Raw genomic sequence first — 141,190 nt, 5'->3', positions numbered from 1 at the left:
TCAGTGACAATAAAAAGATCACTAGATATCCTACCTCGGTTAAGTAACAAAATGGAAGTTGCAATATGTTCATTCCACTGGCAGCACGTAACAACTGACAACCTAAAGTGAAAGTATTAAGTAGTGTTCAGACCAGTCCAGAAGCATTCTCAGGAGTCCTTAGGTTTTCATAGTTGAGAAATATTGCTCTTAACTTTTGTAAGTAGGCTTTTAGCTAGAAATGAAACTCAAAACCCTGTGAAAAGTCTAACTTCTATAACATATCTAACTTTAATTACTTTATTATTAACCCCCTTTAAAAAAAAAACCCCAGGACCTCTTTATAAAAAAGTATCAAATTTATTTCAGTATCTAGTTTCATTTTTAAATTAAAGCTGGTGGACAATTTTTTATAATTTAAAATTCATTATCAGAGGTGAGGAAAATATTAATAAGCCATTATATACTGACAGCGAATAAAATTATTAGACACGCATTTATAAAAACCATGTTTAATAGTAAAAAGTTCCAGTTATACTACTTAGCTGAAGGAAATATCCTTTAGCTCTTTATTTCTAATTTTAACACATTCTCATTTTGACACAATTTGCCTTTTTCACCCAATTACTAGTATGATGAACGAAATTTTTCCAAATGTTAAACATTTACCACTTATGCAATAAGACTTAACTATTACTTTTTAAGAATTCCTTATGAGAAGTCTGAAATTTTAATTGTCACCATGAACGTGCTTGATCATAGAATATCATTATTAGATAAATTAAAATGAAGACTGGAATAAAAACACAAAAGTGGCATCTATATAATGAACAAATTATGTGGTAAGACATTTTAACTACTTTACATTTCTACATAGCACAATAAAGAATAAACTTGTTCCAAGGAAACACAAAGTTTGGCATTTTTACTGCAAGCTTTAAATCATAGTGTTATTCTACTCAATAAGTAGAAAATGGCAGGTTTACAAATACAAAAACTGTTCTATCTGGTAGGTGGTATTCTACATAGCCAACAGGAGAATTCTTTATAAAATGAGATTTTAAAAAAGGCAGAATGTCTAATAATTATCTCAAAGGCTAATGAGAAAAATGCAAAACATGGTCATTGGTTAGTATGTGGCTTTGAGAAAGCCAGAAATTATTCTATTCCAAGAAAGAAGCAATAATAATAAAAGATGTAAATAATATATTATATGCCTTTTTAAGCCAAAGCACACTTTCACCTGAGGACAGTTTTGATTTTTACATTCTCAATTTCCCTTTGTCCTGAACAGGACCCCATTCTAAGCCATTATTTGAATAGAGTTCATAATGTATAGTCATTTTTCTCCACAGGCTGTTTTCATTTCAGAACATAAGCTGCAAAGTGGCAAATGACTAAGTCAATTATAAAGAATTTATAGCATAATAAATGCCAGTTTACAGTAACTGTCAACAGACTTCTACACCAAAATCTAAAAGTTGCTGCAGTAGAGGTCACAACTAACATGATTCTTACAGGTGCTCCAACTTTGTTTACAACAAATTACTGCCATAAAAACCAGAAAAGAAACCTTAGTGGGTCCTTTCAACACTGCATTAATTTTCCAAAATTATGTTCTTCTGGTTCTATAGCCTGTTTGTTCATTCCTTCAATCCTTTTTTAGTCGTTTAGCTTTTGCAATATTTTCTTGACGTTTTTGTTTCTTCTTTTGCTCCTTTTCCCTGGCCTCAATCATCTTGGCCAATTTCCAGGACAGTACTGCACTTGCTAGAAACAATGGAGTAAGGGCCAGGATAACTGTTGTAAGGAAGCCATATGGGTCCTTTGCAGCCCATTCCACAACATACTCAGCCCAAGCCTTTATATCAAACATCTCTGTAGCCGTCTTTGGAAAAGAGAAGAGAGGGGCAACAAGAGAAAAGACTTCGTGATTAATCAAATTTTGAAAGAGTTACATCATACAATTAGTTAACTCAGAATTCTGTTATCATTGATTAGCTATTAGTACTATTTTAATATGGACTGTTACCTCCAGTTAAGAATAAACAAACTAGGGTAACACTTAAAAGATTTAAGGTATAGAAGATAAAAGTAAAAACCATCTGGAATCTGTCATAGGAACTATGCACTCTTTGTAGTCAAGACAAATTTTATTTAGCACAGACTTTTGAAAGAATCTTGTCTTAAGCACTCATTCCAAGAAACAGCAGAATCCTGTTATTTTTTTGACACAGCCTGAGTGTTAAGTACTAATTAACAAAAGTATGATTCATCAAATTTGGTGTTTGAAAAGGACAAGGCACAGAGTACGTGAAATGCTTGGGGAAAGGAAGGTAATGGAGGGCTGTTTCCAAGAATGAAAAGGACAGGGTATGGAAAGCGTGGAAATATCCACATTCATATACAGAGATACAAGCAAAAAATGACATGCTATTTTATGCCCTCTTTCGGCTCTGGAGACTCCTCCTTGAGGACACAATTTAATAAATGACAAAATTACCCATAACAGGTGCCATGCATTTTGTTCCACTGGGTTGGTATGGGAGGGTAATCTGGTAAATAAGGACGGTATGGATCTGAGTGACATATTCTATTTTACCTCAGAGGCTTTTCAACCTTCCGTTTTGTGTCGACCTCTATTCAAAGGTGAAAATTAAGAATACTTGGGTAGGAATGGGTGTATATACAACAACAATTTCAGCTGGGATTTAAAGTCATCTACCTTATGCTTGAGTACTTCTTTCCAACTTTGTCCTGGGATTATTAATGGGCCAATTACAATTTCAGATGACCCTTGCTTGTTTGTCTTCTTCTTTATTAGCTCTACCATACACTCGTGAGAGGTTTAAATTTTACATACTGGGTGGGTTGAAAAGAACAGATAAAAGAAAAAAAGTTTAAGTCACAATTTTCAGGATAACTTTAAAACACTTTCAAATGGACAATTTCAAAATTGTCTACTTGCAACCTATAAATGATGTGTAAAAATGCCTGGCACATTACGGACATTTAATACCTATTTCTTCCTAATTTGAAGAAAATCATTACTACAATTGCAAAGACCCTCTAAGAAAATCCTATGGAGTAATCACAAATATTTTACTAAGTTACTTCAAAAATAAAATTATGAAGCTCACGGACATATAAAAAGACAAATTAATTCACTGATAAGTTACAGCACATCCATTCCTAGGTTTTGAAATTTTTATACTAAAAAAGTCGTAAACTTGTAAGGTTAGGTACATAATTAAAAATTCTACATCTCACTTTATTCTTTAAAGGTTTTTTTGGTCTCCCTATTATACAATTCGTGTTCTTTACAGAAAAACGAAACAAAATATAGATCAGCCACAATCCCATTACCTCAATTAAACTACCACTGGCTTTAATATCCTTCCACCGGTCTCTTCCTATTTTCAACAGAAAACACTAAAGTGCTGCTAGTATATTGTTAAACAGTCCAGCCTCCGCCCCCTGCCCTTGAATTCTTAGGCCCACACAGAGATCCCATCTGTTCCTTCAAGCTTCTCCAGCACGGTAATGAATTAACTAAGGCAATATGCAAAAAAGACTAACGCGGAAGTGAAGGACCTGGTTTGTGGCTAAGTTTTAGCCGTTAACACAAAAAAGTTATCGTCCAAAGGCCACAAAGCTCCCGTGCACTTCAATTTCGGACCCAAACGCACGTGTCTCCACACTTGGAGGAATCAGTATCACTCTTCTCTCCGTAAAGGGTCGACCGGGCTTGATCTCCAAACCAGACCTGCCCGGCGCCTGAAGCTGCAGCGGATGGTACTTCACTGTGATCCGCACGTCCCGGCCATCCCTGCTTCGCCCTTGCTCATGCCTGCTTTACTATCCCATCTGACCGCCCGCCCAGGGGCCACATTGAAGAACCCCTCGGCCTCAGCCGGCAAGAGCCCGACGTGGGGGGCTCGGAAAGCGGGTGGTTTCCCGGAATCCGGACTTGGTCCCGCCACAGCCCAGTCCGCCGGCGCCGTGGCCACCTCCTCCGGGAACGCGGGCAAAAGGGTCACCAGCAGCCCACCACGGCCGGGCCCCGGAGTTCAGACCCCTACCCTCAACTCACCTCCAGGCCGGAAGCAGGAAGGCGGAAGCCGCGGCTTTCCCGTCCCGCCCACAGGCCGGCCTCAGCCCCGAGTGGGCCTGAGGAAGTCGAGGGGCCAGTTTCCGGCTGCGCCATTGCTGTGTGGGTCCTAAGACCTGAGCTTCGAGGACTCGCGGGGGCGGGGAGGACGGGGGAGGGGGGCGGGGAGGACGGGGGAGGGGGGCGGGGAGGAGGGGGGAGGGCGGCGCCCGGGTACCCGGGGAGCTGCAGGTAAGGACGCGCCGGGCGTGTGGCGGCGCCCCGGCTGGCCTCTGGCCGGGAGCCCGAGACCGTCGCCTGCTGCCGGGACGAAGGGGCCAGCGAAGGAGGCGTGGGTGGACTCAGTCTCCAGGAGGCGGTCCGGAACCCTGCCGGCCCTCTGCCCCAGATGTCAGCCAGGAGACAGCTCCCTGCCCTGCTGGAACCAGACCGTTGATGGCGGGCGGTGATGTATGTAGCCCCTGGAAACAGACTAAAGAGCGGCGGCAAGAAAGGATTTGGTCTCCGCAAACCGCCAGAAGTCAAGGTGAGGGTCCCACAGAGACTGTTGAAGGATTCTGGCGAGTTCCTCCTCCCGGTTCACACTCCACCCCTTGCCCCTCTCATCTTCTGGTTGGACAATAGTTAAAGCCTCACGTACTGCCGACAATGAAGCAGCTGGACCATGGTGGCTCCACCGAACCTTATTACTAAGGAAAAATGCAACCGTTCTGTGTGAAGAGGGGAACCTAACTCATTTTATACACACACACACACACACACACACTCATTTTATACACACACACACACACACACACACACACACACGAAATGAACCGTACTTGCCTAAAGTAAACTCGGTAAATAAACGGCATAGAATTCCCACAGAGCTACTTGTTCTTTCAATACACAAAGGGATGTAAAAGTCAACAAGCAGAAAGAGTGAGCTTAATATTGTCTTCTAATCTACAGGAACTGAGAGATTAACTCTGGTTTGGTTGGTGACCAAATTTTATGATTGCTTGCACAGAACTGCTCTGTTTGACTACCGCTGAGAATGTTGCAAGACCTCTTCACTTTGTGTGCCAAATACGGCAGGTTTTTATTCTTGAGAGACTATAGAATGTTCTCTTTGAGGAGCAAGCTGTGACATGCATAAGTAGTTTAGATATAACAACAGTAACTATTATTTACCGGAACAGGCTTTTGGCAAATAATCTAGTGATCTAAAATACTGTTCGTTGGGTATATATTAATGTTTGTATGTTGTATTAGCAGCAGTTGTTTTCTTACTCATTCTTGTTTGAAAACTTGGGTGATGGTTTCAAAGCTTGTGCTCCTTGGACCTAACTTGTAGTAGCCAGAAAAAGCAGACTCGGTTACTGGATTGTGTATACCGAAAACTTCACTTGCTCTTAGAGGGAACTATGTGAGCTCTAAAAAACTGGTTCAAATAGTAACTGCAGGAGGGGGTCAGGATGTATTTTAACATCCTTCACTCCAGAGGCCAAGGTGTGTGTGTTTTGATTTAATTATGGATACACAATATACCCAATTACTGCCTTCCCAGTAGTTCGCTCTGCTGCTTCCCTTGTTAAATGCACTGGAGACTTGAACTGCAAGAAAGGGTGCATAAGAAAGAAGCCTCTGTAGCTCTTTCGCTGTAGTCTCAACCTTGCCTTCACAGCCTAATACTACTGACCTAGTTTTCAGTTCCAGGACGGAATGCAAGCCCAGGAATAATAGGGGTTGCCACAGCTGAGCCCCTTAATGCAAACTGCGTTGTCTTCATGAAAGATGGTATCAAAATTGGTTCAGATACTGTGCACTATTTTCTGTAGTGAGAAGTCTTAGCTTGTGAGTTGTGAAACTGCTGATCTGTATACACCGTAAGTCACTCTGAGCCTGTTTCCTCTTCTTTATGTGGAACATAAACTAGGTCATCTCTGGTGTTCTTTCAGCTTTAAAGTTATGTCAATTGGACTGGGCTTGGCCATTTTTCTAACTTATGCTTGGTAAGTGGCAGTGGAACAAGTAATTTAGTGGAAACATAGCCAGTTTTCTTAAGGTCTTATTCTTTATTTGAAAGATCCTTAATTGGATTTTATTCTTTCACAAATGCCTTTAAGAATGCCAATTTAGAATAACAAGAAAATAAGCTCTGCTTGTATTTATTTTTAAGAAATCTTACTCATGTAACTTTAGCCAAATTAACAAAGCTTTACACTATTAAGGATTTGTCTTTGCATAATTCCTGTGTTAGTGTATCGTGCCTCCCACCCCATTCACACTAGTTATCTTGAAAAAAAGAACATTACCAAAAAAGAACATTACAAAATTTTGACCTTTTTTTTTTTCCTCTTGAGAAGGTAAGCACTACTCTGTCATTTGTTTAAAAAGGATTTTTTTGGGTTTTTCTTTTTTTCTTTTTTTTTTTTTGGTGGCGATGCTGGGGACCGAATAAAAAGTCTTTTTCTGTTGGTGTACAAAATTGCATTTCCCCTTGACTTATGTCAAAATTGTGAGTGAAAAAAAAATCATGAATGAGTAAAACCTGAATAAGATTCTATTATAAAAACCTAAACTTGACTAAAGATCTTGAGAACTTTCCTACCTGCTCAACATTTTGTGCTTATTTCTCTGCAGTAACAGTTCACATATTTGACTTAATTTGATGAAATTGGTTTCTTCCCTAAATTTTATTGTTAGTTTCTTCCTTTCATTGAAACATAATGAAAATACATTTCTTTTTTTTAAGAGTTTATTTATTTGAAAGAGTGTGCACGCGGGTGCAGGCCAAGTGGGGGGAGGGGCAGAAGGAGAGGAATAAGCATCCTCCCTGCTGAGCAAGGAGCCAGATGTGAAGCTCTATCCCAGGACCTCAAGATCACAACCTGAGCCAAAACCAGACAGTTAACTGAATTAGCCATCCAAGCGCCCTGAAAATACATTTCTTAAAGGGCACAGTTATTGATTTAAAAAGTAATAATCAGGTCTTAGCGGTATTTGCAAGATCATATTGAAGAATAATAATTTCTTAAAAGCTCTTTATTGAGTATTCACTATATACCAGGTACTGGGCTAGATGCTTCAGATCTGTTATTACTAATTCTGGGACTAAACAACCCCAAATGATAATGTTCTCATACCCATTTTACAGATAAGGAATCAGAGACTTGAAAAGGAGTAGAGCAGGATTTTAAACCCATCTGGCCAAAATCCCTGCTCTTCCTTAATATCCAAAGACTTATCAAAAAATGTTGATTTCATAAAATGAAAGTATATTTTTAAATTTTATTTTGTTAATTAACTGATTATCACAATCAAAAATTTTTCATACTTTAGAATTTCTTATTGCCCAGGTGGTGGCAGCACGTCTCAAAGAGCTAGTGTGGTGCAAAAGGTTCTCTCCAACTTTGCCAGTTAATTTGCTTCTTCATCACACATACGTGATCTCTGTCAACTAACTTCCCTGTTTACGCTTTCACTGCTATCAGACCAAGCCATCATTAACTGTGTTTCCCATCCTCCCATCTGCCTCAGCTTCTGAATGGGTCCTGCTCTGCCAGTTTGCTTTCAGTCTGTTTTACTTAAAGAACCACAAAACTACTGTTTTTTTAGAATATTCATGTAGACCTATCCAGTAACACAAAGACTTTTTTTCAAATATTGTTATTTTTCACAGATTGTTAAATGTTATTTGGAAGAAACATATACTAAAACAATGACCTAGTGTTATAGAATACTTATTTAAATTAGAAGGCACACTTCTTAAACTTACGGAATATACCAATTAAGGAGGTAATGAAAAGCTTTTAAAAAGAATTAGTCTTCAGATTAAGAACAAGAACATTCAAGAGGGAGCAGTGCAAGATTAAACAATTCAGAAGGAATGCATATATAGCAGAATAACTAGTTAAACCTACTTCAGCCAAAAATTGCTTGGAACATTATTCTCATCTTTACAGGGCAGATGTTACCTCCTCACAAAAACCCCTCTCTATCCCTTATCACTTAAATTTTTTTTCATAGCACTCCAATCTGACAACTTGTTTACCATTTTGTCTGTTTTTCCTGCTAGAAGGTAAGCAGTATACGATCAGTTACCTCAGTATCTAAGAATATTGTTTTGAATAAATGATTCCAAAATACAGCATTGCTCCCACAAATAAAACTGTTAGTTTTACTTTAATTTGTAGTTTGAACAAATCATGAAATAACCTAAATCTTGAGAAGCTGTGAAGTTTGTATTAAAGTACTAAACAGTTGTAGTATGTTTTCAGGGTAATAGTGGATGCCCCAGTCTAAAGATGAGCAGGTAAGTTGTTTGGAGAAAGGTTAAGTAATTGTGATTATCTTGTTAATGAAAGAATACTAGTTGCCTAATAATTTCCAAGTGTATAACAAGGAAAATAAGACTATTAGTGCTAAGATTTACTATAAGAACAAACTGGAGTAGGTATCTATATATAGGGATCTTTGAAAATAGGGCAAAAGTGTATATACAGACTAGATGCTCTCTCTAGATATTTTCCGCTTCATTATTCCCAACGCAGATTGCAGGAGAAATACTTAGATTGAACAGCAGATACAACTCTTGTTGATTTTTCCTTGCTGCCCAGGGCTTATTGTATACATTTAGAAACATTCAGTGTGTTTGGATATATATTGTTGCTTTGGGTAATTTACAGAATTTTTTCACAAAGTGCTGAAAATTAGGTATTTCTGTTTTTGAAACACTGTTTACAGTTCTTTATCTTCAGAATGTACTGTCTATGAACATGCAGCTAAGTAATTCCCTGTGGATAGAGGACATCATTTCAGAAAGGTAGAATTTCTGGTAAATCCTGTGAAACCTTAGGTTGCAGTCAGTGCTGTTGTTGTGAGGTACTAAACTTCCCTGCTGAATCTGGAGATTCAAATTTTAGGTCTGCCCCTAAAAGATGAAATTGTATTAATCATGTCAAGTTACTTCTGTTGTCTGTCCCAGAGTCTCCTAGCCATTAAATAAGAATTGTTATCCCAATTGGGAAAACTAATCCATGTCTAAGAATCCTTCAGTGTAAAAATCTTGTGTATTACAAAAGCACCCCCTAGCAATATTACTTTCACTGGGTAGAATTTGAATTTGATACCTTCACCTAAACAAGGTGAGTTACTTTGAGTAGTTACTTTGAGTAGGTGAGTTACTTTAAGTAGTAACCATATAAAATATTTTAACCCTATTTGTTCAATGATATTGTCAGGGACATTGTTCTCCATGTCATAGAGTACCCTTTATATAAAGTCCCATATATGATACATTAGAATGTGATTCAAAAAAACTTTTGGAAACCACTTTTTTTTTTTTTTTAACATTTATTTGCCAGAGATCACAAGTAGATAGAGAGGCAGGCAGAGAGAGAGAGAGAGGGAAACAGGCTCCCTGCTGAGCAGAGAGCCCTATGCGGGACTCGATCCCAGGACCCCGAGATCATGACCTGAGCCAAAGGCAGCGGCTTAACCCACTGAGCCACCCAGGCACCCTGGAAACCACTTTTTGATAATGAGAGTTTTGCCTCTTTGATTTGACTGTCAGGATGCTCAAGAACCAAATTTGAAGTTCGTATTTAACATCTTTCCTGACCTGCATACTTGCATTTCTTTTTAAACACATTTGTCCTAGGACAGGTATTGTCTATCTGTAATTATTATATATGTTTATTTAGTAAGATAAATCCTTGGTCAAATAAGGGACAGTTTGGTTGCCTGTTTATCAAGTGTTTGAAACTCAGACTTAACAGAGACTTTTGGTATATAACAAGTAGTTTTTTACTAGTAAAATTCTTTCACTGATTATAATTTTTATGTCTACTTTAAAATCTTGTATTATAACTGTATCATTTAAAACTAGGGAACATAGGAAATCATTGTATGGAATTGCATCCCAAAGTCTAATGCTAAAAGCTAGTTTGTGCCTTTAATAGCCCATGGAGTTTAATGTGTATACTTGGAACCTAGTTTGAAAAATAAACAAAATTTACTTGTGCCAGACTATAAATATATATGGTTTATGTTCCCTAAACCATCACTTAGAGATATATCCTACTCCCAAATTCATAAATTGCTCTTGCTGAGTTTACAGTTTATGTTTTTAGGCTTTAAGTCAGGAAGTGAAACAGTCTGAAATCTAAAAACTCCATTCAGATTCACATATGTAGTCTTGAAGTAATAAATAGTAGTGATGTGTATGTTGAGTTTCTAGAGGCTTTGAATTTGGAGTTTTACTTAATTTTTAGATTTGACCTAGATCAACTAATTTTTCATTTTTTATAATAAGCAGATAATAGTAATATCTGCTGTTACACAGAAAGTTTAAACCAATGTTCTCTTGAGATTCTTTTCTTCTCTAGGTTTTAATATTCTATTGCAGGGCTATACTGTACACTTGTATTAGTAGTGAATATAGGTGTGTAAGAATCTGATTTCATCTCTAGTTCTAGGTTCATATTTGATTTCGTGATGTGGAGTAAAAGAATCATCTATTTCTGTGCTGGGTTCCCATGTCCATAAAATAGATTAAGACTACCTGCTTTTTTGCAATACTAACTAGTTAATGAATAATTGTGTGGTCTTCTTTTTAATAAAAGGTTTTATTTTATAGAATTCATCTGTAAATTGATTTTTGGGAGCTTACACAGATTTCCAGGGAATTATGTTAATAATAAATAGTGGTTATGTTCTTCATTTAGCCTGTAAATGCCTATTTGATACACAGTGTAAGTGGAAAGAGTGCTTTTGCATAAAAAATCATGGAGTATAATTTTCAAAACTCTTAATAAAGTAGTAAAAATCAGATGAATTTTTTTTTTCATTCATATGTGGAATTTAATAAAAGAGATGAACACAGGAGAAGGTAAGGAAAAATAAAATAAGATGAAAATTGACAGGAAGGCAAACTGTAAGAGACACTGAACTCTAGGAAACAAACTGAGGGTTGCTGAAGGGGAGGTGGATGGGGTGATGAGGTAACTGGGGGATGGGCATTAGGGAGGGAAACTGATGGAATAAGCACTAGGTATGTTATATGCAACTGATGAATCACTAAACTCTACCTCTGAAACTAATAAAACAAATCTGAAATGTGTAACAATGGGTTTTGTTTTTAGCATTTTAAAATTTATATAAAGTGAGATAATGATTACAGATCTATCATAAAATTAAATCAAGGAGATTTTTCTAAATAAATCACATTAAATTTAATAGTTTCTTCACTGATTCTTTGTACTGAGAAAGGGTATTTTCATTGTCCCCTTCATTCTTAAGACTAACAACAGACTTTTTGTACTCTTCAACTTCTTTTGTAGCAAGGAGCTCTTCTTTATTTACTTCCAGATTGTTCTCAGCAGCTTTCATTTGAAGAAGTGTTTCCAGAATATTTTTTTCAGAGGAGCTATTGTTCCATACATACTCTTCCATGTCTGCTTCAGTCTTACCTTTCTCCCATTCTTCAGTTTTCCAAGACTCATGGTATAAAACTGTTAGCAGATATAGTGCATAATCATAATTCTGTCTCTTTAAAGGGCACCTGTCTGTTTTGATGGTAAGTACATCTGTAGTCTTGCAGTATCGCTCTCCCACAAGTTTAATGAGTTTCTTCTTTGCATGATCATCTAAATTCAAACTGGAAAGTTTAACCCTTAAGGTTACTACTCGTGCTTTGGGGTTTCGGATAGATGGTCCTGCTGAAGCATAATCAGTTGTGTCCACTTCAATGGGAAAATGCTTCTCACATTTTTCATCACTGTCCAGAGTAGCTGGCCACTCAGTGCAGAAATCTTTAAGAGCTTCACAGTGCTTTTTAATTGCTACAGGAGTTAAATGCAGAAAATTGGGGATCTTTAATAGTTCTAGATTTCCCTCCTTTGCCATAGGCACCCCCCTTTTTACTGGATAGCCCATTTGAATGGGAAGAGGTACAGCAGAGGGTTTAAATGGTGCTGCAACAGGATAAACACTAGGCCAATCTTGGTCAACAGTCATTTTCTCTGTCCTAGGAGGTAGTGCCTTTCTTCTCAGTGGTCTTTCATATCTGGGTGTTCTGTCTGCTGTACCAGCTTCCCCTAGGACTTGCGGACTCCGCCACCGCGGCGGCTAGCATGGATTCGGTGTTCCGCCCTTTCACCTCCCCCAAAGCCCGAATGGGATGCGACAGACACTCACGCGGGCTTGGTATCGCGGAGCGAGTGGCCGGAGACACGGAGGTACAGAAAGCACGCAGGGTCCTGGTCCCCGGCTGTAGGGCCAGCCACGCGGCGGCAGCCGCCATAGTCGCGAGGCAAATCAGATGAATTTTTGATAGCTTTGTGCCACAGTAAGATCTTACACCGAGTGATGGAAAATGAATTTATCTGAATCCATTTCCCCCCAGATCTTTACATCTAGATGACACGAGTGATTTGTCAATGCTTTCTGACCATCTTACTATATATGCAGGGTAATATATCTTACCGCATATGCAGTGCAGGAATCAGTGTTTGTTGCAACTATTTCCAAGTCTGCTAACCATTTTATATCATAGAAAATGAAAGCTACATATGGGTCTGTAAATTATTCATATGTGTATGCAATGCATATGGAATATATTCATGTACATTAATCTGTAATATGCCCCCTCTCCCCCACTTTATTGTCCATAGAATGAAGTACAGACTCTTTAGAGGAGCCTAATGATTCTTACCAATCTAGTCCGGCCTGACATATAAACCTTCCAACATGATAGAGAACTATTTATTTCAGTCCTCTGCAGCTCTAAGAGATGCCATCTTAGTGTAGTGTTTGTAGCATACACTCTGGAACTAAACTTCCTAATTTGAATTCCAGCTCTCCCTCTTGTTAGGATGATGAGACTACTGTGAGAATGTGCCTCACAGATCCCCACTACAAGAAGCTTAATTAATTGACCAAGGACACCAACTGCTGTGCTCTGAAATCCATCACTATGTTTGTGCCAAGACTTTGTTTCTTTTGCAGCTCACTAAGCATGGCAGAGACTAGGGCCTGTTTTTGGCAGACACAAGACTTCCCTGATGGCCTTCAGGGGTTCAAGGACTCCTCCATTGCCTTGCCAAGCCTTCCTTAGGCTACATGGCCATCTAGAACACTTCCACCCAACCTACCCTTCCCTCTCTTTCACTTAGGGTCAGACTTGCATCATTGTATGACAGTTCACCCAGTCTCTCTGGCTCCCTCCCTATTTCCTCTCACAGATGTTTCCCCTAATTAAAAAAAAAAAAAAAAAAAATCTTATACATTTAATTCCATCTTGGCTCTGGGATGGTAAAATTGAGATTTAGAAATGGTTCATCCATTTCTTGCTCAAAGAGGCCACTGTGATTGGTAGGTGGGGCACTCATTGCCCCTGGTATAAGCCTGCAGATTAATTACTAAAGATTTCACCAATGTTGGCCTGGGACAATGTCCCAGTGAAGGGGAACTATGGTAGATATACAGGCATTGAAAAATATGGGAGGAATAACATCTACAAAGAGAATAGAGTTGGCTGATTACTGTTAAGTTGTATTGAAGTACTGTAGAAGGAAAACAGAAATAGCTGTTAACAACTGTTAAATAGCTATTAATAGCTGGAGATCTCCTGTGGTAGCCTTTATCACCTAAAAGGTCAGAGTCAGTTGAAGTACATGCTGAAGAGCTAGCCAATGTTGATGTCACAGAACTCCAGAGACTTCTGAGCTTTGAATGTTTAGCTAATGTGGCTCTGTTAATGTGAAGGTGGGGAAATCTAGGGTCCTAAATATGGGATGGACTCTTTTTTTTTAAGATTTGTTTCGTTACTTGAGAGAGAGAGAGATGGAGCATAGCAGGGAGAGGGACAGAAGGAGAGGAAGAGGGAGAGAAGCAGGCATTCCCATGGAGCCCAACACCAGGGCTCCATCCTACAACCCTGAGATCATGAACTGAGCTGAAATCAAGAGTCAGACACTCAACTGATGAGCCACCCAGGCACATCAAGGGATAGGGTCATCTTGTTGGACTCTCCTGCTCCTCCCTCTGGGCTTGCAAAGGTAGCTCTTCTTTAGTAAAAACTAGCAATTTTATTCTCCTGGAGATACCGCAGATGCCTCTTGCCCACAAGGCAGTAGGCCCTCCTTCTCTACCCCGTTTCTCTTTTACTAGTTGCCAAGCGAATAACAACCAATAACCAAGACAATAACTGGGTTAAATCTCAGCAAAGTGAAAAATGAGTTGCACTGGCAGACTGGAGGAAGGAATAAGGAAGCCGAGCAAATGGGCATGCTGGAATGGATAACTTGCATAAGGCCAGATGATCCATTGGAGGATTGTATTCCATGAGATGGACTAGAATCTCACCATTCACCCGAGTCCATCAGAGAGCACTGGTAAGAGTGACTTAAGCATCACTTAGAAGTTTGGTGGTAGCTGTCCTCAGTCCTCTGCAAGCCTGCAAACCTGGGAGGTAAGAGAAGCAGCCACAGAGTTGGCTCATTAACATCCAAGGCAATAATATAGCCCTGAAGTAAGGGAAGCCAGGTGGTGTTGCTTAACAGCCAGAAGTTAGAAGGCCACAATTACAACTGGCAGGGTCATTCTTGCATCCAAAAGAGCTTGACCCACAAGGAGTTCTAGAGTCCAGTAATAGTGCATAGTCTCCCTGTGGGCAAAATAGATGGGCAGTCCATGAGGGTGCTGATTAACATCTATGACCCTGAAAAAGCAAAGCACAGTTTCCAGGTCTGGAACTGAGTATGTGGATGAGTCCCAAGGAAGAAGAACCCTACTACAACACAGAAAGTACATAAATACATGACATTTCTTCATAAAGGGTTTGTGACCATCTCTCTAATTGACTACACTAGGGAAAGGGTAATAATATTTTGAGGACTATCAGTCATAGGATTTGAATTAATTTTGGTATCTGGAAATTTTAAGCAACATTACAGCCTACCTGTTAAAATGAGCATCTACCAGACCAGGTGTTCTGGCTCAAGTTAGTCTCACAGTGGTCCCAAGTGCATAATTAGAATTTATTTATGTGGCAGTTGGAGTAACTGCCACATTGGGTCCCTGGTCTGTGGAGTAGGGGTTATATTGGGGATTGCCAAATGGAACCCTTTGAAACTGCTCACCCCAAGACAGTAAATCAGGCATAATATTGTATTTTAGGGGAGTAATGAAGATTAGTGCCACCATTAAAGACATAAAAGATACAGGAGTGCTGGTCCCAGTTCTCTTTCTTTAATATACCAGTCCAGCTCCTAAATAAACTGTGTAAGTCCTGTAGAGTTACTATGGACTACTGCTGACTAATATTTTAACAATTATTTTTAGGAAATGATTGAAGGAAAAAGGTGTTATTAAATGCAGCACTCTTATACTGAGGCTAGCACTTTCTACATAAAAAACTAATTGATTTGGGGGAGGTGATATTTTGTAGTTGAAATATAAACTAAGAGGTTATGATTTGGGATAAATGTGCTGTTAACATCAGACTTCAAGTATGCCAGCCATTTGTGCTTTAACTTCAGTTTCTTTTTGCTTTTACTATTTTGTGTAGTTTTGGTAAATATCATTAAGCAACTTCAACTTTCCACCTTAGCATTGAATAATAAGTAGTCCAAAGATGAATAGATCCTTTTGTATTGATAGAATCTTTGAGGAAGGCTTAAATTTTGGTTATTAAGATCAGTGTTTAATGTAACGCAGTACACTGGCTTTTTCCTCTAAAATGGCAGGTTAAGTTGATTAGTCTCTTCAGCTTAACATAGTCTGTACATTAATTTGCCTGTTTTGTACATTAATTTGCCTGTTTTGTTTGGTATTTTGCCTTTAGATTTACTGTTAACTGCCCTTCACTAAAAAGAAATTATATGTTAAATCCTTAAAGTGGCCTGTTTTTTGTGAACTGGGGAAATGTTTGGAAAAAGAAAGGGGCACTTTTAATCTTTGGAAAGCACATTGACCTAATTCATAAGGCCATGTGAAAGGTGGAGTTATGCAAGCTGACTTGCTTTAACATTATTTTGTTTAAATGGCCTTATATTGATGCATCCTTAGATAATGAAAGAAAAAAATATAAATTTATTAAAAAGTACACCTATCAGCTTACTTTTGGCTTACTTTTGGTTCATCTCTCTCAAAGCAAGTTCAGTTGGTTTTAAAAAGAAATCAGTGATATGTATACCCCTAATGTTAAGACACTCTGGTTGAGATTCCTTTAAAGTAGATTAATTTTTAAGTCAAGTATCATTAAACATCTGCAGTAGGCAGCTTTTAAGATGGCTCCCCATGATACCCACTTGCTGGTATCTATACCCTTGTTGTATTCCCTCTCATTTAGTTTAGCGAGATCTAATAACATACTTCTGATTAATAGAACCTGGTAAAAGTGATAGGATGTCACTTCCAAGGTTAGATTACAGAAAGATTCTGGCTTCCATCTGGCTCACCCTATCTTGCCCTCTCACGCGCTCACTTTAATGGAAGCCAGTCTGTCGTGTTGTGAGCTACCCTCCAGAGAGGCAGGGGAATGGGAGAGGGCTTCTAACCTACAGTCAGTGAAGATCCGAATCCTACCATAACTGTGTGCATGAGCTTGGCTGCAAGCTCTTCCTCTCTCTGTCAAGCCTTGATGACGACCATCCAGCTGACACCATGAAGGCAGCCTTGTGAGAACCCCTGAACCCCACTGTGCCAGATTCCTGACCACAAGAAGCTGTGCAATAGTGTTGGTTGTTTCAGTTGCTAAATGTTGGGGTCATTTGTTACTCAGCCAGAGGTAACTAATACAGTGTCCTTGAAAAAATAAATCACAAAAGACCCTCAAGCTTTGTGTTTTCTTGGTATAGCGTTAACTAGCATTTCCAGATAAATGATACAGCATAGTGGTTTTCAACCACTAACATTAAAATCACCTAGGAAGATTTTTAAAACTATAAGTGCGTGGGCTTCACCCCCCAAAATTCAATTTGATTGGTCTAGGATGGACCCAGGCCTCAGTATTTTTAAAAGTACCCTAGGTAATTCCAGGGCATAGATGAAGAATCACTGATTCAGCATAAATCAATTTAGTAAGCCCCCTCTGGGTTCCAGGTATAGGAGCAACAATAATGAATGGGAAGTAGAGCTTGCTTTTCATTCATAGGTCAGAAGAGAAGATAAACACATAAACAATAACAACAATGTGGCAGATGCTCCAATAAAGTTATTTATAAGGTGATATAAACACAAAAGAGGAATCACCTAACACAGCCTAATAGAAAAGGTTTGATGGAGAAAATGTTATTCTGAAGCTAAATGTAAAAGCTCGTCAGCTAGAGTAAGAACATGGAGGGATAAACATTGCAGGCAAAGGAGTACAAGAGTAAAGGGACAAAGTTTTTCAAGAATAAGCAGGGTGGTGGTATGTTCATATTTGAGTAATAGGGCCAGAAACATCCAGAAGGGTAGTGGGAGTGTTGATAGAACACAAAATTAGGGTTATGGAAACCAGTTAGGATGATGACATGACCTGTAGTGGTGGTGGAAGGGATGAAGAGGAGAGGGGAGGATTAATTTGCTAACTAGGATACATAATGTGTAAGACTGGGAAGCATGCACTGAAATGCAAAGGGAGGAGCCCGTAATGACTCCTGGGTTCTGGGTTGGCAATTGTGTGGGTGTTAGCCTAACTTTGGCAACAGATATGGGGGAAGCAAAAGCAGAAGACAGAAGGAAATGAACAGTTCGGTGTTGGACCTAAGTTTAAAGTTTCAAAAGAAACAACTGGTTGCAGTTGGCACTAGAAATGAAAACCAAATTGCCAACACTGAGAAGAAATAGAAATTTAAAAAAAGAAAAAAAAGAAAGAAAAACGAATTGCCATGTCACTTGCCAAAAGAGCACATCTTGGGGATTTTGCATGTTTGGAAATAATCAGGATCATAGGTTCTGTCCTATCTCCATGTGTTTTGGTACAATCAGCCCTCACTAAGACAGGAATGATCTTGAGAATAGCTATATGGACTTACAGAAAGTTTTCTATTTCACTAAACCAAAGAAATCTTTAAAATTGTTGTGTATAAGCTACTTTTCACCATTTGTGTCCACGACCTACAGTTCACTCGCAGCCCACTCCTCTCCTTAGGTTCTTTTGCCCCTCTTCCCGCTGAGGTTAGGAATTTCTTGGTTTGTCCAATTACAGTTTTGAACTGACAACAGATTGTATTATGTCCTGAAGTGGAAAGGGTTTGGAGGTGACATCCCCATATCCTTATAATGATCTGATCATTTTTTCCAGTTTATTGAGTAATGATTGACATATATCATGGTGTAAGTTCAAGGCTTAGAGCAGGATGGCTTGATTTACATATTTTGTGAAATGATTACCACAATAGGTTCAGGTAATATCCATCTTCTATAGATATAATAAAAAGAAAAGAAAGAAAGAAGTTAAAAATTCTCTCCTGAGGAGAACTCACAGGATTTGCTCTCAACAACTTTTTTATTTTTCATACTGCAGTATTAGCTACAGTCATCATGTTGTACATTATATCCCAAGTACTCACTTATAACTGGAAGTTTGTACCTTTTGACCTCCTCCCTCCACTTACCCTCCCCCACTCACTGCATCTAGTAAACACAAGTCTGATCTCTTTTTCCATTTTTTTTCTTTTTAGATTGCACCTACAAATTAAGATCATACAGTATTTGTCTTTCTCTGACTGACTTATTCCACTTAGTGTAATGCATTCAAGGTCCATTGGCGTCGCAAAAATGATAGAATTTCCTCATTATGGCTTAATATTCCATTGTATGTATATACCACAACGTCTCTGTCCGTCTCTCCATTGATGGACATTTAGGTTGTTTCCATGTTTTGGCTATTGTAAATAACATGGCTATGAACATCTTTTTGAGCTAGTGTTCTCATTTCTTTTGGATATATTCTCAGAAGTGAAACTGATGGATATTGTAGTTCTATTTTTTTTAATATTTTATTTATTTATTTGACAGACAGAGATCTCAAGTAGGCAGAGAGGCAGGTGAGGAGGGGAGTGGAGGAGAAGCAGGCTCCCTGCTGAGCAGAGAGCCCAATGCAGGGCCCAATCACAGGAACCTGAGATCACGACCTGAGCCCAAGGCAGAGGCCCTAACCCACTGAGCCACTCAGGTGTCCCTGTAGTTCTATTTTTAATTTTTTGAGGATCCTCCGTATTTTCCATAGTAGCTCCATTAACTAACAGTCCACCAGCAGTGCACACAGGTTCCCTTTTTTTCACAACACCAGCTCTTGTTATCTCTTTATTTTCTGATGATGGCTTTTCTTACAGGTTGGTATCTCATTGTGGTTTTAATTTGCATTTCCTGGATGGCTAGTGATGTTGAGCATCTTTTCATGTGCCTGTTGGCCTTTTGTTTATCTTCTCAGTGAACTGTCTATTAAGGGAATGCCTGCATCGCTCAGATGGTTAAACATCTGCCTTCAGTTCAGGTCGTGATCTCTGGGTCCTAGGATCAAGTCCCATGTTGGACTCCCAGCTCATTGGGAAGTCTGCTTCTCCCTTTCCCTCTGTCTCACCCCCCTGCTTATCTCTTTCTCTCTGTCTCAAATGAATAAATAAAATCATTTAAAAGGAAAAAAATGCCTGTTCAGGTCCTTTGCCCTTGTTTTAATTAGGTTATTGGATTTTTTTTTGCTATTGAGTTGTTTGAGTTTTTTTTATATTTTGGGTATTAAGCCATCATCAAATAGATGGTTTGCAAATATTTTTTCCAATTCCATAGGTTACTCTTCACTTTATTAATAGTTTCTTTGCCCTTTTAGAAGCTTTTTGATTTGAGATAGTCCCACTTGTTTATTTTTTATTTTGTTGCTTGTGCTTTAGGTGTCATATTCAAAAATTAATTACCAAAACCAACGTCAAGATGCTTTACTCCTGTGTTTACTTCTAGGAGTTTCAAATAGTTCCTAGCCACCCCTGCTCCAGGTCTCACATATGTCTTTGATTCATTTTAAGTTAATTTTTGTGAGTGGTATATGATAGTGATACAGTTTCATTCTTTTACATATGAACATCCAATTTTCCCAGCACCATTTCTTGAAAAGACTGTCTTTTTCTCTATTGAGTATTCTTGGCTCCTTGTCAAATATTAGTTGACCGTATTGGTCATTTATTTTAATTGCCACGGAGTAGTGCCTCAATCTCCCTAAAGCATGCTAACCCCTGTATCAGAATGAAGTTACATGCTGTTATTTTGAATCCCTGACATTGTGATATGTGCTTTCCTGTTTCAGTCTACTCATGTGTTTCATGTGTTGTGGGCAATTTTTTTTTTTTTTTTTTTTTTTGAGGAGTAAAGATACCTAGTTGTGCCCATTATTTGCTAGTGATAAACTGACACTTTTGAACTTTTAAAACTGTTTTCTTTCTTCTCTCATCTAGACAGCTCAAATACCCCCACAGGAAGCAGAGAAACCACAGGGAAATACAACTGAATCTTACTGTGAAAGGAAGGGCTACACTTTGTTTCACCTCAAGCCTGCCTTGAGGCTGGTACCAAAAAAAAAAAAAAAAAAAAAAAAAAAAAAAAAAAAAAAAAGTGCTGATGTCCGCAGAACATGTATCTCTTAGGTAAATCAAACCTGTAATTCAACTTGGCTGCCTCTAAGCCATTCTGATTCCTGCCAACAAGAACATTAATGAACTTAGTATCTCCACAGGTTTATTCATGTGTAAGACCCAATTCCTTATTCCTCTTCCTTGTTCCAGCAGCTGCCTGTGCCCCATCTGATAAAGTGGAAAGCTAGACTAGATCATACAAATCCAGATGAATTTAAACCCCAGATTATTGTAGACAGTGTTCTCTAATTCTTCTGTCTGGCTTTAGGATAGTGAACAAAGTTCCTAGGCCTCGGATTTAAAAAAAAAAAAAAAAAGCCATACCCTAGTAATTATTGTTATGAAGAAACATTTTATGAAATTTAGCTTATTCATCCTCTTATTCTTCCTTTTATTCTCCTTTTGACAGTATTCCAGAACAAGCTGTGCTTTGGTCATTCTCCCCAAATGGCATGAGACTGATAAAGGAAGGGTGCTAAAAAAGACATGAACCTAATTCATCAAAAAATTTTAAGATAGGAATATGAAAGAACATAGGCCATTTTATCTTTCCAAGTTTGTCTACATGTTAGAATCATCTAGAGATCTTTTAAATTTCCAAAGATCATCCCACACCTAGATCAATTAAATCATACTTTTTAGCGATGGAATACAGGCATCAATAGTGTTATGACTGCCCAGGTGACTCCAGTGTGCAGACAAGCTTGGAAATCACTGATCTAGACAAGTCTATTACTTCATAATTGCAAGAAAAAAACCACTGTGGCTTCTTCTCCCTAGACTCCTCTCCTAGCTGTTGGTGGGAGATTCTATGCTGTCCAACCAAGTTCTCTGTCAGTTTTGACAACTTTGAACCTAAGCAAAGATGTTGAATGAGAGGAAGGTCAATCACTGAAAAGCAACATTCAACTAATTAGAAACCACAGATAGGAAATGGTTGATTGCAACTTTTTATTTTTGATATGTTTTAATTTTTTCCTGATAACATGAGTATTGTGTGTCAGATTTCTCTATTCCATTTTCAGACACAGAGCTTCTTATGCAGTTAGTTTAATGAAACTAGTCTACGTGGGTGACATTTTTGCATGCTTTGGGTGATTGTTTTAGAATTCCTTCTCTGAGTTAGTCAACTTTAAAAATGTCTAATGCAGAGTTGGTATGTGTTGATTGAGAATTGTCTATTTAAAAAAAAAAAAGAGAATTGTCTATTTTTGCTTTAAGAGACACAGTTTGGCCCAAAGATAACCATTTAAAATTTTATTTTCGGTGTATACACAGCACATTACTTATTTATATAAGCAATCACTGGCTGTCCAAAAACTGAGGAAAGCTTAATTTAAATACAGCAACAACTGTTTATTCATCAGTGGTGAACTGACATCCTTTATCAAAACTCAGAATCTCGCAATTGTACAAAACTCACCACACTGCCCTATAAAATTTTAAAGTAATATTATAACCCCATAAAATAATGATTGTGCTATATGCCTATATGTATCTGGAGAGAGATTAATTAAAGAAAATAAAATTGCAGTTGAAGCTGCTGGACGGTTGAAATTATCTGAATAAGTGTGATCTTGACTTTAATGAATTAACAAGTAAGCTTCTTGCCTTAAGTATTTAATTAATTTTAAACCATATTTGATTTAGAAAGCATTTATACTTAATTTCTGATCTGGTGCTCAATTAAAATTGTAATATTATTTGGAGTCTCTAAATCCTATTCTTGCTTTGGTTATCTTTCTGCTTGGTCACTGACTGCTGCTGAGCAGTGGGAAGAGAAGGCATATGGCTATGATCTTCTAATTCCTCATATGCTAGGGAGGAATCTTCAGAGAAAAAGTTTGCTTTGAAATGCATGGTTTTTCCCCTCTGCTTTTACTTTTATTTTTTTAGACAGCAGGAAAGAGAGAGAGAGAGAGAGAAGTGGGGAAGGGACAGAGGGACCCAGTACGGAGCCCAATTCAGAGCTCAATCTCACAAGCCCCAATCTCACATGATCTCACATCCTTATATCATGACCTGAGCAGAAATCAGGAATCGGATACTTAACTGACTGAGCCACTCAGGCACCCTCTCAGATTTTATTCTATAAGGAATTGTTTGGGAGAGGCGGTAAAAATAAATGAGAACACATTTGTCATTAAAAGCAAAAGACTGAACTGTTGCAGCTACTTTCTAAAATCACTTTTTTTCCATAGGAAGATTTTGGACAAATCATTATCAAGGAAGCTAACGACACCTGAGTTGTATTGAAAGCACACCTGCCATGAAATCAGAAGGCCAGAATTTGAATTCCAGTTTCTCACAAATGTAAGGTTATATTTTTATCCCTCCTCTGTTAAGATGCTTTCTTGATGTGTGATGTTTACATTTTGTCCCAGAGCATATTTTCTTCAGCTCCATAGGAAGAGGTGTATTCTGTACTGTCAGTTTTTATATCATTTTAAGTGAGGACAACCGTGGTATTATATAAGCCAAGGGGTAATTAATCCCAACATAATGAGATTTGGTTTTGAAATAAATCTTAGAATTTATATTTGAAAGTGAGTGATGTTTTGGGGAACTGATTCTAATTCGGTGTCACTCCAAATAGAACAGTGATGTTGGGGAACAGGAGTTATGGGTTATAACTCTGTTGTATCATGGTCTTATAGTATTTAGTTATATTTGGGAACTACCCTTTGACCCATACTATTTTTGAGGCATATAATGGACTATAATGTAGATACTACTTAGGTAGAATAATGCAACTTCATTGTAAGATTGCTTTATAGCTCTTTTTCCTTTCTTCCTTGTAGGATTTATTCCTCATATGAGAGGAAGTATTAACTCAGGAGGAAGTAATGCACCAGCCTAAAAAGAGTTTCCCACTTTCCTTCAGTGTTTGTCTTTGCCAGGAGATACACAAATAATTCTTTTGCCTTTAAGGCATTGATTCTGAGTGTTATGTTAGATTAAATAGACAGACTGTTGGCCACATGTGACTTAAGCAGTGTTGTTGGTTATTTTACCAAGCTTTGGATCACAATTTACTTGAAGATAAACCTTTGGTAGAGATCAAGAGTGACCCATATAGCCCTCAACATTGTTTATACCACAACATTACTTGGTGGGATTGACTTGGAAAAAATGACATTTAACTTCTAAGAGCCCAGATCAGATTCAGGTAAATGTAAAACTGATTTTGACCTACCCAAGAGCTATAGAATGTATCCTGATCACAGGCAGGAGAATAAAGTTGTCCTACCGATTTTTCAGTGTGCCCTTTAGGAAGTCCGTTCTGGAGCATAGAGGTGGGCAGTTGGTCAACCATTTTCTTTCTTGTGTGACATATCAGAGTTTGAAAATGTCAGTCTGTTAACCGTCCATTCTGGAGCATAGAGGTGGGCAGTTGGTCAACCATTTTCTTTCTTGTGTGACATATCAGAGTTTGAAAATGTCAGTCTGTTAACCAAGACTTGTATTGCAATCATTGCTGAAGGAAACTTTGGGGATATCATTGTATCACCAGTATTTAGATTCACATTTTTTTTTCCAGGCTAGATGAATAGGTAACATAATAATCTATTACCCAACTAATTTAGCAGAATGGAGGAAAAAATGTTTGATTTGGGCCAAACACAGGTCAAATAACTTACAGGCAGACATGGCTGAATTAGTTCCGTGCAGGTTTTTTGTTGTTGTTTGTCAAAGAAGCAGACTTTCTTTTTTTTGTTTGTTTGTTTTTATTTGTTTATTTACAGCATAACAGTGTTCATTGTTTTGGCATCACACCCAGTGCTCCATGCAGTACGTGCCCTCCTTATTACCCACCACCTGGTTCCTCACCCTCCCCCCCCCCCCAGCCCCTTCAAAACCCTCTGGTTGTTTTTCAGAGTCCATAGTCTCTCATGGTTCATCTCCCCTTCCAGTTTCCCTCAACTCCCTCTCCTCTCCATCTCCCCATGTCCTCCATGTTATTTGTTATGCTCCACAAATAAGTGAGGCCATATGATACTTGACTCTCTTTGCTTGACTTATTTCGCTCAGCATAATCTCTTCCAGTCCCGTCCATGTTGCTACAAAAGTTGGGTATTCATCCTTTCTGATGGAGGCATAATACTCCATTGTGTATATGGACCACATCTTCCTTATCCATTCATCCGTTGAAGGGCATCTTGGTTCTTTCCACAGTTTGGTGACCGTGGCCATTGCTGCAATAAACATTGGGGTACAGATGGCCCTTCTTTTCACTACATCTGTATCTTTGGGGTAAATACCCAGCAGTGCAATTGCAGGGTCCTAGGGAAGCTCTATTCTTAATTTCTTCAGGAATCTCCACACTGTTCTCCAAAGTGGCTGCACTAACTTGCATTCCCACCAACAGTGTAAGAGGGTTCCCCTTTCTCCACATCCTCTCCAACACACGTTGTTTCCTGTCTTGCTAATTTTGGCCATTCTAACTGGTGTCAGGTGGTATCTCAATGTGGTTTTAATTTGAATCTCCCTGATGGCTAGTGATGATGAACATTTTTTCATGTGTCTGATAGCCATTTGTATGTCTTCGTTGGAGAAGTGTCTGTTCATATCTTCTGCCCATTTTTTGATATGATTATCTGTTTTATGTGTGTTGAGTTTGAGAAGTTCTTTATAGATCCTGGATATCAACCTTTTGTCTGTACTGTCATTTGCAAATAACTTCTCCCATTCCGTGGGTTGCCTTTTTGTTTTGTTGACTGTTTCCTTTGCTGTGCAGAAGCTTTTGATCTTGATGAAGTCCCAAAAGTTCATTTTTGCTTTTGTTTCCTTGGCCTTTGGAGACATATCTTGAAAGAAGTTGCTGTGGCTGATATCAAAGAGGTTACTGCCTATGTTCTCCTCTAGGATTCTGATAGATTCCTGTCTCACGTTGAGGTCTTTTATCCATTTTGAGTTTATCTTTGTGTACGGTGTAAGAGAATGGTCGAGTTTCATTCTTCTACATATCGCTGTCCAGTTTTCCCAGCACCATTTATTGAAGAGACTGTCTTTTTTCCATTGAATATTTTTTCCTATTTTGTCGAAGATTATTTCACCATAGAGTTGAGGGTCCATATCTGGGCTCTCCACTCTGTTCCACTGGTCTATGTGTCTGCTTTTATGCCAGTACCACGCTGTCTTGGTGATCACAGCTTTGTAGTAAAGCTTGAAATCGGGTAACGTGATGCGCCAGTTTTGTTTTTGTTTTTCAACATTTCCTTAGCAATTCGGGGTCTCTTCTGATTCCATACAAATTTTAGGATTATTTGCTCCAGCTCTTTGAAAAATATCGGTGGAATTTTGATCGGAATGGCATTAAAAGTATAGATTGCTCTAGGCAGTATAGACATTTTAACAATGTTTATTCTTCCAATCCAAGAGCATGGAACAGTCTTCCATCTTTTTGTGTCTTCTTCAATTTCTTTCATGAGTGTTCTGTAGTTCCTCGAGTACAGGTCCTTTACCTCTTTGGTTAGGTTTATTCCCAGGTATCTTATGGTTCTTGGTGCTATAGTAAATGGAATCGATTCTCTAATTTCCCTTTCTGTATTTTCATTGTTAGTGTATAAGAAAGCCACTGATTTCTGTACATTGACTTTGTATCCTGCCACGTTACTGAATTGCTGTATGAGTTCTAGTAGTTTGGGGGTGGAGTCTTTGGGGTTTTCCATATAAAGAATCATGTCATCTGCGAAGAGAGAGAGTTTGACTTCTTCCTTGCCAATTTGGATACCTTTTATTCCTCTTTGTTGTCTGATTGCCGTTGCTAGAACTTCTAATACTATGTTGAACAAGAGTGGTGAGAGTGGGCATCCTTGTCGTGTTCCTGATCTCAACGGGAAGGCTGCAAGCTTTTTCCCATTGAGGATGATATTTGCTGTGGGTCTTTCATAGATAGATTTTATGAAGTTCAGGAATGTTCCCTCTATCCCTATACTTTGAAGCGTTTTCATCAGGAACGGATGCTGGATTTTGTCAAATGCTTTTTCTGCATCAATTGAGAGGACCATGTGGTTCTTCTCTCTTCAAAGAAGCAGACTTTCTAAAGATTAGAATCAACATTACTGGTGGAAGCAAGAAACTTAGGAGCAGGCCATTAGGTGTGAATCAAAGAACAGCTGCTTCTGTGTCACAACTATAAGGACAGAATGATGCTCATTTTTCCTCAGGTGCTACTTTTGCATAGTTGCATCAGCAGGTTATATCAATAGACAAAGGAGAGACTAAGAATATACATGCAATTCCACCATCAGCCAAAAGGCACATAAATCTTTTACATTCTCAAATAACATTAATGAAAAGGCATAGTATTTGTTAGTGTACTTCTAAACCCTATCTCTTTCATTTTCTGAGTTCCTTCGCTCTTTTGTTATTTGCTCAGCAGAAGAGGACAGGAACAAGAGAAGTCTAGGATAGAATTACTGTGCTTTTTTCCCCCCTTGAAACCAGTAGGTTTTAGTGTGTATATTATACACCCATACATGTGTAATTAATATTTAACGTGGTAACCCCTGGGTTTTTAGAACTATTTTACTGTGATGCATAATACTCTTATTTTAAGAAGTTGTAACATGACATCTACAGTTTGCAAAGGGTTGTGAGAATAAGCGTCCCTTGTAACTGCCAAAAAAACTGCAGTGTGGAAGAATTTTACCAACATGACAAAAGCCTTGTGGATCCCTTGGCAGTCACAACCTGCTCCCCACACTTGTCCTCTCTTCTCTGAGGAAGCTTTAGCTTTCCTTTTTTTGGTAATCATTTCCTGTATAGTTTTACCACTTGAGTGTGCAGCTATATGCACCAGATACATCTAAATAGTTCAGTGTTGTATGTTTAGCAACTTTTTATAAAAACAGTCATACTTGATATATTTTTTAGTCTTGCTTCTTCTGTTTGTTATTCCTGTGGTTGAATGTAGCTGCAATGTGGTCATTTTCATTGGTTTGAGGTATTGTGTTGTGTTGGCTGTCTGGGTTGTCTGCACTTTGGACCTTCTGCAGATAATGCTGCTAGGACTGTTCTTAGGCTCTCTCTTGGTACACATAGGACATGTATTTCTGTCAGATGTAGTCCTAGTTAATAAATATTAGTGATGTGACTGTGGACAATTAAACTGTCCTTTTCTAGATGCAAATTTAATGAGCCAGTAATTTAATGAAGGGGAAAAAAATTCGGCTATTTTAGGGTGGTAGGTGCTATCTAGAAACAGAGATGGCCACTTCCATCCAGGTCAATAAAAAATAGAGTATCCAGGATTTTACCTTTGTTTAAGATTCATGTCTGTAAGTATGTTTCATCGAGGAAAGAAAACATCTTCCTTTTTAAACAACCTCTAGTATTATTTCTAGAATTCTAAGACTAACAGGGTGAAGCAGAGCAGAGAATGTATCTTAAATTTCTTCTGTGTTCTTCTCGGAGACCATGGCACTGCTAAAAAGATGTTAAGTCCCCGCAAAATATATATTTCCTCATTAAGTATTTTTTGGAGTAAAATTATTTGTATAAATAGGTATAATTTACAAGGGACAGTCTCCTAAAAAGGAGGCAGGAGTAGATTGGTTTAACTTAAAACTCTTTCTGTTTTAAAAGCCTCTTTCCTGAAACAGAACATAATAGTTTGGTTGAGTCAGTGCAAGAATCTGCTTTTGCCATAGTTTTTCCTACTACATTCACACTAGCCCTAAGTACAACTAATATTAGTGTATTTCTGAGAATTTTTTTTTTAAATATGGGTCCTTTGCCTTTTGAAATGGAAGGCAAAATACACAATACAGTACGATGCAAGTGTGTCACTTGTGATTTTCCTGTCTTCAGAGCATGTCTTTTAGGGCTTGTCGTGATTTCACAAGTAAGGTCAGATCATGGTAAATTGATTTCAGTATCTTCCTGTTTTTATGGGTTTCATACTACAGCCTCAGCGGAAGAGTCAAAATAATGCTTGTCACACTATTCTTGGTTAGCTGAAATTTTGTTTCTGTTTATAGGAAATGACCATTGGTCTAATGCAGTTAGCACAAACACCTTATAACTTATCCAAGAACTATTCCAAGTGGTAAGAAAAAGGCATTCTACTTTAAAAATTACTTACCCAGCTCAGGTCATGATCTGAGGGTCCTTGGATCGATCCCCGCATCAGGCTCTCTGCTCAGCGGGGAGCCTTCTTCCCCCTCTCTCTGCCTGCCTCTCTGCCTGTGATCTCTGTCTGTCAAAAATAAATAAATAAATAAAAATAAAATAAAAAATTACTTATCCAGGATCAGGCTTGAAGAAAATGCTGCTTCTTGTGAATTCAGCATCCTACGCACACCACGATTCATTTTGCTCCTTTGCTACAACAGATGTGTTTGAATTCTTTTTTTCAATGAAAAGATTCTTTTGTCTTCCTTAGGGATTGTAACTTTCAAAAGGTGCTCTTAAATATATTACTACCTTATTTAAACTATTTGCTTCTAAGATGTGCAGTACTTTGCACAAAGAATAAGTCACCAATCCCCTGGGCATACAAAAGGAAAGTGCTCCGCTGGGTTTCCCGTTTTATTTTGTTTTTCTGTGGTAGGTTTATGACTTGATGCCCAGCTTTTTTATAGATTCACCTCTCATAGGACACAATTCCCTTTAATGTGTTTTCCATGCTTATGGAATGAAACAGTGTGTTAGCATTTTAGTCTGTTCAGGTTACTATAACAAAATATCATAAACAGGATAACTTACAAACAACAGAGATTTATTCCTCACAGTTTCAGAGGCTGGGAAGTCCAAGATCAAGGTTCTGGCAGATTCACTGTCTGGTGAGGGCTGCTTCCTAGTTCATAAACAATTTTCTTTTTGCTGTCACCTCACATGGCAGAAAGGTGGGTCTCACATCAGGGCCCTAATCCCATTCATACAGTTCTGCTCTCATGACCTATTCATCTCCCAAAGGCCTCACTTCCCAATACTGTCTTCTTACGGGTTAAGATTTCAAAACATGAAATGTGGGGGAACACAGCCATTCAGACTGTAGCACCTAGAAATACCAGTAGAAATTTCACTTTTACCACTTGGCTTTCTCCTGGTATACGGAGACAAGCTTCCTTAAAGTTCTCCTATGAGGGGCACCTGGGTGGCTCAGTGGGTTAAGCCTCTGCCTTCGGATCAGTTCATGATCTCAGGGTCCTGGGATCGAGCCCTGCGTCCTCAGGCTCTCTGCTCACCAGGAGAGCCTGCTTCCCACCAACACCCCCCCCCACCTGCCTCTTTGCCTACTTGTGCTCTCTCCGTGTCAAATAAATAAATAAAATCTTTAAAAAAAAAAAAAAAGGTGCTCCTATAAGTCACGTGAAAGTGACTTTAGTTGATATCTTTGTGATTTCTAAATTTTTCGGACAATTTATTGTTCTAATTCATCTGGGATAAACATTTTAGATTCTTTTATGAAATTGAAAGATATAAGGGCACCTGGGTGGCTTAGTTGGTTAAGCATCTGTCTTCAACTCTAGCCGTGATCCCAGGGGCCTGGGATCAAGTCCTGTATCAGGCTCCTTGCTTGGTGGGGGAGTCTGCTTCTCCCTCTGTCCCTCCCTCTGCTCATACTTTCTGTCATGCTCTCTCTTGCTCAAATAAATAAGATCTTTTTAAAAATGAAATTAAAAGATTAAAATTACAGAATTAGGAAAGTTGTTAAGAAAAGTTGCCAGTTTCTGTGTTGGTGGTATAGTGTATCTAGGGAGGTCTGTGAGTAGAGGACTGCCATAATGAAAGTGGTATTTAAAGGAGACTGTTCAGCCACAAGGCCAAAGTCAGGAACATTTGCCCTTCCGTGACGTTGTTCCACACTGCTGTAACCTTGCTGATTTTTCAGTCTCTGTGAATAATTATACAGTATATAAGCAAGAACAGATGGGTGGGTCAAAATAAAATCCTTTTAGCAGCAAATATAGAATAATTTACCCTGATAGGAAAGCAATGAGCAAAATTCACATAAAAAAATATTGGATATGGTTTCTTCGTTGGAGTTAGAACTTTTAATGTGTTAATTACATTTTTAAGGTACAGGAAGAGCTTTATATTTCAAAGGATGCTAATGTTTTATGCAACAGAGTGGGAAACACTGAGTTAAGCTATAGCATAATGTATTTCGTTTAGACATAATATATAGAAAGTTAGAGCGTAACACTAGCAGTGTGTAACAAGAATGGCTATGAGTCCATTTTTGTATATCCTCAAAAACAGAACACAGTTGTCTGCTGTTTTACTCCCTGTAAAACTGTGATTTTCAATGGAGGCTTTCCTTGACAAGGTGGTAGCAGAATCTCAGTTGGATTTTGTCAAATGTTTTTTCTGTATCTGTTGAGATGACCATGTTTTTCTTTTTTGAGTTTGTTAACATGATGAATTCCAGTGATTGGTTTTATAGTGTTAAGCCAACCCTACATTTTTGGGATAAATCCCACTTGGTTATGATGCACTATCCTTTTAATATTTTGTTAAACTTGATTTGCTAAAATTTTGTTTAGAATTTTTGTATCTATGTTCATGAGGGTTATCAGCTTTTAAGTTTCTCTCTCTTTTTTTTTTTTTTTTTTTGCACGAGTGGGAGGGGCAAGTGGGAGAGAGACTCTGAAGCAGACTCCTGGCTGAGCACACAGCCCAACCTAGGGCCTGATCTCAGACGACTCTGAGATCACAACCTGAGCTGAAACCAAGAGCTGGACATGTGACTGCGCCACGGTTTCTAACTTCCCCTACTGGAATATCTTTGATTATTGGTGTCATTGTAATGCTGGCCTAACAGAAGGAGTTTGGAAGTATTTCCTCCTCTACTTTTTAGACTAGTTTGAGTAGAATTATTATTATTTCTTCATAAAGTGTTTATGAGAATTTACCCTGAAGCCTTCTGGGCTTGGGATTGTCTTTGTTGGAAGGTTGTAAACTACTATTTCCTGAACAGATTACAACTTACATCATTATCCTCAATTCCAGTAATTGATTATTGTAATTCCAATACCACAAAGTCAATTTTAGTTTTCATCTTTTCCATATTTTGTAACCCTCTTCTCTGAGAATGAACAGTCTGTCTCCTATTATCTTTAATGTATTTATTTATTTTATTAACTCCCCTCCATGTAGTAGCCCATCTCCTTTGCCAGTGTTGCCGACTTTCCCATGCAAATCCCTGCTTCATCCCACTTAGTTTCTGTCACCCTACCCAGGGTCGCAGCTGCTACCTCCTCCCCTAGGTCCCACCCCCTGTGGATGCCCTCCTCAGCCCACCTAGGCTTTGATGGCTGTGCCAGACTACCCCGTTGCGTGGACATTTCCTACTTTCTCTTCTCATTCCCTTGTGAAATTGTTCCTGCCAACTGAGTCAGTTTTATTCCATTTAAACTCCGTGTTGTCTGGTACATAATTGGCAATTAATAAACACTTCAGTCTAAAAAGAACTACATTTTTTAAGATTTTTTTTTTTATTTATTTGACAGAGATCACAAGTAGATAGAGAGGCAGGCAGAGAGAGAGAGAGAGAGAGAGGGAAGCAGGCTCCCCGCTGAGCAGAGAGCCCGATGCAGGTCTCGATCCCAGGACCCTGGGATCATGACCTGAGCCGAAGGCAGCGGCTTAACCCACTGAGCCACCCAGGCGCCCTGGACACATGGTATATCAAACTCTCAAAAACGTGTTATATTAACAGGATTGCCATAGTTTGCATTCCAGCACTGCTGTTGACTAAACTATGCAGCCGCAGACAAATTAAGTAAACTTTTCTGAACTTCTGTTTCCTGATTTGTTAGATGAGGACAGAAATAATTACAGTGCTGTTGTTACTAACACATGAAGCCTACCATGCACCAGGTGCTATGCTCAGGGCTTCACAACTAACCTTCAAAATGATTTTTTGGAGGAAGTACTATTATTGTATTCATTTTACCAAAGAAAAAGCTGTCATTTAAGGGAGGTGCCATTATTATCATCTTCATTTTACGCATGAGGGAATGAAGCACACACACTAAAAATTCACACAAAGTCATGTAGCTAATAACTGGTAGAGTTGGAATTTAGCTGCTATGCCTCCAGAAAGCAGTAGAGCCAACATATATGAAAATTCCTAGTACACAGTGAGCCACAGTAAATAATAATCCATTTTAACATGAAAATGATTAACTATAGTAGTCTGAATCACTACTGCCAGGTCTGTGGCATAGAAAGAGTCATGATACTGCCCATAAGAGTGAGGAGGATGATGTGTTTTTAGCTTGAATACAAATTAGAAGTAATTTTTCTTACTAGACAGAGTTTTAAATCCTCTCTATTTATTCTAGATTGGTAAAAGAGACATTTTTATGTAGAAAGAAGACACAGACTCAGAAATAGTTTATGTGCTTAAATCTAAAAGGAAATTTCAGATGAGAAAAGATGTTTCCAGTCAATAGAAAATGAGAAAAAGAATTAATGGTACCCTAGAGATAAAAGACCAAACAAAGGACATCAGAGCTGGAGAAAGTAGCCCAGTGGTTGCAAGGAGAACAATAAAGACGTGACAAGCATCTATCATTCTAGTTCAGCATTTAATAACAGTCCTAAACCCACAGATCCATTAATGTTGTGATGAACTGTGAACTTGGCACATGATAGGTGCTCACAATATGTTTGTTGAATTGATCTGACACTCCTTTATTTATTTTTTTTTAAAGATTTTTTATTTATTTATTTGACAGAGAGAGAGATCACAATTAGGCAGAGAGGCAGGCAGAGAGAGAGGAGGAAGCAGGCTCCCCGCGGAGCAGAGAGCCCGATGCGGGGCTCGATCCCAGGACCCTGAGATCATGACCTGAGCTGAAGGCAGCGGCTTAATCCACTGAGCCACCCAGGCGCCCCCTGACAGTCCTTTAAAAAGCTTAAGTTAAATTTCAGTTAAAGTCACAAACCTAAAATAAAGGAGAGAACAGGAAGGAAGACAACAGTGTCAAAATTTTGAAGGCTAGAAGGCATATAGTTATTGACTTAGGGGACTAGAGAAAGCAATCCTAAACTAGCAATAAGGAAAGCTGAACAGAAACCTAATTTACATTGCAGAATCCCCCAAGACACAGGTATCTCTGGAAGGCAAGGGTGAATATGGGGCTAAGACTTCTCTGTCAGTGTGTTAATGAAGCAATTATTATTTTATTCCTTCTCCACTTTGCACAGCAACTTCCCCTGACCTTCTCAGCTCCCAGACTGCCAATAGGCAGCTGGCAGAAAAATAGAAATCTTCTCTGGGGGGAGAGAAAAGAACTAAGATCTTGACATTGATAATCTCCCAAGGAATAGGCCCAGCTAGATTGCTTCATTATGAAGACTAAACAAGCTACACATACATGCACAGAGTTAATAATCTGCTTTCTGGTGGACAGCTTTTGGTTTGAACAAACAGCCAAGGAATACCCAAAGAACAAGGAAAACCTCTGTGAGTGAGTGGAATGTTGAAAAAGTAAGAGAAGTCGTTACATTCATAAAAGAAGAACAAGGTGTTATGTTTAAAAAAAAAATTCAGAGAACAAACAAGCATTTGGAAATGAAGATAGCAGATATGAAGGAAGATTAGATGAACTAGAAGATTAACACGGAAGGTAGAATTTGGGATTTATGTCAGAAAGTACATGGGGCTCCCTACTTCTCCCTCTCTCACTCCCCCTGCTTCTGTTCCATCTCTCTCTGTATCTCTTTCAAAGAAATAAATAAACAATCTTTTAAAAAGACAAAGATACAGAAAGTAGGAGAGAAAAAATAAGAAAATAAGACTACCAATCCAGAAGATTCAATACCTGAAAAATAGGGTTTCCAGAAAGAGGACACAGAGAAAATGGACTGCAAGAAATTATAGAAGGTAACTCAAGAAAATTTTTTAGCATTGGGCATGGTTGCCCAGCACAGTGGTCTAAAATAGACCCACATTGTATCCTATTGTGACATTCAAAGCACTGGGAAAAGAGAAAATCCTACAATCTGAGAGGGTTGGGGAAGAGAGATTTCATACCAGAATCAAGAATTAGAATGGCACCAAACTCCTCCAAATATAACAGTAGAAGCAGTAAGACAATGAAACAGTGTCTTCAGACTTCTGAAGGAAAATTATTTCCAATTTCATTTCCATTCCCATCCAAAAGTATGAGGGCAGAATGAAGATCTCTAAAAATCTATCTCCCTTGCACCTCTTGTCAGGAAGCTACAGGGGGATATGTCCCACAAAAACAAGGAAGTGAAGTAAAAAAGAGTAAGACCTAGGATCCAAGAAACATAAAGAAAAGGAGAGTCTGTAGGATGGATTGATTGGAGACCTCAAAGTGACAGCGAAGCCTAGAAAGCAACATGTCCAGGATGTAACAGGTCAAATGTTCCCAGGAAAGAATTCTTCAGGAAGTTGAAATTGTTGGATTACCTAATTTGAATATCTCAAGAGAAAACTTGGACACTTTGGGAGCGATTTGGATTAAATTAGGAACAAGCCCAACAAGAAGTAAAGCAAATCTATAAAAAGACCATTGTTAAATTAAGAGAAAACTAAAAAGTTTTTCAGGGCTTATTAAAATTAAGAATTTATACTCATCAAAAGCAAGTGAAAAGATGGAATCTTAAGGAGATATTCATAATATACATAAATGACAAATAATACCAAGAATATATAATGAACTCCTAAAAATCAATAAGAAGACCACAAACAACCCAATAAAAAGTAGCCAGGAAAACTAAAGTATTTCACAGAAGAGGAAATTACATAGTCAGAATTATTGGTGAGCAGGAAAATGCAAATCAAGACCACAGTGATGTAGCCATTTCACTGGCAAAAATTCAAAAGACTGATAATACCAAATGGTGGAGAAGATGTAGATTCAAAATCTTATTTGTGTTGCTCATGAGATTAAAAAAATTTTAAATGGAGTTGATTGATTATCCATCGACCGGTCCTCCCTCTCCCACCTGCTTCCCAAGGGAAACCCTCTGTCTCATTTCCACATAGCCACTGGCTGTTTCACACGCCACTTTCTGTCCACTAAGAGAAGAAAGAAAGATGGAGAACCATAAACCAGCTCCACAGATAGCACCTCTGCACAGAGGGGTGCCTCCTTTAAACTCAGTTATGAAGCAAGGCGTTCCTTTACAAATGGATGTTAGCAAGAGCGTCCAGAGGGAGAGAAAACATCTCAGATGGGTAACGCACAGGGACACATCGATACAAACAAGATGCAAACAACTCGTAGCCTTTGTGTCAGTCTTCTTTGTGGAGAGGTTATGAAAGACCAGAGGCTCAAAATCTCCCCCTTGGCTGAAAACAAATCCAAGTGCAACATAGCATGACCACCTATGGGTCCCCTCCATCCGTTGTTTTCCGTTTCCAATCAAAACACGGCAGGTTTCGTGCAAAGATACCAACAGCCGCAGCAAGAAACAAACCAAATGAAGACCAGAGCATCTCCCTGAGCGTTGGTTCCTCCCCAGAAGCTGGGCATTCACTGATGGAACTAAACAGGCTTCCGGGTTTCTGATGACTTAGTCTCCTAGCAGCCTTCCTCGACTTGTGCACACAATTCAGACATGTCGAAAGAAGCCCCCTTGGGCCATCAGCGACTCATGGTATCCTGAAATGTCTTCCATGGAAGTAAGCAACTGCAAGTATAGGCTCCCCATGAATTATTGTACACTGAAAAAAAAAAAATTAAAAATGCATTGGGATTACCTTCCAAAGTTGGACGACAAAGAAAAAAACAAAAACAAACAAACAAAAAAAACTTTTGACCCAGCAATCTTCTTTCAGGTGGAAAAAAAAGTTAAAATATATAAAGTAAGAGAAATACACAAGAAGTTTCATCACAGCACTGTTCAACAAAAACCTGGAAACAACTCAGAAGCTGTCTATCAGTGAGAGAGTGGATAACAGTTTATAGCAATCAAAACAAATAAATGTATGAATGACACTTTATCCTAAGATTTCATCATAAATGAAAAAAGTAATAGGGCACCTGTCTGGCTCAGTGGGTAAAGTGTGTGACTCTTGATCTCAGTGTTGTGAATTTGAGCCCCATCTTGAGTGTTGAGATTACTTAAAAATAAAAATAAAAAATATTATAGGGGCATCTGGGTGGCTCAGTGTGTTAAAGCCTCTGCCTTCAGCTCAGGTCATGATCCCAGGGTCCTGAGATCGAGCCCCACATTGGACTTTCTGCTCAGCAGGGAGCCTGCTTCTTCCTCTCTCTCTGCCTACCTCTTTGCCTACTTGTGATCTTTGTCTGTCAAATAAATATATAAAATCTTTTTTTAATATTTTTAAAATTTTATATTAAAAAAGATTTCATCACAAGTAAAAAGCAATTTTCAAATATATATCACAATGTACTTTATATAAAATTTTAATTTTTTAAAAGATTTTATTTATTTATTTGACAGATCACAAGTAGGCAGAGAGAGAGGAAGTGAGGCAGGCTCCCTGCTGAGCAGAGAGCCTGATGCGGGGTTCGATCCCAGGACCCTGGGATCATGACCTGAGCTGAAGGCAGAGGCTTTAACCCACTGAGCCACCCAGATGTCCCATAGTTTGGGATTTATTTTCTTTTTGCATCTTAAAAGTATTGTTTTGTTGTCTTCTATCTTCCATTGCGCCTATTTTATTGGATATTCCTTTAAAGTCATTTTTTCATTTTTCTCTTTCTCTTTGTTCTTGGTGTTTAGTATTTATACTCTGATGTGTCTGGGTGTATGTATGGGAGGGGAGTTGAGATTTGGTATACTTCATTTTTAGAAAAATGTAAATAATTATCTATTCATATATTATTGCTGTCCAATTTTCCTTCTCCCCTTTTCTGTCCTCTATATTTCTTACAGAAAGAAATCAACAAGAAAGAGCAGAACAAAGTATTCATTTTTTGCCCTTATTTCATTTAGGATGTTATTATTTGCATTTTCTTCCAATTCACTAATTCCCTTTTCAGCTTTGTTTAATCTATTTTTAGATCTGTTCACTTGCATCTTAATATTATTGTTTTTAAGTTTAAAAGAATATTAAGTTTAAGAATATTTTTTATTCTTTCTGATAGCTTCATTTGTTTACCAGAGTTCTCCATCTTCCTTTATTTCTTTGAACATACTAAGCATAATTATTTTTAAGTTATGTATGGTAACTACCTTATCTTGATCCTCTCTGTTGTTTTTTTTGGGTTTTCATCATGTTGTCAAATACTTGGTTATCTTTGAATGCCCGCCATTTTAAATGAAAACTTGTACAGATACTTTGAGGTCTGAGATGATGTCATCTTACTCCAGTGAAGATGTGAGTTTGTTTCTAGAAAACTTTTAAGGGCATCGGCAATATTAGATCACCTTAATCCCTTACAGGATTGAGAAAATTTCAACTGAGCTTCCATCTCTGTAAGGGCTAATCTATTTCTAGTCCACTCTTTACCCCTTGGGTTTAGGTTTTAATGTTCTCAGTCTAAAACCTGGGAGTTACATCCTCCTCCTTGGTTAACACTGAATTCCAATTTTGTCCTGTTGGCCTTAGTTGTTTACCAGCACCTTTGTCATCCTCTTCCAAAATCAGCAGATGACTAAGGGGAAGACAGCCTCAGATTGCTGCCTCACCTCTAAGGGTTTCTTCTCCCCGAATGTGAACTCACAATTTCTTACTGTATTGTCATCTCTGATAAGTTCAAGCAGGTTAAATAAATAAATATATATATATATTTATATATATGTGTGTATATATATATATTTATATATGTGTGTATATATATATTTATATATGTGTATATATATATATTTATATATATATATATACATATATTCTTTCTCTAGCATTTCAACTTGTTTAGTGAAAGAATTGGTCCAAATTGCAGAGTTGACCTCTAAAGTGAACTCCCAAAAGATGCTTTTATCTATTATCTCTGTGTATTCCTATATGTAGAAATATATGTAGATGCAACAAAGTTATATAAAAATGAAAATAAGGAAATACCAACACAAAATTCAGGACTATGGTTCATTCATATAAGGGGATACTGAAAGATGGATTGGTTGTAGATAAGGAGAACATTGTGAGATACAGGTTCTTCTCATGACTCTAGCTTTTGTTTCAGGTGTCAGTTCAAGGGAGCTAATCCCATTATTAAAAAGAGCTAATTGAATAAATTAAAAAGGGCCATGCATAGCCCAGTGAAGCATATGTCATGAATTACAATTAATCCTATTCTGTGTACCTTAGGTTTAATAAAAACAAAGAAAATTATGTACAAAAGGAAATACAATCATAGTATATTAGTGTGGCACAGATGAGGATAATTTAAGCACTGAATAGTGATCTAACTGAAATTATAATGGGCTAAACTTGGGGATTAAAAGTGTGTATTTGAGGGGTGCTTCTGTATTTGAGTTAACCTGGGTGGCTCAGTTGGTTGAGTGTCTGACTCTTGATTTCGGCTCAGGTCATGATCTCAAGGTTGTGGGATGGAGCCCTGCATCAGGCTCTGCACCCAGGGAGGTGTCTGCTTGGGATTTTTCTCTCTCCCTCTGCACCCCCCCCTTTGCTTGTGCTCTCCCTCTCTCTCTAAAATAAATAAATAAAATCTTTTTTTTTTTTTTTTTAGGAGTGTATTTGTGTGGAGGAGAGGGAAATAAAAGATAACTAAGTCTTCATCTTCTATGTTGAGAAATAAATAATGACTAAAATGAAAAAGTCACAAAATGATCATATTATTTGGAACGGAGAGAGTAAATAACAGTCTGCTGCAGGAGTTGAAAATGGTTGACTGGAGGTGTGGTGGTGGATTGGGAGTCAGAAATCAAGTTGATACTTATAACAAGGTTTTTAGAGCTGTTTGACTCTTTAAACTGTTAATAAAATCTATAACTTTAGTAAAATTAAAATTTAAGAAAGTTATCAGAGCTAACTAAAAGTAGAAGAAACATATATTAGAATGTAATATATGTATGTATTAGAATATGTATGTATTAGAATGTAATGGAAGGGCGCCTGGGTGGCTCAGTGGGTTAAGCCTCTGCCTTCAGCTCAGGTCATGATCTCAGGGTCCTGGGATGGAGCCCCACATCAGGCTCTCTGCTCAGTGGGGGGCCTGCTTCCCCTTCTCTCTCTGCCTGCCTCTCCGCCTACTTGTGATCTCTGTCTGTCAAATAAATAAATAAAATCTTAAAAAAAAAAAAAAGAAAGTAATGGAATACCTGAAGATATTTTGCCTAAAACTTACCATATCAGTTGATTTATTATTTCAGCTAGTTGGCTTTCATCCGGTTCCTTTGCCCTTTTCCACATGGTAAAGGCATACTGTGCCTGCTTTTAATTTTGAAAGGAAAAAAATAAGGAAAGAAAGAGAAAAGAAGAGGAGAGAGAGAAAAAAAAAACAAAAACCTCTAAAGTGTGTGCTGTTCTTCTGTAAGGATTTTTTTATTGGGTTGATGGCTATATTTGCATAGCCCTAAAATTCTGAAAAGAGGTTAAACTTTTATTTGGAAATTGGGAGTTAAAAAGACAGTCTACTTATTGTTTTGATTAAATGATAAAGCTCCAAAATATATATATATGTATATATACATATATATGTATATATGTATACATATATATCGAGATGTTTCATATCGAGTTTCATATCGAGATGTTAAGGGGATTGTTTCTGCTTTTCAGTGTCTCTGTGAGTAGATATCATTTAAGGAAAAGGAATGAATCATGCGTATTATATAAATAAGCACATACTTATATGGAAAGCTCCATAAAAATAAGTAAAAAGATATTATTTGATAAACCAAAAACTAGAAAAATTATTGTCCAAATGATGTGACATTATTAAACACTGTGAAAAATGAGGATTTCTACAAAACTGCAAAAAAAAAAAAAATTAAAAGTCCTGTTCTATGCTTCTGATGGAAATGTACTTTTGTTCAGGCATGTTTATTAGTTGCCTAGGCTGAATTCTTGGTTCTGTGTCTGTTAGTCATAGTCAGTGTGTTTTGTCTTCTAGTTACTAATGTATCAATCTTGGCACTGAAACACAGCTTTCCAGATCCTAGAGGTGAGGAGAAGGCACAGCACAATTCAGAAGCCTTCTTGGGCCACTGATCATACATGCAATCTAAAACAAAAGTAATTATAACAAGCAGTACAAATTGAGTTTGTAACAAAACTTCAACCTTTCTAAACTTTAGTTTTGCCGCTCTAAAACAGGAATAATCATTCTAGCTTACCTGTTAGGGTTGCTCCAAAAAAGAATTAAGGCACTTGATTGTCAAAGACATCACCTTAAAAAAAAAAAAAAAAAAAAAAACTTTGATTTTTAGATAGTATGATAAGCACAAAAGTGATATTGAGTTTCATATCGAGATGTTAAGGGGATTGTTTCTGCTTTTCAGTGTCTCTGTGAGTAGATATCATTTAAGGAAAAGGAATGAATCATGCGTATTATATAAATAAGCACATACTTTTTGTTGTTGTTAGAAAGAGAGAGCATGAGCAGGGGGAGAGGTAGAGGGAGAGAGAGAAGCAGGCTCCACACTGAGCAAGGAGCCTGATGCAGGACTGGATCCCATGAGTCTGGGAACCTGACCTGAGCCAAAGGCAGATAGATGCTTAACCAACTGAGCTACCCAGACATCCTAAGCACATACATATTTTTTTTTTAAAGATTTTATTTATTCATTTGACAGACAGAGATCACAAGTAGGCAGAGAAGCAGGCAGAGAAAGAGGAGGAAGCAGACTCCCTGCTGAGCCGAGAGCCCGATGCGGGGCTCGATCCCAGGACTCTGGGATCATGACCTGAGCTGAAGGCAGAGGCTTTAACCCACTGAGCCACCCAGGCGCCCCACACATACATATTTTTAAATCTTGTGATATGTACTAGATATTTGTTATCTACTAGCTCTGTGTAAAATACAAAGTATCTGTTTTTGTGTTGACATATCTGTAAAACCCGAAGTCTGGATTTTAGGTATGACCAAAGAACCAGCTACATTTAGCTTCCCCCAGAGTAAATGAATATAGAACATATTTTGCCAGTGCCATAAGCAATGAGTTGACAAGCCCCATGACATCTTTTGGTTACATGTTTTGAATGACCACATTTTGAGTTACAAGGCTAACCAACCTCATGGCCATAAAAAGTTCTAACACTCCCACCCTATTAGATATTGCATTTATATCTAGCTTATTCATTTCTGCCTCCACATTGGGTAACTAGGGAAACAATGATGTCACTGCTCAGCGTGGTACTTAGTAACTTCCCTATTTGGGCTCATGGTTTGGGAAGCCAGCAGTTATTTAATGAATCTCACCTCTAACTCTGTAATAAATTCATGCAACTTTTATTTTTCTAAGGGGAAAATAGGGGAAGCAGGATCATTCTGAATAATGTATTGTTTGGAAGAAAATATTCTGAAGTGTACTGTTTGTGTGACCCAAATTAATGTTCTCCCTGGACCATCCTTCCACTGGCCTTTACTTCCATTGGCCACCACCCTTTACCCTCCACCTTACTTTTGTTTTGAGAAGCTGGATCTCTATCTTGGTCTTCTTCCTTGTAATCTTCTTTCCAACTCCATCACATTGGTTTAAAAAAAAAAAAAAAAGTTTTTAGAAATAAACAGTATCCAGGTGTAGCCCTGGTCCCACTACCCTCAAAATGGAATAGAAATGAGCTGGCAGTCTTCCAGTGAAATAAATAAACGGGCACTCAGTACAGCTCAGCTATCACTTGCCTAATATGTCTGTGTTTTTAGTTGCCAAAATCATTTCACTCCTCTTTTTTCCTCAAAGTTGCTGCACCCTCTTGATGTTCTCCTTTAACGTCTGACCTGACAGTATAATTCATTGAGGAACTTAGAGCAACCAGACATGAATTCCATTATTTCCTCACTATCTAACAAACTTCTCTGCCTCCAAATCTGTCTTTGCTTTTACTTCCCTGATTGAAATGTACCAAAGGCCAACCTGACACTTGGGCTTAAGATCCTCCTTCCTGTCATTTGCAGTTTTCCCCCCTCTTTCCCTTTCTGCTGGACATTCTCATCATCCCCATGGTCTACTGTTTTCAAAAGCCTTTCCCTGACCCTACATATCACTCTAGCTACCGGCCCATTTCTCTTCTCTCCAGTCACTGGCAGCTGGTATGTATTTCAAATAGAGAGTTGTCAGTTGTGTTGAATGCTGCTGAGGAGTCCGGAGTCCACAGTTTAGGACCCTCGAGGAAGCATCTATATAATTTACTGTCTCCATTTCCACATCTTCTGTTGTCTTCAGCCTCCCCTCACCAAGCTTCTGCTCCATCACTCCCCCGAAACTGCTCTTGTAAGGGTTCCCAGGAATCCCATCTGTCACATGCTGTGTACCCTTAACTTCAGTACAACTGAATCTTGACTTTAAAAAACTAGTTCTCCAGGGCGCTGGGTGACTCAGTGGGTTAAGCCTCTCTCTGCCTTCGGCTCAGGTCATGGTCCCAGGGTCCTGGGATCGAGCCCCACATAGGGCTCTCTGCTCACCAGGGAGCCTGCTTCCCTTCCTCTCTCTGCCTGCTTGTGATCTGTCTGTCAAATAAATAAATCAAATCTTTAAAAAAAATTTTTTTAAAAACTAGTTCTCCCAAAAGCAGAGCCTGAGACAAAGACTTTTATGCAGACTTGTCTATTTGGGGGAAAGATTCCAGGGACCTCTGATGATAGATCCCAAACAAGGAGAAAAAGCCAGCAAGGTTATATTCTGCTGTTGGCCATGGTTATGGGTGACCAATGCAGCCAGTGCTTGATTCAGAAGACCCTTATTTATAAGACCTTGAAGAGTCATATAAAATATGCCTTGGAACTGTCTGTTGGGGGGTTAAGAGAGGAAACATGTATCTGTCAGATCTCAACCCCTCCAGCTCAGGGGTGGGCCCCCACATGTGTTATCTTTCTAGTCCTCACTAAGTGCCAAATGGGTTCCGACTTCATGGGCCAGAGACGCTCCAAGGCAGAAAGAGGGAGGTATCTGGTTTCTACCTGATCTATGCCTCTGGTTACACCTGTGTGAAGCCTTTAGTTTTGTTGGGGCAGCCTTTGTAGTGCAGTTGGTTAAGCATCCGATTCTTGGTTTTGACTCAGGTCATGATCTCAGGGTTGTGAGATCTAGCTACACATTGGCTCCTTGTTCAACAGGAAGTCTGCTTAAGATTTTCTCTCTCTCTGTCCCTTCCCCCCTGACCCCACCTCTGCCCCGTGCTCTTTCTCTCTCTCCCTCTCCCTGAAAAAACAAATAAATCTTAAAAAAAAAAAAAAAATCTTTCATGGGGCTTGTCATTGCAGCAGTGACTGGAGTAAACATTGGTGCTGAGAGGATGTAAAGGAGTTGCAAACTTGGGGCGCCTGGGTGGCTCAGTGGGTTAAAGCCTCTGCCTTCAGCTCAGGTCATGATCCCAGAGTCCTGAGATCGAGCCCCACATCGGGCTCTCTGCTCAGCAGAGAGCCTGCTTCCTCCTCTCTCTCTCTCTCTGCCTGCCTCTATGCCTACTTGTGATCTCTGTCATATAAATAAATAAAATCTTAAAAAAAAAAAAAAAAAAAAAAGGAGTTGCAAACTTCCTGACACAACACTTCTGATGTACCATCTTTCTGATGTACTTTCTGAAGGACTCTCTGCTTCACATCCTAATGTTGACATTCCCCATGGCTCTGTACTAAAGTTGCTGGTCTTTTAAAAAATCCAACTACTTCCTTGGTGACCTTATTCATCCCCATAAATGTAAATATCTATTTGACTTCCAAATGTAACCCTAGAATTCCAGACTGGTATATTTATTTGCTTGTCTCATTCCATCTCATCATTTAGGGAATTATTTTTAACATTAAAACCCTTGTAATCATTATCCATATCAATATCAATAGACCCAGAAGCCTCACTGTGTGTTTCTCTAACCCTATCATGTCCCCATGCTTCCCTCTAAAAGTAACCATTCTCCTGACTTTGTAGTAACCTCCTGTGTTCATGATGTTATCAGCCAAGTGTGCATTTTTAGACTCTGTTGTTTACACTTGCCTGAATTTTTTAATATATTTTTGTACTTCCTCATAATTTGAAGGACCTGGGTAATTTTGACCTGTAGTGTTTTCAGCAGTCTAGATTTTTTTCATGGTGCCATTTATCATGTTCTTTTTCGGGTCCAAACACTTGATCAAATTAATGTTAGATCCCTTTAGGAAGATTGCAGCTGGTTTTCTTGTCTCTCTTTTATAATGACATCGTCGTCTAGATATGTTAGTTCATGGGGTTACAAATTGGTGATATCCTACTTTAGCCATTTTCATTTTATTCTCTGGAATTTTTTTAAAGAGATGCTTCTTTTTATCTACTATTTGGTAGTTCAGTAGTGCAGTTTATATAGGAAAAGCAAGGTAAATGATTTTCATTAATTTATCAGTTTTCAAGATAACGAATTGGTTCTATCATCCCCTGGAGATAATTATATTAGTATAAGCATATGGGTTTATATACACTTGATAGATTTTGAACCACTGCAATTCTTATATTTATTGAAGCTCAGAGTGTCCCATTTGGGGCAGTAGAAGCCCCTTTAAATTGCCTCCTGAGTCCTTTAGACATGACCCCAGTGATTTGTTAGCTTTCTTACTTGGGTATGATAAGATGTACCAGGTTCATCTTTTTTTTTTTTTTTTTTAAGATTGTATTTATTTATTTGACAGACAGAGATCACAAGTAGGCAGAAAGGCAGGCAGAGAGAGAGGAAGGGAAGCAGGCTCCCTGCTGAGCAGAGAACAGGATGTGGGCTCATCCCAGGACCCTGAGACCATGACCTGAGCCAAAGGCAGAGGCTTAACCCACTGAGCCACCCAGGTGCCCCTACCAGGTTCATCTTAAACATTTCTTGCCCCATACTTGGTAGAGTGTTCTGATCACCCCTTTGCAAAGTGAGTGGGGCGTGGGTTTCCCCACACCAACAAGCAAGTCTCTGGACACTAGGAAGGTGTCCTACGGTTCAACTCAGTTCTGACACTGTCTGCCCAGAGATAGCAGCAGATCCCACAAGACTGCCCCTCTCACCTTCGGATGCCAATTGCAAGCCCAGGTTGTTACCTGGGACTCTGATCCAAATGGCTGTAAATCAAAGGTTCCTATGACCATTTTTGCAGATTCACTTAATTTGCAAGAGTAGCCCACAGAGCTCAGGAAAAATCCATTTACTTACTAGATTACTAATTTACTACTGAAGATACTTAAAGGATACAAATCAACAGCCAGAGGGAGAGATACATAGGACAAGCTATGAGGAAAGTGCAGGGAGCTTCCACGGTCTACAAGCACACCACTCTCCCACATTGTCACAGACCCAGAAGTTCTCCAAACCTTGTCCTTTTGGATTATTTTTTTTAAGGTTTAATTTCTTAGGTATGATTGATTAAATCGTTAGCCATTGGCAATTAATCCAACCTCCAGCCCCTCTCCACTCTCTGGAGATTATGGGGTGGGACTGAAATTTCAACACTCCAGGCACTGAGTTGGTTTCCCTGGCAACCAGCCCCATCTTTAGGTGACAGGGCAGCATTCTTAAAGTTGCCTAATTAACATAACAAAAGACACCTTTATCTCTCATCATTAGGAAATTCCAAGGGTTTTAGAAGCTCTGTGCTGGAAAACAGGGACAAAGACCAAATATATATTTCTTATTATAAATCACAGTATCACAGTTGACATTAGTCATTTTTCCAAGAAGCTCTGGTCTCCTTCAGTAGGAAGTGATGTATCAAGACCACAGTCTGGGGGATTGGTCATTGTTTCTAGGCTTTTTAGGGGAGCTAGAAAAAAATATGTATTTATTGGGGCACCTGGGTGGCCCAGTCATTAAGCGAGCCCCTCATCTCATCTCGAATGCATCTCGGACTCCCTGCTCAGCAGGAAGCCTGCTTCTCCCTCTACCACTACCCTTGCTTGTTCCCTCTTACGCTGTGTCTCTCTGTCAAATAAATAAAATAAACTCTTTAAAATATATATATATATATTTATCTAATCATAAAATATCTCTTGAGATACTACTTTTATACTGCTATGTTTAATTCGTATTCATGACTATAAGGGTTTGATGTTTTATCTGTATCTTCTTTATGTTGTATTTTTTTTTAAGATTTTAAAGATTTTATTTATTTATTTATTTGACAGAGAGAGATCACAAGTAGGCAGAGAGACAGGCAGAGACAGGCAAGCAGGCTCCCCACTGAGCAGAGAGCCCGATGCCCGGCTCATCCCAGGACCCTGGGATCAGGACCTGAGCCGAAGGCAGAGGCTTCACCCACTGAGCCACCCAGGAGCCCCTATGTTGCATGTCTTATCTGTGTCTCCTTTCTTCCACATCATGAATTTTGCTTCTCAAGGACATAAAAGTTAATAGAATTAGAATATCCCATAATAATTCCTTTGTTTTATCCCAGATGCCCATGCAACAGTCTCAGAGGAACAATGCTAATAATATTGACATCACTAATACTAATATTACTAATAATACCTCCAACAATTATGATTACTGGAAGCAGTTACAAAACTTTTTTGGGCATATGTAGTATCCCCATTTTTTTATGCTCACACTTTACAGTTGTAGGAGGATATAACTGTTACATACTTTTCTTTTCTTTTTTTTTTAAGATTATTTATTTATTTATTTGACAGAGAGAGAGAGAGATCACAAGTAGGCAGAGAGGCAGGCAGAGAGAGAGGGAAGCAGGCTCCCTGCCGAGCAGAAAGCCCGATGCGCGGCTCGATCCCAGGACCCTGAGACCATGACCTGAGCCGCTCGATCCCAGGACCCTGAGACCATGACCTGAGCCGAAGGCAGCGGCCTAACCCACTGAGCCACCCAGGCGCCCCTGTTACATACTTTTCAACCTGTATTCAGTTCTATGTGTAATTATATATTTAATGCTATCAGTCTTTATATAGCTATGTCGGAGTCATTTCTGTAGTGTGAAGCTTACTCTAGTAGATTCCTGAAGAAGCACTCTACAGGAACAACATTCCTTGAATTCTACTGTACCCTTAACACTTTGTGCCCTTTGTACCTGAAGATAGGTTTTGATCAATATATATCTGTGACTCGTATTTTCTTGAATGTCTAAATACGCTACTTGATTTTCTCCTGCTGTTAAGCACTGCTGTCAAAATGTCTGACTGTGGTGTAATTTTCTTTTCCTGTTGGGCTGGATCCCCAAATAAGTTTTCATTTAAAATCCATTGAGTTTACAATGTAGCTTTAGGGCTCCTGGATGGCTTTCTTGGTTGGGCAGCCACCTGCAGCTTGGGTCATGATCTGAGAGTCCTAGGATCAAGTCCCACAGTCAGGCTCCCTGCTTAGTGGGGAGTCTGCTTCTCCTACCTCCCTCTCCTCCTCTCTCCGCTTGTGCTCTCTCTCTGTCAAATAAATGAGTAAAAAAATTTTTTAATGTAGCTTTTCTTTTTTTAAAGATTGTATTTATTTATTTGACAGACAGAGATCACAAGTAGGCAGAGAGAGAGGCAGGCAGAGAGAGGAAGAGAAGCAGGCTCCCTGCTGAGCAGAGAGCCTGGATGCAGGACTCAATCCTGAGACCCTAGGATCATGACCTGAGCCAAAGGCAGAGGCTTAACCCACTGAGCCACCCAGGTGCCCCTTTAATGTAGCTTTAATTATTTATTTTAGGAATTTTCTTAAGTTAGTTTTTAGTATTTGTTATTTTGTCTACTTCGTTAAGGACTTCTGTTATTCATATAATCTTTGATTGTTTTCAACATTTATCACTTTTTTTTTCAAATACTCTTTTATCTCTTTCTCTTTTTACTCAAAAAAAAAGTAAATATTTTTCTTAAGGCATTTTTTTTTCCTGTTTTTCCTTCTTATACTCCTAGTTTGGCCTTCATGTCTAAAATGATTTTCTCCTTTTATTTCTAATTCTTTCTGAATTCTGTCATCTCATTTTCTAATTTTGATTTATGCCCTTCTTTTATTTCTTACTTTTTAAATGCTTCTTTAGATCATTTTGAAATAGCAGATTAAAGTCTATGTGTTTTATGGACATCTCTTTCTGGCATGCTCTCATTGACTGTAGGGATGTTATTGTGCTCCTTATTCTGTTTTTTAAATTATTATTATTTTTATTAACATATAATGTATTATTTGCCCTAGGGGTACAGGTCTGTGAATCATCAGGCTTACACATTTCACAGCACTCACCATATCATCTACCCTTCCCAATGTCCCTAACCCAACCACCGTATCCCTACCTCCCCACCCCTAGCAACCCTCAGTTTGTTTTGTGAGATTAAGAGTGTCTTATGGTTTGTCTCCCTCCCATCTTGTTTCATTTTTTTCCATCCCTACCCCTCACAATCCTCCACCCTGCCTCTCAATACTTTCATGTTGCTTCTTTTCTTTTTAAAAAGATTTTATTTATTTATTGGTTAGAGAGAGAGGGAGAGAAAGAGCACAAGCAGGGGGAGTGGCAGGCAGAGGGAGAAGCAGACTTCCCACTGAGCACGGAGCCCAATGTGGGATTCAATCCCAGGACCCTGGAATCATGACCTGAGCCAAAGACAGATGCTTAACCATCAGAGCCACCCAGGCATCCCCATGATGCTTATTTTCAAACGAGATTAGCTTTCCTTGACTTTAAGAAGGAGGCCTAGTTCATATAACTTTCATAAAATATTAACAGAATGTGAGGGCTTGTGTCCTTAAATTTCCTGATTTCCTTGCCCTCTCCCACTTGTATCTGGATCATCTCTTTCCATGGTCTCTGTCATCCATATCCTTCTCAAGTGCAATTCCAGGAACCACCATTTTGGTACAGTGTGGGGCTCTGGCCTGGAAGGGAACTCTGGGTGATCATTTTCAAAAGTTCATAGACTCTAACCCCTTCAGATGCCATTGTGCACTGCATTCACACCCTGTAGTTAAAGGTAAAATCCTGCCACTTTTAGCTGCTATTTTGTAGTTGGCCTGCTGTGCTTTCAATGAATTCCTGAAGGCAATTTTGCTGTTTTCTGTTCTCCTATCTGGCAGACGTCCTATGGCTTATCTGTGCTTCCCTTTGCACAGATGCAGATACTAGGCAGATCTTGTGGTTGCTGGTGATTTGCCCCCACCCACTTATGTTTGGGGTTTTATAGAGATGATACTCTGTCACCAAGTTTGGTTGTAAATGCAGTCTATAGCTTCTGAGTTTTACTATCAACTTGCTCATTTTTTTGTTTAGGGATTTGGTTTCTACTACCACTCTATCTGCCTATAGCATTCTCAAGAAACTAGTAATTTTAAGCTGAAAATAAACCAGCCAAATCTCTCTTTGAATCAACTCTATGGTTATTCTATTGTAAATGATAAAACTGCTTTGGGAGTGCCAAGATGATCAAATTTTATTTTTATGAGAGTGAAACAAAATGCACGTCTGCTTTCTTCTAAAGCACACTCTGTCTCTTTTCTTGGAGCCCTATCAAAAATGACATCATGGAATGGAATATATTGTTCCTAATTTAACACTTTTGGAGTGATTAGATCATATGCATGTAAATGTTAGAGAAGCGTTGAGTTCTTTGTAAATCATTGTGTTAAAATACATGTTTCGGTTAGTGCATTAATATTGTAAGTGAAGTTCTGTTTCTGACTTCATACATAAGAGTCAATGAATAGACACATTTGCCTACTGATTAAATATAAACAGCTTCCTACATTGATGGCTGAACAGACCAGGGCTTTAGAAAATTATTACTTAAACCCTTACCTGGCAGACAGCTCAACTTTCCATGTGATTTATATGGTGACTGATTTACCAATGGCTTCAAAATGATCTTCACTCCCTTGGCTGCCTGGCTGGCTCATTTGGTAGAACGTGCTACTCTTTTTTTTTTTTTTTTTTTAATATTTTATTTATTTATTTGACAGAGCAAGATCACAAGCAGGCAGAGAGAGAGGGAGAAACAGGCTCCCCGCTGAGCAGAGAGCCTGATGCGGGGCTCGATCCCAGGACCCTGAGATCATGACCTGAGCCGAAGGCAGAGGCTTAACCCACTGAGCCACCCAGGCGCCCCAGAACGTGCTACTCTTGATCTTGGGGTTGTGAATTCAAGCCCCATGTTTGGGGTATGCTTAAAAAGAAATAATTTCGGGGCACCTGGATGGCTCAGTGGGTTAAAACCTCTGCCTTTGGCTCGGGTCATGATCCCAGGGTCCTGGGATCAAGCCCCACATCGGGCTCTCTGCTCAGCAGGGAGACTGCTTCCTCCTCTCTCTGCCTACCTCTCTGCCTACTTGTCTTGTGATCTCTGTCAAATAAATAAATAAAATATTTTTAAAAATAAATAAATAAATTGGGGCGCCTGGGTGGCTCAGTGGGTTAGGCCGCTGCCTTCGGCTCGGGTCATGCTCTCAGGGTCCTGGGATCGAGTCCCGCATCGGGCTCTCTGCTCAGCGGCGAGCCTGCTTCCCTCTCTCTCTCTCTGCCTGCCTCTCTGTCTACTTGTGATCTCTCTCTGTCAAATAAATAAATAAAATCTTTAAAAAATAAATAAATAAATAAATAAATTCTAAAATAAATAAAACAATATTCACTCAGAGCTAGAGCTGGGTAAGATAATTTAAGATTCCTTGACTAGATCATTTAAGTATAGCCTCGTAAGACCATAACAGATTACCCCTCTCATAATTTTTTTGAAGAGATAATAGTTAGTAGAATTTATTTTCATTTAGAATTTATTACTGTAAATCAAAGTGTAAGATGTCTTAGAAAAATTATTTCAATGCCATCACAGATTGATGGATGGATAGAAAAATGGATAGACGTTTATATGCATTATGAAGTGAGTATAGAAAAAAGTTAATGATAGACTCTAAATGTTGGGTATAGATATGTTTACTCTAAAATTCCTTCAGCTTTGCTGTATGCTTGAAAATGTTTGTAATAAAGTATTAGAGACAATATCATAAATGTTAAACCTCTATGAAAGTGAAGTAGAAGACGCTTTGGATTTCATTCTAGAATTTCCTTATTTAAAACCAAACAAAAGGATGCCTGGGTGGCTTAGTCAGTTAAGTGTCTGCCTTCAGTTCAGGTCATGATCCCAAGATCCTGGGATCGAGTCCCACATCAGGCTCCTTGCTCAGTGGAGAGCTACTTCTCCCTCTTCCTGCTACTCCCCCTGTTTGTGTTCTATCTCTCTGACAAATAAATAAATAAAATTAAAAAATAAAAATAAAAATACATAAAACCAAACAAAGTTTGTAAGAGCTAGAAGAATTATACTTCAAAAGTTTCTTGTGTGTATTTAAGCACATTTCTAAACTTGTATAAAGAAAGAATTTTTTTAGAACAGGTTGATTCTTTTTGGAAGTGCTCTATCCAAAATGGCTTCAGGAAGGAGGTTTCCTTCATACAGGCTTAAAATAAAAATCAATTTAAAAAAATTTTTTTGAACTGGGTGCCAGAAGATGCTCATATAGGCAGTTCCTTCCCCATATACTCATGCCCATGATAGGGTTTTGTTTTTCAGCTGTGACAGAAGGGACATAAATGTTTGGGGCATAGTTTCAAGAAGATTGTAAAGTAATGATGGTATCTTTGCTACCTGCCCATAGGATCGTTTTGGTCCCTCAGGATTAGAGAAGTAAAGGTCAGAAATAGACCTCCTACAACTCTGGGCATCAGCCAAGCTACTGTGGGGCTTACATGTCCCAATGTGCAGAAAGTGAAGTTGGAGGCCATTTTGCCAGCTAGCATGGAAGTCAGGTCAGCTATGGCATGTTGAGGGCTGGCAATTAGAGGAACATCCAAAAGCAGCATCCTTGGCCTGGACATCATTTTTCTCAGAGTGCGAGCCTTCTGCAGAGACCATGGTGGGGTTCATTCAACTAGATTCCTGAGCAGTGATGAGGACATCTGTATGGAAGAGGAGAAGGTGGTGGACCCACAGGAAACTGCCATGCCAGTCTGAGTAGTAGACATAGATGAATCTCCGTTTGGTGGCTGATAGAAACAAATGAGGGATGCTTCGAGTACGTTTATTGTTTGAGAATAAGTGGCCTAAAAAGGAGAGCCTGAGATGGAAATTCTTATTCAAGTGATTCATTTGAGAATTGTTGTCAAGAGAAGGGTGTGAGGAAAGCAAGATGGGGCAAGGGCACCTACCCAAAAATGAAGTCTTAGGTGGAGGTTAGCTTCAATCAGACCTCACACAAAAGCTCTGGATGGTAGATTGCATCTCACAATTGGTCCCTGAGGCAAAAGGAGTTGGTCTTCCATACTTTTGTATCAGTCAGTTACTGGCTGACGTTTGGCCCAGCAGGAGAGGTTTGGAATAGCCTTCCAAAGGAAGAGGCTCCTGAGGGCAATTCTTTGGAGAAAAAGGAAGCTGTGTCTTATTAAAATCCAAACTAGGGTAGTGGGTGCATGGCCTGTAAAAGGGAGCTGTATGGAGCTTCATTACTTCTGCTGTGTTCCTCTTTCACAAGTGGGGGTCTCTGAGTCATCATAATCTAGGTAATAAATGTGAAGTTACTCTCATTTTATAGTCTCTGGCTCATGAAGCCAGCCATACTAATCAAATATATCTTAGATTAGCTTCAAGCTTGTAGACCACAAACTGTTAATGTGCTTTGGCTTTAGGGACTATATAGCTCCATACTCATGACCAGATGATTTTTAAAATATGAAAGGAGTTAATAACAGTGTAAAAAGAAAATCTGAAGCAAGGTTAGCTCTCAGGGAATTCAGTCGTATTTCTACCACTTCTGTGGCTTCCGTCAAGTCTTTAAAGCTCTCTGGGTTCTTGTTAGATAAGGGATAATTGACATTTGCGACAACCTTAATATTGTGCTTTCTCTATTTATAAGGTGATAGGGAGCCATGGAAAGTCCTCCAACTGAGGCCATTTGGTTGTAAGTATCTTTGAGAAAGGCGAACCCAGTAACACTGGGTGTACTGCCTGGAAGAGTGGGAAGCAGAGAGACAGACTAAAAGGCTGATACAGTTATCAGACTTGAGGTAGTAAGGCCTTCTCTGCTGCCTCCCCAAACCAAACTAGATTAGAGTCCCCTGCAGAAGTCTCTCAGAGCATCTTGCAATTACGTGTTCAATGTTCACTTTATCCACTAAACTTTACTTTGCATAGGGGCAGGAACCATGCCTGTCTTATTCCTCATTGCATATCCAGAGGTGGACACCACTGTGTCCAGCAAATATTGGCTGAAGATATAAGGAGTTTGAAAAAATAGAGGAATGTAGTTTAATTCAGTAGATACTCGTCAAGAATAAATGTCAAGAATTGGTATCTGATGAAGGAGATAGTCACAGGTAACTTTAAAGCTTTGAGCCCGAGAGGGCGTTAATAAAGAAGTTAGAAGGGTAAGTTTGTGAATTTTCTGTTGCTGCAGAACAAATCACTTATTGGATTAAAATAATGCACAAGATACCTATTGGCTGAGAAGTCTGGGCACAGTTTAACTAGGTCCTCTGCTTTGGGTCCCACAGGCTGCAGTGAAAGAGTCAGCCAAAGCTGGTGTTCTCCTCTGGAGCTTGGGTCCTCTTGCAACCTTGTTCAAATTGTTGGTTGAATTCAATTCCTTGTGATGATAGGACCACTCAGCAACTAGGGGCTGTCTTCTTCCTAAGTAGTTCACAACATGGTCATTTGTTTTTTCAAGGCCACTGGAAGAGGGTCATTCTTCCTTCAGTTCTCTTCTTTCATGGAAGGGATACACCCTGTTTTAAAGGTCTCACCTGATTAGGCCAGGAGCTAGGATAATTTCTTTTTTGATTAACCCAGAGTCAACTGATTGGGGACCTTAATTATATCTGCTCAATTTCTTTATCTTTGCCATATTGTTGGCTAGAAGCAAATCACAAGCTCTACCCACACGGAATGGGAGAAGATGATCTAAAGGTGTAGATACCAGGAGATATAAATCACAGGGAGCCACTCTAAAATCCTGCAGACCATGGTAAGTCAGCTCAGTCTTTGTCACGTTTGAGTCTTAGTGGGAGACAAGAAGCCAGTGATGGGTGAAAGGTCATTTGGACTTGTGGTTGGACACACTTGATATTAGGAGAGAAAGTTTATTATCTAGAGAGGAAGGAAAGGGACAAAGACACTGCAGGTTTTGGGGAGATGTTTACTATTTAGGGAAGGAAATGGACCTAGAGAAGTAGAGAAGGATCAACAAAATAGAGAAACTCATAATGAACTCTCACATAAGCAGGAGGGAATTTCAAGAGCTGGGGGATTAAGAGAGTTGAAGGTCACAGCTCTGGAGGGGAACACTGGTAAAGCCATTCATTTGTGCAGTGACCTTAGAGAAAACTGGTGTGATGCTGTGGTGGTGGGCAGAGTCGAGGCTGCAGGGAATTAAGGAAGCAGGGGCTGGTGAAGCGGGGGTAAGAGGAGTGTTGGTTGGAGGCCTCTGAGTTGTCCCACATCTGTCAGGGACTGGGCTGGGCCAGGAGTCACTGCTTCTGCAAGAGAATGAGCTTCCACCAGAGCCTGTTTAGTCTAGCTCTGCCTACACTGACCTCTGTTGACTTTCATTCTGGAGTGTGAGCTAACCGCACAGTTTGCGTTTAGGCTGGTCTGGGGGCTCTCCTGGGCAAGACAAATGAGACTTTTAGGAGAAAACATGAGTAATCTACCGACTTGGGGAAATCTGAGGTATTCAGAATTCTGTTCTCTGAATAATTAAAAATAGACTCTCCCATCTAGTTCTGTGAGTTGAATTTTTAATGATGAGTAAAAACCCCTTGCTTGGTTTCTTTTTGGCCAGGCCTCATTTCTTTCAAGTCAGGAGCCCCAGTTGCCCTAGCTGTTTTGCAGAAATCAAGTAGAATTCTGAGGAAATGAAATAATAGGAGGCATTAAACAATTTTTGGACCCAAGATAGATATTCTGAGGCTCTTGAAATAACTAGTATTGAAGAGGTGTCTCATTAATCAAATGCAGTGTTGCCATATAAAAGCTAAATTTAATTCCAGTGTAGGAAATCCATAAATGAGGCAGTTTCTCTTCATGGAGTCTCAGGATTATGTTCCATTCTGTCTCCTTTCATTCAAAAGCTGCTCAACCTGAAATAATTTTGTTTTTATTGTGAGAGGTGTGTAGCTAACAAAGACCAACATAGTGTCATTTGATTATATCATTATGGCAATATTGTTGGACTTTCTTGTATCTCATCGTCTAACTTCCATCACCAAGCAATTCACATAAGTGATTTCATCTTTTTTTTTCTTTATCATTTGTTCCATGTTAAAAATTCCTGGATATAAATACTATTCACAGAAAAATAGGATTAAAACCTACAGCCCTAAGAGTTTATAATCATCTCTGCAGCCCACTGTGTTCATCTAACATTTTAAATGGATTTTTCCATCATTCTAAACCAATAGGGTAAGTGCTATACACACTGTTGTAAAGTGTATTTCATGGCTCACTGGGTTTTTCTGTCTTTAACTTTACAATATATGTAATTTGATTAAAAATTTTGGCTGGTCGGAATAAGGAGAAATAGAGGGAAATTGCTCTTAACGGAATCTCCAGTGTGCCTGGGATTATAGTTGAAGCAGAAATGAACATCTTTCTCCTTAGGAAGTTAAAGAAAGGCTTTGTTCCATTTTTACATTGGAGATCATCTGTTATTGTAACCTAGACACCTAAACCCACTCCAGATTCAAAAAGTGCCATTTATAAACACGCATGCCAAGTTTCGAATGCCTTTTTTAATGTTTGCATATAATTTGAAGCTTGCAATGCCAAAGTAAAATACAGTTTCCATTGTATTGCATTACCCACACTGCATGTGAGCTGCCTGTTTTCTCTGACATTGCCTGAATAGACAAAGCGTAGTTTGACTTGGTTCAAAAGAGGAATGTTTCTCGGCTCAACTGAAATGATTGCTAGGTAGAAGCTGCCAACTTCATTTTCCCCCTACAGAAATGTACATTTTTCCCTATTATAAAATGTACTTATAATAGAAATGAGACAGTTCCCCAGAGTGTGGTTATCCAGAGGTAATCTCAACCCAATCTGATTAGAGGCAAGTGGCTCATGCCTCGGAATGCTCCAGGGTATGATTATTTTATGATAACCATACTCTGTATCATGTCTTATTGATTAACTAATAAAGTGTCAGCATTTCTATTTAGAAGAAAAGCTGAGAAACCAGGGGAGGATTCTGGTTCTAGAAGGAAGTGATTCTTTTGAAGGACCCAAACTACCTCTTTTGTGCCAACTTTTCACAGTTTCGAGTGGAACATGAAAAGTCATCATGTGCCTATTTTCACATCACTTTGGCGATAAGATCATTCGTTGCTTTAATCTGATGTATTGATTTATATTTAAATGTACCATAAATTGTTGCCACTTTCTGTTGTGAGATGAGAATGTGTGAGAGCAGAATGACATTTCTTTAAAGAATGCTGCATTTTGTCCTCTCATCCAGATGACTTCATTGCACAGGTCCAGGGAAATATAGATAGAACCCGAAAAATATAGCAACCAGCTTGCCTATGGAAGCCATATGCTGGTAATATCAGCTAGCTTTGGAGTGAGAAGAGCATATGACTAGCAGGCAAGTATTTTGCAACTAGAATAGCTTTTGGACTATCACTAGGAATGCGTCCCATGGCGTACAAGTCCAACAACCAACGATATCCATATCTCTCCCAAAGGCTATGACTACATGTATATGAAAAAGGTGGGATAGAGAATTGAAGCAATTCTCTTACATGATTCAGTTCAACAACCTGTTTTGTCACAGTTACTTTATGTTTTCATTGTAAATATAAACCCTTATAACCCTGATCACTAAATTATTGCCTCAGTATTCCATTTTCTCTTACTATGCAGACACAGCTAATATATTCAAATTGAAAAATATTTCACAAGCAATAGTGTCCACTGTAGTTCTTGGTGATGTATCTTTTTGATGAAATTTCACTCTCTGAGAAGTATCATCTAGTCACTTCTTTAATCATTGGTCAAGAGGCACTGGGTGTTGGGGTCAGGAGATCTCTTTCACTCTTCAATCCATTTTCTGGCCTATACATTATCGATGCCACTCTAACAAAGATATACATAGGATTATCTTAATTTATTCATTCCTGCTTTAAGTATCCCACTCCTCACAGAGCCGGTGGTATTTTTATCTTCAAAATCCAAATCTGCTAGAATGGAATTTCTAATTTCCCAAAGAACATTTTACCAGAATCTCTATCTTTAAGATTTAGGTTTAGTATTTGTCACAGGAATCATCCAAACTATTTTCACAAGGACCTTAAGACTGATCAAACTGATTATTTAACACATATCTTCCTATTAATCTGATGTGGTTTCTCACCCTCTTAAAAACAGGATTTTACTGCTCACCTCCTTTTTTCTCCTATGATGGCACCGTTTTTTTCATCAGACCTTTGTTTATTTGTGTTTGTTTTTGCTAGACAGATACACTCCTTCTAAATTATCTTTGACCGTCTTGCACTGCAAGACATGAAGGCTCTGCCCCCTAAGTTCTCAAAATTAAGGGAACATGGAACTCCCAAAGACTGGTGATGACATTTGTCCTAAGAAGAGTTGTGCAGGAAGAGCTCCCCCAACTTTTTACCCTGGAGTGAAAAGCCAGCCACTCCGTTGGTTCTGATATTCTCAGATGTTAACAGATCCTCAAGGAGGATCAACATTGTTGAGTAATGATTGGTGTCTCCTGTTTTTTCTTCTGTTTTGCGCTTACTATGAAAGGGGAACCTCATTAAAATGAAGTGAGGAGGCCAGAAGGGGGAGCTCTCGTGCCCTACCTCTCCTTACCAAATGCAGAACTAACAGGAAGCGCAGCCCCCTCCAAGACCCAATGAGTACTACTTTCCTAGCCTGTAGAGGAAAGGTTTTCTCCTTGCCTGGCATCAGCCCATCCAATGAGAAACTGCTACAACTCGGCAGGTGAAAAACCACTACACTTCAAACTCCTAATTTACTCCAGTGGACTTTTTGTTTATAAGACCGCCTCCCCGCTCCTCCCTTTCTTCTATAAAAGAGTGTTCCTCTCCTTTGTTCTCTTGAGTTGCCTGTGGTTTTGACAAGGCTTGCTTGCATGTCCTAAATGACAATTCTTTGTCATTTGGCTGGCAAAACAACTGAGGTTTTTTTTTTAAACATTTAACATTTTTAACATCTTATTTATTTGACAGACAGATCACAAGTAGGCAGAGAGGCAGGCAGAGAGAAAGGGGGAAGGGAACCCGATGTGGGGCTCGATCCCAGGACCCTGAGATCATGACCTAAGCCGAAGGCAGAGACAACCCACTGAGCCACCCAGGTGCCCCAAAATAACTGAGTTTAATCTTTAAGATTAACCTAACCGAAGCTGTTCTGTTTTGGTTTGCATTTTTTTCGTTCCTTTGTTTCACAATGGCCAGTGGAAATAATTTAGGTATATGAACACATTTTAAGATGTGTGTCCTAACTCTTACCTTCTCATGTCTGTGTTTCTGGCTGTTCCTTTTGGGTATATAGTTCAGTAACTCCCACATTTAGTTAGCATAGGCTACATTACATTGCAGTAACACACAACTGTAAAGCTGAAGTGATTTATTTTTTACTCTAGAGGTGAGATTATTGGTCAGCAGGATAGGCTCTGCCCCACATAACCTCACTTTAGGACCGAGGCTATCAGGAACATTGCTGTGCCCTGGGGCAGTGGGAAAGACAGCTCTGGGGATTCCTGCATGGGTCAAGTGTCCTAGCTCAGAAGTGCTACACACTGACCAATACGATGCTCGTAGTCCATCTAACAAGGATTGTACCAGAGAGGACAGACAGTATAGAGCTATTATAGGTCTAGAGTAAGAGAGAGCTGGAGGTGCTTGGTGACTAGCATGAATGACTATCACATACCCTCAGGTAAAACACAGAGCAGGGTGCCTGGGCGGCTCAGTCACTTAAGTGACCGACTCTTGATTTTCAGTTCAGGTCATCAGCTCAGGGTGGTGGGATGGAGCCCCAAGTCAGGCTCTGTGCTCAGCAGGGAGTCTGCTTAAGATTCTCTCCCTCCTTCTCCCACTGCCCTACTCCCCACTCTAAGAAAAATAAATAAATAAATAAATCTTTTAAAAAAACAAAGCAAGAGAGCTACCTTTTTCCAGATGATGGAGGAGCTCATTAGCTCTTCTTCCCACATTACCTAATAAGTCCTTACCATACCTCAAAACCTCAGATTAAAGATACTGTCATCAAACTTTAAGGTTCAAGGGTAGATTTATTCATTTTCTATTGCTGCATGAAAAATTACAGCTAATTTAGTGGCTTAAGACAATCTATATTTATTATGGTAGTTTCCATGTATCAGAAGTCCATGTATGGGTTAGCTGGGTGTTACGCTCTGGGTCTCATCAGGCCGAAATCAAGGTGTCAGCAGGGGCTCAATGCCATCCCAGGCTTACAGTCTCACTGGTTGTTGGGTGAATTCAGTTCCTCATGGTTATTGGAGTAAAGTCCCTAGCTTCTTGGTGACTATTGGTCAGGGACAACTCTCAATTCCTAGCCGTCACACTCATGTTCTTTGCCATACCACATCTTCTAGAAGCAGTTCACAGCACAGTCACAGTTGTCTGCTTTTTCAAGGCCGGTAGGAGAAATCTCCTGGACTTCCTATCTCTCTGATATCTTTTAAGGGCTCTGCTGATTAGGTCAGGCCCACCTAAGATAATCTCTGTTGATTAACTCAAAGTCAACTAATTAGGGATCTTAATTACATCTACAAATCCCTGTTCCTTTAACATAATGTAATTACAACATAATATAGTGTATAAATGCCATTATATTTACAGGTTCTCTCACATCAAGTGGTAAGGGGATTATACAGGACAGATACACCACGGGATAGGAACCTTGGGGGCCATCTTAGAATTCTTCCAACATAGAGACATAGAGGGACCATATCTGTGCAATTAGAAGCCAGTCTTGCAAGCTGGTTGTGTTTGGGACCATCTTAATAGCTGGTTTTACAGAAAAATTTGTTGTTTTGTCCAGTGCATCAATATTTAAAACATAAAAGGAAAGAGAGAAAGAAGGAGGAAGGAAACTGATGTAAAATAACACCAAGGTGAGAGGACTATGAAGTGGTGAAGGATCCACACATAAATCATATCAGCCTCCCAAATGCTAAAAGTTCCAGTTTATTCCCAAGTGTCACACTGTTTTTTTAACACAGATAAATGTGGCATTCTTAGATGGCCCTTGGTGTATCTTATTGCATCTCCTTTTGTTTTGTTTTGTTTTTAAAGATTTTATCTATTTATTTGACAGACAGAGATCACAAGTAGGCAGAGAGGCAAGCAGAAGGAGAAGGGGAAGCAGGCTCCCCGCTGAGCAGAGAGCCCAATGCTGGGCTCAATTCCAGGACCCTGAGACCATGACCTGAGGTGAAGGCAGAGGCTTAACCCAATGAGCCACCCAGGGACCCCTGCATCTCCTTTTTGATACAGCATTTTTTTAAGGTTTCCTTTAAAGAAACTTCCTGCATTATTCTTACCTAGAGAGAAGCACATTGGTTGCTTTGCTTCTTGCTCAACTGCCTAAGATGGCTCATTATTCTATAATATGTGCAGTATTGCCCAGAAGTAATTTTCCTTTTATTTTTGCCCACAAGGTGGAAAATTAAGGTTGAAATACAACTTTATTTTTGCTTTTCCCAGAAGAGGTGACAGTGTAGTTTTTCCTTCCTGTTTTTTGACAAGCAGTGAAATATTATTTTGGCTACAACCATTGACTCCTTCATTCTATTTTGGCAAAAGTTTTAGGTAGAGAGTCTCCTGCCTTTGTTTATGCCCTAGAGGCCCATTCTAGGGCCTTGCAGGATGGAGGGGGGAATCCCCTTTCATAGCCTTCGTGACCTGGTTTTTCTGCCTGTTACCGCTCTCACATAGGCCTTCGCATTGCTGGTCTTCTTTTTCTAACTGGAGAGGCTGGTTCCCCATCTCCTCATAACATTTCTGCCCAGGAAATACCACTTTTTTGTGCTGAAGAAATGAGGAAGCTCTAACAAAGACTTGAATGTTGATGATTTCAATTTCTCTTTGGTCCTGAGTACGCACATACTAGTAGAAACATTGACCAAGAGAGACTCCACATGTTAAGAAATTTTATCTTGATTTCATTATTCTGTCCCCTATTAGTCCTTTTTAAATTTTTACAATGTGATAAAGTAAAGAATTTTAATAATGAAGAATTACGAGGATTTAGGCCCACTTTTATACATATCTTTTCCTCTAATTACATTTAACATCATTTCGTGACCAATACCAAAGGTGAACTAATTTGATGGGAAAGCATTATTTTTTCTTTCCAGCTAAGGAATATTTAAAGAGTCTATAAGGTCCTGAAGCTTCTACTCAATATTCATTCAGACCTGGATTTGAATTACTGTTCTGCCACTTCCTGAGTGTAAGTCTTATGCATATTATGTATTTCTCTGAGTCTCCATTTATTATCTGTAAAACAGGTATAATAAGCCCTAGCTCCTTAGGTCATGAATATTCAAAGATGGTAGTCCCATAAAAAATATATTACATCACCACCAAGTTAGGAATCCAAGGAATGGTCAAGTCATTTAATATAAAAAATATATAAATATAACACATTAACTGATTATTAGAGAAAACCCATGTGATATCTCAGCAGATGCAGAAAAGGCATTTGAAAAACTTGGACATTTAATCATGGTAAAAACTCTTAGCCAACTCTTAGGAAATTCCTTTATTTGATAAAGATACTTACCAAAAACCTAGAGTAAACATTTTTATTAATTAAATGTTAGAAGCATTCCTTAAATTTAAAATCAGTCCAAAGATAATAGTACTCATCTATTACCACTTTGTATTTAACATTAGACTGCAGTTACTAGTCAACACAGCAAGATATGAAAAAGAAAGAAAAGCATAAGGGTTGAAAAGCAAGAAACGGTGGTAGTATTTATGGAGGGTGTGACCACTTTGGAGAGAACCCCAAGGAACCTATATACATAATAAGAGAGTTTTTCAGGCTGGTTTGATTATATGATTAATATACTAAAACCAAAATTTTATTTGTATACTTGAGCAACAAACAATTGGAAAACATATTTTAAAAGATTTTCTTTTATAAAGAAACTAGAAATTAACCTAACAAAGGACTTCCCAGGTATGGGAAAGATTATAAAACTTGCTTAAAATCCTTACCCAGCATATATTTCATGGCCAATAACTATAATCACTAAGAATTATGCGCAGACCTTCAACTCCCTTGCATTTTCATTGCATGCTGGCCTGCTTAGCCAAAATCAGAGTCATAGCCAACACTCTCTCCACCCTAGTCCTGCACCTGTGCAACGGAGTGTGACTGGAGTAAAATAACACAAACGTGCCAGCTGGTTTCACTTTAAATTTAGGATTGCTAATCTTAACTGGGCCCTACTGCTTCCCTGAAACTGTGCTGTTTTGTTTTGGGTTTTTTTTTGTCCATTTCTATTCCCATTCTCCTATACCAATGTTTTCAAAATGGGTACATGAGCATGGAATCATCACTTAATCCAGCTGTTCCACTCCTAGGTAGACAGAAGAATTAAAAGCAGGTACTCAAATGGAAATTTGTACATCAGTATTCAGAGCAGCATGATTCCCAATTGCCAAAAGGTGGAAGCAACCTAAATGCCCATTGACAGATGAATGGATAAACTGAATGTGGTATTTATGCATAATGGAATGTGATTTTACTTTATACTTGATCTTAGCCAAAAGGCCAAGAAGTGATGGAATGTGATTTTACTTTAAAAAGACGTGAAATTCTGGGACACCTGGGTGGCTCAGTCAGTTAAGGATCTGCTCTTGGTTTAGGTCATGATTCCTGGGTCCTGGGATCAAGCCCCACATCAGGCTTCCTTTTCATTGGGGAGTCTGCTTCTCTCTCTCTCTCTCTCTTTCTCTCTCTCTCTCTCTCTCTCTCTTTCCCTCCCCATTACTTGCTCGATCTCTCTCAAATAAATAATCTCTGTCAAACAAATAAATAAAATCATAAAAAAGACTCAAATAAATAAATAAAACCTTTTAAAAAAATTAAAAATAAAAAGAAGTGAAATCTAACACAGGCTACAGCGTGGATAAACCTTGATAACATTATACTAAGTGACATAAGCCAGTCTTCACAAAAGGGCAAGTATTGTATGATTCCACTTAGTGGAGGTAAATGGAATAGTCATGTTCATAGAGACAGAAAGTAAAATGGTGGTCACCAGGGGCTGGAGGGAGGGAGGAATGGGGAATTGTTTAACAGATATAGTTAGAGTTTAGGAAGTTAGAGTTTAGGAAGGTGAAGGAGGTCTGGAGATGAATAGTAGAGAAGGTTGTACCACAATGTAAATCTGTTTCATGCCACTGATTGTACACTTGAAAGTGGTTAAAATGGTAAATTTTATATTACCTATATTTTACCACAGTTTTAAAAATACATACATATGTGGGGCACCTGGGTTGTGCAGTTGGTTAAGTGTCCCAACTCTTGTTTTGGCTCAGGTCATGATCTCAGAGTCATGAGATTAAGCCCCACGTCTGGCTCTGCTCTCACCACTTTGTTGGCTTAGAACTCTCCCTCCTCTTCCTCTGCCCCTCCCTGCCACTCTTTCTCCTCTTTCTCTGTCTTTCTCTCTCTCTCTGGAATACATAAATAAATCTTTTTTTAAAAATAAAAAAAAAAAAACCGTATGAAGGCTTCTTACGAAATACATGGTTGAAGCAGCAGTCACTTTGCAAATACACCCTTTCCCAAAACTAAAGTGCCGAAGAACCTCTGAGATCCAGGAGTCCCTTTTCACATTTGCTCTTCTCTTCTTTATGAAAAAAGTGTTTTTAATCATGCATCTCATCTATTATGAATATTGTTATGGTGCATGGCCCTGGTATGTAAGAAGCTAGATAAAGAAATAATTTGAAGTATTATTGTACATGTTGAGAAAATGAATGACTCATTGTTGGGAAATATTATTACAGTTCAGGTATATTCCAACTCTTTGCTTTTAATTAAACTGAACAAGAACTAATTGAGTTGTCAGCAGATAGATCATTAAAAATAATTTTTAATGATTGATATAAAATATTTATACAGATAATCGTTTGTTGAAATATAATTAATATACCATGTTGTATTAGTTTCAGGTGTACAACATATTGATTCCACAATTCTATGCATTACCCAGTACTCACCACAATAAGTGTAGTCACCATCTGTCACCACACATTATTACAATATTATTGACTATATTCTCTATGCTGTGCCTTGCATCTCTGTGACTTATTTATTTTATAATTGGAAGTTTATACTTCTTAATCCCCTTTATTTATTTTGCCCATCCCCCCCACCTATTTTCCCTCTAGCAACCACCAGTTTCCTCTCTGTATTTAAGAATGTTTTTGTTGGGGCACCTGGGTGGCTCAGTGGGTTAAAGCCTCTGCCTTCAGCTCAGGTCATGATCCCAGTGTCCTGGGATGGAGCCCTGCATCGGGCTCTCTGCTCGGCGGGGAGCCTGCTTCCCCCTCTCTCTCTTTGCCTGCCTCTCTTTCTAGTTGTGATCTCTATCAAATAAATAAAATCTTAAAAAAAAAAAAAAGAATGTTTTTGTTTCTTTGTTTGTTGTTGTTGTTCTTGTTTCAGATTTCCATATATAAGTGAAATCATATGGTATTTGTCTTTCTCTGTCTGACTTATTTCACTTACCATTATGCCCTCTAGGTCCATCCATGTTGTCACAAATGACAAGACCTCATTCTTTCTGATGTGTAATATTTCATTGTGTATATCTATTGATGGACACTTGGTTGTTTCCATACATTGGCTGTTTTAAATAATGCTGTAATAAGCAGAGAGATATATGTCTCTTCATGCATATTAGTGTTTTTGTTTTCTTCAGAGAAATACCCAGAAGTGGAATTACTGGATTATATGATATTTATATTTTTAATTTTTTAAGGAACCTCCATATTGTTTTGTATAGTTGCTACACCAATTTGCATTCCCACCAACAGTGTACAAGGGTTCCCCTTTTCTTCACATCTTCTCCAACAGTTGTTATTTCTTGTCTTTTTTTGATTTTAACCATTCTGACTGGTGTGAAGTGATAACTGATTGTGGTTTTGATTTGCATTTCCCTGATGATTAGTGATGTTGGGCATCTTTTTGTATCTGTTGGTCATCTGCAAGTCTTTCTTGGGAAAATGCCTATTCAGGTCCTCTGACCATTTTTTTTTTGTAAGATTTTATTTATTTATTTGACAGACAGAGATCACAAGTAGGCAGAGAGGCAGGCAGAGAGAGAGGAGGAAGCAGGCTTCCTGCTGAGCAGAGAGCCCGATGCGGGACTCGATCCCAGGACCCTGGGATCATGACCTGAGCCGAAGGCAGAGGCTTTAACCCACTGAGCCACCCAGGCACCCATGACCATTTTTTAAATTGGATCATAGATCTTAATATGTTTTGGATATCAACCCCTTACTGGATATATCATTTGCACATATCTCTTCCCACTCAATATGTTGTCTTTTTGTTTTGCTAATGGTTTCCTTCACTGTGCAAAAGCTTTTTAGTTTGGTATAGTCCCCAACAGTTTATTCTCTCAGTTATTCTTATATGAATCTTATATAAGAACTCTTTGCCTTTACTTAAACGGAACTGAAAACTATTTTTTGTAACAGATATAAAATATTTATAAAAATAATTTTCAGTAATAATCTTTGTGATTTTGATAAGTAACTCAGGAGTTTCAATAATTTCATAACTTTGCTTTAACAAAACTCCTCTTCCCAACTAGCTATAAGTGAATTTATATCTTATGCAATGATAAATTTATGGTGAAACATTTTAGATGTCACTTTAAAATGTATGAGGAGATAACATCTTTCAAAATTATTTTAGGAGGTATGCAAAGAAGAAATTTAGTGACTACTAAGTTAGTTGACTACTTGATATTTTTTCCTTTCTGTACAAAATGCCAGCTTTTCCCAGATTCTATCAGACAATGACCCTTCTTTCTCTTATACTGAGAAAATTGAAGCCGTCAAAAGAGAATATCCACAAACCATCCACTTCATGCACACACCTGCTAGCTTCTGCACCCACACCTCATCCCTCCTGTTCCTATAGATGAACCCCCCAAGCTATTAACTGAAGCTAAGCCCTCTCTTTGTACTCCAGGTCCCACCCCTTTTTGTCTCTTCCAGGGCATTGCTCTAGCCATTGGCCTGTCTATTGCGTTCCATTTTTTCTCCTTACTACAGAATCGTTCCTGTTAGTAAACAGAGAATCATTCCTGTTAGTAAACAGATATGCTCCTATTTCCTCTCATCTTAAATGTAAAAACAAAACCTGTTTGGGGCACCTGGATGGCTCAGTGGGTTAAGCCGCTGCCTTCAGCTCGGGTCATGATCTCAGGGTCCTGGGACCGAGTCCCGCATCAGGCTCTCTGCTCAGCGGGGAGCCTGCTTCCCTCTCTTTCTCTCTGCCTGCCTCTCTGCCTACTTGTGATCTCTCTCTGTCAAATAAATAAATAAAATCTTAAAAAACAAAACAAAACAAAACAAAAAAACCTATCTTGATTCACATTCCCTTTGAGTGACCACCCACTTAACCTCAAGCCCTTTATATATAATTTTGTAATTTATAGCAAAATTTCTTGAAAGAGTTATCTATTCTCAATTCTTTTCTCTCATTATTCACTCTTAGGTAGACCTGCTTTGGTGAGGCCCCATCCATTCCCACTGCTCTTTGTCAGTGCCACCAGTGGCCTTTGCTTTGCTACATCCAGTGGTCAGCTCTCAGGCCTCATCTTTGGTGTTTTGTTTTTTTTTTTAAGATTTTTTATTTATTTATTTGACCGAGATCCCAAGTAGGCAGAGAGGCAGGCTGGGGGGGGGGGGGGGGGGGGGAAGCAGGCTCCCTACTAAGCAGAGAGCCCAGTGCAGGGATTGATCCCAGGACCCTGTGACATGACCTGAGCTGAAGGCAGAGGCTTAACCCATTGAGCCACCCAGGCACCACTCTCAGGCCTCATCTTACTAGACCTGTCAGTAGCACTAGACCCATGAGACCTATCATTGAAATGGTTTTTTCACTTGACATCCAAGACCTCCTAATTCCCTAAAGTTGCTTTCTAGTCATTCCTTAGTCCCCTTTGCGGATTCCTCATCTTTTCAGCTTCTAGGACCTCTTCTCTTTTCTGTCTATGCAATCCCTAGTCATCTTATTCAATCTCTTGTCTTCAAATACCATCTTATCTGCTTGTTCCAAGTATCTTCTCTTTCCCTCCAGATCTCTTCTCCATTTCTCCATCCTGGTCTCTTCCTCAGGTGGTTGACTTGTCTGTACTTAATTGACATGCCACAATAAACTATTGTGCCTTCTCACTTCTAGTTGGTTGTGACCAATAGCAAGCTGTGGCAGCCTAGTCAGGGGAGAAAGAAGACTGATGTTTGGATATTTATTTCCGCAGCCTCTTCTTTGTGAGGACTCTTAACCAAGATAACTCCTCCCAAGGTAACCTTCTCCACCCAACTTTCTGTTTTCAAGTTCTTATAACACCTACCTCTCCTGTTCTTTTAGTATTTGGAACCCTTAGGGTGTTCAGCGATTCCTTGTATTTCTTTACACACTCACCTCTAATAGTCCCTTTGTAAATAACCCTCCTGACATATTCCTGATTTGAGTGTGCCATTGTTTTCTGTTGAGACACTGACCGGTGAGGTCTGTTCTGGTACAGATGACTTCCATATTTATAACTTTATTTGGAGTCTTCCTTCTGAACGCCAGTCTTCTGTATCTAGGCAACAGAGCACCTCCTCCAAGCCATCTAACAGAAATCTCAAACTTGCCATGTCCAGTATTGAGCTCCTGACATTCTTCCTCCAACCTATTCTTCCACCACTCTTCCCCATCATGGTAAATATGTCTGATGCTCAGACATATCTCTCAAGCTGATTGGTCCTGGCCTCCTCTCCCACCACCATCTGCTCTGTCAGCAAGTTCTCTTGGTGCTACCTTTCACTTCTCACCACTGGCTACTTCTCACCACCCCACTGCCACTACTCTGATCCAAGGCACCATCACATTTCATCTGGACTATTGTAGGAGCCTCATGGATGGCCTCCCTGCTTTCTCCATGCTTCATCGGTTCCAACATAGCAGCCAAGGCACTCTTGTTACACATAGTCAGATCACGTCCCTTCTGTGCTTATCAGCCCAGCCTCACCCTGATCTACATGAATGGGTCTCTGTCACCTTTCTGACCTCATTTATAATTCCTGCCTTTTCTCCACTCCAGCCATTGTGGACTCCTCAGAATTCTTTTTTTTTTTTTTTTTTTTAAAGATTTTATTTATTTATTTGACAGAGAGAGATCACAAGTAGGCAGAGAGGCAGGCAGAGAGAGAGGAGGAAGCAGGCTCCCCATGGAGCAGAGAGCCCGATGTGGGGCTCGATCCCAGGACCCTGAGATCATGACCTGAGCCGAAGGCAGCGGCTTAATCCACTGAGCCACCCAGGCGCCCCTCCTCAGAATTCTTTGAACAGACAGAATAAACCAGCCTAAACTTGTGGTCCCTCTGCTTGAGATGCTCTTCTCCTAGATAGTCACATAGCTGGTTTCCCCACTATTTTCTGAACTTTTATATATTTATTGCTTATTTATTATTTTACTTTTATTTATTCTTTTACTTATTTATTTTGTTTATTGTCTTCTCCCAACGAGAATATATGTTTTATGAGGGCAGGGATTTTTGCCCTTTGGAGTAATGTCCAGCATAAAGCAGCTGAATTTTCGATGAAATGAAAACATTTTAAAAAGACCTAAATAAGCCTCTGCCTTCAGCTCAGGTGGTGATTTCAAGGTCCTGGGGATCAAGCCCCACATCGGGCTCTCTGCTCAGCGGGGAGCCTGCTTCTCCCTCTCGCTGTCTCTGCCTGCCTCTCTGCCTACTTATAATCTCTCTCTGTCAAATATATAAATTAAATCTAAAAAAAAAAAGACCTAAATAAATGGAGATATACAGTTTTATTGGATAGGAAAACTCAATATTAGAAAGATGTCAGTTCTCCTCAAATTGATAAATTCACTGCAATTCCAATAAAAATCCCAGTGGAATTTTTCAAAGAACTTGACAATTCTAAACATATATTAATGAGCACAGCCTAAGAATAGTGAAGCACTCTTAAAGATTAAAGTGGGGAATCTGGGGCGCCTGGGTGGCTCAGTGGGTTAAAGCCTCTGCCTTCGGCTCAGGTCATGATCTCAGGGTCCTGGGATCGAGTCCCACATCGGGCTCTCTGCTCAGTAGGGAGCCTGCTTCCTCCTCTCTCTCTGCCTGCCTCTCTGCCTACCTGTGATCTCTGTCTGTCAAATAAATAAATAAAATCTTAAAAAAAAAAAAGTGGGGAATCTGCTCTTCCAGATAACACTTTGCCCTCAACTTATAGTAATTCAGACAAGGTAGTATTGATTCAGAACTAAACAAATGGGTAATAGAACAAAATAGAAAACCCTAAAGCAGACCTATGCTTATGGCAACTTAATATACTACAGAGGCAGCTCTGCAGTCATTGGAGGAGGGAAGGATAATTCAATAAATTGTCCTGGAACAGTTGAAGGATAATTCAATAAATTGTCCTGGAAGAAAAATGTACATGGGTCCCTACCTCACACCATACACAAAATTAATCCCAGATAAATTATGCTTAGATGTGTACGACAAAACTTCAACGTTTTTAGCAGAAAATAGATCATATCTTTATGGCTTTGAGGTAGAGGATCTGTTAAAAAAGACCAAAAAATTGCTAGCCGTGAAGAAAATACTGAAGTATTTTTGCATACATAAAAATCTGGGTACGTAAAAGTGAAGAACATTTGTTTATTAAGAGACACTGTAAAGCAAATGATTATTATCCAAAATATGTAAAGAACTCTTAGAAATCAATTAGAAAAATATAGATGTTCCAAAATGAAAATAAATGAAACCTTGAACAAGCTTTCACAGCAAAAACACAAATGACGATATTCATGATAATATACTTAATCTCTTTGGTAATCAGAAAAATTCAGATTTGCATTAAAAGTCACAGGATTTTTGTTTTAATTAAAAAGTGTCATAATAGGAAATGTGATTAGGAATATGGAGCAAATGCAATACACACTGCTGGTGGAAATATCACTTGGTACCCCCAGGGGGAAAATAGCGGGGTTTGGCCTCTAAATGTGAACATTCACTTGGGTACCAGGAGACCTGTATAGGAATGTTTGTAACAGCACTGTTTACAATAACAAAAATCAAACAACTCCCCTCAAAGAATTAAGATGCTAGAAACAACCCAGATGTCCATCAACTATGTGAATAAATTGTAGTATAATCATGATATAACATTTTAGAATAGTGGAAATGAATGAAACCCAGTTCCACTGGCTTTCTTTCCAGTCCTGTTGGCCCGTGTTCCTCCTCTCCTGTCAGGTTATGCAGCTTAGCTCAAGATAGAAGAGCCAGTTCTTCAAGTAACAGCATGGACTTTCAGTGTGAGCCCTTTTTCTGTCTCCTTAAACTCAGCTTCTGACTCATTTTGCCCAGCTTCACACTCCCTGGACCTCACCCCTAAATCAGGCTCAGTATGCGTGTGTGTATGTGTGTGTGTGTGTGTGCGCGCACACACATGCATGGTTAAGAGAGGATTTGTGAACAGAGTTAGGATTCTGACAGGAAGAAGAAAGAGGGCATGGACCTTGGGAGGCAGCCATTGTCCACTGCAGATCTTCCTGGACTTACAGTGGGGTTACATCCTGATAATCCCTTCAGAAGCTGAAAATACCCTAAGTTTAAAATGCGTTTAATACACCTAAGCAACCAAACATTATAGCTTAACCTACTTTAAACATACTCAGAACACTTTCAGTTGTTGGGCAAAACCATCTAACATGAAGCCTATTTTATAATGAAGTGTTGAGTATCTCGTGCAGCAGATGAAATACTGTACTGCAAGTGAAAAACAGGATGCTTGTATGGGTACAGAACTGTTGTCAGTTGTATCGTTGTTCTCCCCCGTGATCGCGTGGTTGCCTGGGACCGGCTGCTCACGGCAGCTGCCCAGCGTTAGGATTAGGAGAGAGAATGGTAGTGCATATTGCCGGCCTGGGAAAAGATAAAAATTAAATATTCAAAGTGCAGTTTCTACTAAATGTGTATAGCTTTCGGACCATTGTAAGGTTGAAAACTTGTGTCTGCCCTTCATAGGTCAGAGACCTGAAGCATTGGTTGACACCTCTTCCCTCTTGTCAGCTGCAGACTTCCTGAGGGGAGCGCCATGTTATCACCATCCGTGCATTCCCCCAGCACAGCACCTGGCACATCTCAAGGAGTCAAGAAATACTGAACCAAAGATGAGTCTAAGAAAGACCTCACTGGTCAGACCCAACAGAAACAGAAATCAGGTCAAGAGCCTCTTTGCCAGATCAACATGCTCACTGGGAAAGCTGGTAGCTGTAGATAAGGAAATGGGGAAGATGACAAATCAAGAAACAGAGGCATTTAGGACTTTCTTTGGCTAGCAAAACCAAAACGTACTGGTCAGAGGCACCAATTTACCAGAACAACAAAATGTCTAGTTTTGGACACTTGCTTTTTGATGCAAGCATCCTCAAGTCTTTAACAGTAACTCCACAGTGAGGTGATGTTTTCCGGATCTTGAAAGGAGCACAGCAGAAGCTTTTGTCCTCCATTTGCCAGGGCGGGGAACGTGACTTACCATTCAACTGGAACAGTATTTTTGGCAGCCGGGGCTTTCAGGAGCTTTTCTCAGCCATCCCCTACACCAGCCAGCCACTCACTGGACAGGCTGGGCTGACAGCACAATGCTTGGGCACCAGGCCCCCCGGCTCTGGTCTCCCTAGGTAGCCTTGGGTAATGTGATGACTAATGCATCATCCCAGTGTTTGAGGTGGTATGGAGGACTCAGACAAACCCCAAGTTTTCCTGACTTTTGGTCAAAAGTACCAAGACCTGGCCATTGTATTCCAGCCCTTCAAGAATAATTCTTCTCCTCCCTGCCTCCACACTGGGGTCACCTCCTGCAGTAATGTGCTCTGTGCTTTGCACAGGGGTTTTGCTGAGGAGCCAGGGAGCAGAATCCAGATGACATTTTGCTCACTAAACCTGGAGGGAGGGTTTGCATCCTGTACCTCTCTGGAGGAGGGAGCTCTTTTTTCTTATTAGAGGCAGCCACTGCTTGCCAAGCCTGGCCCTCGGCTGCCCAGGGGGGCGCCTTTACTTTATTGGCACAGAGATAAGTACTGCCTTCCCATCCTGTCCCTAGGAGGCACCCAAAAGCACTAGACAAATTTGTGATTGCTTCCTGCCCTAGCTTTTGCTGGGAATGAGACCATCTGCAGAAGGGCCATGATCATGGCCTATGCTCCCAGTCCTGCTCCTGAGAGTTTTGAATCTTCCTGATCACTGCCTATCTGTGAGCCTCATCTGCCCAGCCTGCTGGCTGCCTGTGCTCTGGCTCCTTGCCTGGCTGATTCCTGGCTCACAGCTTAGCCCCAAACTCCCATTTGTGCCCAGGCCCCTGCGTGGTTGCTGACACCATCCCTGGATGCTGACTCTGGGCTTCAAAACTTAAAGGCTTAGCACTAACAGTAGCCTCAGAGCCAGATAAGAAGGAATTGTTTTCCACTGAGTAAAGTATTTTCTGTCCAGCCCAATAGGACATCTTTGAACAGCCAGGCTTGACCCACTGGTGTGCGGTACCCATACCCCTGTTTACAGATGGCCTCGTAGATCCTTCTGTTCCAAGCACACCTCCTATCCCATTCTTCTGGTCCATGACCACAGAGTTCATTCCACTCTCATCTCTTATCACATGTATCTCTCTAGATTACAGATGATCTTTCTCAGTATTGTTTTCAGTAATATGCTCAAATTCCCACTAAAATCCTTCACATCTTGACCCATCGCCCAAGATTCCCCCAACCCGTGTCTCCCCCAGGAGTCACCCATCACACCACACACACACAAACACTGCATGCACATGCACATTCATGTATATGTGAGTGTGTGGACATGTGCACACATACGCACAGACCCACAGAGCCTGCTTTGGATTTAGGGTCCAGAGACTCTTTGGCTGCTGAAGCCATATACAGGATGAGTCAGGAGCCTGCAGAGAAAACCCGTGTTGTTACTGGAAGGACTAGCTGTCCCGTCCTGGAGCTGAGCTGTGTGACTTGCTGGGATAGGAATGCAGGCATAAAGAATCAGAAAGAAAGTCAGGAATGGGGAGGAATAAAAGATGAGGGAAATTAATCCTGTCAGAATCCTGGGAAAGAAGATCGCACTTTGAAAAGTTTATTTGGGGAGCACATGGGTGGCTGAGTTGGTTATGTGTCTGACTCTTGACTTTGGCTCAGGTCATGATCTCAGGGTCCTGGGACTGAGCCCCACATCAGGCTCCACACTCAGCAGAGTGTCTGCTTGAGGATTGTCTCCCTCTCCATCTGCCACCCCACCACTGCTCTCATGCTCTCTCTCTAAAAAAATAAATAAATAAAATAATAATAATAATAATAATAACTTTTTTAAAAAGAAAGGAAGGAAAGAAGGAAGGGAGGGAGGGAGAAGTGAAGGAAGGGAGGGAGAAAGGAAAGAAAGGAGGGAGGGAGGTAGGAAGGAGGGGAGAAAAATGCACTTGGGAGTGGCACCTGGGTGGCTCAGTTGGTTAAGCATCTGCCTTCCACTCAGGTCATGATCCCAGGGTTCTGGGATGGAGCCTCACATAGGGCTCCCAGCTCAGCAGGAATCCTGTTTCTCCCTCTCCCCCGCTTGTGTTCTCTCTGTCTCTCAAATGAATAAATAAAATCTTTTTTAAAAAGAGAGAGAGACAAGAAAAGAAAAAGAAAAATGTTTTGGGAGCCATCATGCCTCGGGCTCTTTTGCTCAGCTCTCCCCCATTTCTGACCAGAAACTATGAAGAATCCAGCTCCCCTTTCCCCCATAATTCATTCTGGCCATCTAGTCATTCCAACACAACTTCTGATCTGATTCCTGTAGTGTAAGTTCCAGGTGCATCAATCACCTCAGCTACAGAAAACTATTTTGTGCTGCACCCACAGCAGCTGGCCCTCTCCCACAGGGGGTCAGAGCATTCAGACTCCACCCCCTGCACCCTGGCTCCTATGAAATGTATTTGAGCGCCTCTGGGGCTGAGATCCCTTTTTGATGTTCCTTTCAGCTCTTCACACCACCTACCGTGATTCTGGGCACATATCACGCCATCAGTGCTTGTTAACTGATGGACAGATTGATCATAAGCACACATTCCATCACCTCTTATTGAGTGGTGTTTTTCAAAAAGTGCCGGGAGGATCCTTTGCACCAGAATCTCCTTGGGTGTTTTCTAAAATGCATGTGCTTGAACACCACCACGCACTGGCTATTTCAGAATTTCTGAGAGTGTAACTGTGGCAGCTGCCTTGTAGTGGATAGATGATGGCCACAAACTGACATTTCTGCCATCAAGAGACGGGTTCTATTTCTCCCCTCCTTGAAATTGGCCCATGGCTGCTGTGAACAACAAGCTGACACTCTGCCAGTTCCAGGCCCAAACTTGGTCTCTGGAAGGCCTGAACTATGTGAAGGGACCCTAAGACTACATGAAGAGGGGAAAGCCAGCTCTCCACTCATCCCCTCCAATTTGCCCAGCATGTGGGTGAAGCTCTTCAGGACCCTCTGGATGAGACCAGACACAAGCTGAAAACCAATGAATGACACCAGGTGATCACCTAGAGCAGAAGAATCAACCAGCTGATCCTTCCCAGAGTTCCTAACCCACAAAATTATGAAATGGAATAAGTTGGCTGTTGCTTTAAACCTCTGAGTTTTGTGATAACTTGTCACATGGTGATAAAGAATAAGAATATGCAGATGTCACAAATTCTCCAGGTTTTCCTGGTGTATCCTAGAATTTGAGTCATTGTTGTAAAGGGATCTGACATTTAATGAGTAAAATTTTATATTAAAGATGAGAAAATATAATTCACTTCACAATTTGTTACTTATATATCCTAAGGGAAGAATATATGGTAAAATAAAATCTCATCATTTATGTTGAACTCATTTTGTTTACTGAACAGTTCTGATCATAATACAAACAAGAGAGGGCCTCCAGCTCTCCTGAACTTTTCTAGACAATTCAATTGCCTCAGACAGTGTTAATAAACAATGTCATCCCAATGGAATAAAATACGGCTTTGGATTTAAAATGTAGTGAGTCCTGACAACATTTGGTTTGGATTGGACATGTTTCCTTAGTCTTTGCTTCTAGGCCAAAACTAAGAAGATTGGTGGGGGGGAGGGAGGGGAGGTTAGTCTCTTAGGAGTATATTTTAAATCTGAAGGTTGTGGGTTTCTTTCGGGTTTCATAATGAAACCTTTAGACTTGTAAGTCACATGACCAACCACTGCTTTAGCCAGAGTTTTGGATGAAAACCACAGGACCCTACAAACCCCACTGGGATTAGTGATTTTTGTTTTGATTTCTCAACAAAGCAATTTGGACAAATCTGCGAAATTTTTACAGACTCAGCAGAGATCGGTGTGAAACTCAGCATCTTCCTTGGATGCTTCAGCTGAGCTTCGGTGGGTTTGGACGGGTCCAGTGCTTAAAAATGGAACTCTAAAAGCATAAAACCACACAAGCCAAAAATATTTTCCAAAATGAGTTTAACTAACTGAAGCTGCTGGGATTTGTGCCCTCTCTGTGCCGACAAGTAAATGTGCCCCTTCCAACTCGATTCCCAACCTGCCTTCAAGCTCATTGGGTCGGCTGCGTCACGTGCCGAGCGGAGCTGTCGTTCTAGAACAGAACCCTGGCCTCTTCAGACACTCTTCAGAGGTGGCGGTGTGTTTCCCAAGATTCAGTAGTTTGAAGCCTGGCAAGAAATCAACCTCACCACCTATTTTTATTTTGTTCATCTGAAAAACAGAGTGTCCATATGGTGGCATCACTTGAGAATAACTGACAAATAAATACAGTCATCCTTAAAGCCAGTGGTTCCCAGACAGCCAGTCTGGCCCATGGCCGGGCTGCGTCAACACTGCTTGAGACCCTGGTGAAAAATACAGATTCCCAGGCAGCTCTCCAAGTCAGAATTTCTGGATGGGAGCCCAGGAATCTTTATTTTTAATGAGCTGTTCAGATGATTGTATACATCCAAGTTTAGGAAACACTTTGGTGTTGAAAAAATATGACACCCCAGCCCTGGCCAAGATGGAGTAACATGAATTGGATTTATCCTACTGCCTGAAACAACTAAAAAAAACGGCAACAAAATGTATAAAAGAATGGCTTTCTGATATGGGACGTCAGGCAGTCCGGGATGATGATCACTGAGAGGGCAAAAAATGATTTTCCAGATACCAGGAAGGGAGAGCTGGCGACGCTTGGTGCATGACAATCACATTTAGGGGATGAGGTTGTTAGGAGGTGATTTCATTGTACTCCATGAAGGATGCTTAGTCACTTCACAGAGGACTCCTCACAGAGTGGGGGTGGGCTGAATAACCTGAGAACCTTCCTTCCAGTGGAGATATTCAGCAGCACAGGTGCGCATATGCTGATGGAGACTAAGGCCAAGTAAGGAATGGGTTTGCAACACGCTTTTGTTTGTTTTAAAAATAGAGGTATTTACATATTACAGTATGCAAAACCTTTCTGTCAGAAACCTAAGAGAGTGGTACATTGGTTGTTCCTTTTTTTTTTTTTTTTTTAAGATTTTGTTTATCTACCTGACAGATCACAAGCAGGCAGAGAGGCAGGCAGAGAGAGGGGGAAGCAGGCTCCCCGCTGAGCAGAGAGCCCAATGTGGGGCTCGATCCCAGGACTCTGGGATCTTGACCTGAGCTGAAGGCAGAGGCTTTAACCCACTGAGCCACCCAGGCGCCCCCATTTGTTGTTTCTGAGGCATAAGCCTGACAAGCTGGGCTGAGGTGGGATGGAAACAAGTTTTACTGTATACTTTCTATACTGTTCAAGTATCTTTAAAATGATCGTGTATTTCACTTTAAATGAAAAATTAAAATAAATGAGTCATCCTAAGGATTTCTTTAAATATTTAACCAGGAGTATCCAGCTGGTTCAGGACATAGAGCATGTGACTCTTGATCTCGGGGTTGTGAGTTCAAGCCCCATGTTGCAGGTAGAGATTACTGAAGAGTAAGCAAACTTTAAAAAATAATAATAATAAAATCAATAAATATTTAACCAAATTTTATTTGATTTTCACAAAACACCTCTCCTATAACTCTTCAGGAAGATGTTTACCATGTAAAGCACTTGATATAATACACACCCATTCAGTAATTTATTCTATGTATCATTCACAATTTAGTTTGTCCTTATTCATCTGACATATACTACAATACTACACACCAAACAGTGACAGCAAATTACATCATTTATTGTGTTTCAACTTAATTTGAAAAACGAGTTGTTGCCATTGCCTTTTCATTTCCAAAATATAAGTTTAAAGTTATTTAATTGTTTTCGGGGTCTGGCACAGTCCCACACAATGCCCAGTGTTAATTATCTGGTCACATCCAGATTCCTGTGGTTGTTTCTAAAATCTACAAAGTATTCTATTTTAGACTCCCAAGGGTCCGAAGTGTAAGATGTTTGTATAAGGCCCGTGTTTGCTCTATGTGTGGGTACATGTAAGATAAAGAAAAGCTTCAGGCTCAGAATATATGTTTTTCCCTCAGGCAGGGCCACGGTCCTGAATGGATGTCCATGTTCAGGCCTCTGGATTATGGGGAGCCCTTCTTAAGGGGACCCCACACAACATTTCCTGTTATGCTTTTTCCACTCTTCTGAAGGGTAGGATATACATGTTTTCATTGTTAAAAGATATGAGCTATGTGAATTACCTAAAATTTTTCTTCTGCAGATTGTAAGGATTTGGGAAATTTAAAGAACTAAAAGGCCCAAAGAAGAGATTTAACCAAAGAACCAAAGTCAGAGAAAGTGAATTTGGGAATCTAAGTACCTGAGAAATCAAATCCATTCTTTCTGATATTCCATTGTTTTCTCTGCTCATGGATTCTCGCCACAGGACAAGCAAGGTCAGTTCCTTCTCTCTTAAATTCCTTCTCAAAAACAATGGGAGAGGAAGCAAAATATGGGTATGTTTGTGTTTGCTTGCATCAACATAAACACCAGGAACATACGTGAGAATCCCCTATAAGGGACAGGGCATGGGGGTGGAGAGGGACTGGAGTACACGGGGACAGACCTCTCAACATTTACTGTTTTTTTTTAATTGAAATATAGTCGACACACAGTGTTACAGTAGCTGCAGGTGTACAGCATAGTGATTCAATTTCTCTATACCTTGTGCTTTGCTCACCACAAGTGTAGCTGCCATCTGTCACCATACAGCGCTAGTACAATATCATTGACTACATCCCTATGCTGTACCTTTCATCCCGTGACGTGTTCATTCTATAACTGAAAGCCTGTGCCTCCAACTCCCTTTGACCCATTTCGCCCATCTCCACCACTCCCTTCCCTGCTGGCAGCCATCAGTTTGTTCCTATACTATATCGTGTCTGTTTCTGCTTGTGTGTGTGTGTGTGTGTGTGTGTGTGTGTGTGTGTGTGTGTGTTTTAGATTCTACATATAAGTGTAATCGTATGGTATTTGTCTTTGTCTTATTTCAGTTAGTATGTAGCCTCTAGGTCTATCCATGTTGTTGCAGATTGAAGATCTCACTCATTTTTATGACTGCGTGATATTCCATTGTATATATTTCGCATCTTCTTTATGCTTTCATCTATGGAGGGACACTTGGGCGCCTTCTGTATCTTAGCTGTTATAAATAATGCTGCAGTAAGCATGGGGGTGTATATATCTCCCTGAATTAATGTTTTCATTTTCTTTGGGTAAATAGCTGGTTGTGGAATTACTGGATCATATAGTATTTCTATTTTTTCATTTTTTGAGGAACCTCCATACTGTTTTTGACAGTGGCTGCACCAATTTACATTCTTATCAACAGTGCATGAGGGTTCCCTTTTTTCCACGTGCTCACCAATACTTGTTATTTGTCTTTTTGATTCTAGCCATTCTGACAGGAATAAGGAGATATCTCATTATGGTTTTGATTTGCATTTTCCTGATGATGAGTGACGTTGAGCATCTTTTCATGTGTCTACTGGCCATCTTCATCAACATATACATTTTTATAATGTTTTCATCTTGGACCATGTGAATACATCAGCTATTTTTTTTTTTTTTTTTTTTTAGATTTTACTTATTCATTTGACAGACAGAGATCACAAGCAGGCAGAGAGGCAGGCAGAAGGGTAGAAGCAGGCTCCCCGCTGAGCAGAGAGCCCGATGCGGGACTCGATCCCAGGACCCTGGGATCATGACCTGAGCCGAAGGCACATCAGCTATTTTTAAGATTTAAGCTAAAAAATATTTCTTGAAGCTTATCTCTTTCCATAAAACCTTTATATAACATGCCTAAGGCTAGGTTGAATGGACTGAATAAAATAAAACTGAATAAAAACAACAGGAAACTGGAGCTCAGTCTCCCCCTCCCCTTTCCTTTGCTTATCATTTTGGGTGAAAAAAGATCTCCAGTAATTATCTAAGTGATTTCCTTATGGCTTTTCCAGGGCTTAGATCAGATGAGTCTGTAGGTTCCTAGAACATTTTGAAAGATAAAAGACAAAATTCTACTTGGTGTAATTCTTCCTTTTGGAGACATTTTTGGGTATTCACTACAGAATCACCTGTGTAGGTGATTAACAGAAGTCAACAAAACAATGAGGATCCTGGAAAGAAAAAGAGATTGTGGGGTGTGTGTGCATGTGTGTGTGCGTGCATGCGCACGCGTGTGTGTGTGTATACACACACTCATGTACAGGGTGATGGGGAAGATGGCAGAGAAGTCCTGGAGGTATTTCCCAGTGTAAACATTAGAGGTTTAATTTTTGCAAAGCAGTTTTTTTTGCTGACTGTGTTTGGAAGTTGATAATATAATTCAGTTCTCCTCTGGGCATTGTGGGTATACTATGATTTTCTTGGTTGAAATGCCTCCCTTCCCACCCCAGAATAGTAGAAAGAGTGAATAATTTCATATTGGACACTTTCCCTTTTGGGGAATAATTTAAGCACTACCATATGTCTTCTTATTTTGTCCTTCTACTGTCTCTCACGAACCACTGGGCTTTGAAAATGCAAAAACAAAGCAAACACAAAGAAACACACGCATGCACGTGTCTGTGTGTGTGTGTGTATGTGTTTAAAAGCACTCTGTGGTGATTGTCCAACCACTGGGCCATGGTAATTATCCAGGAACGTGTTTGAAGATGTGCTTCACTGAAGGGGAGTGATAACAACCCTCAGAAACTGTTTAATCCCCAGGAACTAAAATTGGTCTGATGGTAGCTGCATAAGACGGGAAGGAATAATCATTGAAATTAGACCCAAGGAAGAAGGCGTGAAGTGTGCCTGCTCTTGGGGCGCCAGTGTCAGAAGCACTCAGGTCCAAGGCACGTACGTTTGACCTCAGATGAATTCTGGAGTGTTTTCCTGTAGAAGAGCTTGTTCTGAGTCACTCCTGGTGAATTGGTGTCTCTCTCTCACGTGGTGTGTGGCATGGTTGTCCCATGTCCACAGTGAGCTGCCAGATCTGCAGAAGCAGAGGCCTTTTTCTGAAGTGCCTAAATCAATCTAGAAATAATAGTCTGACTATGTGATTTTTCACAGTTCTTTGCCTTTTTCCTGCACTGAGGAGTTACGTAGCTAACTTTATTCACATCAAACAGCAATGGAGGTTAAAATGATCTCTGATTTGGAGCCAAACCATTGACTTGAAAAGTGCAGAGGTTCTTTAAGTATACTCAATTCGTGAGCGTCCAGCCAAGCAGATCATTTGGGAAGCCTCTTATCTCAGAAAGCTGATTAAATTATAAAATTATCAAGACATTTATTTCAAAGATACTGAGAAAAATCAGGGCGTTCTTGTCAGGTGCCTGAGGCACCTTTAAAACTTGACTCCAACATTCTTTAATATCTTCTCATCAAGAACAGGAGCCCCGGGGCGCCTGGGTGGCTCAGCGGGTTAAAGCCTCTGCCTGCAGCTCAGGTCATGATCCCAGGGTCCTGGGATCGAGCCCCGCATCGGGCTCTCTGCTTGGCTGGGAGCCTGCTTCCTCCTCTCTCTCTCTGCCTGCCTCTCTGCCTACTTGTAATCTCTATCTGTCAAATAAATAAATCTTTAAAAAAAAAAAAAAAAAAAAAGAACAGGAGCCCCTGTCCCTGCTCTTGAATCAGGATGGGCTAGTGTCTGGCTTTGAGCAATAAAGTGTGATAGTGTGGCTTCACTGTGTGACTTCTGAGGCGAGATTGGAAAAGGCCATGCCACTTCTACTTTTTCCTCCTGGGGTGCTTGCTCTGGAAGAATCTGGTCACCACACAAGGAGTCTGCCTCCCTTGAGAAAGTTTTGCTGGGCAGGCCTCTGGTCACAGGCTTGCTGAGCTTCCATTGGCTCCGGGCGGTGCGGATGGGCCATCTTGGAAACGTAGCCCTATTGAGCCTTTAGATGGTTGCCGTCCCTGCCAGTGTCTGACTGCAACATCAGGAGAAATTCCATGTGACAAATAAGCAGCTAAGCCCTTCCTGAATTTATAACCGACAAAATCCTTTTCTTAAAGTTGTTTTTTAACACACTGGTTTTGGTTTACACCATCAAGTTTTGGGTTGATTTGTTATTTAGTGCCAAGAGGAAGGAAGTTTCTCTCCTTTGACACACCTTCTTATTCCAGCTGCTTACGTTCACTTCTGAGCATTTACCCTGTGCTTGTGTTAGTCCATTTTTCCTTTGGTTCATCTTTTCATCCTCCACCTATATACACACACACAGCCACATGGCCACGGCCATTGGAATATGCACAAAATTGATCACTAAGCTCAGTTTTACTCTCTAATTCATTCAGTTCACACCACATTTTTCAGCCGAAAAACATGGGTCTGCAGGGATTAAGTGTTAGTCCCAGGTCACAGGGCTCAGAAATGGCCCAGCTGGAAGTAAACCCAGGTCTTCAGACGCCCAGTCCAGTCCTTTTCCCACTAATTACTTTCATTTCCCATTCATCTCCCAAAATAAAATGGGTCAATCCTTCTCTAGTCCAGAGGCCATAAACTCTGAAATGGCCAGATGCCTGGGCACAGCGCCTCATTTGGCCTTCCAGCGGTTCCAGCGATGACTGGTGGGCTCCTGGCGAGGGCCGCCTGTAGCCAACATGCTAGGGGGAGAAGAGGAGCAGTGAGTGAAACGAGGAAAGCGGGAAGTGCCAAGAAGACCTGTGCTATCCTTCCCTTGTTCCTCACAGGCCTGTATTCTGAAGGCCTGATGCTGATTATGGCCAGAGTGCATGCAGGGATTCCCAAATGTGCTGGAAAACTGCCAGGTGCCCTTCCCCCGCTCCCAAGTTTCTATGTTAGACCCTTCTCACAAACACAGGAGTCTTTTTAGATGGGATACTGTGTATTTCTGAGTCAGGCTTGAAAAAGATGAGCAACTGGGGCAAAAGAGTGGGAAACCCTCTGCTAGACAGGACTGGGGCTGGCTAAATGTGAGAAGCATGTATCTGTGTATTTTATCTGCCACTGAGAGGACCAGGCACACTATCATTAATACCCTGCTGCCCACGGCCCCAGCATTGCCCCATTTTTCTGAGCCCTACAGCATTGTTATATCATTTGTCTGGCAAGGGAATCAGAGCCAGTGAGTAAGAAGGCCACCTCCTGCGCTCCCCCAGCGTCACCCCACCATGGTGTATTTCCATTCCTTGAGCTTCTTGCCAACAACCAGATCTCCCTCCTCCACCCACCTCTCCACTATTCTCCTACACCAAAGGGTAAAGGATGATTAAAAGTCGTCTGCATGAGGTGTGGTTTCGTTCAATATGTACTGTTGGTTCTGCAAATATGCTGGTGGGACGTTGACCACGCGTGTTATGTGCCATATGCCACTCTGTTAGCTGGCATGCAGTGGAAAGCCTGAAAAGCCAGGGAGGAGAAGTGGATATTTTTTCTGCTTTTGAAGCACAGACTTTAATAAAACAAAAAAAACAAAAACCCAAGAGTTTCGAGAGAGAAAAAAATATCACATAATTACAGTTTCGTTAATCCTTCATGGATTCCTTACGCTCTACAGTTTGCCTCTCAAAAAAAGCAGCCGCAGATTCATTCGACTGCCTAGGATTCGTAAAATCATGACAAAATAAGTATATCTCATTTTCTGGGTTTGATATATTCTGGGAAAGTTATATATAAATTGGGTTTTTGCAAATTTGGCCTTATTTCAAATATTTTCAAGGTGTTTTCAATTTAAACTGGTACTATTTGTAAAGCAAATAATAATTTGGTAATGCAAATAGTCACTCCCTAACTTATTTGTTTTGTAAGTTTGGGCTATTGTATTTACATTTTTTCAGAAACAAGATCGATGGTGACAGACAGTAAGATACTAACATAATACAAACTAAACATTTTAAATATAAATGAAATATTTTTAGTTTTAAAATTCAATCAAAGAATATAGATTTTTTAAAACAAGTTTTATCTAAATTAAGAACTTGTGCCTATCCCAAAGTAGGGCAATCTGGCAAAATATTGACATAGCAAAATACTAAATTTATCCTAAGGCTGTAAGAGGACCTTATGTAAAAGTGTATGTGCCAAAACAAGCAAACAAACAAACACCCAAACAAACAATTGCAGCACTGTTTATAATAACAAAAAGTTAAAAGGAACCCAAAGTAGAGAGGTCAGTAAGAGAAGTCATTTAAATAAAAACATTATTTCATTTTCCTGCAATGTTTAGTTAGTTACACTGCTGTCAAAAGAATGAAAGTGAGATACCATTTTTATCTACCATGTAGGCAACAATTTGAGAGTTTGATGACCTCCTGTTGAGGAGTATACGGAAATGAGGGGTCAGAAGTGTTGTGGGTAAGTACATAAAACACTTCTTCACTGGGTTGTTGTCTCTGGGAATGGCGGTAGTTTTGGGTACGATCAAATTTACCAGTCCACAAATATTCCGGAGACTGAGACACTATAATCAATGTGACTTCAACTTGAATTATTTATTTTAAAAATATTCCAAAGCCAATTTATGTATTTAAGAGATTTAAAAAGAGATTTGAAAGAATTACACTGTTTAATGAGGAAGTATAAAGTTTAATTTTCCTAAGATGTTTTCACTAGAAACATCTTTTACTGTCCTTTAAGGAGAAAATTAGTATCCAGTTCTTTCAAAACAAGTTCTAGATAAGATCATCTTGTGTATTTGAAAGTTGGGTAGTGAATTCACTGCATTTGATAAACTCAGCATTACCAACTTCTTGGGTCTTTTTCAGGGAGAAGGTATACATGCTCCCTAAAGTTTACTTGATTAAAATAAGTTAAGAAGTACTTGACAATTCAGTTTATAGAAATGGACTGTTATTTAAGATGTGATTCCAAAGATTTCCATTTGGTTACCAATTTCTTTCTTCTTCCTTCCTTTCTTTTCTTTCTTTTTTTTTTTTTTTTTTTTTTTTTTTTTTTTTTTTTGGTGCGTGCATAGTACAGAAAAATAGAGTTAAGGAATACTCACCAATAACCTCACCATCCTAACTTAGCAAATTTTTTTGTCTATTTCCTTTCATGAGTTTTTCTTGGAATTGTTATATTTTTTAAAATACAAAACACTACAAACATACAGAAAAATACAATAAATAATAGAATAGGACTCCTGTTTGCTTCAGTATGACAAATCAGATACTTGCTGAAAATAACTAAAAATGCTAAATAAAATATCAGAATTAAAAATTATTTTCAAATGTATCACTGAGCTGGTAGGAGACTATGAAATATTCAGAGGCAAATAAAGTGAAAGCAAGAAGTGGAAGAGAACTGTACTCTGAATTTAGCCTTCTCTGTGGAGGCATCTGAAGAGCCCTGCTGGTATTGACCTTGGGTTTTGATGGTGGCCTGAGGTAATGCAGACTAGAGATCAAGGCAAGAACCCCATCAAGGTGAAGTCTAATAGGAGACACCCCCCCCACCCCTTGATAAAGCTAGGACCCCAGTGGGCAATATCTTCAGTATACAGGTAAACTAGGTATAAATCCATCCCACAATGGGATTAGCAAGGAAACTTGCTTATCTTGACCATTGTGCTGGTAGAGGGGGGAGAAAAATCTCCCTTGAAAATTTATAACACAAGCATACCCATGCAGGGATTTGTGGTCCAGAATTTACATTATCTGTGAGGAGCCAGGAAACCAAAATTTTATTTTCAAGTGGTTCAGGTTTTAATTGCTTCCAGGCATATGGCAGAAATAAAAGAAATATTCTCTGGAGGAGCCCACCTTCAAATAAGGCCTCAAAAAATTCCCGCAACTAAACACAAGTTAATCTGCCCTGAATGAAACTCACAAAACACACAAGCAATCAAGACACCATGGGGGATATCCAAGAAACAAAATAAGAGAATCAGATACCAAATAACATCAAATATTGTAATTATCAATCTTATGTAAGATAAGTGCATTTTTAATTGGCAAAAATTAGTAATAGAGGGGATTAAAATATACAAGGAAAGAAAAACTAAAAGTAATGATGTTGTAAATTTGCAAAACAAGTAGAATTTCTAAAAATAAAAAAAAAATTGAAATAACTCCAATGGCTTCGTTAAACAGAATATGGGAACATTAAAAAAATGGAAGAAGTTGTTCATAAGGTCTGAATAATGGGAGTGGGAAACAAAAAGATAAAAAATATGAAAAAGAAGTCAAGAGACTTAGAGAGCAGATAAGATATTATGTGAATCTAACTGTCATTTCAGAGAACAGACTCTACTTCACTAGTAATCTGGGAAATGCAAAATGAAACATTGAGATGCCATGTTACCTTTCTCCTCTTGGTAAAATTCATGATACCCAGTTCTGGCAAGACTATTAGACAACCAAGAAATATTTTAGTATCTAGTGGGGGGTGTAAGGTGGAACAGCCACTTTGGAAAGCAATTTGACAGTTTTTGTTTTGGGGTCTTTGGGTTGTTGTTTTTTTGTTGTGTTGTGTTGTGTTTTGCAAATTACTGCACACTCCCATTCTGCAAGAAAGGAACACGTATGAGTCTAGCCATTACAAAGCCCAGGGACAAGTTCTATCTATTCAGCTGCAAGGGCATCTGTAAAGAAAATGAAAGGTGGAACTGAGGGGTGCCTGGGTGGCTCCATAGGTTAAAGCCTCTGCCTTCGGCTCAGGTCATGATCTCAGGGTTCAGGAATCGAGCCCCACTTGGGGCTCTCCACTCAGCTGGGAGCCTGCTTCCCTCTCTCTCTGCCTGCCTCTCTGCCTATTTGTGATCTCTCTCTCTCTTTCTCTCTCTCTGTCAAATAAATAAATTAAAATCTTTAAGAAAGAAAGAAAGAGAGAAAGAAAGATGGAACTGAGGCAGTTGTGGGGATCATCTTGGTCATTCATTCATTCATTCATTCAATAAATAATTACTAACGGCCTTTTCTGTAGGCCAGTAGTTTAAAGGGCTTACCTTTCCCAGCTAGAATCTGTTCTTACTTTTTTGGGGTGTAATGATACTCTGTCTGTGACCCCTCGAATCTGCTGTTTCTCCCTGTAGATCTGTGTTTTGACTGCTTTACTGCCCTTTAGACTTCCCACAAGGGAGAATCCAGAGCTCATGAAAGAAGAGTGCAGTTCATTCCGCCTGTTGCTGGGAAGTAAAGGTGAAAGAAACACAGTTGAAATCCTTCACTCTCCATCCTGCAAGTTTCCCCTCAGTTCTGATCTTTGCCTGGCTACTCCAGCTAGTCTGTCTTTTTTTTTTTTTTAATATTTTTTATTTATTTGACAGAGAGAAATCACAACTAGACAGAGAGGCAGGCAGAGAGAAAGGAGGAACCAGACTCCCTGCGGAGCAGAGAGCCCGATGCGCGGCTCGATCCCAGGACCCTGGGATCATGACCTGAGTGGAAGGCAGAAGCTTAACCCACTGAGCCATCCAGACGCCCAGTCAGACAGCTAGTCTGTCTTATGCTGTTCCCAGGCCTCATTTTCCATAGCAGTCGCTTGGTTGTTAAAAATACACTTGTAGTGAAATTTCTTATAGTGAGGTTTAACTTGAGAGGGAAGTTTCTCACCGCTTGATCATGATTTTCAGTTGTTTGATGACCAGAATGACTTTTTACATCTCATTGTATGTAGACTGCATACAATGTACTGGATGCAAAGTCAATTATTAGTAAAGATTTCTTGAGAATAAAAAAAGAAAGAACAAGAATATAAGTGAACAGATGACTTAGCAAAAATTGGGGAATTACTTTTAAATTTTATTTAAAGTTTGTGGTCTGTTGTCCTCGTGTGACATATACCTTTAATTGGAAAACCAGAGAGGAATTAGCATATGTATATCAAAATATATCATGCTACTTAGAGTTCAAACCTAGGTGGAGGTACTGGGTTGCACTTCATCCTGTAGCTGTAAATTTGGTATTTTATGATTTTATAAAATTGGCTGCATCTAGTAAAATAACAGCATCTCCTGAATTGGAGTATCCATGCACTTGAATGTACTCCCAAATAGGCCCATCCAAAGCATTTTTAAGCCTTAATTTTCCAATATCAGATCTCATTTTTTTTTAAGATTTTATTTTATTTATTTATTTATTTGACAGAGAGAGAGATCACAAGTAGGCAGAGAGGCAGGCAGAGAGAGAGGAGGAAGCAGGCTCCCTGCGGAGCAGAGAGCCCGATGTGGGGCTCGATCCCAGGACCCTGAGATCATGACCTGAGCCGAAGGCAGCGGCTTAATCCACTGAGCCACCCAGGCGCCCCCAGATCTCATTTTTAATTAAGGCTTAACTTCCACTCTCTCTTGCATCTCTGTGGAAGGATTAGGCCAGGCCACATCACATCTGGCTGGGTCTGTGATGTCTCAGGGATTTATGAATGACAAGTGATATTAGAACTGGGGTCGTGTGCAGTCATCCTGAAATCAAAAGCTGAATGCTTCCTTCCCAGCCGCATAGGGTTGGGGTAAATAGGTCATCAAAGGCAGCATCCTCTCTGCACTTTCCTTCTGTTTTCAGAATCTTGCCTCATAAAAATTCAGAACCAGAATCTTGTGGCATTCTCTAATGAGTAACCTGCAATCAAAAGCAAAGCTTTCTTTAACATTGGTTATGAAGAGGGCAAGGAAAGAAAGGCTGGAAGGGGTGTGAGGGAGAATCAGAAGGAGACCAGTGGGGGGTTGAGGCAGTCACTGGAAGTTCACCAGCAGGAGAGACTGCCTCTGCACCCACCCGGGAGACTCATGGAAAGGCAAGGTCATGGGCCTTGTCTATCGGAGTTCCCACTAATAAGATGAAAAATATGCAAACCAGCGAGTTCACACAGAAGTTCAGACATTCTTGGGGCATTACAGAGAATTATTTTGAAAACATACAATAAGATTATTGAGGGGCTGGTTTGTCAGTAAGTAGCAACGGAGGCTCTGGGAATGTGGGAGCCTTTCCTGAAACTGCACGGGTGACCGCAGGTCGCAGAGGGACACTTGTCTCCCTGTGAACAGGGCTGTCTGTGTCCGGCCCATGTGTATGGCCCGACTGGGCAGCCTGGCCCTGTCTTCATTTCCTTAGTGACTGCTGCCACTGAGGCCATGTTCAGTAAGACTCCCAGGGTCACGCCCTGGCTCCCTGAAGCCCTGGGCTTCTGCCTCTTCTAAGGGTAATGTGCTGGAAAACAGGAAGAGGAGGAGCAAATATCCCTAAAGACTTCACTAGGAGACACAGAGACCTACACATAGACCCAAAATAGCAGCAGGAGATAATATATGGGAAAGTATTTTGAAAAATTCCACGTGCTACATAAATAAAATATATTTCTATATAATAGCATGGGGCTTAGTGGATCCAGAAACTATAAGCACTGAGCCGTGGATAAGCTGGTCCTTCAAAAGAGAACCAAGAGTACCATTTTACCTAATCCATAATTCATCCTTGTGGAAATTCCGCTGGAGTTTGTAATGTATGATGGCTGGTCACCTGCCGGTAGAGTCAGAGAACTTTATTTCTTAACGTTGGTTATGGGCAGATACGAAATGAGAGAATAGATCTAATAATTCAAGTTACAATGCCTCACTTTCTAATTCTCAAAGGCCTTGCACTGTGTAGCCTCAGGACCGTGAGAAATAAGTAGGGACCACTCTCTCCATTTTCCAGGCAAGAAAACTAAGGCTCAGAGAGGGGGCATGGCTCGCCCCCAGGTCACAGGGCTGATGGGCGGGTGCACCGTGGCTCTGTCCTCAGTGGCCTCTAGGAAGCAATGCAGAAACGTGGCAGGATGTAATTCTAAACCCAGAAAGTCAAACAACTGAACTGTAGCACCGTGGAGGCCAAAGTCCTTTCCCCATTTGCAGCTCCCAGTGTTGCTGAAAAGTGTGCCTGGGGTGAGGATATGTTTGCCTTCTCTCCATTTCTGTCTCACCTGTTGTACCTTCTTTTTCAGAGCCACATGCTTTTGAATAATCTGGACCAAGGAGAGCTAGCTCCCCTATTAGGGTAATTGCAACATGGTAACACTTAGCACACTCAGCACTTTCCACCTAGATGTTATCTCATTAACCTTCCTGCGTCCCAGTGAGGCATGTGCTACATGCGATGTTGCTGTAGCCTCTGTGCCTCTAGGAAAAGAGCCAGTCCTCTGAGCCCCAAGATGAGGTCCTTTGGATCTGCAGCTATTTTGCTGGGTGACCGAGGGCCTGACACTGAGGTTTCCTTTTACGGCAGATTACTGGAAGGCCAGTGGCAAATACTATCTATTGCTGTATTCTGAGCACAGGTATTTAGAAGTCTCATTGCTATAAAAAGGGGTACATGCCTCCCACCAACATTGAATAACATATAGGTGCTTTTTAAATGTCTGTTACTTAATCTTGAGAACAATGTTGGAAGCAGGTATTATTATCTTCTCCATAGGAAACTGTTCATAGGAGACTTGGAGATGAAATACTTTGCCCCGGGACACACTGGTGTTAGATGGCAGAACAGGGTTTGTCCCCAGCTCCCGGTGACCTCAGAGTTTAGATGTAAGGTGCCCGCATCCCGTTGAAGGGCTGATTCTGTGCTTTGACCTCATGAGCTGAAGAGACAGAAAGAGGACCCGAACAGACCATCTGGTTAGCACCAGCTAAATGTGCAGCCGTCCTTCCTTCCACTGCCAGCACCAGGCAACCGGGAGCGGGGGTTGTGAAAGTGGGGGATAGGACAGCAGCAGCCCCCACGGAGCCCCTCCAAGCTCCTGGGCCTCTCCTCTGAAGTCAGGAAGATTCCAAAACCCAGACACTATTTCCAGGGCTCCGGGGCAGTGAGGGAGTGTGTGCCCCATGCAGCGGAGATACAGGAAGGGTGGGAAGGGTTTTTCAAAAGGAGAAAGGAGGAGAGAAGTTGGAGAGTATTTTGAGGGAGACGAGGTGGTCCTGCCAGGTCTCTGCCAACTCCTGATGTTCTAGTAAGAACCTCGGAGGAGACATGCCTGGTGGGACCAGAAAAGTATTTGTTGATTTGTGAAAAAACGGTTTTCAATACACAGAGCCCACATTTTAAGATTTGTCCTGCCAAATTTATAAAGAAAGAAATGCTCCAGGGGCGCATGGGTGACTCATTCGGCTAAGGGCTTGCCTTCAGCTCAGGTCATGATCCCAGGGTCCTGGGATCGATCGAGCCCTGCATCAGGCTCCCCGCTCAGTGAGGAGTCTGCTTCTCCTTCTTCCTTTGTGCTGCCCCTGCTTATTCTCCATCTCTCTCTCTGTCAAATGTGTAAATAAAATCTTTTTTTTTTTAAGATTTCATTTATTTATTTTACAGACAGAGATCACAAGTAGGCAGAGAGGCAGGCAGAGAGAGAGGAGGAAGCAGGCTCCCCGCCGAGCAGAGAGCCCGATGCCCGGAGTAAATAAAATCTTAAGAAAAGAAAAGAAATGCTCCAGGCGCAATGCCAGTGAAATGAAGAGTACATACCTAATCGCATCAACAAGAACAAACCTGAAACCAATTTTGATATGCCTTTACTGTATTTACATTAGCTTCCAGGGTTGATGGGACAGTCTTGCCAATAATAGCTTTTATATAAAATCGGCTTTAGGGGAAGAGGTAGTTGTGGTCTCGGGTTACTTAAGATCCAGGCCATAATTTCACAGCTGGAAACTCAACTTGCAATATCCTTTGTGTGAGCAGGTCCTTGAACCCAGAACTTGGACTCAGGAATGGGTGGGCCTGAGCTGAACTGCTCCCCACCTGCTGCCTGGTGACTTGCATGCTAGGTGTACTGTAAGAGTAATGATGTGGTCAGAGGAACTGACCAAATCCAATACTCACTTTTACATTCTTGCTTGGAAAAGTGAATTCAGATTAGGATCAGCTTTACTAATAAACACTCCGGAAATAATCAGCCACCTTCCCCGAGGCTACATTTCTCATGCCTTGTCCTCGTTCTGGGCATATGACTAATCTCAAAGCTCTGATAAGTAGTGTGTGTTCAACGTAAATTATAAACTGGATGTCATGCTGACATTCTGGCCTTATAGTGATGAAACAGGTATTTCCAGCTCTGTCAGGTCAAACTCAGAACCTAATGAATACTCTTGGAGGTCTGTAGCTCATTCCTCACCCACTTGAATTTAAGTAACTTATCTCTGTAAACTAGCATAAAATTACACACTTTAGGTAGTCATTTGGTTATTCCCATTGACCTAAGTAGGTGAATAATAAACTCACCCAAAGACTCACATTTTCTACTCTTGTCCTTTTCCAAAGGGACAGGCTTTCCTCTTCAGGGGCTTGTGTCAGGGTTTTATCGTTCCTATAGGCAGATTCTCTCTTAAATCCAGGCAGAGTCTCTCCTGCTTTAATTCAGTTTCCGCTTCTTGTTAGGTCTTCAGAAGTCATGGGGAATAACTGTTTGATGTCTCATCCTTAAAACCCTCCATGAATTTGAAAACAGCAAACAGATTTATCCAGAGGCTTCCCTACTGCAAGATAAAACCCTGATTCCTTTTAACTTTCAGTTTTGACTCTGCTTCCTCCAGTGGAGGCTCCTAAGTCCCCTCTGGTGTCTTCCTATTTCTACTGTGTAGTGATGTAGTCAGGATGCATTCAGGGGCTCGTTCTCTTTTGGGGACAGTCTGCAGGCAGGTGACCCCAGCTTAAGCACACCATGGAGGAGAATGTCCATGCAGTCTTGTGTCCTCCCTCGTATTGCAAGATCTCTGCCACTGTTCTGGAGGGCCCATGCAATCTCCACAGAGAGAGGGCGTCTCTTCCCATGAGTCTCCCTATACTATCAGAAAAGCCTTTTCCTAAAACTCAGCAGGTGACTTATTCTCAGACCTCATAGTCTAGAACTGGGCCACAGGCCCCAGGGAAGGGGGCTGCCAGGATGGTGCAGACCAGTCGCCACTCATGCCCCCCACTTCAACCCCACAAGAGGAGTCATTTCCTGAGCACATAGCTTTGTGCTTCAAACACAAATTTCAACAAAACAAAACTTCAAACAAAATCAGGGTTCTACCAGCAAGGATAAGGGCAGGGAGGGGCCATGGTCGCCATTAAGGGTATTTGCCACGAGTGAGCAAAAATGGGGGATCATGGGGTGCCTGGGTGACTCAGTCATTAATCGTCTGCCTTAATGGCTCAGGTCATGATCCCAGGGTCCTGGGATTGAGCCCCGTGTCAGGTTCTCTGCTGGGCTGGAAGACTGCATCTCCCTCTCCCACTCCCCTTGCTTGTGTTCCCTCTTTCTCTGTGTCTCTCTCTGTCAAATAAATAAATAAAGTCTTCCCCCAAAAATGGGGGAGCTAAATGATTCTCCACATAGTTCAAAATATTAACAGTAACACAACAAAACAAGAAATAATTAAAAGCCCATTAAGTGCGGGTACTGTGGGAGCTGGCAGGCAGGCAAAGATGAACGCCACGGGGCCCTTGACCTGCAGACCTAGCTAACAAGCAAACGGGGCACTCCATGTCATTTCAGGATTGTATGGTAAGTAATAAGAGAAAGGCATGCAGTGTTCTGGAAGCACAGAGAAGGATCCCTTAGCTCGACCCAGGGGTGTCATTCCTGGGGAGGGGCCAAGTGGACTGGTTGTGGGTGCTGAGAATGAGTGAGAATGCATTAGGCTAAGAAAACAATGCTGGGGAGGAATTATGTGGTATGTGACTCTTGATTTTCTAATCTTTTAGAATATTTTATATTTTATTATTATGGCTCCTCAACAGTTGATGAAATAGAAAATCCCCTTCAGGCCTGAGGGTGGTGTGCCCTGCAAGGGTCATTTCCCATGAGTTCAGTTTTTCATATTTTGTATCTGGATGAAATCCATTTTATGATCACTGAATTCCATTTAAACAAGAAAGCCACTTATCCAGTAGGAAAATGTGTGAGGGAGTGAAAATGAATGCGGTTCTAATCCTTGTGATGTCACTGGCTCTGTAAATGGGTTTGTTTTTAAGTATTGTAAGATAACTTCAGTAACTGGAACTGAGGAGGAATCAGAATGAGTAGAAGTCTAGCACATGGAATTGTTTTATTACTTTTACTTATGTGTATATGAAGATAGGATGGCAGAGACTTGCTTATGAGGAACGTATGTTAAATTGATAAGAATGATTTCCTTAGCATATTCATTACCTCCTTAAAAATGCTCTTCAGATGGTGGAACACCTGGGTGGCTCAGTTGGTTAATTGTCTGATTCTTGGTTTTGACTCAAGTGGTGATCTCAGGGTCATGAGATTGAGCCCCATGTTGGACGCCGCACTAGGCATGGAGCCTGCTTGAGATTCTCTCTCTCTCCTTCTCCCCTCCCACCACCACCCCCAGGCTCTCTCTACCTCTTTCTCTCTCTCTCTCTCTCTCTCAAAAAAAAAAAAAAAAAAAAAAGTTCTTCGGATAATAAGAGACACTGGAAAACAAATTCTTCTTTCCTCCTGCATCTTTTTTTTTTTTCTTTAATAGATGTAAACTTTAGCCTGGTTTGTGCTGAGCTTATTAGAGAAGTATGAATATGTAAAAAAAAAAATCGCTTTTTTAAACCTTCTTAGATCCATCCTTGGAGTTCTGTAGACATGTTTTCGTGAGAACACCTTCCTCCTTATAAATAAATAAAAGGTAACTGTTCCAATAAACACCCAAGCCAGTGTTATAAACAGGCAATTCAGGGTAACAAATCATATAAAAAAGAGTTAGATTCCTTAACAATCAAAGAAATGAAAACTAGGGGCACCTGGGTGGCTCAGTGGGTTAAAGCCTCTGCCTTCTGCTCAGGTCATGATCCCAGGGTCCTGGGATGGAGCCCCTCATCGGGCTCTCTGCTCAGCAGGGAGCCTGCTTCCTCCTCTCTCTCTGCCTGCCTCTCTGCCTAGTTGTGATTTCTCTCTGTCAAATAAATAAAATTAAAAAAAAAAAAAGAAATGAAAACTAAAACAAGATATCAATGAACAAATCGGCAAAAGGTTTTACAGAAGTATAAGTCAGTAAGTAAAGTGCTTATGTCCAGGCCTGGTGAGAGGTTGGAGACAAAGAACTTGAGCCATCGTCAATGTGACTGCCCTATAGCCAAGGTAAAGAAGGACTGACACTGTAGAAACCTTCACTTTCTCTGTACTGTTTGCTTTTGTACAATGTTAGTGAATTATCAGCAAGAGAAACAAATTTTTCCAAGTGAGGGGAAAAAGTTAAAAAAAAAAAAAAAAAAAAGGAGATCCAGTCCTCTGACTCCCTTTTGCATGAAGTGCTTCCAATTGCTCTATGCAAAAAGAAGGGTTGGCTGGCTCTCACCTGGCTCATCCAAGCTTATTCTTACCTCCTTCCATTTTAAATCCCACCTGCCAGGGAAGCCTTTGTAGTCAGACTGGGAATCTCTCCTCTGATTCAACTTATCTACCCAAGGCTGACCCAACTTGAAAAACTGGAAAATAAAAATCAAAAACAGAATGCTCAAACGAGATGCTGAAAACTAGCCCAACCTGTACATGAAATCAACACGTCTTATCCGTGTTCCACCAGTTTGTGCAGTCCACTGGAAGGACAGGAGACACTGGCTGGAGACCCAGGCCCCCCGTGTGTCCCCCCACACACACTTTGAACCCGATCATTTTTTTCACCTACTAATCAGATTTGTTCCCCCAACTTAGGAGGCCGATAAGAGAATCTGGTGAGGCAGGAGGAGTGCTATGGAAAGAGAAGGTGGTTAACCACATCATTGTGTGAGCCCTGGAGGATAAGATTTGGTATGAATACTGCCTAGAAAATTAGGAGAACCCAAGATGTTCATTAACACAAATGTGCTCTGATTTTATGAAGAAAATGCCGTGGTAATCTAATCCTGATGATTTCTCTTTTCAATTTTTATTTTTCGTTTCAGGATCTCAGCACACTTAAATGTCACTTAGATTCTTACATCACAGCTGTACCATAAGGAGTGTGAATTGCTACTGGGCCACCAATAGTACTTGTGTTGACACATTTTTCCAGCACTCCTCCCCCTCCCCATTAATAATGAGAAGTTCCTTGTTACTGGTGAGAGCCACCTTAACATGAAGGAAAAACAGCCCCGATGTGTCCAGGTGCGGGGAGTTTAGGAAAGAAACCTCAGGTGAAAGTATAAATCGGATGACCACTTCTTTTTTTTTTTTTTTTTAGATTTTATTTATTTATTTGTCAGAGAGAGAGAGAGAGAGCGAGCAAGCACAGGCAGACAGAGTGGCAGGCAGAGGCAGAGGGAGAAGCAGGCTCCCTGCCGAGCAAGGAGCCCGATGTGGGACTCGATCCCAGGACGCTGGGATCATGACCTGAGCCGAAGGCAGCTGCTTAACCAACTGAGCCACCCAGGTGTCCCAGGAGGACCACTTCTTTCAGGGAACCTGGGAGAGGGGGCTGAGCAGCCCACACAAGGGGAAGGGGCCAAGCAGAGGTTTCTTTTCCACAGCCACGGCGATGATTTAACCTACTGTGCGGTTGGTTCTTCTTTACCATGTTTTAAATCTTGTTATTACTCTAGTTCCAGAACATTCCATGTGCTGATGCACCAAACAAGAGAGAGCAGTTTTCCTTATAAGTTGAGACAATATTTAAAGGGCAAGGTTGTCTACTGGTGGTGGCTGAATTGTGTCCCCCAAAATAGATCTGCTGAAGTTCTAACCCCCAAATATCAAAATGTGACCTCATTTGGAAAGAGGGTCTTTACAGACGTAATTACGTGAAAATGAGTCTGCCGACTGGTGTCCTTATAAAAAGGGGAAATTTGGACACAGAGACAGACACTCAGAAGGAAGACAAAGATACAAGGAAAATGCGGTGAGGAGAGGAAACCGAGGGTTGGAGTGAGGAATGCTGGAGAATGCCTGAGGCTACCAGAAGCTGGGTGAGAAGCCTGGAACAGAGCCTTCCCGAGAGCTTCCAGAGGGAGCACGGTCTGGCCCACACCTTGATTTTGGACTCCAGGACTTCAGAGCTGTGAGATGATATGTTTCTATCTATTAAACAGATACCTGCCGACTTGATGATTCTTCCTTATAGCAGCCTTAGGAAACTAATATATCCACCCAAGTCACGCATTCTTACAATAATTGGAAAAAATGAAGGGAGAAACCTCATCCCATTCTAGCAGTGGATACTTGGGTGACAAAATAAGGATCAGGAACGGCTTTTTCACTATGGTGGTAGATTTTTCTGGGAACACTCAGCCTGGAATTAGTTCTCTTTCTGTGGAATGCAGAGAACCAGTAAACCCTCCCTCTGCAGCATGGCAGAGAGGAGAGGTGCAGGGGCAGATGTATAGGCTGGTAGGGAGTATACGGTCCCAATTTGGACAATTGCTTGGCTCTATGCAGCATTCAAGGAGCCAACACTGTGCATACAGCTGCTTAAAGCCCAAAATTTAGGGGTGCCTGGGTGGCACTTCACCCAGTGAAGTGTCTGCCTTTGGCTTAGGTTATGATCCCAGGTTCCTGGGATCCAGCCCTGCGTCACATCATCAGGCTCCCTGCTTTAGGGAGTCTGCTTCTCCCTCTCCCTCTGCCCCTCCCCCCTACTCATGGTCTCTCTCTCACACAAATAAATAAATAAGATCTTTAAAAAAATAAAAAGCACAACATTTTACCAAATGGAGACAGAGACAGTGATAGGGTTCACCAAAGGGAATGAAAGTCCTAAGACCAGGCAGTGACCCATCTAACGCCAACCATGGAGACAGGAATTAGGGGCAAGAGGGTTCAAAGCAAAACAGAACTGAAAATCTCAAGAATACCAGGAACTGGACCCTATCTGGCCAACGACTTTTTCCTTTTGCTTTGTTTCTTCTTTTTATTTTTCTTTAAAATTTTCTTGGGAAGAATCACCACTAAAGTGGAATGCCAGTGCTTAATCTTTGTAGGTATATTTGTGGGAGTATAATTTATTCCTAACTGTGTGTGTCATTCTGTTATATGGATTCAGTTCTCAGCTCATCCTTTTGTTATCTTCTTAAAAGAAGCCAGGAAACAGGGGCGCCTGGGTGGCTCAGTCGTGTGTCTTGGGCTCAGGTCATGATCCCAGAATCCTGGGATCGAGCCTGAGCCCCGCATCAGGCTACCTGCTGCAGGGAAGCCTGATCACTCTCTCCCATTCCCCTGCTTGCGTTCTCTCTCTCGCTGTGTCTCTGTCAAATAAATAAATAAAATCTTAAAAAGAAAAGAAAAAGCCAGGAAACAAACCCCCAAATCCTCAGATATTATTAAAGAGAAGTCCCTGGACCAAAGGGTCCCCTTGTGAAGGCGGCCCTGAGCGGGCAGACCCCAGGTTAAAGCTGCCTTACCAGAGATGTGCTCTGCTCACCCAGCCTCAATCTGTGCCAAGGCTGGACAAAGGCCTCAGCCCTGAGTCTTTGTTTTCATTGTCCTGAGACCCAGCTCTTCTCTCCTTTGTCTTAAGAGTAGGCCAGGGTGGGAGGGGCAGAAGGACTGACATCAGAGAGGATCCTAGCAAACAATATTACAAATTTAGGGTAATTACCCCTATTTACCTCACCCTAAAAAGGAAAAGAAAAAAAAGAAGAAAAGACCTCTTTTGTCAAAATAAAAAACATGTGAAAAGTGCAAGTTTGTTTTTGTTTTGAAGATTTTGAACAGACGAGGTGTTTTCCTTGGTTCTGAGTTTCAAAATCAACACACTGACACCTGCCTGAGAAAGGAAAAACGAAGTCAGCTCTGTCATCATCCTTCCCCAGCAGTGCTCCAACGTGAAATGAAAAGCATCTCCTTGGCCCCTGCTGCCCCCAAAGTAAGCTCTGCACAATGCTCCAGGACCCGCCCTGGCCACCTTCAGCCACCCTCGTCAGCCCAGGTGTCAGGAGGGGAAGGAGGAAAGGTCACGTTGTTTGTACATTTGGTCGTCTCACTACTGCTACTGTGCTGGTGACATTGTTTTTCTGAGAGCTGCTTTTTCATCGGGCTTTTAAAAACTTATTATGTTTCCTTTTTTTCTTCTTCTTCTATTTCCTGAAGGATAAGAGAAAAGCAAACTTCCCGCAGCGGTGACTGTCACGGATTTTTCCTCTGCTGTACAACTGAGGGGCTGCAAGGCAGCTCTAAAACGCGTGATCTATTTATAAACATATCTGGAAATATTTTTTAAATAAAAATTTTTTTAAAGTCAAGAGTGGGGCTGGGTCACAGTCAAGTCTCCAGAAGGGAAATGTGTATTCTGGAGGGGGGCATTAGCTCCCCGCCAGAGGTGGTTTTAAAGTATTTAGGGTCAAGTGGAAATTGATTATATTTACCTTCTGTATCTGATTATAGTGACCTTGGTTTTTAGGTTCTAGAGAGGCTGGGTTCTAGCTTGCCAGGAAGCTGATCAGAGTGGCTCCAGACTTTAGTATATGTGCTGCCGAAGCGAGCACGTGGCTCCAGACTTTAAACATACTCCTGTTTCGTAGCGTCTCAGATGAATGCTGACCTGGCTGGTATTTAAGGAACAGCTTCGTGTTTGTCCATTGTGGCTGCCCCAGCACTCACCTTGACTTCCTCTTGCTTCCTTCCCTTTGCATTGCCTCAGTCTGTGGCTGTGACACTTGCAGGCAGTGGAGGAGACTGCCCCAGGGACCCTGGGAGGATGGGGAAGTCATTAGTATGACTAAACTTGCCCTTCCCAGGTTCAGTCCACCACCTTTCTATTCTCTTGATATTCTGTCCTTTCTCTTCCAGTCTAGATGGAACACTTCTCTTGTGGCTTTAAGTCGGGGGTAGGGAAGGGGTGTTTGGTCAAAGGGCATCGAGATGGGAACAGGAGAATCAAGGGGAGGAAACAAGGGGCGCCGAGATAAAGAAATCAGAGCTAGAAGAAGAGAAATAAATAGAAACAAAGACGATGAATAATACCTGATACAAAAAAGGGAGCAACGTGATAAAGAAGTGAGACATAGAGATGGTCCTGCAGAGAGAAACAATTCAAAAATAGAAAAAATGTGAGAAACCTGAACACAAACAAACTTAGAAGCCCATGCAGGAAAGGAAAGAACCAAGTGGAAGTAAGAAATAGAGCCCCAAACAGGAAGGACGTCTGAATGAGAAATGCGATTGAGGGAAGAAACAGAGAAGCCTTTGTGGCGTGTTTGTAGACCAGAGGGAGAACAACAGAACAGAGGGAAACCAGGAGTGTTTATTCCTTGTACCTAGCAAACAAAAATTCATTATTTTTTAATCATGGAAGAAATAGCTCTAAGAGCACCAGGCCTTTCATGCTATCGGTCTGTCTCTCACTCATCTTAATCCCTCAGGACTCCTTCAGAAGTGTGAGGAAACCCAGCATGAGGAAAACCACATTTCTACCCAGATGACTTTTATATAAAGTTTATTTTAGAGAGATAAGTTCTCACAGTCCTTCAAGCTGAGTTCCCTGTCCCGGGTGGTAAAAGATCTTGAGCTTTTTAGTGCCTATAAATCCCAGAGTAAGTGACAAAAAATACCTTGGTCCCTGGGGAACCTGGGTGGCTCAGTTGGTTAAGCTTTGCCTTCCGCTTAGGTCATGATCCCAGAGTCCTGGGATAGAGCCCTGCATTGGGCTCCCTGCTCAGCAGGGAGTCTGCTTCTCTACCTGACTTTCTGCCCACCCCTCTCCTGCTTGTGTGCTCTCTCTCTCTCTCAAATAAATAAATAAAATCTTAAAAAAAAAAAAAAAAAACTTGGTCCCCAAAAGTCTGGATAAAAAATGAAATAATTACTTGCATAACTCTCATTTCAAAAGACTGCCTTACTGTTAATAAGGTAAAAGTTGTCTTCTAAGTTTAAATAATTTAACCACTGGAGTAATGAAAAAATGTAAGTAAAGCATAAACGGATAAACGCAACAGATACTCAGGAGAAGTGAAGATCAGTTATTGCATTACTACAAACTGCTGTTACTAAACATTATGATAAATTACCAAAAAGATGCTTCTCCGCCCCTTCTATAATTTTAGGTTTATTAATTTTATTCGTATATTAGTAACTCTCCTCATGTGCTTCCCTTGCCCTATTTCTCTAATGAGGAAACAGAAGAAAGTAGGCAGTAGATAAAATACTCCAATTGGAACTGAAGCAAATGAGAAAAGATATCAGAAACAAATAACATTATCAGCTTTTAGCCCCATAATAAGCTCTTATTTATTTAGACCCTATTAATTTGGAATTTATAATAACTTGATTGGGATCTGGGCAGAAATTTTCCTTCATTTAGCAAACTCTGTCTTCCTAAGTAGTACAGAAGAGCGATGTAAATGAGCTTACAAGGGGAATGTTTGAAATACGTCTTTGAGCACTTCAGGCAATCTCATATATGAATAATTAATATAAGAATACATATCATCCTTATCCAATAATTATCTGGTAATTCAGAAGGAATTTGTTAGGTCACCCTGCAGAGGAGGGAGCTGTGGGTTTATCACCGAATAGCTCTGTGACCATAGGCAAGGCACCTAACTTCTTCCAGGCCTTGTTTTTCTTGCCTGTAACGTGAAGCTGATAACATCATGTTTGCCTAGTTCAGGGGCTTCTTAGGAACGTGAAAGAAGACAATGGGTGGGAACCCATTTTGAAATTCATACGGTATTATGAAAATCTGTCTTATTTAAAATGAATTTACATTTCATACTTTTCACTAATTCAGTCTGACCTTCTGTCCAGCTGTGTACAGCAGTGAGGTTTTTACGCTTTATGTGGCTTCAGTGAAAGGAAATTCCCCAGTGAAATGTTGTGTTTGTGTGTGTACACACACACGGATATACATACTTATCCTCTTTCTATGCCTCCTATCCCCAAAAGATCTTTGGAGTCATTTTTGGTATTCTGAGTACACTAAATGTACATAACAGCTTACAACTGAAGAAGTTTGTGTGGACTTGAAGGAGTCTAAGATTTAGAGTCTGACAGGCTTGGGTTCAAATTCATGATCTTCCATCTAGATGAGTTAGCTTATACAGTGATCTCCTTCAGCCCCAGTTTCATTGTGTGTAAATACTAAATGGACAGAACTTTTGTAAAGACTAGGGGAGATAATGTACATAGCATAGTGCTTTAGAGTTGATGATGATTAATATGAAAGATTAGTTGCCTTGAGAAAATACTCGAGACTTGTCCCTTTGAATCTCCTTCTCCTAGTACAACTTAGCTCCCAAAATGTGAAGCCAAGTGGAGTACTAATCACAGTGTCGGGTACAGTTTATTTTTGTTTTTCACACATAGAAAACCTATATTGCTGTTGGTGAAATGTATGTCGCAAAGTATCAAAATGATGTTTCCTCAATTTTAAGACACTTGCTTTTCCACATTTGAATGTTTTGGAAATCAGAATGAGCTTTAGAATCACTGTCAAAATAAACACGTCAACTGCTAGGTATAGGAGTTGCTAAGAGCAATTGTCATTTGCTTGTGATGCGTGAATGCAGACAGATATTTCAGAATAAAGAATTTTCAGAGCCAGGGAGTAGTGGTGTTTCTGCTTCACTCAGCTGCAAAACATCTGTCTGTCAGCTTTTCAAGAGAAGCTGTTGAACTTCCTGCAAGATGTAATCAATTAAAAAAAATTTTGTTAAGGTTCTAAGCCAGGTGCCACAGAGGTCAAAATCATAGGCACTTTTCTGAAATGCTAACCTCTGCTAATATTTATTAAGCATTTTACTCTGTGCCAGGTACTTATCTGCAAAGGGGGTGTACCAACATCTCATTTAATTTTTTTTTTAAGATTTTATTTATTTATTTGACAGAGAGAGATCACAAGTAGGCAGAGAGGGATGTGGGGGGGCGGGAAGCAGGCTCCCCGCTGAGCAGAGAGCCCAAAAGGGGCTCAATCCCAGGACCCTGGGATCATGACCCAAGCCGAAGGCAGAAGCTTTAACCCACTGAGCCACCCAGGCACCCCTCATTTAATTTTTAAAAGACCTTATGAAGAAATGTTTATAGAAGACACATATAAGTTAGTTACTTATATGAAAACACACAGTGGGAATATGATCAGGGAAAAATGAGAGTCTTGGCAGTGTAACTCCAAAGGCTTGCATTTATGTACTTTTTCATAGTTGCACTCAAAAATATACACAGTAGGTTCCATTGTCCTTACTTCACAGATGAGCATTCTAAAACACAGAGAGGTTAAGTACTTTGACTGTATCACACAGCCTGTACTTGGGACAGCTGAGATTCGTACTTGGCCATATCTCCAAAGACACTCTTGGCTCCTCTATCACAGACAAGGTAATACCTTTCCTGGGGAGGACGTGTTCTTTAGACACAGCTTTCTTTTACATCATATCACAGTGCAACCTAAGAATGAGGATGGGCTGAGGCAGAGGGAAAGGGGAGAGAACCAAAGGAACAGCTCCTAGAACTTGAGAGGAGTTGCCACTGACCTCCGTAGTCCTGGCACTCCACAAATTGGAATTTTCCTCTTGCAGTGACCTTCTTTGGGTACAGTTGCTAATTAAATTTAGTTCACATCCATTGGGATATTATGCCATCAAGTCTCTCTAACTTGGCAATATATTTTCCATTCTGCCCCCCGCTTCCTTATTTGCCCCTGTATACCTACCCCCCTTGAAAGAGAAAACAAAACCAGAAAGTAATAAAGGACTTTAAGAAGTATATTCCTCAAGCTTGGAAGCCCCACACAGGCAGTCCCTGTTGTCCTGCTCAAAGAGGGACCTACCCAGTGCTCGCTTCGGCAGCACATATACTAAAAAAAGAGGGACCTACCCAGAGGGAAGCCAAGCTGTGCTCCTTGATGCCAACCTGGAAGGTGAGGCCTCTTTGAGCTTCCACTGTGACTTATCCTTTGTAAATTAGTTCTAAGCCTTTGAGATTCCAACTTTACCAATTTTAAAAATGCTAGTTTCAACAACAATTTATTTTGGGCCATTTCAGTTGGCTGCCACTTTTCTTTATTAGTAACTAAAAATTATGATTGGAGTCACCTCTGCTACCCGTGGAAAAAAACCTTCATTTCTCCCCACCCTGAGGACATTTATAATAATGACTTGGGACTTGCAATGGAGAGGGAGCACTGAAAATCAAAGTACTATTTTGGCATTTTTAGCATTTCAGAAAGCATGCAGTACTTGTAGCTTAAGAAATTTCTAAGGAATTTTCTAAATGTTGGGTTCTTGAGGCAAAGGGGAAGCAGATATTGGAACAATTTAACAAAATTGCCAATCTTTTGGAGGAGTTAACCGACTAGAATAATTTGCTGGTAGGAGCATCTTCTCCTTTCTGTGCGGTTCAGTCTTCATAAATGTCCCTTACAGTAGTGCATGTTACGAAGAAAGGTGATTCTTTCAGATCAGCATCAACCTAAACAATAAAAGTTAAGTTTAAAAAAAAAGTTTCAGTGAGACCTCTCATTAACAAAATTTATGAAGTAAAAGGTTTTTAAAAAATTCCACAGTCCACATGTTTTGAATGTTTGTCCTTTTAAACAGTGGGTTGAAGGGTGGGTCATTTTTTTTCTTTGTTCTCAATTTCCTTTTCAGTTGCTACATAGTGACATGGTTCACACCTTCAGCCATCAAGAGGGTCAAAAAAGAAAATAACGCATCCCTCTGGATTCTAGAAACGGGTCTGCACCCCAGCATCCGTTAGCTTGAAGTTAAAGCCCTATGGATGCTGGGATTCCAAGCTTAAACCTCCACTCACGGGGTGCCTTGGGTGGCTCAGTGGGTTAGGCCTCTGGGGTAAGGGCCCTGGGATTGAGCCCCACATTGGGCTCTCTGCTCAGCGGGGAGCCTGCTTCCCCCCCTCTCTCTCTCCTTGCCTCCTACCTACTTGTGATCTCTATCTGTCAAATAAATAAAATGTTAAAAAAATAAAAATAAAATAAAGTCTCTGCCTTCAGCTCAGGTCATGATCCCAGGGTCCTGGGATCGACCCCGGAATCGGGCTCTCTGCTCAGCATAGAGCCTGCTCCCCGCCCCCCGCCTACCTCTCTGCCTACTTGTAATCTCTGCCTGTCAAATAAATAAATAAAATCTTTAAAAAAAAAAACAAAAAACCCCTCCACTCACAAGCAAAAGTGTTAGATAGGAGGTGGGGGCAAGAAATTAATTAAAGAAGTAGAATCTAAAAGCAATGGTTATGAAGGTTTAGCTGAAAAATGCTAGCCTTTCCAATGCATTAGACTATTAGGAACCATGATGTGAATGTCCCTTTTCATAATTATTGCAGTGGGTGGAGCCATCGTCCACCCAGTGCACATCCTTCATCTGGTCACCAGACAAGAGAGGCTCACTCGTGTGGCTCAGGAAAAGTGTCTGTTTAATAAGGTGGGTCTGTTTGTGAAACCCTGGGATGGGTCTGAGTTTCCTGGGGCAGAACTCTTAGGTAGGACTCTTAGAAAAACCGGAATCTGCAAAGCATTGAGCAATGTCAACTACTTGCCAGTCAGTCGGGGCCTCCCTGGCCACAGCTGCACTGATGGGGCACCAGCAGGACATCCAATGCTGGAGCCTAATGCTGGGTTTACAAGTTTCCACGTTAGCGCCAAGTTCAAATGCCTGCTTTGCCACTTACTTGCCGTGTGATTTAGGGAGATTCACTTAGCGGCCCTAAGCATCACTTTTGTCATCTGTAAAATGGGGATAGTAATGGTCACTCTCTTGCAGGGTTGTTGAAGAGCCAATGTATGTAAAGCCTTTTAGCACAGCACCCGGCACATCCCATGTGCTAATAAATGATTGAAATGTGTTTCTATCCTTTTATTACTTAGGCCATTTTTAGCTGCATGATTTGAATGTTGTGATGGCACCTTACAAAACAATGCACACAACTTTGAGGTTTCATGAGTAGCCGGAAGCTCGAAGTTCTGCGCCAGGAAAGGGGACTTGCTGGGTCTTCCATTTCCTTTTCCATAACTTGGCCTCTCTGCACTCTCCAGGCTCTGAACTCCATCTGTGGGACTCTGAAAAATGCAAAAGAGTGGGAGGGAGACAGCTACCAGCTGAGGAAGCTGGTCCCACCCACCCTCCATCCTCAGCCTCCTCAGTCCTCTGCTGTGTGGCCCTCGGGCCTAGGACTATGTGTGGACAAAGAGAGCCGCTGTCACTGTACCTATGAAGGCACCCAGCTGGGGGAGGGCAGCATCAAGAGTGGCATCCAGAAGGACAGTGTCTAGCAGAGCTGACATGTGTTGGTTCATTTGGAGTCTGGACTTTGGATCAAGTAGGAGAAACTGGTTCCCAGAGTAAAACCCAAGACCCAGCAAGGAGGCCCCTAAGTCCATTCCTGGAGCTTATTCAGGCTTTCCGAGCTTCTCCCACCTTCCCACAGGGAACTCAAAGAATAGGGCCTTCCTTACTACTCTGACCGCAGGCCTGTTGGTCAGCAATGGCCTCAGGGAACTGTAAACCCGAAGGAAAAAGAAATCACAGGCTATGGCTGCAAACAGGCAGTTCAGTGAAAATCTATTCAACTGGAGGCCTGCAGAGCTCTGTACTCAGCACTGGAAGCAGCACTGGAAGCAGCACGGCGGCTGCCCTGAACACCAACCCTCTTCAGCTCTTTTCTCTCTTCTGTGAAGCCTACTTCAAATCTTCTCTATTCTTAAAAATCAACAGGGAAAAGACCAACTACCTGGTAGAAAAATGGATAAGGACATGATATTAGTCAGCGTTCTCCAAAGAAACAGAACAATAGGATCTATATAGACAAATAGATTTATTATGAGGAATTGGTTGCATGATTATGGAGACTGAGAAGTCTTGAGATATGCTGTCTAAGCTGGAGACGCAGGAAATTCAGTGGCGTAATTCAGCCAAATATGAAGGCCTGAGAACCTGGGGGAGAATGGGGCGGAGAGCAGCTGATGGTGTAAATCTCAGTCCTGGGACAGGAGAAGATGACACTTGTCAGTTCGAGCAGTGAGGCAAGACAAACCCACAGGCAAGTTCCTCTTTCTTCTGCCTTTTTTTTCTATTTAGGCCCTCACGGTATTAGATGATGACCACTCAAACTGGGGAAGACAATCTACATTACTTAGCCTACCAATTCCAATGCTAATCTCATCTGGCAACACCCTTGCAGACACACCCAGAAGTAATGCTTTGTCTAGGACCCTGTGGCCATTCACCTTGATCAGTAAAATGAACCATCTGGGACGTGAACAGAGTGCAATTCACAGCTACACATTTTCCCTAGTAGACACTCTCCCATGGGCAAAAGAAATAGATTAAAGAAGGTATCCTTCATAGTGGGGTGGATTTACTGAATATTTTTATTTTGGCCAATCTGATAGATAAAAAAATGAAATCCTGTTTTACTCTGGATTTTTTTAACTGTGAGGAAAAAGAGTAAGTTCATTCTTAACAGATATTCTTGCCTTGCACTAACAGAGAAATAGAAACCTCAGTGAGAACATCTTCAACCCATCCCCACAACCAAGCCTATGCTCTTTCCTTTCCCACACTTGCCTTGACACTTTCTTTACCTTCCCCAGTCCCTGGATGCCATCCCCAGCTGTCCCCTAGGACTTTGCCTCTCTTTGTTGAGCTCTCAGCCCCTTGTCCCTCCTGAATTTTTAGCATTGATATTTAAATTCGCCAGAGTCTCCCAGATCTAAAACTACCACCCAGCTGCTGTCCCAGACCCTCTTTTCCTCTTTTTCATTAAACTTCTTGAAAGAGGTGTCTACACTGCCTACTACCAGCTCCTCTCCCTATGCTTGCTCTGCAGTCTGCCTTCCGTCTCTACCACCCTCCTTGAACTCGCCCCTCCAAAATCACAGTGACTTCCATGTTGCTGAAATCACTGGACACCTCTTCTTGAACATTCTCATCTGCTCCTTCAGCTAGCTTCAGTTACCATGTCACTATATTTAGTCTAGATCCCTCAATAGCTAACTAGCTAATTAAGTAACTAACTTGCTGGTAGAAACCTGTCTGATACCACCCCATACCCCCATCCCCTCCCCTACTCTCTCTCTCTCACTGGACAACTCTGTCATCCATTCAGTTGGCCAAGCTGCAGACTTGGGAGTTGACCTATCACCTTACTCCTCCCCTGCTCCCCTATGGTCAACCTTGCAGTTATTCTTTGAATCTTCCCTTCAGCTCCTATCCTGGTTCAGGCCACCATTTTCTCTGGGTCAGTACATCTTCTCCTCATTCGATTCTCCACACTCCCTGCTATAACCCTTTCAAGAGTTTCCCCCTTACCCTCAGGATAAATTCCAGATTCCTTAACATGATTACAGACCTTTTGGGACCTGGTCTCATTCACCAACCTGCCTCTTGCCTTCTAAGACCCAGCCCTATTAGACTTCATTGTTTTTAAAAACCCACCATTCTTGCTTACTCTGAGTCTTTGACTATGGCATTCCCTCTGCCTCTTTCCTTGTTCTCTTCTGTGGGATAACTTCTACTCATCCTTCAGGTCTTGGCTTACAGCTCTCTTCCTCCAGGAACTTCAAATTTGATTGTTTCTTTAGTCCAATTCTTCCAATAAGATTGAAATTTAAGATGGAACTTATGACCTCCCCCCCCTACACACACACACAGTGTATCACTGTACCCCCTACCACAGTCTCTGGTACTAGTAAGTGCCCAGGAACCATTGCAGGAACTGATGAATGCATGATCAACCCCCACTTCCCAAAGCATTTTAACAAAGAACCCTAAATAGAATCTTGCTGCTTTGTGGAATCATTAGGGGAGAGAGAGAGTTTAGCCAGAGGTACTCTACAGAGTTAGAATTGTAATTCTAACTAATTTGTTAGAACTGTTGTCTGGTGATAGATTTTAGAATTTATGGTAATTTTGCCATACTGCATCCCCTCATCTTCCTTTTAAAAACGTGTGTGTGTGTGTGTGTAAATGCACATATGTGTATCAGAGAACAGCTCTGCCAAGTTGGTTTGTGTAGTCCAGTAGTCTGAACTAAAAATCTGTGAGAAGATTGTGTTTTAGCAAGTTTTCCAAAAATAATCTTGAGGCAAGAGAGTAGGAACTGTGTATTTAAAAATGTAGTTTAGTGGCAGCTGTACATAAGAACAGATCATATTGCTTAAATTTTAACACAAAGATACCCGAAGTGCACTGTTGAGATAAGACAGTGTACACGTTCAGAGGCTCAAAGATGACCAGTGTCAGAATTAGGAGTGTCAATCTTTGGCAGAAGACAAAGTGTCTGGAAGCTAGAAAACATGCCTGTTTGCTCAGATTAATTCTGAGAAGGGAGGATGGAATCAAGGAGCATGGGATTCCAAGCAAAATTCAGACAGAATTTCTAGGAATGCAGTCCGAGTGAAAGCAAACCTTTTAGCAACTGAAAGAATTTAAATACCAGGTTGAATAAATGAAGGAAAATGGTGGAAAGGGAGGAAATGGTGGAGACCTAGCTTTTAAAAGAGAACCAAAGTAGTTCAGTCTTAACGGACCAGATGGAATTCCCAATAAGAGGAAAAGAAGGCAAGAGAACATGAGCGCTCACACTGGGTTTCCAGAACTGTAAGGAGGTTCCCACAATCCCAATAAGAGGAAAAGAAGGCAAGAGAACATGAGCGCTCACACTGGGTTTCCAGAACTGTAAGGAGGTTCCCACAATCCGCCCAAGCTCCCCACCTCCGGTCGGGCCCCTCAGGAGCCCCCTCTGCTGGAACCCTTCCCACCTTACCCACCCAGAAACCTGGGATTCTTTTTAGTTCAACCACAGGCCTGAGTCTTTTCAGTTCTTGCCACTTAATAGCTGTAGAGTCAGTTCGTCCACAGCCACTAGCCAGGTACAAGCCCTCTGCTACTGCCTGGCCTCCAGCTGACCTCAGGGCAGGAAGGAGCATCTGTGCTGTCGGGACTGGGTGCTGAGCCATGGGATCTGGAGATGGGCCGCCTGGTCACAGCCTGGTTCTAGGACTTTCTAGCTAACCAACGCCCGCCCAATTTTTCTGTGTCTTAATCTCCCCTTCTGTGAAAAGTGGGGATAGTAGCATCTGGCCCGTAGAGCTGTGTGAGGATTAGATGAGCTGTGTATAAAGTTCATAGACCAATACTTGAGCTGTGTATAAAGTTCATAGACCAATACTTGGTCCGTAGTAAAACATGTTCCATAAACATTAGCTACCATGATTCCTTATTTCCTTATTCCCTCGCTTCCTTTCTTGACTCATTTCAACCTGGAGCGATCATCTTCAAATAAACTCTGACCCTTCAACTTACTGCTGAACACACTTGGAGAAATTCCCCGTGGCTTGTAGGGAAATCCTAAATGCTGAAAGAGCCCTACAGACCCTTTGTCCCTCTCCAGCCCCATCCTGTACCCCATCCCCCTGTTCTCAGAGCTCCAGACACTCTGACCTTCTTTCAGTTCTTCAAACCCTTGCAGCTTCCTCTCACCTCAGGGCCTCTGCACAAGCTGCTTCCTCTGCCCGGAATGCCGACTCATCCTTCCCGTCTCCGCAGGAGCCTCCCCACGAGCCTCCCCACTTCCTCAGGGAGACCTAGCCCGGCCTTCTTAACTGGGTCAGACCTCACTAGAGGCCCACGTTTTTCTCCTCCGTAGTGCTTCTCGGGGACCCTCTCTGACACATTTTCATGTCGTAATTAGATTTACCTATCTCTCCTCCTGACTGTGGAAGCTCTATGAAGGGAGAGACCGTGTCTATTTTTCAATTACTCCAACCCTCAGAGCCTAGCACATCTCCTGAGTGTAATGTCCGAGTGGAAAGGGATGTTTTGCCCTCTACTAACCCCAGTCTTACCTGCACGAACCAGCTGAGGGCCAGAGAAGGGATGGGCCCTGCCTGAGCTGTCACAGAGGCTTGGACTACCCGGGGGGACTGGAGAGGGACCTGCGGTTTCTAGTGGTTTGTGCTTTGAGCTCTTGTCCTGCTTCCTCCTCTGCCTCTCTGCCTGCTTCTCTGCCTACTTGTGATCTCTGTCTGTCAAATATATAAATAAAATATTTATTTTAAATATTTAAATATTTAAATATTTAATATTTTATATGTATATAATATATATATAAATATTTTAAATATTTATTTAAAATAAATATTTTATTTATATATATATATCTTTAAGGTATGGAAGAGAGGGAGGCAGGGAGGAAAGGAAAAGTCGTGCCCCGGTGTCCTTGCCTCTTCTGGAGGCCACCCTGCCCTGAGGGTTTGTGGTGGTTGTGAAGAACCTCTTCCTTCCACTGCCTGCTGCCTTTGATCCATTTCTGTGCTTCATTCTCAATGAAATTCCAGTGTTTGTTCTTAGGAAAAATGGTCCATTTTTTCCATTGGCATTATAATGTGAACTTTGAATGCAATTTGTAGCCTATTTTTTCTCATGCAGTATTTTGTGGCTCCAAGAAAGGGCAAGGTCATCAGTGCGATCCAATGGGATTCCCTGACCAGCCAGCCAGGGATGGTTCCCTGGTGTTTCTGACACCGAAGGGAGCCACAGCATGAGCTCTGGCCCAAGCAGAAGGTAAGTGGAAAGAAGAGTGGAGAGAAAGGTCTTCCAGGTTCGCCATTTCCACCACCTAGGGAAAGTACTAAAGAATGAGAGTAAGCATAAGCAAAAGGACTCAGTTCTCTGAACTAAAAGCAGAAGAGAGGGGGGCATTCCTCTCACTGCATGCGGGTGAGCATAGATGAACTCCAGAGGACTCAGAGAACGAGGAATGTCCGAGTGGAAAGGGATGTTTTGCCCTCTACCAACCCCAGTCTTACCTGCACAAACCAGCTGAGGGCCAGAGAAGGGATGGGCCCTGCCTGAGCTGACAGGACTACCCCGGGGGGACTTGGAGAGGGACCTGAGGTTTCTAGTGGTTTGTGCTTTGAGCTCTTGTCCAAAATGTAGGTACTTCACCCTGGTTAAATCCTTCCATAACTGTGTGGAGTCGTTTTATCACCCCCATTTTACAGATAAAAACACTGAAGCTCAGGAAGCCCCGGCACAAAGATGAAAGCTGTTCGGTGGGAACATTCTGAGGTTAACACTGCCAAGTATCCTTGGCCTTGACTCTGCACCTGAGCAGCCTTGTCTGCAGGGAGGCCACAGGCTCTGTTTCACCCGAGTCAGTCCTGGTTTACATCTGTGGTCGCACTGTCAGTAGGAATAGCACCTCCTTTTGTTCTCAAAACATGCCCCAGCTGGGATAATACGTTTATTGGGTGATCACTCTAGTGTCCACAAAATGGGGTTATTTGTATCACCTGCTCATGGAGTGGTTGCAAGGATTCAATGGGATTTTGCACGGAAAATGCATGGAATCTGGCACATACTGCTAAATAGATGCTAGCTGTCGTTACTATTACGGTTACCAATAGGAAGGCGTTGGAAGAGGGATCGGGAAGGAGTAAAGCCACGCTTTCCCACTAGACACGCCCATCATGGTCTGGAATGCTGCTCAGTAGAGTCATGCAGCTCCCACTTCAAACTGACCCTCGGGGGATGGCACACACACACACACACACACACACACACACACACACCCCCACTCTAGAGGCCATATGGAGGCACTTCCTGGCCTCGTCCACCTCTCTGCCAGTCACATTCAATGCCTGGGTCTCCTTGGGTCCAGAAGGGGAAATGGTGTATTTATTTATTTTTTTTTTCTTTTACTCTAAAGTCTAGAGCCCAGATTCTGAGGAAGAGTCACACAGAGAATCCTACAGAGGATCCCCTCCCCCAACCCCAGTCTGTGCTTAATTAAGTGAGTGGCTTAAGGGACTTGCCTCCTCTTCAAGATTAAGAGGTGGGTGTGAATATTTTCCTCTGGCCCCCTTAAATGTTCTTGATTACAGTAATAAAAATGCTAAGCTCTATTGCTTCTCATCAGAGTAAAGGCGGCTGAAAACTCCTGATTCCCTGAAGAACCTAATTGTTGATTCTAGTGCATCTAAACAGGTGTTCTTTAGATTGCTTTTTCTAATGCCTTTTCACTGGAAAGATCAATTTAAATGTTGCTTTGAGCTAATCAGTGATTGCTTCTGTATTCATCCAAATTTATATCTTTGCTTCTGTGTGCTAGATGAGACATTACTTTCAAAGTCTATAAACTTAAATAAGGTAGGTGATTTTTAATTTAGCTCTTTGTCCTCTTCTGTCTTCCATATTTTATACAAAGTATGGGTATATTTCTTTTATTATTTAAAATCCTAGTTCAAACCTATATTTGAACTTCCTGAGTCATCTTTGGATATCTTATAGCACCAAGTGTGGTATGTCCTATGCAGTGGGTAGTTAATAAATATTTGCAGAAAAGATAAATTAATACCTTAACCTGGATTGCAAACAAATTGGATTTGTTGTCTCTAGGTGTTTGAGTTCAGGAATTCTTTAAATATTGTCTGAACTTCCTTGTGTCTGCATCTGTGTTTATTCTATTCTCTCTGCCTAGAATTCCCTCAGTTTCATCTCTTGGAAATCTCACCTTTGTGCGAGGTTCTCAGTAAATGCCGGCAGCTCCATGAAACCCACTTGCAGTCTCCAGCCAGCTCGCATGGAGTCAGTCTGCGAACAAAGGAACTGGACAGGGTCACATCTGTGATTTTCCAAACCCCACAGTCCTCTGCGCCTTTCTTATCTAAGCCCATGGATAGCTGTACCCTGCCTTTATTCACCCACTGTGAGCATGTGAACTTCTTAAGGTGAGACAGAGGGTGTGCTCCGCTGAACCACATGTGGAGACCAAGAAATAGTCATTGCTTCGTGAATTACACAGTTCTTGTTTTAAAGAACAGCATTTTAAAAGCAGAGTCTACCTGAATGGAGACATGATGAATGTGGCTCTTCAATCAAGTCCTCAGAACATGGAGCTTGAGAACCTAGAAGCCATCAGTTGGTACTCTCTTTCACATGTGAAGAACCTCTGGTTCTGGGTGTCCTTGGTCTTGGTTCAGATAAGCTGGCTGGAAAAGACCAGAGTTCAGCCAGCAGGTCATCGGAATGCTGTGGAAGACATATCTGTGGGCATAACATGTGTCAGTTTATCCTTGAGTGTAAAGTGCACTTCGTGGTTGGATATGGTAACTGGCTAACTATTCATAGTTCCCCACTCCCTCCCGTTTACTGCCTGTTTCTAAGCAGCAAAGTTGTGGTTCAGTGACTTCTGTCTGGATAATATGAAAACAGGGCACCCAGCCAATTTTGATGAGCTAACTATTTCCCTAAATTATCATGCCTAAGCAAAGGGCCCCAAACCTGCTGTTCCACACTTATCACTGGATCTGGGGGATGGGATACGCTCAGGCATATCATCAATTAGCTGAAATTTTACATTTAAGATCGTCAAGCAGTGAAAACTGGCATCCTTAGAAATGACTGACAGTTCCCCTGCCTCATTTCTGCTACACTGAATTAGGTAAAGGGGGGAAAAAATCACCTTCACTCTTTTTACAGATTTCTTGCTGGAAACCCATGTGACAGGACTATAAATTTTCACCAGATTGATGGGAGAACGGGCACTTCAAAGATGCCTGAAAGACATTGCAAAAGGTCCCAATTAACAGAATGCAGCTAACACCTCAAAAAAAAAAAAAAAAAACCAAATAAATAAATAAAATAGAATAAACGTTGCAGTGGGAATGAATCTTGCTCAGAGTGCTGTGCTGTTGGCTGATTGCCTGGCAAGAGTGGTGGCCAGGACTTGCCAGCTGGCTGATCCACACGCCTGTAAAGGATGCGGTCAGCTTACACCTTGGATTTTGATGGAAATCTTAGAGGTCGGCAGGCGTTCTCCCTAGTAAAGTACCTTAGATCAGGTCATTGCTTTTGTTTCAGGGAAGAAAATGTCCTGATGGCCAGGATCAGTAAGACCAAGTCAGCACTCTGCTCCAAGGGAGAATCCATTACTGGATCAGAATAGATACATACCCTGAAGGAGACACAGGTTGTAATTGAAGGTGGCACGCTCATCTACAAAATCCCCAAGTTAAACCAGTCGTGCCACTGAAGCAAACCAACTGGCTCACCAACAACCACACGTCTTCCCCCAAGTTCCTCTCAACAACCAGTCTGTCAGACTCTCAACTCCAGAGCTACTGGTGTCTTAGCCTCTGGTGTTTACTCGTGGTCAAATGTGAGGAGTTGTGTTGATTGTTTGTTCTGCGTAGATCTGAAGACGGAGATCAGGTGTAGCCCCCACGACGAGGGCTAGCTTAGTACTTGTCACAGGGAGGCATTCAGTGAATGACAGAGGGGCCAAAGGAGCTTCCATTGTCCAGAGTCTACACTGAACATTTTAAAAACTGTTGGCAGAAATTGGCAAAATCTATCAGTCTCCCAAATGGATTTATTTTTTGAAAGGTATTCAAAACTGACTTTAACATTTATTTTTTAAAATCTAGCACACAAAAATATACAGAAAAAACAAAAACAAAAACAGAAACCCTGGGAAAGTTTGAAAGCCAAATTCAGACTGGGAAAAGCGTTTGCAAGACTGAAGATGTACATAACAAAGGGTCAATGTCCTTACTATAGAAGAGTGGACAAAGAAGGTGATCTGGGAATTTACAAAAAGAGAAGGGATCTTTCAACATATGAAAGCATTTTCAACCTTACTAGTAACCAAAGAATACGAATGGAACCAGATACCTCTTTCCATCTATTGATAGGGAAAAACTGTACTCTTAAGATGGCTCACCAAACCAGCAAGGGAATTCCAGTCCCTGACTCAAAGCCCTTCCACGTTCTTCTTTCCTATCCCGTTTCCTGTGTGCCAAAAGTACCAGGTATACAGAAGCAGAAGGGTATAAATTCCCCTCCCTGCTTGTGCTCAGGGCTCAGACCTTTGGAGAACAACCTCGTCTGAGCCCTCCGGTGTTAAATAAACCTCCGATCCTCCAAAGTCTCTGAGTGCTGCTTGGTTCTTCCACCAGGATCCAGTCCAGGTTCTGTAACACTATCATATAAAGAAAAACCCGAGTTGTACTAGGTGGGTTATTTGACACTGTCATACACTACCCATGGCAATGCAAAATAAAACCACCTTTCTGGAGGGCAAATTGTCAATATATATTTAAAGGCTTAACTCTATGACCTGCAGAAATTCATCCCAGTTGAATGAATAGATCCCAGATAAATATGTAAAGATCTGTGTACAAGCAAACCGAAAAGCCTGTCAAACAACAGAAGATAAATCAAATGAGGTAAACTACATCCATACCATCCTGTAGCCGTTAAATTAGTAAAATTTGTGTCTATTAGTTTGAATAGAAAGATATTTATAACATATCAAGAAAAAAAAGCAGGCCATAGAAAAGTATGATCAAGTTTTTGAAAAACATATTTATACATATACACATCTGTTTATATTTACACACATACACACAAACAGATAGGTTTACCTCTGCAAGACAGCTGTGATTTATGCCTTCCTCAGAGTCTTTTTCATATGAAAAGATTAATTGAGTTTAGCTCTGTGATAATAAACATGAGGGTTTTGTTCAAACATACTTAAAGGTTTTATTTACTATTTATTTATGTATTAACTTCCAAGCCAAATATTTAAAATATTTAATATTAAGCATATCAAAGTATTAAATACTTGCACCAAATATTTAAAACCAAAGATTTAGTTCAGCCGACAGAGGTTTGGACATAGACAGGAGTCCACCAGAGGAAAACTACAGATGCTTGCTGGATTAATGATGAGTGTACTAATGGTTTGGTTTTCTTTCCTCACCAGCAATCAGACAGGGTGAGGTTTTTAGAGTTAAATATTAGTCAGTGTGAAATGTGGATATATATACATATGCATGGAGGAATGGGGAAGTTGGATTAAATGAAACCTAACAAGTCTCCCATGCTTTAGGTTTGCTCCATTATAAGCATATGCAGGCAACCCTTGATTTGTGCTGGATTGGCTATTGGAGGATTATTTCAAGGTTGGGGTTGATTGTACCATTTCAAATCTATGGAGGAGGGGAAATAATTGGGGGAAGGGAAAGATCATTACAAAGCAGGAGAGGAAAACTATAAAAGGGTAGGAGAAAAAAAGAATCTTTGTTGTAATGCCTTAGAAAATTAGTTGGTGGAGAATAGTTGAAAATTACAAAAGTTGAATATAGTAAATCAAATTAGCATTAGTATTTGTGAGTATGTGATTGTGAAAAGACGGGCTAAATGACTAGCTAACTGTCTTTTCAAGACCATTGGTAATAGAATCAATTATGGTTCATTATTAACTATATTAACAGAAAATTAGCCTTTACTAGCTCCTAAAAATATGAGGTTGTTATAATAGACTGTGGTCCCTTATCAGCATATGTAAAACTTGGAGGTTTATAAAACAGCTCCCTTCCCAGAACTACACTAGATTAGATGATCAATTAATGACTAAAATGTTATTGCATCTCTTTTTAATATTTCTTGTCAAAAACTTAAATATTCCTGATTCAACTTGTGTTTCTATTTGAGTAATATAATTTGGTCATAATTGGTTTCATTTCGATTGTCTTTACATTTTGGATACTTATTATCTTTTCTTTCACCCACTGGGAATGCCAAGTACCAATTTTTGCTATTTAGCAAGTCAGTGAGGAGCTTCCCACTGAGTTCCTTAATTATTGCTAATTGAATATTGTAAATGGTTTTTCAGGATCACCATCTTGGCAATCTATGTGACATTTTTCTCAGTTAGCAAGAGTTAAAGCACCAAGAATCCCTTCTACCACTTTCTATACAATCATTATATCAACCCTTTCCTATAAAAACTAGTCTCTTTTCAAATGTCAAGTCACATACATGCTTCTGTGGCACTTAGAACGTGGTGACTGCTCAATGAGTATTGAACAACAGCTGTCCTTAAAAACAGAATGAATCCCAGGTCCAGCCTGCGAGAGGATATCTCTTTCACTTTCCAGAGCTCCCACGGGGCATCTCATCCAGCATGTCAGGCCTGGTACTCTAGGGTAGAGCTTGTCCATTCTCACATATCAAGACCAAGCTTTCTATTGCTTTTTGCTGCTCTATAATCAAAAGGAAAAAAAAAAAAAAAAAGTAAAGAGGCTCAGAAGATCTGGGAATGTCAGAAATGCTATAGGTAAAAAACTGGAGAGTGGAAAAATCACCGAGCCAGCCTTCCTAGGTACTTCTTGCCTTACAATAAACAATAAAAAAAGAAGTGAGAAATTTATGACGTGCCTTTTGAACTTTCAAACTACGTCTCCATTTTTGGAGGAAGGAAGTGGGTAAGGCTTCAATGTACTGAAGTTGTGTTGAAGGTGGGTTTTGACTACATAAAATCTTGCCTTCTTAGTGATTTGTTTTCTTCCTTGGTCAATGAAATCTCAACCATCCTTAAGAGATCAGGACCAGAAGAAGACTTGAGACCTCATCTAGAATCTCCTTTCCCATCACGGTGGCCCAGAAATTATTAGAAAGCGAGAGACAGCAAGAGAGAGTGATTGTCTCTTTGGAGGGGTAGGCTTCCACAGTCTTGACTAGTAACCTATTTGAACATAAATGACTTTTTCGGTCAGGATTTTGCCTTGCATCTAGCCAGTTGTTACTAAGTTTGGCAGGTTTCAGGTTTAGAGACAAATTCAAGGCCTACCTTTGGTAATTTTCCAATGCTGAGTTTTATGTACTATGTGGTGTTAATCTTGTCCCTGGCTTCTTATTTTTCTATTCTTAGAAAAATAAGAATTTGCCTACATTTCTCAACTATTTGATCTTTATTTGTTATATATAGATTTGTAAGCCTCCTTATATCTTTTATGATAGAAGATGAGCTGGAATGATTAATGGATTGAATGAATAAAATAATAAAAATGACCTTAAGCTCAAGTTTAAGAGGACATTTGCTAGTTCTGAAGAAGAGCTGGTTATCATTACTTTTTCATAGAACTGCAGTCATGGCCTGCATGGCCTGCATGGCCGAAACTGTTTCTCATGCGAAATGCCAAGAACACACCCTTTAACTCCCCACCGCTCATTTGTTCCTAGGAATTGGACCAGAGGCAGACACCTGACCTGAAGGTGGAAATGTCCTGTCACCTGGATCCAACAGGTGAATGGGGCGGGGCTGATTCAGTCTTCTGAGAATTGAAAGTGCAGAGGGAATGTGCTCATTAGTAGCAGGATGCTCAAATGGAAGATGGAAAGGTATCAGAGAGGGGCACGAGAGCTCTAAGGCCCTGTGCACGTTGGTTGAGGGAGCTGAAACTATAAGGAAGCCATGAAGATGATCAGGGGAGAGAAGAGGCCAAGTCAGGTGGGCCTGCAGGACAGAGAGGGGAGGTCAGCAGGCCACTGACTTGCAGTGCTTCCCGGTGGCTGGTCGTCTGCTGCTCCTCCACGGGCATTCTCCCGTAAGCCTCCCATTTCTCCCAGGAAACCTAACAGAACCTTTGTCGTTTGCAGCCCAGAGTCTCAATATGCGTCAAAGCGTTTTTCTCTTCTTCCTGTTTTTACTCAGTTGTAAAGTTTTCACTTGACCCCTTTGGGCTTTTCCAGTAATAGTACAAATTATTGTCTCATAGAGAGATGTTTGGGAGCAGAAGTTTAAAAGAAACCAACAGAAAGGAGTAATTATTCCCACTTCCTTGTCTCTAAATAAATACTGTACTAAAAATTCCTTAATATTTATGAAAGGAGATTCCCTAACTTCCTCCAACAGCTTGCTTGCTTTTCTTACAAGTAGCAGAACTCATTTGCTGTGAGGCCCCACTGTCTGATGTTTGCATATACTGGGCCTTTCTCCACTTTCTCAAGTTGCCTTGGATAGAATATCTGGCTTTTTGACTTGACTGCTGCCTGAGACATGGCCCCTGTCTCCACACAATGCTTCCTTCTTCAGGGCTCAGTTCCCCACACAAGAGGCCGATTTGTCAGGGTGGAATGGGAGGAGCACGTCAGCCCGTTTCTATACGTGAAGCTGAACCATTTTAAAAAACGTTAAACATGGTCAAACTGACATGCTGTGCTATAGAGAGAGCCACAACTTTCGGTCACTTCACCCCTACAGAGGGAAGACTGGAGACTAGCTCGATGGAAATGTAGATCCCATGAGGGTTCTACCACAGTACACGTCTCTTAAGTCACCAGGTTAGCCACAGTCCTTCAGTCCTCAGAGCTGAGCCCCCTCAGGCTTTCAGAAATAAACAGCCCTTTAAACCCATAATGCTTCTCGTCTTCATTACTTCTGTATTCTTTGGGCCTGGAATACCTGCCACGAAGAGTCCAGAATTTTAAATAATTCACACATTTGTCAATGTTTCGTTTCTTTTGGGGTCATCTTAATGACGACATGCAAATCAAGTCAGTTGTGCAAAATCCAGTTTGCTCACCAGCTGAAAGTATCAGAAGGACTTTTCTCTCTGACCTTGTGGATGCTGGATGTTCCAAGAAGTAGGATTCTGAGTCAGTCTGATACGTGTTAACTCTGGCTGAGTCCCAGTTCATGGTGGCCGGATTTGCCACATTATCTTTTATGGTAGTATCCTCTTATTCCTAACCTTATGAGCTGTTCACACCTCCTCTCTTAAGAAGCTTATTCGGTAAACCTCTTGCTTACTTTCTCTGGGAGAACCCTAGCTGCTTAACGGTACTTGTGCCATCAACACCGCCCCCCTCCCTCTACCACCCCCCTCTCCCCAGCATTCATGCCACCCTGTGGCTCATGATGTTCTCATTTGACTCAGCTGGAATGTCCTCCTTTTCCTGTCCAGCTGTCACAGCCCAGCTCAAGTCTTCCCTTCTTTCTAAATTTTCTGATTTTTCCAGTTCTTCCAAACTCTCACAGCCTTAGCCATCTGTACCAATCTAACTCATCATTGTAAACTGTAATGGAATTGTTTCCTGCTCTTTGTCAGATCAGACTTGCAGCCAGATCACAGGCTCAGAAATGGAACTGAGACTGTGGCCCTAACTATGACTTGATGCTCCCCACCTCTTGCAGGAGCACATTCATCCTGATTAAAAAAAAAAAAAAAAAAAAAAAAAAGGTTTGGTTGATTTGCTGCAACTGTATTTTCTTTGCATGTGGGAAAGCAATACAAAACTCAGTCACGATAATTTCCTCTGTGGGAAAAACTAGAGGGGACACTAATCCTCTTGCAGATTTGAATCCTTCTGGAAAACGACCCTTGATTCCCCCTAGGAGTTTTCCAGCTCTCCATGGACTTGCTTCATGAAAGTGTTGTAAGGGAATTCCTGATGCTCTGACATGGCCATATTGAAGCAAGGTAGGAAAACTTACCTGAAATGAAACCTAAATCATTCTTAAAACCATCCTTCTGGGGCTCCTGGGTGGCTCAGTCATGATCCCGGGGTCACAGGATCGAGTCCCGCATCAGTCTCCCTGCTCAGGGGAGATTCTGCTTCTCCCTCTACCCCTCCTCCCTTGTCACGCTCACACTCTGTCTCTCAAATAAATAAATAAAATCTTTTAAAAAACCAAAAACCAAAGAAACATTCTTCTGAGAGTGGACAGTACAGCCTGACCTCCATAGAGCCAGCCGTTGTCAATACTGCTCTCTTCCTTCCCAGCTCACAGGAGGCCAGAGCACAGATGGAACTGAAAAGTGTCCTCTAAGATGGGTGTTGTGTGTAAGAGATGAACCACTGAAATCTACTCCCGAAATCAATATTGAACTGTATGTTGGCTAACTAGAATTTAAATAAAAAGTTGAAAAAGAAGAAAAGTGGTCTTCAAATATTTGAGTTGAAATGTTACTAGAAGACTTCCTTTTTCTCAATTTTTCCATACACTGGATGGCAAAGATGTAAATTTCTTTTTATCTTGCAGTTCAGCAGCTCCATGCTTTTTAACAATTAGGGTTACTGTGGCATTTGCTCACAGCCAGTGGGTTGAAGCTTGTAAGGCAAGCCCTATAAAGCCAGGCTAATTTCCCCTAAGCCCCAGGACTGGAAATGAGGTTGCTGCCACTAGGGTTTTCACATGACTCAGCCCTTCTCCAAGCTCTCTCTGCTGAGACAAAGCATTTAGCACACCACCCAGCCAATGCCTTCAAATGAGATCATAATTGGGAACAGGCTTTGTCAGTGTCCCCTTCACTGTGGGAGCTTAGGTCTGACAAAAGTGACCAGAGAATAGCACAGGCACTTGTCACTGAGCCAGTCCACAGGACTCCAGGTCATAAGATATTCCAAGGCCTTTGCTTCTCACTCTGTGGTAAAGGGAGGCAGTACCTTTCTTCATTACACTAGTGGCCCTGGAGGAGCAAAAGGCCAGGACAAGTCACCAGAACCAGCTGCAAGACAAGCAGAAGCAGAGCTGTGGGGGAGGGAGTTTGGGGGGGGGCACACAGGAAGGGACAGGCATGCAGCTACACCCCAGTGAGGAACACCACAAACGTTGAAGTCCCAGAGAAGGTTCATGCTGAGGGCAGGTATCAGGGCAGGCCAGGCTCCAGAAACACACAGGGTCTGGACAGGGTTGGCCATTGCAGCACCACTGGCTCTGGGACACATCCGCCATTTTAACGAGACCATGATTCAGAACTGAGTGCCTCACGCCAAACCCCTGGAACAGAAAACTAGGATAAACTGCAGAAATGGAGTCAGAAGTCTTGGATTCCCATTTCATGTAGTGGAGAATTGGAGCCAGCTATCTAGAGCCAACACATCTACCCCAACTCCACACTCCGTGATGTCAAGCCGATGCCTTGAAGTTGACCATTGTTGGACTATTCACACCATAGAAACAGGCCAACAAATTCAGTGTGGTGGGGGTTTTTCCCCTGTCCAAAGTCACCTCTGTGTATGTGCCACGTGAGCCATGTGATCCTTGGGGGTTACTAATGTCACAGGGGTTTTAGTGTAAATATGACAATTAACTCAGAAGTCCTTTGTGAACTGTAAAGGTTCTGCAAGAGTTCGTTTTTATTATTTGGAGTAAAATGTTAAATACAAAGTTTGAACATTTATTAAGATTACAATATGTAATTATTATCCTTAATTGCAAGTTTCAAATATGCTAGAGGACAAGATTTCAGAAAGCAAAACCTAGAAGCCGCTTATTTGTGTGACTTAAAGCTATTATGTGCAAGTTACAAAACTCCTGACTCCACTTGGCTTCGACGATGAAGTGAGTTCATTGTCACCTACACTAAAAAGCCCAGAGAGAGTGCTAGCTTACTTCCGCCAGCTTATTCTGGAGGCAAGGCTAAACCCAGCAGGTCTGATGATGCCCTCAGAGGGTAGGACGACTATATGCTCCTGTTTACCCTGGATCTTCCTATGCATCTGATCTGGTTTGGCGTATATCTTGCCATGTTTCGTACTTGAAGTTGTCCTAGTTTAGAAGATAAATGATATGTTTACTTAACCAAGGTTTGCTTTCTCTGCTTAGTTTTTTTGTGTTGTGGCATTCACCCTCGGGCCTCACATGATACGGTTCCCCACCCACTCTCGGTAGCTCCAGCCTCTCCCATGTTGGGAGCTGATTGGCAGCAGCTACAGACCTCAGAGCCCTACACTCCCCACTCTGATGGGACCGAACCTCTCTTCCACGAACATCTATGCAAGTGTTGGGATTCACTATCTCTCTCCCTGGTCTGATTTAGGTCCCATGGCCAGGCCTGGGAAAATGGATTCACCGATGGACTTGGTCAGTCATGCTCACACCAACGGTAGGCCTGAGATGATTCCAAACAAATTGCACAACTCAGAATGAGGTGACTTCTCCCAAAGAACAGTGGGCAGCAGAGGAGGTGAGTGCATGCTAGAAAGCTAACAAGAATGACCCGTGGCATTGCAGAGCAAGGGGCTGGAATCCAAACGGGCTGACCCAGCTTCCAGCTTTTTCCACTAACAAGGTTTGGTATGGTGCTGAGCCCTTGTGTGCCACAGACTTGTTTCTTGTTAGGAAAAGTGGAAAGGTAGAGGATTTCGAAGGTTCTGTTTCACTCAACCAGTTTAATGTACGGCTATGTCCCCTCATTAGTCTTCACGGTTATCAATTCCAGGTTTATTTTGTTACCGGATTTTTCTCACTGGGCCTAAATAGAACTCACCTTGGCTTTATTCCTGATGCTAGAAGACTTCCAACTCTGGTGGAGATCTGAAATGTTCCATTGCTCCTATTAAGTAAATCATATTCTTTAACTAGCTAACTTTCCCCACAGTTTACAACTTGTGTCAGACCCCGGGAAGATTTGCTTTTAGTTTTTTCCCTGTGAACCAAACAAGTCATAAAAACAGATTTATATCATGGTTTCCTTACAGCTGCATTTTATCTGAGGTTTCTTAAATCAAGAAATTGACTAACATAATGGCCGAATGAATAAAACACGGCAGCAATGAGTGACTGCCTTTAGCAAACTGAGAGGGAGTCTTATTATTTAAATGTTCCTAGTTATATTAAGTGGAGCAAAAGGCTTGGAATCGAAAGTGAGAGAAATAGGCAGCCAAGTCAAAAATGCCACCAAGTTGTAAATAAAATATGAAACTGGCTTGGAAAGGGAGCTTTACTTCGAAGACAAATGCTGATAGATAGTCCTAATTGTGGGACGTGCGTAAAAGGTGACATGACACCTGTCAGTTATCCACAGCAGCCAGGAAATGTAGATTACATGAATAATTCACCAATCCAGTGCCCTTTGTTGCTAAGCCAGCTAAGCCCAGTCCATAAAATAACTGCTGATAGGAAAGAGGAAAAAATATGTTTAAATTGCAAGAGCCGGATGTTACACGCAGAAATGTTTTCCAGGCAGTTTCATTATACAGCTATGTTCTTTCCAGTTAGCACTGTGGCTAAATAATTAACATGTGAGCCTTTATCAGGTGTACAAAGGAGGGGTCTTGGGCTCTGGAAACTTTATATGTCCCCTTGGGATGTTGCAGAAGAGTCTTCAGTAATAGAAACAACTCATCACGTATCATCACGTCACGCCCTCCCAAGGAGCACGCAACCCTTTAAAAAGGTTAAGTCTGAACTTTGGCTTTAGAATCATGGGATCACAGAATAATACATTTGGAAGATCACTCACAGCCTGCTCTATTGGTTTTTAGAAGCAAGAGAAACCTTTTCAAAGAAAATCTTCTGTGCATGTATACGATATAAGACAGAACAAGTGAGATTGTGTTCATTGATTCTGCGGGTGGCGGTGTGGAGGATGACAGAAGATGCCTGCTGTCACCCTCCTCAGAAGCCCCTGCCCTGCACCTCACTCCCCAGTCCTGCCGGAGCACCTCCAGGGATCCTGTTGTCCCATTTCACAGATGAGGAAACTGAGGCTTCCGAGGCAAAGCGGTTCCTAGAAGCCCCAGAGTGAGTCGATGGCAGGGCTGGGACCAGAAGCCAGGCTGCCAGCTCCCATGCACCACACATACACATGTACGAGTGTAAGTACAGCTTGTCCACACAGCTACACCAGCTGCCAGCATTTGGAGAAATACCAGTTTTGCAGCTCTCAGGACCTCACAAGTGAGCATGAGGAATGGAAACAAGTGACTCTTTCATTTGTGGCCTGGGCCCAGGCAGCCTGATACCTACACTCCCCCTACATCCCCCACTTTCGTGTTGGCCACGGGGCCAGGGTCAAAGGTCACGGGCCAGGTGGAAGGTGGGGCCTTGGAATGCCCAGGGGACTGGGCAAGCCGCCATAGGTCACCAGAGCCAGCCATCCAATCCATCTGCTTCTCTGGGCTGCTGTAAGAACAAGCCTCCCTGGAGAAAGCTAAGCAGGGCGGCGGGGGGTGGGATGGGGGGTGGAGACGCTCATTCCAGCAAATCCAGCGACACTGCAGAGAAAGATTTTCTCACCTCCACACGATGGTTCTTTCCTTGTAACTTCCTTCCTCCATAACGAAGATCCTAATCGACTAAGAAGAACAAGAAAGAGGTTCCACTTCCTAGAATATATGTAGAAAAGAACACCTTCCTCCTCGTTTTTGGCTTATTTGCTACCCAGGTTTGGCTTTGTTTTTTGAAAGCTTGCAAGGAGGTTTCATTCCGGCATAAACCCATTGGGTACAAGTGATTTGGCACAGGTTTTCTCTAATGTTGTCGTTTTTCTCTAATTGTTCCAGCTGATAATTTATATGTATATATTTTTAGCTTCTTAGGAGGCTACAGGGAAAGGGAACCGAATTTCTGATGCAGGTTAAAGGCAAGTATGATTTCAAGGTTTGTCAGAATTGTCTCTTGCAATCAGTCCTCACGTTTAGAATGAACATATTATAAATAGTTATACATCAAAATAATTGCTGCTGGTTTTATTGTGAAGAACTGAGGTCGAAAACGTCATGTTTTCCCTTTAATCATTCCAACCAGCATAACACAGGAGAAATTGGGCATCTCGGTGTTATGGCTGCTTTGAGACCAATTCTCTTGGTACATATGTTACTTCTCCCTTTGTGCAAGGCCAAGAGAATTTCTTTCAACAAATGGAGTTCATTATTAAATGAATCAGCAGCACCTGTCTTACAGGATGGCTGTGACCACCATGGCTCCCTCCTCAGCCGGCTAAATCTTTGGCCAGGTGGGTTGTAGTCTGGGTTCCCAGAAAGCAGAGGGCTGAGACAAAGGCTTACATTGCAAGTTCTTTATCGTGCATGAGATCCCAGGGGCTTGGCTGAGAGATGGAGGAACCGTGAAGGGAAGGAAGCAGGGCCTGTGGGCTGTATGAGCACATGTGTCAAGTGGGCCACGGCTTAGGGTTGTCATATTTAGCAAATATGACATATTTAGCAATACTAGACACCCACTGAACCTTGAATTCTAGAGAAATGACAAAGAATTATTTGCAATAAGTTTGTGCCCTGAAGTATTTGGGACATAACTTAGAGCGAAAAGTTACTGGTCACTTATCTGTAAGTCAGTTAACTGGTCGTCCTCTATTTTATTTAGCAGCCCCCCCACCGCTGCTAGTTAGTGATGGGTTGCTTGTTCCTGTGGGACCATCTGAGAGGTTGTATGAAATCTGTTTTGGGATTGAGCCATTTGTCCCCATTCCCTCTTTGTCAGCGTCAGTGTTCCCCATGGGTTGTACCTACTCAAAAGCCTTCTGTGTGACTCCGGTGGGGCGAGCGGGCTCCTGTTCCACTCCGCAGGGTCAGCTGAGTGGCCTTCAGGGAGCTGCTGTCAAGTTGCTTCTCTAGGGGCAGATACAGTACCAGCAGCCACATATGACCCCATGGACCAGGTGCAAGAGGTGCCCGTGCAGGTATGCAGGCAGAGTGATGGACCTCGCAGGTGCAGGGGGCTGGGAGTCCTGCATGTGAATCTCACTCTGCCAGTCCCTGAGGCAGGTTATTCAAAGTCTCCATACCTCAGTCTCCTCATCTTTAAAATGGGGACGATAATAATACTCATTTAGGATTATTATGAAGATTAAAAACACATATAAGGCTCTCAGAACAGTCCTTGGGACGTTCTAAGTGTTTGCTGTTATTATCCTGACAATAGGAGATTTCAACTCTGTAGCTTGGCAGCTGGTGTATCTTGAACACTTTGCAACTAACTGTTGAAGTTGATTTGACAAAATTTGCCAAATTTGATTGATGTCTAAAGTACAAATTTTTTCATAAATGAGGCTAAATGTTATCACCTTAGTTTTAGGGTGTGTGTGTGTGTGTGTGTGTGTGTTTCCCCAGTGCTGAGAATTATTTTTAACCCTGGCTGCAGTCTTTTATTTAATCAGGAAGGAGAGGTTTTTCACCCCCCACTGAACACATGGTCTCCCCTGGAGCCAGCTAGATGCCCTGAGTCTCCCAGTGCTCGCTCTCCAGATCCTCCTGCATCTGACGCCACAGGACCCGCTCAGCTTGACGCTGTGGGCTGACACGGAGATAATGGTATGCACCTGGAGCTGAAGCAAAATTAAATCTTGAGTATTGATCAGAATATAAAGTCATGTTCTATCGCCGTGTCCTGAGATTAATAGCAAGTTTCTACAGTTCTGTGAAACTTGACTCTCTGGCCCAGGGTTTACTTCTCAGTTCCTCAAGTGGCCTGCCAGAAATTCTAAAATTTGAAACAGTGCCTCCAACACAAAATTGCTGGGAAAGGCTGTCTTAGAGAGCCATTCAGGCAATGCTTCCTCTACAGAGTCGTCCTCCCACCCTGTGTAGAGTTAGGAACTGGCCCCTCCATGCCATGGGGACCTGCTCACAGTCTTGATTATAGTGAGCCATCCTGGCTCGTTTGCAGGTCGTCTTGCCTGGGATTGCTCAGCTCCGAGGATGGGAACCCCATATGTTCATCTCTGTCTCTAACCCCCAGCCCGCCTCTGGCACAGGGCTGAGGAACAGAGCACACTAGGCTCAGGGTCCACACTATTTTTAGAGCACCGTGAAAATGTTTAGTTTCTTTAAAAATCAGAAGAAGAGGGGCACCTGGGTGGCTCAGTGGGTTAAGCCTCTGCCTTTAGCTCAGGTCATGGTCTCGGGGTCCTGGGATCGAGTCCCACATTGGGCTCTCTGCTTGGCAGGGAGCCTGCTTCCTCCTCTCTCTCTCTCTGCCTGCCTCTCTGCCTACTTGTGATCTCTCTCTGTCAAAGAAATAACATTAAAAAATAAACTTTTCATTTAAAAAAAATCAGAAGAAGAAGACAAAACTGTTAGAAGAGAACCTGTTTTAGTTTTTTTCTTCATATCAGAAAAATGAAGGTTTTTTTAGGACCACAAAAATTTATTAAACTGTTTTAATATTGTTTTTAAATGGGGGAAGGATCTAAAAAGGCAGAAGTGTGGCGGGCCCAAAAAAGTCATCATGTGGTCCTCGGGTTGAAACAATAAGTAAACAAATGAGTGCATATTATAATGACCATTGAAAATCTTTTACAAATGACAAAATACCATGAAAATGCAGCTTATTATTGAAAGCTGACAATTTCATTGCTGTTGTGAAGTTCTCTTGTCTGTTAGGACATTAGACTCTAAAGAGTTTCAATTATTTCTCCAAATTGAAAGGTTTTCTTAGTCATATTCATATTCTTTCTTCCTGTGAAGTAAAGGCTGTAAGTGGCTTTATATGAGGAATATTTTAGTGTGGGTGGGGAGGAGGTAGTGAGGGCACCGAACAGAAAGGCTTCACTAATCCAAAGAGCTTTCCCAGTACATATGCCATACTTCCAGTGAGCCCCCGATATTGAAAAGCCGAGTTCTCTCAGAAGGCACACCGAGATAGCTATTGTTTTTACAACAAGGGGATCTGTGAGCCTAAACCTTCATACGTGTATTATCAATATCTCACAATCTTGGCTCGCCTCTGAGAGAAGCGAACTCACATACTTTGAGGGGATCTGGTGGTGTACTCTTTCCTTTGAGTTGGTTGATGACAAACGAATCCTACAGTTTCTCTTGGAAAATAGAAAGGGAAGGGACACCGATGTCCCAGGTATCTTCCAACGGATGCTGAGAATGTTCTGACCTGAGGATCACCTGAGCAGATGATACTCGAGGTGAGACCCCTCACATTATAACCAGCCAAATCCTTATCTTGCAATCATGAAGAGCCTAGATCAGAAAGAAACTTCACTTTCTGAGATTATTGTCAGTAAAATTCTCTTAAAATGAGTGTTCTCATGGTACATTGAAATTTGAAAGCCCTAAATGACCATAGGTGGTTAATTTAGAAATAGTTCCTCCCTCTTTCTTCTCTGAGTTTTCTATAATGTGGTTACATTAGACTCACAAGAATAAAACAAATAAAAGTTACAATTTATGGAGTCCCAACACTTGCTCTAAGCTGTTTATATACATTTTCTCACTTAAGGAGAGACATTAAATATGCTGTAATTTGCAAAAGGTGTTTTACGAAACTATTGCAGAAGACTTATTCCACCCATAAAATTGACACAAAAGCAAAGGAAACTCTAATAGAGTTTATATAGAAAATGTCATTCCCTTCTTTCAGTTCTTTCGTTGTGTGTTTACAGGCTGGGCTTCTCGACAAGTTGGTTTTCACTGGGTGCAGAAAGCAGAGAAAAGCTCTTACAAAGGCAGATTTTGAGCAGAATGATCATGATCAGGCTTCCCACGAGGGTGGCAGCCGAAGAGCAGGGAACAGGAGGAACAAAAATGGCAAATGGGTAACTACCACCTCTTGAGTGTCTCTGGCTGTTTTAGACTGCTGTTCTAGGCATCTTACATCCGTGAATAAGCGTCTCAATGGACAACTTTGGGGGAATGCTGGTGTGGTTCAGGCATTATTCCAGATATTTATATGTTACTAAGTAATCTTCCCAATGTACCCAAAGGGTATGTCCTATTCTTAGCACTCTCATGTTATAAGCAAGGACACTGAGGCAGAGAGAAGCTCGGTATCTTGGCCAAGATCACTCATGTAGGAAGGCTTACTAGTCTGGAAACCAAACCCTGGAGCTAGGCAACCTCACAAGGAAGAAGCTTGCAACAATTCTGAGAAGTAGACATTTTCATTATCCCATTTGACTTGCAGAGACCAGGAGATTCAGAGATGCAAGATGGCTTCCTGGAGTTTACCTAGTTAGTAAACAGCAGTGCCCAGTTCGCCCAAGCAGCCGGGCGCCCCAGGGCCATGTGCTGCATCATCTCAGTACACAAAGTCTCCCTGTTCACGATGGCACCCCCAGCCTACTTGTGGAGAGTGTCTATAATGCTGACAAAGAGAGGCTGGGGACAGAGAAAAGAGGTGACCTAACACGGGGGGTGGAGGGCTTGGGTGGGGGTGCAGAAGCGGTCTTGGGGCGTATGGAAGAAAGGGAGAGGGGACAGGCTCGGTGCTTTCCAGAACAACTGTGAGCTCATGCAGCTTTCCCAGACACAAGAAGACAAAACCAATCAGAGAAGACAGCAGGCAGAGAGATTTAGCAGAAGCACGGGGGACAGAGGAAGAGGGACACTAACAGTGGGAAGAACAAGAAGAAGGTGAACAGATTATAATGAGGGCTTCAGTGTCCGTGCCAGGTGAGGTTCTGAACCACCAGCGGCAGAGGGCCTGCTGGCCGCAAGCCGTGGGCTGTGTGCTGAAGACACATGCCGTGACATCAGGCAGCCCCTCTCAGCGGGGGTTACACACATGTGAGGATTGTCAGACGAGGCCCTTGGGGCTCAGCGCACAATAAAAACATTGTACGGGCTTTCCACACATGACTCAGTGTGTATTATGTGTCTGACGGAGGAAGAAATCGGCTGGAGCTGCATGTGCAAACGCGCTGAGTTGCACCGAGTGCACGCTTCCATTGGAGACGAAAACGCCCCAGGAGCCAGCACGTTCTAGGGGACACGCCGAGTCCCTAGAGAAGTGCCAGGGGACTCCTGTGCCAACCATGAGAAGAGCTGTGGCTCGACAGGGTGTTTTGTGTTGTTTGATTTTGAGCCCCGTGTTTGGTCCAGAATCCGAACACTGAGTGGGGCCTCTGAACCCTGCCTGACACCAGACTTCGCTGTCGAATGTCATTCCTATTTTCCTTTGTTTGAGAAGGACTGGAAAACAGCAAAGGGGGTAAGGGAGAGAGTCATTCAGATTTGTTTCATGCGAGGACTTGAACTGTTAAGCCTGCAAAAACCAGTGTAAATTTGGAAGTGGGGGGTGTGGGGCTAGACAGAGGTTCAAGCCAGGGCTCCACCACATCTTAGCTGTGGCACCCTTGACCAGTGACTATCTCGCTGGGTCTTCAATTTTCATCTGCAAAATGGGCATAATAATAGGACCTACCTCAGAGAATTCGTGTGATAATTGTATGAGATCTTGCAGGCAGATAGCTTAGCTTAGAACCAGGCATATGGTGCCTAACAAGTGTCCGCTAGTATTATCTATAAAATGAGAAAGATGGCCTCCCCAGTTCCCTCAAGGGATGCTAAGGCTGCAACAAAAGATAAGTGAGACGAGAGCTGTTTGAAAAGTACTTATTAATATCTATTTTCTACTCAGCAGTGTGAAATAATAAAAACATGCAATATTGGCAGGCAGGGAGAATGCTTAGATTCTGGTCTCCGGACCTTCATCTCTCATCACTCAGTGGGTGGATTAAATTAAGTCCCCCTTCAACATCTCTGTCCGCTCCGATAGCCAGTGCCTGTTCACCCCTCTGCCTGTCTGCAACAGGGCGGTAGTCACCCTCATTCTGGTGGGCTTGTGGCTGAAGCTCCCATTCCCTCCCACCTGCCAGAGCCCTGGTGATTGACTCGAAAAAGAAAAAAAGAGAATGAAAAAAGAAGAAAGAAACACATACCTGGGAAGCTGTCCCAGATATTTTAACTGAAAAAAGGCAAATTGAAGAACTATAAGTAATTCTATTGAATAAGCGTTCTAGAATAATTATAAAGATACAGATTTGTATATGCAGGGATTACTCATGGGCGGCATTCAGAGAACTTTTCCTTTATACTTTACACATCTCTGTATTGTTTGAACCTAATACTGGGAGCATGTTTTACTTGATAATCAAAATAATAATACTAAAGAGGTAAACAAAACTAAAACATGGTCATCATAGACAGTTGGGAGGGGAAAAAAAAAGAAAAATCACTTATAATCCACCCCAACATAGAAATATTGCAACTGACATATTAATTTATATCCTTTCAGTCTTTTTTCTATCTGTGTATATCACACAGAAATATACATACCTATTTACAAAACATCATCACATGTATCCATGCTGTCTCATCATCAGCGTCACTTAACAATGTCTGTTTCCATGCCATTGAAGTTTCTTCTACAATCTACAGCACGATTTTAATGATTGCTTCTTTTTCCATATTGCATGTGGCCAACTTCGTATTGCTGCACATTTTGGCTGTTCTTAGTTTTCCTCCATTGTAAGCATTGACAGGCTTTTGGAGAATAATGAAACACTGAAATGCTTGGCTTTGTTTCTCTCTTTGGGTAGAGCCGGCTGCTCTCTTTTCTTCTTCCTCTTTGTATCCTTTAGCTTTTGGGTGGAGGCCCAGAGAGCTCCACAAGGGGTGGTGTGTGTTTAAGAAACTCAGCTAAAGAAACAAACTGATCGCAAAGAGCTGTGAACCTACAGTGTTGGGAAAATGCTGAGCGTTGTAATTGGCCTAATGCTGCTCCCATGAGAGATGCCATCTCCCCAGGGCTCTGAAGCTCTGGCCAGGATTTTACCTTTTCTCATCCAGCTGATGACAGACAAATATTCTTCACTTTAACAGTTATATGCAACCCCCAAAATGTTTCCTCAAGTCTGTCAAACACTCTCTGGAAGAGCCTACCAGCTCATCTTTGAAGGTGGAAAAGTAGGCAAGGTCATGTCAGCAAATCAGAACCGGGGGGCTTTCAGATTCACTGAAAAGCTAGCCTCTTGGACAGCACTGGTCTCTGCTCCCTGAGCCAGACTGTGGGTCCAGTGGTGACTCAGGAAGGAATGCCACTGATGAGCCCTGGGCACGCCAGGGAATTACTCAGCACATGCCAGCAAGTAACCTCATACGATAATCAAACGCGAGCCAATCTGCGAACACTTTGCGTAACAGCGTATTTGGACTTGGGGCTTAGCTTTCAAAGCTTGAGTTTCACGTTTGCCTGAGCATATTCCCAGCCTCTTGGGGCTCCTCCTGGGTGCCCTGCCTCTGCTTGCAAGCGGAGAGAGGAGTTCTTCCAAGAGCCAGGGCTTGGCTCTCCCCACAGCAGAACTCTACCAGGGATCAGCAGTCTCTCCTCTGTCTATAGTCCCCCTTCCAGCCAGCGCTGCTTCTCCATATGCCCTGTTTCTTATCAATAGGCCAGCAACATGGGCAATGGAGGCTTCCTTTGGCTGTCGGGACACTTAATCGTCATTCCTAGTACTGTCAAGGTCTTCAACGTTTGTTACTGACAACTGCTGATACAAGAGTATTCTGTCCAGTCCTGGCTGTAGGAATTGGCAAAGTATTACTGCATCAACAGGTCCTTGAGTGGTCCAAGAGCCTTATAAAGGACAAAGAGGCTTGCCGATTTCGAGACTCCTGACGCCTGGCTCTGGTGCTTGCAGATACCCTGAGAGCCAGAAGCTTGAGGGATTTAATTCAGGAGCCACAATATGGCGATACTCCCTCTGCCTTCCCGTGCAGATTTCCTGCAGAATTGGCAGCCAGGCCCTGAGGTCCCTGAGAGCTGGGGAAATGACCTGGCTAGCCCATTCACCTTATCAGCGCTGGATGTCAGAGTTTCCATGAGGCCTCTGGTGTTGGTGTACTCAAGGTGATATTGAACATGAAGTATTCAAGCAGCAACACCTTGGGTGGAAGACAAAGACAAGCCAATGATCTTACTCATGATTCTTCTAGTGCAGAAGTTGTTCCCACGAGGTAGGGCTTTTCTTGTACTCCTGCCCTTGCCCTGGTGCTCTCAGAGACCTCTGAGCTCCGTGGCAGAGTGTGAGCGGAGGGCCCCAGGCAGGAGCTTGTGAGAGCTGTGGTCCCCCAGCTCCAGCAGAGACACATGGCCTTTCCTGGGAATAAGTTGATAAGGACTTGGTACCTACACACAGTACCTCAAAAGAGAAGTAAATCAGTAATTCAAGATCCTGAAGACAGAAGCTGATGTTCCCACACAGACCTAATCGTAAGACCTTGTGGGATGTTCAAAAATGCTCCAAAGTAGGTGTGAACCGTTAGACTTCCCTTGCCCCATCAGGCGGCCTGGGTAAAATCCTTACTGTGTCTTTCTTTCTTTCTTCTTTTCTTTCTTTCTTTTTAAAGATTTATTTATTTGACAGAGAGAACACAAGTAGGCAGAGAGGCAGGCAGAGAGAGAGGGGGAAGCAGGCTCCCTGCTGAGCAGAGAGCCCGATGCGGGACTCGATCCCAGGACCCTGGGACCATGACCTGAGCCAAAGGCAGAGGCTTAACCCACTGAGCCACCCAGGCACCCCTTTACTGTGTCTTTCTAATTTTAAGCACGGATGACAGAAAGCAGGTATCAATACTTTTTGTAGCACTGCATATACCTGCCAGCCAAGCTCCTTAGGAAAGTGAAGTTCCTTTCAAAGTAAAAAATACGCTAGTATCTTTCACAAGGGCAAGAGTAAATTCACGGTGATTATCGATGCTTTACTGGCAGTTGCGGGCCTCCACAAATCTCACAAAGGGGAACCTACGTACAAGAACAGAAAAAGGGGCCTTCGGTGACCATAATAAAGGAAAGAACCAATTTGGGAAACTCTCTGCATAGGTCATCATAGAAAGTAATCAATCCAAAGTCCCTAGATCATAAGGCAATTTTTGAAGGTTTAAGAGGTGTGATTCAAAGAGCTAGTTCTTTAATACAAGCTATGAGAAAATCATTAAAAAGTTTTTAAAGTCATAGGACAGGTCAGAACACCTCAGGCTCATAAGGAAGGTTGGAATTTGAAATGGAAGCGCAGATGTTTGGCCCAGATGTTTGCTGCTGATTTCTGATGCTGGTGGGTCACGTTCTATTCCCAGGAGGGACCCAGCAGAACTGCCGAGCAGTGCCACCTTGCAGGCAAATCTCAGTGGCCTCCATCCCCAAGGATAGGACTGCTCAGCTTGGCCACAGCTGGCTAAAGCGCTGGTGTCCACTGCAGCCAAAGTTGTTGCTGAGGTACCTTGGCTGAGGTAGGCAGGGGCGTAGGAGCCCCAAGTCGTCTGCCAGTCACGTTGCCCGTAAGCACCACCATGAGGGTGTCCTCAGAGCAAACCAGTTCCCAATCCCATACCCTTCTGTGTCCTGAATCCCTACAAACCTGAACAAAGAGCAGTGCCGTCCACCTCTCACTCTGCTGCTTATCTGCTTTTTTCTTTCACGTGGACTCTCTGCAGTTCTTGGGCAATCATATCTGATTCCAGGGAGCCAATGCTCACTTTGCTTTTCTAATCTAGAGTCGAATAAGAAGTTTACCTTCTCTATCCGGTGCACACGGTGAGCTTTCTCAACTTACTCTCCTTGAGGAAAAGAAGTCACTGGAAAAGTCCCATGTGTGTTTAAGTTTATACAAGTTATGAACAGCATATGCATACATGGATGCGGCATCCCCTCTCACAGGAAGACTAGACTCCATTTCTGTGGGGCAAATGCTATAAAGATTGCCATGGTTATCCTCTCTGTTTCATTGATGTTGTGGGGGAAACACCCCAAACGGACACATTGCAATTTAGAGGAATCCCGGGCTACATTTATTTATTTATTTATTTTTAAAAAATCCCCCCTCGGGCTACTTTTAAAACAGATCACGATGTCCTTTTTTTTTTTTTTAATGGTCATCAGTGACAACACATTGGTTGCCCTTTCTTGGAAACACTTCTTTGTGGAAGGGTTCGTGTATGCCTGGAACACGTCTCTGCTTTCTCAGATGCCTGTTCGTTTCCTGCACTGAGGATTCACGAGGATTATCGAAGGTAAGTCTTTCGGCGAGGGTTGGTGAAGGAGGACAAGAGATCAGTGAAGGTGGTGAGGTGGTGAAGGTGGGCAAGAGATCAGTAAAGGAGCTTAATCATTTAAAAGTGTTAATAATTCTTACTCTTTCTCTGGTCTGTCATCTTCTGTCTATACAATGTTGGGACTCTCTATGCCTCAGTTTTCCTCATGTGCAAAGCTGGAATCATAATAGGGCCAAGCTTGGAGAGGTGCAGGGGACCATGGGTTACTATTTGTTCAGTGTTTTGACCACAGTCTGGCACGTAATAAGTGCTCTTTTTGTCCCCCTCCTTATTCATATTCTAATCAATATGTAAGGAGTGGGAGGGGCTGGGCCCTTGGAAGGAGACTAACTCACGTCAACACCAGCATCACGCATTATTGAGATTCTAGCATGAATGAAGCCAGCTGACTCCCCAGCTTCCCATCCTACCTTCTCCCATGTGATCTCTCCTTTCCCCAGGCTCAGTATCTTTCCTTCATCTACTGTAAACCACAGATAAGTTATCCTGTTGCTCTCCCAGGCCAATTGGTATTTTAATAAGATTCAGAACCTTACAGGGGGAAAGGTGTCACTCGGAATTTCAGAAGGCAAGGGGTGGAAGGGTGTTTCTAAAACCCCTCAGATCACACCCCAGATGTGGTTGCTTCGTTCACGTACTGGTGAAGCTGACCCTGGCAGGAAGTCACTTGCACTTTTCACTAATTGAGGTCCTGCCCTCCTGAACCTTGCAATCGAAAAGAGAGAACTTTGATCCAGAGTGATAATAAAACAAGTAAGTAATGAAAGGCCTGGGATGGGATTGAGTAACTGTTCTGTCCCAGGTGTTGGCATGGAAGCGTGGGGCGCCCAGAGGTGGAACAAGATTTGTTTGGCTTCAAGAACTTCACGGTTTATTGGAAGGGACAAAATACATCAGATGGTGATAAGGAAATATGTGTGAGTAAAAGGAAAAGAGGTGTGTGTTGACAGAAGACAGCCCGAGGAGTTTCGGAAACAGGAACGTTTCCCAAGAACTTGAAAGCGTTGGAGGTCTTTCGAAATGGTTAGTTGTACACTGCCTGGAGGCTAAGGCGCCTGGGTGGCTCAGTGGATTGGGCCGCTGCCTTCGGCTCGGGTCGTGGTCTCGGGGTCCTGGGATCGGGCCCCGCATCGGGTTCTCTGCTCCGCGGGGGGCCTGCTTCCTCCTCTCTCTCTGCCTGCCTCTCTGCCTACTTGTGATCTCTCTCTCTGTCAAATAAATAAATAAAAAAAATCTTTAAAAAAAAAAAAAATAAGGTATGAACTGGAAAGGGACTTAGCCCAGCCCTCTCGAGCTGGATGGTTAAGTGTTCCCTTCAGCACTGGGATCTTCACTGCAGAGGAACGGGAGCCTGAGGATCAGTGACTCATTCCCATCTACTTGACATCATCTTCAGATTTTTGCTTAACTTTTCCCTTCCACATCAGACACCCCTAATGCTTGGGTGGTCTGCCATGCCATTTCCTGCCAAGTCCCAGCAACTTTATTCTGGGTGGAGGTCTGGGGATACTGGATCTTGTTTCAAAAGGAGAGGGGAAATTGAAACCAGAAAGGCGTTATGACAGCCTTTAAGGGATTCTTTTTTTTCTATAGTGCAGGTTTCCCAAGGCAGGTATCTCTAGCTTAGGCTTTGTTTTTTGTTTATTTGGTTGGTTGGTTGGTTTGGTTTGGTTTGGTTTGGTGAGAGCTAACCATTCGAAATGGAAGCCCTTGTATAATCCGATTTAGTTATGTGACCATAGCTCACTGATGTTAACAAATAGAGACCAGATGCAAATAACCCACTGGAGCATAACATGGAATAACCAGCAGGAGCTAAAGCAAACTCTCTCTCTCCCCACCACCCTATTACTTCATAAGAATTCCTTCCATTTGGAAATGAGCATGAGGAGAATTAAAAAAAAAAAAAAAAGGACTCTCAAGATGTTTCAAATGGCCTTAAAATGACAGCACAGTGGAGATGCATGGTTCACACAACATTGCCTTATAAACAACTGACGTCCTTTGGGAGTTATGTGGAATCAGGCGTGTGTCCCTCAGAGAGGTTGGTGCCTCCATCTCATGAAGGATAAATTAATTACAACAGGAAAGCAGATTGCAGACGGAGGTCACCCAGTCAGTGACTCACACCCAGGTGCCCAGGAGGACTTGGTTCCCTGCAGTGCGTTGAACGGGTTCTCCCCGTGTATGATGAAATTCTATGCCATTCCCTGTGGTACTGGGTGTTTTAACTGTCTTGGATAGAGAGCCAAGCCGTTGATGGGTGAGGTCTATTGCAGGGATTCCTAGAATGGGAATGGTGCTGCCATTTTCTGGAGCAAAGAAAGTTTTCACTGAGTAAAAGGAGTTTGGTAATATGAACAAACTCACAGTGAGTCACCAAACCTCTGAGCTGGCTACCATTGCCCCTGCTTTTCTCAAAATGCCATTGCCTGCTGAGTGGTGATGTGATCAAGAAGCCCAAGACTGGATTAGTGTAGTGGCTCAGATTTTCTACTTTTAGAATAATTCTTAATCTTTAAGAGCGTTTTTTTTTGTTTGCTTTTTTTGTCTTTCGTGGGTTTTTTTGTGGGTGGGGGGAAGCAGTCTCCAGGACTCCAAGCTCTGTGAACCTTCCTAAGTGGCTGAGGATCAGATGAAAAACTTGGGGTGGGAAGGGTGGAGAGTGGAGATAGCAGTACTTTGTGAGGAAAACCGGAATCTAGAAAAGCGTTTGGATGAAATCTTCCTGATTTAGCTCTGGGCTGGAATCGGACACCAACCAGGAAGTCCCCAGAAGATACTCAGTAAATGTTAGTGGAATGAACGTTAACCAAAACCCTCAAGCTCGTCCTGTGAGACGCTCCAGTGCTTCAGTGCCGGCAACAGAAGTGCCTCCTCAAGTCCACCCTAACTTCCTTCTCCAGCGAACTCAGCTCCTTGCTCTCTCCTGTTCTGAGGAGAAATAGGAAAGATGAGGATATAGCTATTCTTACACCTCTTGTTAAATGTGTACATGATAAACCTGACCTCAGTCTTCCATTCTGGGGACTCCATAACCCCAATTTTGTAAGCTTTTCTTTCAAAAAGGTAATTTCACAAACAATTCCCCGTACCAATCTTAGGAATCACACATGTGTAGAAATAACTTACGTGTGCCCGTACAGACACTGAAACGAATAAGGTGCTTCATTCCTGAAGCTGCTGCTTCCCGCCGGGATCCCTGCGACCAGGGCGGTGGGTGGCAGCGCTAGAGGCTTCTGCCTTCTCTCTCGGAGCCTGGAAGGGGGTGAGAGCTGATGAGCTCACGTAATAAGATGCAGCCTCACACTGATTAAACGTCCATTTTCTTGGGGGAAATGGCTGACAGGAGCGGGATAAAGCTGTCAGGAAGCTTGTAGCAATTTCCCAAATCTACCACTACCAGTGAGCTTTATTTGTGTGCTTAGAGCTATTATTAGCAAAACAATGGCTGGAAAATGTACCAGGAGAAAATTAAGAAATGACAGACGCGCTTCCAAAAAGAAAGAGAAAAAGTTTCTTTTGTTAAATTTTGTGAAGCTCTTCTTTGCCGCAGGAAGTTTCACTTAGCAAAATAACCTCATCAGACCACGGCTCCTGGGTAAGGGTGAATGGGCAGAGGGAGCCCAGGTTATCTGCGTTCAGGCTGTGATCTCAGAGGCTACTGCGGGGTGGGAGCGCCGGCTCCAGGGCTCTCTCCAAGGGAGGGGAAGAAGGGGGAATTAGCAGCACAATATAGACTTTTCCTTTCCCAGGACCCCGGGATCATGACCTGAGCTCAAGGCAGATACTTAACGACTGAGCCACCCAGGTCCCCCAAGATCTGTGGTTTTTTAAAGAGTAACAGTGAGGTCTCCGGATAGGGTAGTGCTGTCCCTCACTGCAGCCACTAGCCCCATACGGCTTTCTGGCTCTTGGAGTGTGGCTGGTCTGGTTGAAACACGCTGTAAGTGTAAAATACTCGCTCAAGTTCAAAGAGTTTAGACAAACAGGATGCTCAAGACATCATTCATCCTTCTTAAGATCGATTAAATGTTGAAATGTTGAAATGGTATTTTGGACAGGTTCAGGTAAATAAAATATATTATTACAATGAATACTTCAATATGGATGGACCATGAAAACATTATGCTAAGTGAAAGAAGCCAGGCGCAAAAACCCACACATGGGATGATTCCACTTACATGAAGTGGCCAAGGCAAATCCATGGAGACAAAAGGTACCTGAGAGGTTGCTCAGGGCAGGGGAGGGTGGTATGGAGGGAGACGGGAAGTGAGTGCTAATGGTTATGGTGGGTTTTTTTTTTTAATGGATTGATGAAAATGTTCTAAAATTGATTGTGGTGATGTTGCACAGCTCAGTGAATATACTCAGTTTTACATTTTATTTATTTTTTTGGCTTATTTATTTATTTGGCTTATTTTAATTTTAAATTCAGTTGTACATTTTATTTTCTTTAAAAATTTTTTTATTTTTATGTTTAAGTAAGCTCACCATCCAACATGGGGCTTGAATTCATGATTCTGAGGTCAGCCAGCTGCCCCTCCATTGTACATTTTAAATGGGTCAATTGTGGTGTATGTGGATTTTCAATAAGGCCATT

At 41.4% G+C, this 141,190-nt stretch overlaps 2 protein-coding genes and 2 long non-coding RNA genes across 8 annotated transcripts; 2 read left to right on the top strand and 2 right to left on the bottom strand.

Moving 5' to 3' along the window:
- Window positions 1-314: 314 nt before the first annotated feature.
- On the bottom strand, window positions 315-4,223 carry SMIM15 (small integral membrane protein 15). 5 transcript variants are annotated; one of them, XM_045999110.1, is made up of 3 exons: window positions 4,073-4,223; window positions 2,705-2,841; window positions 315-1,867 (listed from the first exon to the last, which is right to left on the bottom strand). In XM_045999110.1, the coding sequence occupies exons 2-3, from the start codon at window positions 2,810-2,812 to the stop codon at window positions 1,631-1,633; spliced, it is 345 nt and encodes a 114-aa protein (XP_045855066.1). In that variant the 5' UTR covers window positions 2,813-2,841; window positions 4,073-4,223; the 3' UTR covers window positions 315-1,630. The 5 variants fall into 5 exon arrangements, with proteins under 5 accessions (XP_045855066.1, XP_045855065.1, XP_045855067.1 ...); XM_045999109.1 differs by lacking the exon at window positions 4,073-4,223 and adding an exon at window positions 3,559-4,066; XM_045999111.1 differs by lacking the exon at window positions 4,073-4,223 and adding an exon at window positions 3,574-4,066.
- A 7,059-nt stretch (window positions 4,224-11,282) lies between these two features.
- On the bottom strand, window positions 11,283-12,377 carry LOC123938102 (28S ribosomal protein S35, mitochondrial). Its single transcript, XM_045999108.1, has 2 exons — window positions 12,272-12,377; window positions 11,283-12,162 (listed from the first exon to the last, which is right to left on the bottom strand). The coding sequence occupies exons 1-2, from the start codon at window positions 12,375-12,377 to the stop codon at window positions 11,297-11,299; spliced, it is 972 nt and encodes a 323-aa protein (XP_045855064.1). The 3' UTR covers window positions 11,283-11,296.
- Window positions 12,378-20,644: 8,267 nt separating this feature from the next.
- On the top strand, window positions 20,645-116,602 carry LOC123938104. Its single transcript, XR_006817674.1, has 6 exons — window positions 20,645-20,700; window positions 22,890-23,001; window positions 78,674-78,852; window positions 111,637-111,771; window positions 112,919-113,044; window positions 113,690-116,602. It is a non-coding gene; the product is annotated as an uncharacterized LOC123938104 (long non-coding RNA).
- A 2,652-nt stretch (window positions 116,603-119,254) lies between these two features.
- LOC123938105 lies at window positions 119,255-121,885 on the top strand. The gene is made up of 3 exons (XR_006817675.1): window positions 119,255-119,302; window positions 121,394-121,478; window positions 121,783-121,885. It is a non-coding gene; the product is annotated as an uncharacterized LOC123938105 (long non-coding RNA).
- The last annotated feature ends 19,305 nt before the right edge of the window (window positions 121,886-141,190 follow it).

Source organism: Meles meles, chromosome 3 (assembly GCF_922984935.1).
Source record: "Meles meles chromosome 3, mMelMel3.1 paternal haplotype, whole genome shotgun sequence".
NCBI classification, from domain to species: domain Eukaryota; kingdom Metazoa; phylum Chordata; class Mammalia; order Carnivora; family Mustelidae; genus Meles; species Meles meles.
The sequence above is the reverse complement of the archived record's forward strand: the minus strand, read 5'-3'. Positions and strand labels throughout refer to the sequence as shown.

Excerpts from the sequence above, each read along its gene's own strand:
- SMIM15 (XM_045999110.1), bottom strand. The coding sequence starts at position 2,812 with ATGGTAGAGCTAATAAAGAAGAAGACAAACAAGCAAGGGTCATCTGAA. Across the intron at positions 1,868-2,704 it reads AAGAAGTACTCAAGCATAAG|ACGGCTACAGAGATGTTTGA; the intron begins GTAGATGACTTT and ends TCTTTTCCAAAG.
- LOC123938102 (XM_045999108.1), bottom strand. The coding sequence starts at position 12,377 with ATGGCGGCTGCCGCCGCGTGGCTGGCCCTACAGCCGGGGACCAGGACC. Across the intron at positions 12,163-12,271 it reads CTCCGCGATACCAAGCCCGC|GTACAGCAGACAGAACACCC; the intron begins GTGAGTGTCTGT and ends TAGGGGAAGCTG.